The 125552-nt window shown below is 26.1% G+C and overlaps 3 protein-coding genes and 1 long non-coding RNA gene across 12 annotated transcripts; 1 reads left to right on the top strand and 3 right to left on the bottom strand.

Annotated features, from left to right (window-relative positions):
- Positions 1-6523: 6523 nt before the first annotated feature.
- Positions 6524-27938, bottom strand: LOC135923527 (uncharacterized). The gene is made up of 5 exons (XM_065458325.1): positions 27642-27938; positions 27538-27601; positions 9624-10348; positions 9039-9167; positions 6524-7189 (listed from the first exon to the last, which is right to left on the bottom strand). Exons 1-5 carry the CDS (start codon positions 27935-27937, stop codon positions 6676-6678), a joined length of 1728 nt encoding a protein of 575 aa, XP_065314397.1. The 5' UTR covers position 27938; the 3' UTR covers positions 6524-6675.
- Positions 15324-16238, bottom strand: LOC135925006 (uncharacterized). Its single transcript, XR_010571491.1, has 3 exons — positions 16194-16238; positions 16035-16151; positions 15324-15991 (listed from the first exon to the last, which is right to left on the bottom strand). It is a non-coding gene; the product is annotated as an uncharacterized LOC135925006 (long non-coding RNA).
- Positions 27939-43526: 15588 nt separating the features above from the next.
- LOC135925295 (2',5'-phosphodiesterase 12-like) lies at positions 43527-51027 on the top strand. The gene is made up of 7 exons (XM_065460545.1): positions 43527-43920; positions 44334-44496; positions 44541-44664; positions 44713-44880; positions 49947-50061; positions 50434-50588; positions 50833-51027. Exons 1-7 carry the CDS (start codon positions 43911-43913, stop codon positions 50938-50940), a joined length of 843 nt encoding a protein of 280 aa, XP_065316617.1. The 5' UTR covers positions 43527-43910; the 3' UTR covers positions 50941-51027.
- Positions 51028-51700: 673 nt separating this feature from the next.
- LOC135925294 (small G protein signaling modulator 1-like) lies at positions 51701-114849 on the bottom strand. 9 transcript variants are annotated; one of them, XM_065460535.1, is made up of 25 exons: positions 114737-114849; positions 114543-114580; positions 114415-114490; positions 90174-90414; positions 79519-80447; positions 78759-78923; positions 77145-77311; positions 71964-72144; positions 70690-70850; positions 70397-70506; positions 69773-69837; positions 69449-69606; positions 69148-69216; positions 66501-66645; positions 64890-65063; positions 64396-64618; positions 59801-59922; positions 58729-58893; positions 58528-58607; positions 58236-58363; positions 57744-57826; positions 52761-52882; positions 52623-52719; positions 52114-52281; positions 51701-51827 (listed from the first exon to the last, which is right to left on the bottom strand). In XM_065460535.1, exons 1-25 carry the CDS (start codon positions 114747-114749, stop codon positions 51739-51741), a joined length of 3969 nt encoding a protein of 1322 aa, XP_065316607.1. In that variant the 5' UTR covers positions 114750-114849; the 3' UTR covers positions 51701-51738. The 9 variants fall into 9 exon arrangements, with proteins under 9 accessions (XP_065316607.1, XP_065316609.1, XP_065316611.1 ...); XM_065460537.1 differs by having other exon boundaries at positions 52770-52882; positions 114737-114848; XM_065460538.1 differs by having other exon boundaries at positions 51740-51827; positions 52133-52281; positions 114737-114848.
- Positions 114850-125552: the final 10703 nt, after the last annotated feature.

Here is a 125552-nt window from a genome sequence, read left to right as displayed (position 1 = left end):
ATCTGAAAATCTCTGTAATCCAGATTTGTCGCAAGATTCATCAAATTTTTGGTAATTCACCTTAATAAGACTATTTATTAATTTTACAGAGTTATAGAAAGAATTCCATCTTGTTATAACAGGTTTAATCAAATATCTTCCCATATTTTCCTTAAAAATGGCTGCACAGTTAAAAGATTGCTCATGTTTATTCTACAAAAGCTTACATTTAGAAAATGTAATTTTTGAAATGATTTTATAATGGACATCGTTGAGTGCCTTTTAAGTGTCAATACATAAGATTTAAAGTGTGTACTGAACAGGAATGATGCTTAGGTAAGTAAACAATACTATCATTAATATTTTGATCTTCAAATAGATCAAATAATGGCAGAGGAACTATTTCATCATCCGATTCCTCTCCTTGTTCACTCTAATAAATTTTTAATAAATATATTATATAATTTTTTTTTACTTGAGGGCTTTTAAATAATTTCTAGCATTATAATAAAATTACAATATGATTATAATATGTTCTTTTAATATTAAAATTTTTATATACAAAACTTAATTATAATAAATTCTTAGTCATAATATTTATATGTTTTTTATAAAGAAAAAGTTATTTATATTTTGATAATATACTCATTTGTATTAGTTATAAATATAATTGTTAAATTATATATTTTTTTTTAAATACCATTAAGAGTAGCAAGAATACTTAAATTTTATTGTAATCTTATTTTTTTTTAAATATTTATGTATAATATATTTTTAATATAATAATCTGTATAAAATTTATACATTTCAAATTTATTTTATTGTTCATTTAAAATAAATACATGGTTAATTAATAAGATGCTATATATATAGTATTTTAATAATAAAATCTATAATGAAATTTAAATAATTTTTTTTAAAATCATTTCATGATTAAGTTTTTATGTGTTTAAAATAATTATATATTAATTCTTTCTAATATTTGCGTTGGGACATAATTTACATTTACAAAGTGTAGACTTGGCACCATTAATTTTCTTAATTGGTTTAAAATATAATTCAAATTGAGGCCAGGGAAGGGTTAAATCTTCTTCATCTGAAGAAGTACTATGGACATAATATTCTTTTAAAATAAATTATAAATTAATTAATAATATCATTATATTTACTTTGAATTTTGATTGAATATTAATTTCGACTGATAATTTAACAACTAGAATTTTTAAAAAAATGTTGGAAGTGGTTGATATGAATTAAAACTCGGCTTAAAATATTAATATTAAGAATTAAAAAATAAATAAAAGTAATTTTATAATACAATAAAATATTTTTTTCTTTTTATTGATATTTTTTAAGAAAAAATATAAAGTAACGTTTTGCGTTACCGTTACTCAAAAAAAGCGCGTACCTTACTCGTTACCTTTAGATGAAGGTAACGAATGGCCTTCCTTTTTTAAAAAAAAATTAACGTCGTTAGTAACGACGTTACTTCACAGCACTAATTAAAACTAAATAAAAATAATAATAATCGATGCTTGTACTGAGTTGTTCACTTTTAATGGCAGACCATTAAAATTAATCGATGATAGCTGTTTTAAAAAAATTCTTGATTCTATATTAGAAGGCATATGTAATATTAAAATTAATTTTCAAAATATTCAATCTAATGTTGCAGAATTAGCCTTAAGTATTCGGCAAAATATAATCAAAGATAAATAGTAAGTTATTATCTAAAAATTTTACATTTTAAATTCAACAAATAAATTTAAATTATATTTAGCCAATTGAACATTAAAAGTCAATATAATACTTTTCTCTCACCATTAATATGTGACCTCAGGAAATGATATACAATACCTATTTATCCATATCTTCCTACATTTATGAATACAAATTCATATATTTTACATTCATATATTTAACATTAGATTTAATAAAATCTATATATATTCACAGAAGATTCTCCTTTATTATTCAGGACACCCAATTGGGAAATAACAATAGCTAACTAAAATTAAAAACCATCACCATATTAGTCAGAAAAATAAAATTTTAAATGTGGTTTACACTTTTATTTGAGGATATTCACAAGAGTATTCGTTTTAGAAAATGATTTTCTTTCCTACTCACTGATATCGACTAGTTAAAAATTTTTTAAACAAATTTTTGATTGGAAGTCGGATTTTAATTTGCCAAAAACAGACTTTTCAATAATTTCCTGAAGAAATTTACTTATAAAGAAATATTATATTAAGGTTAAAAAAAATTATGATGCATGATATTTTTAAATCTAAATTTGTAATTTCTCTAATTAAATATTAGTATTTAGTTTAAATCGCGATTTAAATAAAAAAATCACAAATTTTGCCAGCCCTAACCAGTTGAGCCAAAATAACCCTGTATAAAGAACTTGTTGCTAATGGAAACAAAAAAATTATCGTTAAATCCAATCAGGGCTAAATATCAACTTAATGCTATTTGACGAAAGGTGTCATACCTTGGATTTTGACTTTTGATTAACTCATCCCAACTAAAGAAGCAAGAGAACTCCGTTCTCTAGTTTATTTGCTTTAGTAGAGAATTCAATTATTTTCATAGCACCGAAAGAAAATCTTTTCTCCTCTATTTTCATAACATTCATAAAATATAAGTAATATTATGTTTTTATCTTATAAAATTGTAAAAGGGTATCATTTTATATCCTATATCAGTGATAAAAATGATCAAATTTTGTGTAAATTTAGTTAGAATTAACAACAATTAAGTATTTAAAAGAAAAAATAGAACAATCTATGATTTATAGGATAAACCTTGCCGAAGACCATGAAAAGGGACCAAAGGGTCTTTAATAGGCAGTCTGTGGAACAAAGCCCCCTCCCCCAGGCTTTTATAATTGGACCCTACTTAAGTAAAGGGTGCTACGTTTTCTCATTCTTGTTAATGACCAAAGCTAATCACCAATTTGACTCATATATGCATGTCAATGTCACATAACCCGATATATTTTCAAATACAATACTTTCATCTCCATACATTACCAAAGCCAATCACCAATTTGACTCATATATGCATGTCAATGTCACATAACCCGATATATTTTCAAATGTAATACTTTCATCCCCATACCCCAAATCTATTGTAGTTAGTTTCTGTCGAACTCGATTTGATATAAACGTTTCAATCCCAGAGGAATCACTGTATGTTTTTTATGTTCCTGGGATCGCTAAAAATCTGAGTGATGACATATATTTGAAAAAGTTCAATTTTTATACTGGGCGTCCCAATTGTCAGGAAAATAATTTTTTAATATAATTTTTATAATATATAAATTGGGTTTATATATAGTATAAAAATTTTTCTTGGATAGGAACGTCGTAGATAAGTTATTATATTGAAATAATTATATAAAAATAATAAGAATATTTGGTTAATTAAAATATATACCTATAGTAGGCCTATTCAAAAACGAATTCGAATCGAATAGTGCATTATTCATATTCGTTTCGTTTAAACGGAATCGAATAATTTACTATTTGAATTCGTACGAATAATAAAATCTACTATTTGTATTCGATTCGAATTATTCGAATATTTCGAATTAATTTTTTTAATAAAATAAATCATACTCAAATATATTGACAAATTTTTTTATTACAAATTTGATTTTAAACAGAAAAAATTATAATAATATATAATCAATAATCTGATAAAAAATAATATATAATTAAGTTATAAACAAAATTAAAATATATATTATTAATTTAATTTATAATTTAAGCCAATTTTTAAGGCAAAGAGTTTTTCTTATATTTTCTTCCTTATATGACATGCGGTTTTTTGACAATAAATTTGAGAAAAGCCTTTCACAAGCAGTTGATGTTCCTTGTATAGATAGATAATCCCTTGCCATTTTCGAGAGTATGGGGATCCGATATGCATTTGCCTTCCACCACATTAACGGGTCAGTATCACTCTTTGCTCTTGGTTCACTCAGATAAAGATCTATTTCACACAGTTGAATATTATTTTGTTTAAAAACAATGTATAGCCTGTTTTGTTGAATTTTATCCTTATTTGTTTGACAGTTATAATTATGAGCTTATAAAATAAAATCATATTTAAATGGGGGTAAATTAAATACCTAATTTGTCCATTCTTGGATATATCAATATCATAATCAACAGATATTGATTTAAAATATTCTACTTTAAGCCTGGGATCTAATATTGTGGTTATTATTGCATCATCGGCAGTTAAATTATAATAGCCCAACAATTTATCACTGTTACTTTGAAACTATTGTTAAAGGATTTATGGAAACCAGGTTTTTCATTTTTTAGATGTTCAAGAATTAAAATATAATAAGGTATAACCAAATTATAAGTAGGATAATTCTCCCCACATACCATATTTGTAGTTTCATATAAAGGCAATAGTATAGCTTTAATTTTTATAAGATCCTCCCATTCTTCCTATGACAAATGTTAGATTTATTAAACAATTTATTAAATATTACGAATAATTCGTTTTATTCGAATTGAATAAATGATTATTCGTATTCAGATAAAACAAATAATTTATTATTCGTATTCGATTATTTAATTAGATTCGAATTATTCGAATCGAATATTCGAATTATTTTTGAATAGGCCTAACCTATAGTATAAAAAAATATTTTTTAATTAGTTTTTTGTCTATGAAGTCGTAAACTCTATTCTAATTTTTTCATCTCATATAGAATGACAATAGTAATGCTTATCTAAAATTTTTATAAAAATCGGAGGTGACCATTTTCTTTATGAGAATTTAGATTTCATTCAGGGAATAAATGGTCTAAAAAAATTTTAAAAAAAATATTATTTTCTAAAAAAAGTATAGACTTATAATTGCGTAATTTTTAATCAACTATTAATTTAATGATTATAGACATTTGCAAAAAAAAAATTTCATGCTTTGACCTTATATATCTTCAAAAGTATAAAATCTAGGAGGTTAAATTATGCTTAAATATAGATTACATGAGTCTGCATACAATCTTTTATAAAAATCGAAAGGAGTATGCCGAAAATCATGCTTTATTAATCGTCTCAGAATTAATATCATTTCATGATATTAAGCTAGCAACTCTTGTTTTTTTATGTTTAAAAATGGAAATTTTTTTTAATAAAATGACGTTAATTTATAAGAGAGCACCATCTATTTAAACGATTTTTATTTTTTAATTTTAAAAATAATAAAAAAAACCAAGGGTGGCCTAATTTTAAATAATTTTTACAAATAAATAAAAAAATATTAAATTCAAGGAAATTTGGACAGCGAAACACATAGAGCTTATTCAGGTTTATAATTTATAACGTAAACATAAGCCCCAACATTGTTAATTTAAATCTTTTTTATATTTATAAAATGACACCTAATTTTTTAGCATCATTATTTTATGGCTTATCTTAATTTTTATCAAAAAAGAGAGCAGGCTGAAAATTATTGATTTGTGGAATTACTCTCACTAGTTCAAGATTGAAATAGAAAATGTACTTTCAATTTTAACCGATACCAGTGGCAGATACTCAAAAAAAAATAATTAATTTTCATAAATTTTTTTAAAAAAATTCATGTAAAAATTTCCCGATAAAAAAAAAGAAATAAAGATAGCGCTATATTTATTTCTTATTTCTTGAAATTTATTTATTTTACTTTTATAAATTAATTAAAATTAAAAATGATATAATTGGTGTAAATTATGTCTGCTTTTTAAAAAGTATTACATATTTATAAGTCAAAATTCTTATTTAAAAATAATGAAGAATGCCAGTATATTTTTATTTTAGTTGCGTTCGGCTTTCATTTGATAAACTATTATTAGTTATAAAAAATAATCACCCATTGGAAACAGAACTAGCTAAGGCTGACAAAATTTACTGGTTAATTTTCTGAAAAATATAGATCAAATCTTGATAGTCTTTTAAAGGAGTTTTCGGGGGGGGGGGGGGGGGGGGGCTGTTTTATTTATAATATATATAAAGAATGATAGTTTCAGAGATATTAATTTTTCAAAATACTTATTCGATTATATTCCTAAAAACACAATTAAAAAATTTATATTCATGCCTAGTGATTTTTTGAAAAAGTCCGTCACGCCCAATTATGGTCGGTAATTCGTTCACTCACGATGTGACCCTTCTATCACGAAGAGTTTCAAGACCCGCGCCTACCTCTAATTACCATTATTTTGAATTCAAATTAATTTATATTCCTTAACCCTAGTCTAGGTTCAAATTCCTTGAATCCAGGTATGATCCAAAACATTTTTTGCAATTTTTTAAACTAATGAATGGGTTTTATCTTTCTAGCTATATAAAAATATATCATCCTATTTTTTATGCATAAATTTCTCATTAAATGGCATGGTAGACATATTTTATTAATATTAATTGTAAAAAAATATTCAACTATAATAGATGTTCGATTATAAATTAAGAATATCTTCTTTAAAAAAAGATTTGATTACAATTTTTTAAAAATTCACAATTTATATAAAGCTCGCTTTAACATACGATTTAAATTTTTTATAATTGATTTACTTTATTATTTAATAATTAGAGATTGAAAAATGCCGCACAACTTAGGTAAGTGATATTAGTATACATATATATAATAAATTGATTACTGTTTATATCAGAGAAAATAAAAATCAAATTATTCAAAAGGTACGTTCTTTAAACAAGGTGGCCCTTCATCTCCATAATTTTCGTGACGCAAAATATCTTCAGCGAGCATATCATTATTAACCATTTCCTTTTTACTATGTGTAATAACATTATTTAAGGGATGTGGGGGGTAAGATGGTACAGGAAAAGGAACGTATATAGGTTGCATCATATAAGGTAATTGAGTGGCGAAAGTTAAAAGATTCAAATTTAAGGCGTCAGAATTTCGCCCCGCTTTTACAAATTTTTCCATGCCTTGTTTCATTTTATTTTTCAAATTTTCACTATTAATACCCGAATAATTGCTACTGACATTTTTGATAGGTTCTCCCCTGACTAATGTTTTTATCATATCGTCGATTCCTTGGCGATTATTAATAGAATCATCGCTAATTGTGGATGGTCTGTTGTTTCGTTTTTTAAATTTTTGGTTGTTTTGGTAGGCATTAGGCAAATGCTTATCATTGGTGGGATTCCGTGCGAGAAATTGGTGTGCTTGTTGGCTTACATAATTTTGTCAATTTCATATAAAAATATAGTAGTAAAATAATTAAATTAATAATCTTGAGATTTATTAACCCACAGACGCCCGTTACATATATGCAACGCTTATTTTTCATTATATCTTAAAGAATTTATATAATTTCTCCAAATTTGGTCATAATAAATAAAAAGGATCTAAAAATATATTTCAATAAAATCTCAAGTCTTAATATTAATTTGTTCTTAAAAAATAGCTATTTTATAAATAACTTAGAATCCATTCGATATTTGAAAATCAATTATTTTTTGACATCACTCTCCTATATAAATCAGGAGGTATTGGTATTCGCTCTTCATTTACACTTTCATTATCCACCTTCATTTCCTCAAGGTTAGCTGCTCAAGCCAATTTTGATCCCATAAATGATAATGTTGTATCTAAGTCTAGGTCTGGAGAAATAGAATATCAATGTTATTTATCCAATCAAACGTCCAACATCTATAAAAACCGCTCTGGTTTTCTCGTTTAATGCTAATTTTCCAGGTTTACTCGGTATACCAATTTTTCTTCTGATACCTATTCTCCGTTTTTTATGCTCCCCTGCATCGCTATTCGTAAGATCCATTTTTATCATGTCATCCTTTATCAATAATTCACGTTGTCTTGGGTTTTTTCGAGGTCTAGATCTCCTTATTTCCATTAAGGTACTCTTACTCAATCATCTTTCGTTCGATATAGCCAGATTACCGTATCTTATTATTCTAATCCAAAGTTACTTATCTATTAGAGTGGACAACAACTTATCAGGATGGAAGTCACCCCTAGTTATAATCTTGGTTTGGATTTATCAGCAGATCAATTTAGAATATCAATAGCCCCGCACCTCAGTTTCTATGTTTTAACGCTTACCATATGTGTAGATTGTAGTCAGCCTATCACCGTAAAAGCATACCAATCCTAACATTATAATTATTCCTCAGGATGTCCGAACTATCATTGAAAAGGATAAATTCATTCTATCTAAGAGCCTATCGAGCTTTTCCCCATAATAATCAAAGAAACAATGGTATAACTCTCATACCTTATGCAAATGACCACCTCATGGCGATTCGTATGCATAAACTTTTTTCACGAAATCAAAATGATCATCCCAGGCGGAAATTTTAAACAGAAACAAATATTCACATTTATATAAAATTCTCTTCATTCCAATACTCATATTCAAGTAATGGGGAACTCGAACGAAGGTTTATACCAAAGCAACATATCTTTTGAGGTCTGTCGATTGATTTCATCCGCATTCTCAGCGCTATGGGATAAATCATTACCAATTATTTTTGCTCCTTTGCTTTATATATTTTCAAATGCTAATATATATTTAATTTATTTTTAAAAAACTTTAAATTAACTGTAAATGATAGATAAATATGGCTTTAAAAAAAATTAAGAGTATTAAATTAAAAAATTAATTTCAGGATTAACTTGGAAAAATAAAAAACTAACAATTATTTCAGTTACAAACTAAAAAGGAAAACGATTTTGAGTTGTAATTTTTATTCAAAAAAATTAATGAATAATTATGATTTAAATCAATTTGATAAACTATGTTAACCCTAGTAAAAATTGACGCTTAGATCATTATTTTGAAGCCTGCTTATATACCCTTTTCTTAATGGGTTAATTAGATATAAAAACCGGTAAAATTTGATTGCTAGGATTAAGCGTTGTGTAGATAAAAGAGATATAAAAACCGGCAGTTGACAAGCTTAAAATATTTTCTACTTGTGCAAATTTTTAATAACGCTACTGATATAAATTAACCATTAACAATATAATTCTATCAAAAAATAATAATAAATGAAATTCACCATGATTTGTTTATTTGGGGTTTGCGTAAATTTTTTTTAAAACTTCTCTCTTGTTCATCGTCAGAAAAATCTTTACATTCATCAGGAGGCTCGATGTCATTTTTCCATGATGCATCTGATCCTTTAATCCTTAATAATATTAATTTATAAAATGCAATATAAAAATATGATGTAATCATAGAATCATTTTTATAAATAGCTCATTTGCTTTATTCTAATCTTCCTTATAGTGTTTTATTAAAAGTTGGATATATACAATAATATCCGAATGTATTAAACTATTTAAGTAAAAAACTACATATTAGATTAGAGGTCTGCAATGGGCGAGGTTTTAACTCGCTTCTATATTTTTTCACTCGCCATTGTTTTAAAAAAATTTAACGTGTCCAACGTTTAAAATTACTTGATTGATTGGTTTGGCTCTTTATAATTTTTTACTTAACCTTATAAAATATGCATTATGATATAATAAAATAAATTTTAATCGCTCCTTTTTCCGAGAAATATTAAATTATTGTTTTATAACTATTTAACCCCTCCGCCAGTTGCACACCTCTATGTCAAATCACCTTTTTAAAATTATACTTTAAGAATTGAGAGGGAAACAAAAATCTTGTATATTCCTTAATAAATGGAGCATAATATATAATTTCTCCAAGTTTATAAGTAATTTGCTCTGGTTCAGTGTCGATATCCATAATTGTATGTGTATCACAGGAGATTGGAAATAAAACTTGATCACCCGCATTATCGTCTATATGAGAGGGTATATCATTTGATGGAATGTTGGCCCCCTCATCCGACGATATTATCACTTCATCTTTCATATCGATTATATTAGCATCATTATTAACATTATCGTAGATGTCTGTATGAGTGGTTACATCTTTTGATAGAATGTTAGCCCCCTCATCCGACAATATTATCACTTCATCTTTCATATCGATCATATTATCATCATTTTTAACACCATCTGTTTTTCCATTTTCGAAGCAGTCGTCGATCGTCGAAATTTTTGAAGATACCGTTTGCCCGAGTATAACAACGTACAATGGGGATGTGACTGGCCCAAAGATTTCTAGAATAGGCCCTAAGGGTTGTCTATGAGAGTTGAAGAGGACAGAGCCTTCGCCTAAAGCTGGTTTATCGATCATCGAAGATACAACTACCGTGTTATCACCTACAAATGAATGCACGCGCCCAAATTGCATTAAATGTATATCAGAACTTAAAGCATCTTTAGGTAAGGGTTCGGTATATACCTCCTTTAAAATCTTGTTGAAATCCCTCCGCATTTCCTCAAACAGATCCTATTTTGTTGTAAATTATAAATATTTCAATGATTAAAAGTATTAAAAATCTTATTAAATAATATGGAAATTTTCTCAATTATTTTGTATTTGAGAGATACTTCTGTTACACTTATTTTGTTATCTTTATCATTCAATCAATTGTGTCAAATCTAATAGATTAAATACAATTTTTTAAAATCTTTTCCAAGCGTGTAATGTTTATTCATTTTATTGCATTTTAAAAGATGAAGATCTTTGAGAACACTTAAACAGCTTATAATAAAAAGTTGTGCATGACTATACCTAATATGGCTAAAGCCTGAATCAAACAAGATTTTAACTAGACTATATTACTAAATATGAAGAAAGATCCAGCCATATGGTTACTGTTATAAAATTCATAAAATAATTTTAGAGTCTTGATAAAAAGATTTGATAATTATTAAATTTTCAAAAATAAAGAAATACATCTATGAAATTATATAATTCAATTATTGAATAAATAACTTAATTTATAAGAGTATGGCATATATAAAAAATTATTATATTATGTTTCTAGAGAGGGTTTGAGGGCATAATCTTAAAAAATAGAAGGCCAAAAATCGAGTATGCCTAGATAAAATTTCCTAAAAAAGTTGGATATTTCGAGTGTGCACAAGTTTTTCAATTTTAAAGCCCTGATTCCGCTGGAAACATATTCCAATATCTTTAGAATACCTACCCAATAAATTTGAGATAATTTTGCGGAAAACTATTAAGAACTATTTTTTTGCATTATTCGCATTCGATTTTTAACTTAGGTTAAACGAATTAAAATTTATTATTTGCATTCAACTCTAATTATTCGAAAAATTTGTTTTTGCAGAACTATAAAATTACAGAAAAATTATTGTATTATAATAAATCTATGATAAAGAATATGCGATGATGTAATAACGAAATCAATGCATATTAATTTAATTTACATAAGTTAGATTGAGGTTATCAATAGAAACGACAAATGTTAATAATGCTTATTCGTACTATTTTATTCGATTAGGGTTATTTAAAACGAATCAAATTTCGATGTGTTTTTGAAAAGGCTAATTTATATTAATTTTTATATTATAGATTTCCCATATAAATTTAAAAAAACGATCTAAAATTCACAAGGTATTTATATCAGGGGGCAAATTCTAAAAAAATTGTATTTGATTATAAATACAAATACACTTAAAGAAGGTATTTGAATATAAATACAAATACGTTTTAAAAAAATGTTTTAAATATAAATACTAAATACCTATAAAATATTTTCAAAAAAGTATTTAAATACAAATATTTTGACGAAAACTTTTTGCACAAATAAATACTTTGACGAAAACTTTTTGCAAATCCATTTTTTTTATCACAGCATCAATTTATTTTTTACTTAAATAATTTTTATATTACCAATTTCTAAAATTATATCTGCAGTAATATGCAAACATTATAAATATAATATTTATTATTACAGCAGTATATCAGAAATTATGTAATAATTTCAAAAAATATAATTAACATCATGGTTTTGCAGATCGTATATTAAATCGCTAAAGGATGAAATCGCTCCATTTACGATTTTGGTTTTATTTTTTAGTAGATATTACATTTAGCTTGATCACTATATTTATATTATAAATTTTTGTTTTAAAAAATAATCCATAAGTCTTTATAATTTAAAAAAAAAGTATTTATATTTCGTCTGATGGTGAAATCATAATAAATACAAAATACTACTTATTTTTTATTATTTAAAACAAATACTAAATACTTTCTAAAATATTCAAATAAATATTAAATGCAAAAAAAGTATTTTATTTTAATTATAAGTATTAGTGTTACTACCCAACCCTGCTTTATATAGACTAGAATGATTCTGGCAATAATCTAGGCTCCAGAGGAAAAAGAAAGACTCTTTTTTAAATAATCTAATTACTTTATCTATTGGAATAAAATGTAATTAAAAAATTAATTGGTGATTTCATGTAAAATTCACCAACAAATTGATCGATTTTTTTTTAATTAATGATGCTTGGTGCATTAGTTATATACTACCCAAATTTATAAATAAGCCAGTTTTTATTTCTGGGATGCAATGTAATATTAAACGCTTAAATATTTATTTTTGAGTGCGCTAGATGCCATTGAAGTTCGACAATTTTGGACTATTAAAATGTCAAACGTTTCATTCGTTGAAAAAGTATTTATTTTTATTTAATGCAATTGACATAAATTTATTTCTTATAGATGCCTTAACCTATTCTAATTAATTTTGGCCCATCATTCTATTCGGATTTATAATCATATGTTTTTACTAAATCATTTATGCAACGTTGACCACATAAGGGTTCAAAAAAACAATTTCTCTAAAAAAATTATATAAAAAAAATTTGGCATATTTTATTATAAATTTTTTTTGTATTCTTACTAAACAAAAATACTATTTTTTCATCATAATATTTATATTACTTATAAAAAAAATATTCATAATTTTATTCTTATTCTCATTATATTTTTTCATTTTAATATAAAAATTATTTATTATCTCTAATTATACCTCCTAATGCTACTTTAGTTAGTGATGAAGAGATGAAAACGATCTAGCTGAAACACAGAATCTTCCACTGCAGGTGAAATCAAAATCCAATATCCAGCAGACATTGATATTGTCTCAGAAACCTCAATATCAACAAAATAAGAAAGCAAATTAAATTTTCGAAATAATTTAAAATGAAGAAAAATTGATCCAATTTACATATCAAAACCTACTGATAATGATAATGAATTATTATCGAATTTCAATTTGATTTGATCGGAAAAACTCCAATAGAAATATTTGAATTATTTTTTGATCAAGAAATGTATTCACTGCTTATGGATCAATCACATAATTATTATACAAAACAATAGACCAAATCATTTTTTGCTGACTGAATATCATTCCTTACTGCAAGATACATTTCGCGATTTCAAAAGGAATCTACATTTATCTAATAACTCAACTTTTGATAAAGAAGATAATCTGTATAAAGTCCGCCCATATTTAAATTTACTAAATAAAAGTTTCAACAATTCGGTATATTTTTACATAATTTATGCATAGATGAGCAAATAATCTCGTATCGAGGAATATATTCCTTTAAAATGTTTATCAAAGGTAAACCCATTCGATTTGAATATAAATCATTAACCCTGCTTACTCCAATGAATATATATTTTCATTTAATATATCAAGGTAATAATAAAAGCCCAATGGCTTCGAATCTTGGATTAGGCGGTACGGTTATTACAAATTTAAGTACCTTCTTTGCATTCTATTTATTTCTATAAATTTTTTTACACTCTAAGGTTTTTATCATATTTGAAACATCTTGGATTTTTCGCAACTGGGACTATAAGAAATATTAAAAATTTTCTCCTAGAAACAATTAAAGTTATGGCAAAAAAAAATTAGAGGGGCTATTACGACTACCGATTTGAAAAGACATATGAAATATTTGTAGTTCGATGGAATGATAGTTCTGTGGTGACAGTTGCATCAATATGTAAAGCTCTTAGCACTCTATGCAACGTATCAAGATTCTCTCGAATGTTTTTCAAAAATAAAAATTACACAACCTAATCTAATAAATTGCTAAAATTCCCATATAGGTAGCGTTGATCTGTGCGATAACCTAGTGTCAACATATAGAATATGAGGTAAAAATGGTGGTGGCCTAAGCGATGTAACAGTAGTAAATTCATGGAAGTTATGGAATCGAGTGAATCCTGATGATACCCTCTTACACTCGACACGGAACAACAAATTTAGTTTAACCCTTCACTACAAAGGTGGAAAAAACTCCCTTAACTACAAAGGTGGGGTCATATTTTACCCCAAAATTTGATTAGCTATATCTCAGAATATATTAAAAATTGAGATCTAAAATTTTGAGTATATATTTTGGAGATAATAAATACAAAATCTTAGATTAATATTTACTTCCAAAAAAAAGTTAGACAAATTTTCCTAAAGTTACTGAAATAAAATTTTCTTTTTGAGTACTTCCTTTAATTATGGTATTATCACTAAATAAAATTCAAAAAATGCAAATTTCATTAAATCAATGTTGAATAATGATAATTACATAAATTTTATAAAAAAATATCATATATCAAAAAAAATATTAATGATCATATATCATGTAAAATTTTGAGATAACATTCGCGGCAAATTGTATGCATATGATCTTTACAAATAAATTTTGAACAATTTAAGCAAATTAATGTATCTTTCACCCTTGGACACTCATAACATCTTCCCTTTTTATTTATTGGAATATGTTTTTCATCAATTATGTTGAGAACGGCCCCTATGTTGTTACGTAATAGTCTACATATACGAGGGTTCTCGTATCTACTGGTCATAAATGGAGTTATCAGTTCCATAGCTAATAATTTTATAAATTTAGACCTTTTTATAGTCAACAAATTATTGGCTTTATAAACTATAAGGGCATATATTATTGAAATATTTATCATAGTATAAAAAATGGTAAGTGGCCATCTATTTGATCTCCTAGATATGGAATATATTGAGCAAAGTTGATCCACTACATCAACTCCTGCTTTGGTTAAATTATAAAAAGTTATAATTTCTGGTTTTAACAATTCACCAGTTGTTACATCAATTTTATTATCATAATGTAGTGTTGAAAGCAACACTACCTTCTTATACCTTTTTGGTATATATGAAACAATAGTAGTATTTTCTTTGAATCCAAATAAACTTGAATATATTTCTCTTTTTTTATTGAAAAATAATGCAGGTAACTGCTTTTTATTTTTTTTAATAGTCCCTACTTTTGTTAGGGAATATGAAGATAATAAATAATTAGCTAATTCATAGCTAGTAAACCAATTGTCCATTGTAATATTTCTATTACTTTTTGAAATTGGTTGAATTAGTCTTTCAACTACATCAAATGGCTTGTTTGACAATTTATATGGCCCTTCTGGCTGATTGCCAGTATATAATTCTGTTTTTAATGTATAAAAAGTTCTAGAATCAACTAGAGCATATATTTTCAGTTTATTTGGCATATATTGCCTAAATGGACATTTTCCTTTGAATGCAGGAAGCATTTCATCAATAGTAACATATTGTCCAACAGAATAAGAATTATCATTAAAAATATCAAAAATTTCTCTAATATGTGTTGCTTTATCAAGTGCTTTCCTTGTATTTCTTGTATTCATATCATCAAATCTAAGCACTTTCAATAGAAATTGGAATCTATTTATATTCATAGTATATCTAAATATATCAACACCAAATCCATCTTTATTCCATAAATCTCTTATATTTTGATATTTATAAACTCCGGCTATCATTAGCAAACCAACTAAGGCATTCAATTCATTTTCATCCATTTTGGCGTGATAAACAGAGTCATCTTTTTCAATGGACTCAATCTTTTGATTTTTATATTTTAAAACTAAATCTGTAATTAGGTGAAATGAATAATTTGAGGCTTTCTAATGGTGATTTTGCATTTTTTGCATGAGATTTAACCCCTGGCAAACATGATATTATATTATGGGATCTTGTCCTTTTTTGTGTTGGGCATTCCATATTCCATTTAGTTTTTCCATCTTTACCTTCATATTTTTATATAATTTATTAAAGACTAGCATATTTTACTGTAACAATATTTATAGCTATCTTCACACACATCACTATCTATATTGTCCTCCTCTGTCTCCAAGTTGTGATTGCTGTTATACAAATAATCATCATCTGACTCAAAATCTACTTCACCTATATAAATTTTATAAATATCAAATATTAAATAGAAAATACTTCCAGAACTTGATGATATTAAATTTTCCATATGCTAATTTTATAGTATTTTACTCCACAAGAAAAAAAATTAGTATAAAATTTTAAAATTTTGAGTAACAATATAACAATGAAAAATTTACAAATAAAATTTTTTTTTTCAATTTTATATATTAGTTTGTAATATACAATAATATTTATCAATAAAAAAAAATTGTGAAAAAGAAAAATAATAAGTACAAAGGTGGGACGTATACTACCCCAAGCTCAACAAATTGCAAATATTTTAAAAAATATCAAATCAATTATCTTGAAATTTGGTAGGTATATTTTTTATAAGAAAATATTAAACTACTATAAAAACTAGGTCAAAATATCTTCAGGTTTTTTTATTACCAAGATTATAAAAGCCGTGGGGTATTATTTACCCCACTTTTGTAGTGAAGGGTTAAGAAAAAAGAATTAATTGGATTCTATAACTACCGGATTGGCAAGCGAGGTCAACTAGACTATAAGCAAAGGTGACAGTCTCGATCATTAAAAATAAATAAAATACTGATTTAACACTGTATTTAGTAGTAACTAAAAATAATCTTTTAGGTTATTAGGGGGGTAGGGGGGGGGGTCTATTTTATTTTAATATCCTGAAAATATTTTAATATTATTATTTTTTTAGAAAAATTGAGATAAAAATTGTTAAAATTTAACAAAAAATAATATAAGCTCCTCCAAATTTTCTGAAAATATGCTAGATTGGTTAGATTCCTTTTTTTTAAAACTTAGTACATATATTATGAGACCTTGGATGAATTTCATAGTATGATTGAAAAAAAATATTAATACTAAATCCCATTAATGAGCTAAACATGATTCTGCATTCATTTTTTAAAAATAGCACATAATTATCGAGGATGTGTATTTTAGATATCCAAAAAGTGTTTTTATGATATTGTACTAATTTACCAGTTTTTTTAAATATATATAACATTTACTATATCATCTCGATAAGCTAAACAGGATTCTATATTATTTTTTAAAATTAGAGCCTTTTTAATAGGGGTAGTGTAGTGTTGCATAATTTGATCAAAAAAGGGGCATGAGATGACTAAAATACGCTCCCTCGGACACTACGCGCCCCCTATCAAAGAAGCTTAATTTAAATTATATTAATATAGAATCGTATGATTTATAAGATTATCTAAAAATTGTTTGTTTAATTTTTTTTTAAATGGTATAACATAAAAAAAATTTTAAAAAATAATTTTTCACATGACTAGAATACGCGGCCTCTATCAAAGAAGCTTAATTTATAAAAAATGAACTTAGAATCATATATAGCTTATTAAAAGGAATCAAAAAATGAGCTCCGTGAAGTTGGTCGAACATTTGGAAGCACTAACGATGAATCATATGTCATTTTTTAGTGCTTCGTTAGTGCTTTAATCCGTATAGTAGCCGAATTTAAGGAAAAAAAGTTAAGCAAAATAAAAATTTGTGCCAACTTTACGCCTAAAAGTTGACTGAAAGCACTATCGATGAAACTTATATCATTCTTTAGTGTTTAGTTAGTAGAGGTTAGTGCTTCAATCACTTTTGTAGCCGAATTTAAGAATAAAAAGTTATTGGCGAAAAAAACAATAAACAAAAATTGGCGATGTGCCAAAACTAAAACTAGAGTAGTACTAAACATCGGGTTTTAGCCATTATTTAGTGCTTAATTAATGTATTTAAATTCCGTTATTAATTTGGTTAACCGCCATATGGAAAAAATAAAAATTATGACGTCACGATTTAAGCGTGAAGTTGGCCGAACTTTTTATATCATTCTTTAGTGCTTCGTTAGTAGAGGTTAGTGCTTCAATTACACTTGTAGCTGAATTTAAGAATAAAAAGTTATTAACGAAAAAACAAAAATAAACAAATATTTGCGACGTGCCAAAACAAAAACTAGAGTAGTTCTAAACATCCGGTTTTTGCCATTATTTAGTGCTTAATTAATGTATTTAAATTCCGTTATTAATTTGGTTAACCGCCATATGGAAAAAAGTTATAAGCTAACTAAAAATTATGACGTCACGATTTAAGCGTGAAGTTGGCCGAACTTTTTATATCATTCTTTAGTGCTTCGTTAGTAGAGGTTAGAGCTTCAATCACATTTGTAGCCGAATTTAAGAATAAAAAGTTATTAACGAAAAAACAAAAATAAACAAATATTTGCGACGTGCCAAAACAAAAACTAGAGTAGTTCTAAACATCCGGTTTTTGCCATTATTTAGTGCTTAATTAATGTATTTAAATTCCGTTATTAATTTGGTTAACCGCCATATGGGAAAAAGTTATAAGCTAAATAAAAATTATGACGTCACGATTTAAGCGTGAAGTTGGCCGAACTTTTGGAAGCACTTAGTGCTTCAATCACATTTGTAGCCGAATTTAAGAATAAAACGTTATTAACGAAAAAAACAAAAATAAACAAATATTGGCGACGTGCCAAAACAAAAACTAGAGTAGTACTAAACATCCGGTTTTCGCCATTATTTAGTGCTTAATTAATGTAATTAAATTCCGTTATTAATTTGGTTAACCGCCATATGGAAAAAAAGTTATAGGCTAAATAAAAATATTGACGTCACGATTTAAGCGTGAAGTTGGCCGAACTTTCATTTTTTAGTGCTTCTTTATTAGAGTTTAGTGCTTCAATCACATTTGTAGCCGAATTTAAGAATAAAATGTTATTGGCGAAAAAAACAAAAATAAACAAATAATGGCGACGTGCCAAAACAAAAACTATAGATCAGAGGTTAAATTTTGGCCAGAAAATTATAAAAGCACTAACAATGAAATTTATATAATTCTTTAGAGCTTCCTTTGTAGAGGTTAGTGCTTCAATTAGTTTAATAGCCTAATTTAAAATAAAAAAGTTATTAACAAAATAAACAAAAAATCTATCAGCGACAAACATTTTATTTTCACCATTATTTAGTACTTATTTTGTAAAATTTAAACCCTAATTAGTTAGATTAAAAACCCCAAGTAATTAAAAAATGCATACTGTCTTTTTGCACTTAACCTATCTATTGTTTCGGTAGATCATCTGCCATATTTGAGTAATATAATGTTTCAGATGCTTATATATATTAAGGTTGCCAAAATACATGAATAGCTATAACCAAGTCACAGAATATTATTTCCACTACTGCCTAAATGGGTCCATTGAACCCCATTCTTGTGTAATAATTATATAATTTTTATTATTTTATTGTAACAACTACATTTTTTCTCCAGCATCTATTATTCTGAGGTGTCATTGAATGCTATGGTTAAAAACATTCTCAGAAATTTTTTATTCTTAATTCAAATTGTTCTTTTTACATAGTTTTATTTTATTCGAAAAAATTATGGATATATTTATTCCTATCATAAATTTTAGTTATATTAAGATCACAATATTATGAAGTACCCGTCGAACCGTGCTCAGGCCTAATTTTTTTTAAATAAATCGGGTTCGGGCCTAATATTTTTAATAAAAGGGCCGGGTAGGGTTGGGCCTAGAAATTTTTTTAAATATATCTAAATTTATGAATTATATATTGAATTTTTTATGTAAAATAAAAATATTTGATTTTATTTATATAAACTAGACATCATATAACATATGTCTTTTATTTTGAGTAATTATAAAAATTATTTTCTATATTTAAATAAATTCGGCATGGCCGGGCCGGGTTGGTAAATTCTTTAAAAAAAAATTCTGGTTCGGGCAGGGCCGGCAAAACTTTTTTAAAAAAATTTCGGACCGGGCCGGGCTTGAAAAATTAGACCCGATGCAGATCACTAATACTTATGCAGGAATTCTGAGTTACCCTGATTCGATAAATTACTGCCATATTAATCCTTCAAATTTTCTGACACCTTTCTCGACGCCTAAGAAAATTTTAGACCAAAACATTATAAAATTATATTCGATTCATAAATTTGACGTTCGTCTTTATTAAAAAAATTTTTTTAAAATTATATCAAAATTAAAATGTTTTTTACAATAATTATGGAAAGTTATTTAACTATATAAGAATGTTTCACAAATCACATTATGGAAATGTGTTACATACTATAAAAATTTACAAGTAATCAAAAAATTAACCATAGAATTTCCCACATGTGATTAATAAATCAACACTCGGCTGTAAACCATATAATAAATAGAAGCCTAACAGCTGCACACATTCCAAACAATCTTGAACCATCAAATTTATCTCAAGTAGATGGTTTAAGACCTGATGGTATGACAACCATATCTTGGGCCCTCGGCAAATCACTCATTGGGACTACACGTGTGTCTCATCATTCCCTTCAAACATAAATTTCAATTTAATAACACAGGCAGAAATTAAAAAGACAAACAAATACAAAAATTTTAAAAACTTCATATTCACTCCAGTAGTGATTTCTACTAACGGGCATTTTTTGCCTTCAACATTTATGTTTTTAAAAAATCTGTGTAATAAAATACGACTTTTCACAAATGAACCATGAGAATTCCTTTTTATTCGACAAAAAATTAAAATAGAAATTTTTAGACACAATTATGGTTCATTTTTGAGGACTCAATTATAGAGAATTTTATTTTTAATTATATAATTATAAATTATAATTTTTTAATTAGGTTTTATTACATATTTTATAATTTTATATATTTTCATATTACTTAGTGTATTACAATTTTTTATAAAGACGGTTAACCAAATTAATTACGGAATTCAAATTTACTAATTGAGCACTAAATAATGACGAAAACCGGATGTTTGGTATTACTATAGTTTTTATTTTGGCACGTCGTCATTATTTGTTTTTCGCAAATAACTTTTTATTCTTAAATTCGGCTACAAAGGTGATTGAAGAATTAACCTCTACTAAGGAAGCCCTAATATAAATTTCATCGTTATTGCTTTAATAATTTTCTGGCCATAATTTGACCTTTAAACATTTCTTTAGCGTATTACAATTTTTATAAAGACGGTTAACCAAATTAATTACGGAATTCAAATTTACTAATTGAGCACTAAATAATGGCGAAAACCGGATGTTTAGTACTACTATGGTTTTTGTTTTGGCACGTCGACATTATTTGTTTATTTTTGTTTTTTTCGAATTCGGATACAAAATTAATTAAAGCACTAACCTCTACTAAGGAAGCCCTGAAGAAAAATATATTCATCGCTAGTGCTTTCATAATTTTCTGACCTTAATTTGACCTCTAAAGATTTCTTTAGCGTATTACAATTTTTTAAAGACGGTTAACCAAATTAATTATGGAATTCAAATTTGCTAATTAAGCACTAAATAATGAGGAAAACCGGATGTTTAGTACTACTATAGTTTTTGTTTTGGCACGTCGCCATTATTTGTTTTTTTCACAAATAACTTTTTATTCTTAAATTCGGCAAAAATAATTCAAGCACTAATCTCTACTAAGAAAGCCCTAAAGAAGGATATAAATTTCATCGTTAGTGCTTTCATAATTTTCTGGCCAAAATTTGATCTCTAAATATTTCTTTAGCGTATTACGATTTTTTCATACGACGGATATCCAAATTAATTACAGAATTCAAATTTACTAATTGAGCTCTGAATAATGGCGAAAACCGGATGTTAACTACTACTATAGTTTTTGTTTTGGCACGTCGCTATTTGTTTATTTTTGTTTTTTTCGCAAATAACTTTTTATTCTTAAATTCGACAAATGTGATTGAAGCACTAATCTCTACTAACGAAGCACTAAAGAATGATATAAGTTTAATCGTTAGTGCTTACATAATTTTCCAGCCGAAATTTGACCTCTAAAAATTTCTTTAGCATTTTACAATTTTTCCATATGACAGTTAAGTAAATTAATAACGGAATTTAAATACACTAATTAAGCACTAAATAATGGCGAAACCCGGATGTTTAGTACTCCTATAGTTTTTGTTTTGGCACGTCGCCATATTTTTGTTTATTTCGCTAATAACTTTTTATTCTTAAATTCGGCTACAAATGTGATTGAAGCACTAACCTCTACTAACGAAGCACTAAAGAATAAGTTTCATCGTTAGTGCTTCCAAAAGTTCGGCCAACTTCATGCTTAAATCGTGATGTCATAATTTTTATTTAGCTTATAACTTTTTTTCCATATGGCGGTTAGCCAAATTAATAACGGAATTTAAATACATTAATTAAGCACTAAATAATGGCGAAAACCGGATGTTTAGTACTACTCTAGTTTTTGTTTTGGCACATAGCCAATATTTGTTTATTTTTGTTTTTTCACCAATAACTTTTTATTCTTAAATTCGGCTATAAAAGTGATTGAAGCACTAACCTCTACTAACTAAGCACTAAAGAATGATATAAGTTTCATCGTTAGTGCTTTCAGTCAACTTTTAAGAGTGAAGTTGGTACAAATTTTTATTTTTGCTTTTAACTTTTTTTCCTTAAATTCGGCTACTATACGGATTAAAGCACTAATAAGCACTAACGAAGCACTAAAAAATGACATATGATTCATCGTTAGTGCTTCCAAATGTTCGGCCAACTTCACGGAGCTCAAAAAATGTTAATATTATATTTTAAAATTATTTATAACTTAGTGGGCTTTTGAAAAAACACATTTTTTTGACTAAACAACGCGCCCCTACGCGTCCTCGGTGAATAATTATTTTTAATAAAAATGAAAGCATAATCATATTAAGCTAATTAAAAGGATTTAGAAAATGTTAATTTTAGTTTATAAATTTTTTATAAAGTGGGCTTTTAAAAAAACACTTTTTTATTTTTTTTTTCTCGGTAAATATACATTATTATTAAAAAATGAATACAGAATCATGTTTAGCTTTTTAAGGAAATTTAGAAAATGGTAGTATTCATTTTTTTTAAAAAGTTCTAATTATCGAAAAAAAAATTTTTTGACTAGAATACGCGCCCTCGGTAAATATACATTATTTCTAAAAAACGAATGCAGAATCATGTTTAGCTTTAAGCGTGGTCTTGTAAAAAAAAATAAAACATACAATCCATGTACAGTACCATCCCACACTATCACAATATATCTTTCATTTTTCTTCTCTTTTTGCGGCTTGCCCAAATCAAAGCATCCCCCCCCATGGATATAATAAAAAGCGAAAAATCCCAAAATAAAAACAAACCTTATCACCTAAATAACGATTAAAATCTTTTCTCTTTAAATGTCCACAGATAGGAGTTCATTGTACACGAACTCTTCCATATACATTCTTATTTATTACGAAACAAACATTACAAATATATAAATTATAAAAAAAAAACACGTGCACTCTCTTATCTCACATTATAACAAAAATATTTCTCCCTTTTCACTTTCTTCTTGCGGCCTGCCAAAGATGAAAAACAACCATAAATATGTAATAAAAAATATCAAAACGGTTTCTTTAACTCAATACATGATTCCCTTATAACCATTAACAATATTATGTACCACAACTTTCCATTTTAATCTTACATTACATTTCAACTTTTATTTATGACTAACAACTGGTAAACTCAATGAATACCAACTTTTGCCATTACAAAATGAAAGACTTAAAACCAATAAACTTGCATTTAATCAATATATCTCACTACCATCGTGTAATAATAAATAAACCAAAACAAAAAGGATACCAACAGTTCACGTACATTTTAATTTCAGTTTACTCTTTATTTTTAAATAACATTTACCCCGCAACTCCTCATAATCACGGAACACTTTTGGTGCATATTAAGAGTATCTTTCCCATTAATTTCTCCAAATTACATATATGTTACATAATTACCCTTTCACCCCGGTTACTCCCTGGGTTTTACTGTTGTCCTCAACTATTAATTCAGTGGAAAGTATATACATCTCAAAATTACAGGTTGAATTCTACAGTTGAGTCCGTCCCTTCTATTTCCCAAATTTTATCTCGAACTTTATTAGCCAGCCTCATCTTCTTAGTCTCATTTGTAGCCCCCGGTTTTGCAAAAATATTCCAAAAATTATTAAAGGGACCCAACTGAACAATCCAACTCCACCCCATGATGGTTTCCACACTTTCCTTCACCACCCATAAATCAAGATTACATCTAACCCCCAATTTGGCCTTTCCCAACACGGCAACTTTCGACCCATCAAATTGCCTGACGCACATAGCCTCTTTTACCAGTTTACCCCAAGGCCAATACTTATAAAAATTCTCCTGAGACATTAAAGAAATACTAGCCCCGGTGTCAAACAGCATCTCTATTTTTATAGTCAATCTTCAAATTAACCCTCGGACACGGACATGATCCATTTACTCTCTTTCATTAAAATGTCATATGTTTCAATCGGAGAGCCCGTGTTTCTGTCGGAAATAACAATTACATTAGAATTCACATTGTCCCCTAAATTCAACTCGGAATTTAAAGGCTTTCTACTGACAATTACATTTCTTTTAACCAGATTTATGGGACATTTTTCTCAACTAAAATTCCTGACATCCCTTCTTAGGGAATAACGGACAAGGACAATATCCCTCGGATATTGTTCCCACTTAAACCGATTAACCTCCCTCTCAGGGAAATTACGAGAATGATTACTTATTTTTATTTTCTCCCTCCCATTATCACGACTAACAATATCAGATGTTTTGTTCTAAAAATTTTTCAGATCTCTCGGAGCCCCGACTCCTATATGATTAACTTTGCAATCATATAGTCAATGCAAATTTTGAGATATTTCCATGCAGTCCACGGCCACATGTCCGGGCCTTTTAAACCTAAAACATAATCTAGCCCCGTTTATACTGACCATCTTTACATTGGCATTTCCTACTTCGGATTTCTTTAACGGAAATTCATCTTTAAACCTTTACTCTGGGACCAGGCAAGTATCCCTTTTGTGTCCCCTCCACTCGCAATGATGACAAATGGTAATCTCCTCAAATTTTTTATTTACTGACACTCCATTATTTTCCTTGTAACTATTTCTACCATTATTACTATTTTGTTCACATGTATGGCACTTCACAGAATTTCTGTTCAACCTCATCAATGCATTGATGACTTCTTTCATTTCTTTTACCTCCTGGAAAATCTTCCCTGACCTCTCCAAATCCTTCCCAGCCTTGATTTCATCTAAAACACCTTTTAGACTACTTTCCAAGTCTGCTACTTTTTTACATCAACAGCCAACACCGGAGTGTCCTTCCTAGAATTACAATACATTTCTGCCAGTACCGCAGTACGCCTTTTCACCAAAAATTTCAATATAATAATCAATAAATACATAATTACCAATATCCCAACAGTAATCAACTGCCTACCTAAATCCAACTCATTAAAGTTCTTATACATTATAACCCAAATCTTTATAAAAGAAAACCTTATCACTAAAACTATGCTCCCCACTATGCCTAAAAAAATAACCCATTTGCTCATAAACTTTCAATTAAGATCACAGCCCAATTAATTCAAATTAAATAAAAATGCTTATATAAAAAAAATATATGTATATCATACCCAGAAAAAAAAATCACAATACAATGGATAGTATTAATGCATGGTCAAAATTTATCATATAATATATATAAACAAAAATTTTGTTTTACCTTTAAAACCAAATCACGCCCACTCTTTCGATCTGTGTCACGAGCACCACTGAAAAAGCTAAGAAAAATATATACTCTTATTTGAAATCCCTTCCTACACTCAAATTACAATTTAAGGACAACTAACTCAACGAGAATCCCTTCTAAGAATTTCAAGAGAGTTATTTTGTAACTACACGATACTTTTATTATAATATTTTATTAATATGATTTTTTAATAATCAATTTTTTATAAGAAATAAAAAAGTCATAATAATCTACAATTTTATTCGAACACTATAAAAACATTTTTTTATATGAAAGAAAAAAGTAATAATCTACAATTTTATTCGAACACAAAAAAAAATATCCATATCACGTGTTCTTCTATGATAATTATAATCAAATCAACCTTATTTATTTTGGTTGATTGGGATTATGCAAAAATTAATATAAATTCATATATAAAACTACGACAGGTTTGAGCCCCAACCAGGGCACCAATTGAAGTTACGGGGCTTCAGTTACTTGTAGAATAGAAGGTGGCCAGGCTAAACATGATTCTACATTCATTTTTTAAAAATAAGGTATATTTAGTATTTACCGAGGGTGCGTATTTTTTAGTCAAAAAATTTTAATTATTGAAAAAAAAAAAATTTTTTTTAATGAATACTATCATTTTCTGAATCTCCTTGAAAAGCTAAACATAATTCTGCATTCATTTTTTAAAAATATTCTATATTTACTGAGGGCACATATTTTAGTCAAAAATATGAAAAAAAGTGTTTCTTCAAAAGCCTACTAAGTTGTAAAAATTTATAAACTTAATATTATCATTTTCTAAATCTAAATCCTTTAAGCTTAATATGATTATGCTTTCCTTTTTTAAAAAAAATAATATATATTCACTGAGGGTGCATGCATAGTTTAGTAAAAAAAAAGTGTTTTTTTCAAAAGCCCACTAAGTTATAAAAAATTTTAAATATAATATTAACATTTTCTGTACTTTTAAAGAGCTAAATATGCTTCTACATTCATTTTTAAAAATAGTGCATAATTAATGAGGGTGTATAGTGATGTGTATTAGTCATGCAAAAAAAGTTTTTTTTTTATTTCATAAATTTATTAGCCTTTTTTAAATTAAAAAAAAAGCATTTTTTTTAAATAAACTTGATAAGCTAAATACATTTCTATATTAATAATTTGTACTTTTATAATAGGGATATATAGCATATTTTAGTCACACCCTATTTATATATTGCAAAATCTATATAAACCAAAATTTTGACTACAATAAATATTAGCCAGCCTAGTGACATTATAATTAATTTAAATTATAATTTTCTAGTATTATTTAAAAAAACAATTAAACTAGGTAATAACAAAGGTCAACGGTGGGACCAACTTATTTTCATTGCAATATGGAACCATAAATAACAATGCAATTACTTTGATGAATAACCATAGTAATGGCTTATTTGAAATATGATAGCCACTTATTATATTTTATTTATATTACTTATATTATCTTAACATTATATTTATAATGTTAATTTATTAGAACTAAAATTTTAATTTTCCCCCTAAAATGTGATAAATTTAAGGGATTCCTCACCAAAAACATTAATATTGGTGACAAGTGAGATAAAATATCAGCAATGTCTGAATCTTCAAATTAATTTTTCATTTAACATTCACATAAATAAAATGATATATATCTTATATTGTGCAGTTTTAATATCTAAAATAAAATTAAAGCAAACTTCTGAAACTGGTTCATAACCTATTTCTAAAATATCATCACTTTGTGGCAATTGTTTTATTTTCCTTAAATATCATCAGAAAATAGATAAAACATTATAATTACCTAACACAATTTATTTCATTCAAGTTATCTTCATCACTGTCTAGGTATTCTGAGCTGCTAGAGGAATTACTTAGATTTCTATATTTATATATATTGTTTTGGTATTCTGGTGTCTCTGTATCACTCTCAGCAATAATAGGGATATCTGACGATCCCGAATTTGCTGAAGTGAATTGCCGTCTTTTCGAATAATTAAATAAGTCATTGTTTAATTTATTATCAGTTATATAATTAATTATTTCCTCGAGCACAAGTCGGCATTCATGTTCACTTTCAGAGATAATATTATATAGCATATGACAGAATATAAAAGTAATTACTAAGATGTCAATTTCATTATAAAATTTTAACTAATTTGGTAAATTATTGTATATAGATTATGTTAAATTAATTTAAACATGGAAAAATTCATGGCAAAGATAATTTTAATTTCGCAAAAATTATCTTTTAATTTCGATTCTTCAACAAGCATTTTTTAGGATATATGCACAAGCAGGTAATAAATAAATAGGTAAAAGCTTCTATAATTAACATTTTTTTATATATAACATCTTGTGATGTTTAAAATATAAAAAGTTTTATAACTATAATATATAATTTTATTTTAACAAAATGAAAAGATCAAAAAATAATTTAACTTTAATAATAATATCTTTATATCTTAAACAGGGTAAACTTACGATAATCAATCAATTACCATAAATTATATGAATCTAGGAAAAATCCCCGGAAATTAATCGTCCGGAAAAAATCCCCAGAAAACAATTCCCTTGGAAAATAATACCCCGGAAAAGAGTTACCACAGAAAATAATTTCCCGTTTTTTTAGATCCTATAAAATATTAAATTATTTTTAGAAACTTAAAAAAATAAGAAAAAAAAACCTCTTTAAAATTTTTGAGAAAATCAACAAAATAAAAAAAAAATTCCTGTAAAATTTTTCCAAATAAAAATTTCCCAAATAAAATTGTTAAAGAAAATTATGAATAATAACTAGTGATTTATATTAAACCTAACCAAATTATTAAATTATTATTAATTAACCCTAACCAATATAATGTATATTGTTATGGCCTTATTCCGAACCCATGTTTGGTGAAAATTAAACAACGATATTTATAATAAACAAATTGCATACCTAGTCTCTGTGATATTAAGCAAAATATTATTATAAGCTAAGTAATGATAATGTCTAGCCCAGATTTTTTATTTTGGCCCGCATTTATAAATTCATTCTTTTTTGACCTGGATCTGCACTGCTTTAATTAAATCAAAATGTTTTTTAAATTCAAATTCCCTCGAAGATTTGAGGTTTTAAATAATAAAACGAAAGTTAAATAAATATAGTTCACCTTTGCACATTTTCATCAACTTTTAGATATTTATTGAAAATCAAATTTTTATTTAAAAAAAATATTTAAATATTTATTTTTACATAAATTATTATACATTTTCATAAAGGTATTAGAAATATATTAAAAATTTTAATACCAATTGTTTTTGGTAGTGATTAATTATTTGAAAGATAGTCTTTGGATTAAGGTCTTCAACCATTTTTAAAATAAGCCCATGTAATCAATGATTTGCATCAATACTTTTTTATAATTTATAATCACATACAATTTTTAAAATAGTATTAAAATAAAAAATTCCTATTTTGTTATTTTTGTCCAGGATTCAGATTGATATTAACGTAAGGAACATACAATGTGGTAAAATGATATGTTTTTATATTATCTATTGAGATCTAGACAATGTGTGGATTATAAAAATAACCTCCCTTTTTCTAGGAAAAAAATTTGCTTTCAAATTTTTTTTTTCAATTTTAAATTGTAGAACCTCTTTCATAATTTTCATCTATTTCTATAAAAATATCATATTTTCTTTTCAAGATATCACAAGTCTATACTTTTTACGCTATTTACTAAATTATAAAATATAAAAGCTACCAGCCGATTTATCAATTCTCATATTTAAAGATTGCCCTATTTAATCGATTAAAATTTAAAAAGAAATTCTCAAAAAAAATCTCCAACGTCGAGAATAAATCAACGTACAGAAAATACAGAATATATTTTTTTTGATATATTTTCGTTATCTTAGCGGTGGGGTTATTTTTGATAATTTAAAAAATATTCGGGGAATTTTTTTTCTGTTCTTTTCCGGGGATTTATTTTCCGCTAAATTTAATTTAAAATTTAAAAAATGGGGGATTTATTTCCGAGGAAATTTTTTTTGGGGAATTATCTTCCAGGGGATGTTTTTTCATGGGATTTTTTTTCCAGAGAATTATTTTCCAAGAGAATTTTTTGGAAAAATTTTTTTCGTAAGGAATTTTTTTCAGGTGAATTAATTTCGGGGATTTTTTTTCTGGTTTTTTTTCCGGGAATTATTTTTCCGCATACCATAAAAAACATGTAATAAAAATACTTACAAAATCAAATCTTATACTTGTTTTAGCTTGTATAAAATATACGAATTAATTGTTTGTTTGCCAAAGCATGCCAAACTAATTTAAAATTTAATTCAAATCAAATAGCTATTTGAATTAATTACCCATTAATTTAATCCTCTTATGGATTAATTTTTCTAAAAAATTTGACTGCTTCTTAAAATTTAAAAGGGGTTTGGATATTTTTTTAAAAATAAATATTATACCTCTATGATGATGGAAGTACTTTTTAAATTATTTTAATTTTTATTGTTTACATGATGTTCTCAAATTATATATGAAAAAAAATGAATGAAAAAAGAGGAACAAAATATATTAAAATCTAAACTATATTCCAATCTTTTATCTACCATGGAAAATTTTTTTATGAAAAAAATTCAAAAGGAAATTGAATATAATAGATACTTTTAAATTATAATTGATGGTACATATGATGATTCGAACTCAGAAGTAATAGCTTTGTTAATCAAACCTGAGTGGAAGGATTAATCAAGTACAGGCTTTGATTATATTTGAGCCCCAAATGTTTATTTTATTTCATGCTATTGTCATGGATTAAATTAAAACATTGTTCAATTATGCCAATCGATAAAAGAACTAAGAAATATTTTAGGGATCTTAGATAAGATTTACGTGTATTTCAATAGTGTGTTAATAGATAGGCAGTGCTTAAGCATATCAGAGTGATGTAGTGAGAAAATTGCAACAATTTTTACGAATCAAGAATATCACTCACTCGGTAATATAATTTTATTGATTAGATTTAAAATGTTTATTTCATAATCTTTTTTATAGAAGCTTATAATAATTATATATATATATTTTTTTTTTAATTTTTCTATACTTCAGGATGCCTAGAAGGCAGCTTTGATAATTTTAAAGGGTTCTAAAAATTCCATCATGGCTACTACTATAGCTTTTGGAATAGAAAAATTTTATTTTATCACTTTGCGTTTTGGATAAAATATTGATTATAACAAACTTACTTATACAATTGCAGACCACGTCGAATAGGGTTAGCAATAAACTAAATTTAATTGTCAAAATCCTGATTAATTTTAAGAAGTATAATTTAAATTATTGTCCTGTATCATTTTTAATATTATTAGACAATGACACTGAATTTTTAAATATATAAAGGCATTTAATGAAAGAGAAACCTACTGTTTGATTTTGAAAGTAATAGGCTTCAAACAGTGCAACTTAAAAAGGATAGGTATAATATACTTTTATTATTAAATATAATATTTTACTTAGCTTTAAAACCAGCATGTTTTGTGCTGCACTTAATTTGATAAAAATGAAGTTTCCAATGATATTAAGACATTGGTAGTTTCATGCGACAATATATAAAATCTTAATTGTTTCATCATATCATTCTGGTCCTTATGTTATAGTTAGAAAGTGTTTAATATAATTTTTTTAAAAAATTATTTTTAAAAACATTTTTTTTATTTTACATAAATCAATTTTTAATTAAATAAAAAATTAATATTAAATATCAAATAATTTTAAATTCTATTTTTACTTAATATTATTGGGAAAAAAAATGTATTTACTAACTTATTACAACTTAAATTTTAATTACAAAATTTAATAGATATATATCCATAAGAGGGCGATAAATGCATAAATATGAAAATATATTCTTAGGAAACCAGAATAAATATTGGATAGCGCTTTTTTTGTACTTGGCTATAAATACATGTTAAAAACCTAAATTTTTTTTAAAAAATAGAGGTTTCTTTGACATTTAATTAATGAGTAAGTTTAGAATCGAAAAATAGTAGAAAGTTTGTAAAAAAGAAAATTCTTCATTTTTGGTTTATAAGTGAACAATAAGGTGTTAAGTATTATCCTAAATAATTTTTTGAAAATATTAAGATTTTACCGAATGGCGAGCTCAAATGCGACCACTTACTATATATTCGATCGACCAAATTTGGTATTAATATTATTTGGAAAATGATCATTTTTGTTTATTTATCTATATATACGTGTAAATCATTATCCCAAAAAATATTTTAAAAATATCGTGATTTGACAGATAACCGATTTGAAACCGGCCCAATGACTAAATACTGCGTTGCTGGAGCTCTCCATGGAAAATTCTTCATTTTTGGGTTATAAGTGAACAATAAGGTGTTAAGCATTATCCTAAATAATTTTTTGTAAATATTTAGATTTGACCGAATGGCGAGCTCAAAACCGACCACTTACTAAATATTCGATCGACCAAATTTGGTATTAATATTATTTGGAAAATGATCATTTTTGGTTTGTTTATCTATATATACGTGTAAATCATTATCCCAAAAATATTTTAAAAATATCGTGATTTGACATAATCGATATGAAACCGGCCCAATGACTAAATACTGCATTGCTGGCGTTATCCATGGAAAATTCTTAATCTTAATAAATATGTTTTGACCAAATACCGAGCTCAGATAATCTTAATTATAATAAATTTTTAATCTCCAAAAAAAATAATTTCTATAAAAAATCATCCCTCCCCTCCATCGAAAATTGTTATGTGCCTGTTATTTTTTTATTTTATAAAAATTGAAAATTTATACAAAATTGTAATTTTTAAAAAAATAATTTTTTTAAAAAATATTTTGGCATATTACTGAAAAAAATAATAATTAATGTGCATAAAAAAATAATAAACAAATAAATAAATAATTTTAAATATTTTCCGTTAAAATTTATTATTATTATATAATTATAAATATTCTTTTTGTGATAAAATGCTTGATTTCCTGCCCTATATGAATCGGTAAGTTTTATAAAATTATAAATATTAAATTTTTTATATTAGATTAATAGAGAAGCCATCTCCTGAGGTGGCTTTCGAAATTCTTAAAGAGATAAAAAGTGAAGATATTGTGCCTATGATGTATCCTTCTTCAAATGGACTAGTCGGGTATGTTGATGTAATTACTAGGCATATATTAGAGAGAATTCAACCAACAATATTATTGAAGTAAATATAAATTATAAATATATTACAAAAACAACCAGAGACTTTTAACCTTGGGCTTGGGTATATATAGCAGGATATATTTTAATTTTTTAAAATATAAAAAAGACAATGGCCGTAACAAAAAATTTTGTAAAATAAAAATTCTACCCGGGTTGGTATTTTTTTTAAAATTCGGCCAGGCCGTTTAAAAGGAAAATCGGGTATGACTAAATACTGCATTGCTAAACTGCATTGCTAAAATGCATTGCTAAAAAGCAATTAATCATAATCAATCAAAATTTGATTATATAATATTTTTTTAAAAATAATTTTCATAAACATTTTTTTTAATCTAAATAAATCAATTTTTTATTAAGTAAAAAATTGAGATTAAATATCGAATAATTTATAATTCTATTTTGAAGTAATATTATTGGAAAAAAAATATATTTACTAGCTTATTACACTTAAATTTTATTTTTCAATTGCAAAATTTAACATATATATCCATAAGAAGTCGTTAAATGCATAAATATGAAAATATATTCTTAGGAAACCAGAATAATTATTGGATAGCGCCTTTGTTATATTTGGGTGGAAATACATGTGAAAAATCTAAAAAATTTTTAAAAAATATAGGTTTCTTTGACATTTAATTAATGAGTAGGTTTAGAATCGAAAAATAGTAGAAAATTTGTAAGGTACATATTGCTGGCGTTATTGATCAAAATCTTTTCATTTTTGGTTTATACGTGTATATTTAGGTGTTAAACATTATCCTAAAAAATATTTTGAAAATATTGTGATTTAACCGAATGGCGAGCTTAAAACTGACCACTTACTAAATATTCGATCGACCAAATTTGGTAGTAATATTAATTAGGGAATGTTCATTTTTGGTTTATATATTTATAAATACCTGTAATAATCCTTAAAAATATTTCCAAAATATTAATATTTGGCAGAATGCCAAGCTCAGACACCACCCCAAAAATAATAATTTCACTATTACAAAAAATTATTCCTCTCTCCACCTCAGTTGAGATTACCTGAATGTTTGGTATTTCATGAAAATTTAAAATTCTAAAAATTTTTTAAAAATTATATTTTGGCACATTTTCCTAAAGCTAAAATAAATGAAAAATGAAATTACGTCAAAAAATAATATACAAATAATTAATAATTTAAAATATTAGCCGTTATCATTTAAAATTATTATATAATTATAAATCATATTGTTTTTAAAATGTCTGATTTCCTGCCATATTTAATTTGGTAAGCTGAGGCCGTGCTAGGCCCTTCTAATTGTCTTTATTTAAATTATACATATACAATTTTAAAGTAAAGACGATTGATATAAACAATTATCAATATAATACAATTGGTTACAATTTGGTAAACTAAAATATGGCGGAGTTTGCATTGTATATAAATCATTGCTTATTACATAATGGTCAGAAATTTTTAAGGGTATCCCTGGTGAGTTAAAAAGATTATTAATTCAAGTTTGATAAAAAGTAATTTTATAACCTTGTGTTGGCATTTATATGCATAGGACTTTACTTCTGCTCACCCGAGAAGGGTATCCTTAATATTCCGACCCTAAGACAAGGGAAGTGTATCGACTTTACAATGCTTAGCAAATAGATCTATCGATCATATATAGGGGCTTATCGGAGCTTATAAAATTAAGTATTTGGGTTTGGCGGACTATTATCCCCTATATAGGTGTTTTATTTACAAAAATATGTGTACTATATCAATTTATGAATGCTATATAATGTATTAGTGGCAAAGGCTATCAAGTATTAAAGAGTATGTTACGAGGGAGGTAATACACGTTCCTCCGGGTCAGGGGAGCATTCCTCTTTGTCCAAGAGTTCGTCCGATCCGACCGTATAATTGTCTTCGGTTAGATTTAACGTTTCGTCAGACTAAACAAAAATGAATTTTCAATTAATATTATATAAAATTTGATCGAATATTTAGTAAGTGGTCTGTTATGAGAAAGGCATTTGGTCAAACATGATATTTTCAAAATATTTTTTAGGATAATGCTTAACACCTAAATATACGCTTATAAACCATAAATGAAGACTTTTCCCTGGATAACGCCAGCAATGAAGTATTTCGGTTTCAAATCGGTTAACGGTCAAATCATGATATTTATTTTTTGGGATAATGTTTTACACATATTTATAGATAAATAAACCAAAAATGCAAATTTGGTAGTAATAATATTACTAACAAATTTGGTCGATCGAATATTTAGTAAGTGGTCGGTTTTGAGCTCAGCATTCGGTCAAATCATAATATTTTCAAAATATTATTTAGGATAATGCTTAACACGTTATTGTTCACGTAAAAACAAAAAATGAAGAATTTTCCATGGACAACGCCAGCTATGCAGTATTTAGTCATTTGCCCGGTTTCAAATCGGTTATTGGTCAAATCATGATATTTTTAAAATAATTTTTGGGATAATGTTTTACACGTATTTATAGATAAATAAACCAAATATGATCATTTTCCAAATAATATTAATACCAAATTTGGTCAATCGAATATTTAGTAAGGGGTCGGGTTTGAGCTCGGCATTCCGTCAAATCATAATATTTACAAAATATTTTTTAGGATAATGCTTAACACGTTATTGTTAACGTATAAATAAAAAATGAAGAATTTTCCATGGATAACGCTAGCATTCGGTTTCAAATCGGTTATCGGTCAAATCACGATATTTTTAAAATATTTTTGGGGATAATGTTTTACAGGTATTTATAGATAAATAAACCAAAAATGATCATTTTCCAAATAATATTAATACCAAATTTGGTCGATCGAATATTTAGTAAGTGGTCGCATTTGAGCTCGCCATTCGGTCAAATCTTAATATTTTCAAAAAATTATTTAGGATAATGCTTAACACCTTATTGTTCACTTATAAACCAAAAATGAAGAATTTTCCATTGAAAGCGCCAGCAACGCAGTATTTCGGTTTCAAATCGTTTATCGGTCATATCACGATATTTTTAAAAAAAAATTTGGGATAATGATTGATAAATTAAACAAGAAAACATTTTCCAAATAATATTACTATCAAATTTGGTCGATCGAATAATTAGTAAGTGGTCGGTTTTGAGCTCGCCATTCGGCCAAATCTTAATATTTTCAAAAAATTATTTAGGATAATGCTTAACACCTTATTGTTCACTTATAAACCAAAATGAAAAATTTTCCATGGAGAGCGTCAGCAACGCAGTTACTCGGCTTCAAATCGGTTATCGGTCAAATCATGATATTTTAAATATATTTTTAGGGATAATGATTTTTGGTTAATTTATAGATAAATTAACCAAAAATGAACATTTTTTTAATAATATTACTATCAAATTTGGTCGATCGAATATTTAGTAAGTGGTCGGTTTTGAGCTTGCCATTCGGTCAAATCATAAAATTTTTAAAAGATTTATTAGGATAATGCTTAACACGTTATTGTTCACGTATAAACCAAAAATGAAGAATTTTCCTTGGATAACGCCAGCAATGCAGTATTTAGTCATTGAGCCGGTTTCAAATCGGTTATCTGTCAAATCACGATATTTTTAAAATATTTTTTGGAAAATGATTTACACGTATATATAGATAAATAAACCAAAAATGATCATTTTCTAAATAATATTAATACCAAATTTGGTCGATCGAATATTTAGTAAATGGTCGGTTTTGAGCTCGCCATTCGGTCAAATCTTAATATTTTCAAAAAATTATTTAGGATAATGCTTAACACCTTATTGTTAACTTATAAACCAAAAATGAAGAATTTTCCATGGAGAGCGCCAGCAATATCTTCCTTACAAACTTTCTACTATTTTTCGATTCTAAACCTACTCATTAATTAAAAGTCAAAGAAACCTCTATTTTTTAAATTTTTTTTAGGTTTTTCATTTGTATTTATACCCAAATACAAAAAAAACCGCTATCCAATCGCCCTCTTATGCATATAAATTTGTTAAATTTTGTAATTGAAAAATAAAATTTAAGTTGTAAGAAGCTAGTAAATATATTTTTTTTCCAATAATATTAAGTAAAAATAGAATTTTAAATTATTTGATATTTAATATCAATTTTTTACTTAATTAAAAATTGATTTATGTAAAATAAAAAAAATTTTTTTGAAAAATTTTTTTTTAAAAATATTATATAATCAAATTTTGATTGATTATGATTAATTGCTTTTTAGCAATGCAGTTTAGCAACGCAGTATTTAGTCATACAGGTGTTGTTAAACGGCTCGTTTTGAGCCGATTTTTAAAAATGGCTAACTCAATATTTCATCTAGAATAATATTCACAAGACCTGAAGATTTTGTTTGTAGAAGGAACAAAGGTTTAGACATCTATTAGCGATATCTCGTGGCTTAGGCAATATTTTTCTGGCTAAAATATTAAGTTAGCGGTTTTTAAAAATCGGCTCAAAACTAGACGTTTAACAACACTAATTTCTAATATGGCATTGCCGTATAAATAACTCAAGACTTCAATATATATGCATAATTATTTCTTCCAAAAATTTTTAGTGTTATAAATTTTATCAATTTATTCCAACATAATAAATTCTGATATTAGTTTACATCGTGAGTGTCATGGCTATGACTGCAAATTAACCAGCATATTATTTGTGTGGCTATGTAATTTAAGATTATTACTACAGCTGCTGAGAGCATATGATTGCATATTTTAGATAAGCAATAATGGACTACTGTGTAGTCGTTTATATATCATTAAAAATGGAAGATAATCTTTTAGAAATTTAATATCTCACAAATTTTCTCGATTACTTATTTAATTTCCATCATGTCATTTAAAAAAAAACTCTAACTACCATATAGTTTTATGATTTAGATTGGTCGTTTATAATCTCTTCTTCAAAAATTATTGATTTGTTTAGGCCTATAAATTTTTTCTAGATTGTAAAAGCTAGCGACGCCCTGCTTTTATATTCAGAATATTTTGATGTTGGTAGTAGTAGAGCTAAATAATTCTTTATAAAATTTATGAAGGGAACATACTTTATAATTAAATAAGTGTAATTAATAGGGTGGGAATTTTTTTTAGAGGGGTCTGCATACAGTGAAATTTTTGTCACGTTGACGCTAATAATACTACAATTATACATATGACTTTCTACTTTCAATTAAATCTGTATTTTCAAGTTTGTTTCCATTGATAGAAATTAATAGGCCTCTTTCTTGTTAATTTTTTATTATTTGGATAAGTAATATCAGGATTTATATATGAAGCCATTAAATCAGTTATAATAACTCTTTATTTCTATTATATGATAGGTGAATGTTTTAAAAAATTAATAGTTGAATTATTGATTACCTTTTATATATGGAATATTATAATTTTAACAATAAGGATAAATAGGGAGATAAAATAAACTTATATTGGCTATAATTAATTTTATTATTTAAAATAAAAGATTTTATGTTGCAAATTTATTAAAATATTCTTAAATAATAGATTTATGAAAAGAATAATTTTTGAGAAATAGCGGAGATGAAATAACCAAACATTCGGACGACAATTTATAGAAATTTGTATAATTGTAATATGTAATAATCAGGGAATTATTATAAAGAATATTGTTAGCTTTGTAGTATAACTATTTTTGGAGGTATTATATTAATTTTATTTAAATAAAAGATTCTATGTTTAGGGAAAAACCTTTTATTTTAAATGATTATGATTATATGCAATATATAGTTTGGTCGATATTTAATAATAGATATATATTAGAATAGATACAGTGACGTAGGCATGAGGGGGGGGGGGGGGGTTCAACTTCCCCCCCCCTTATGAAAAATGAAAAATATAATTCTATCAGGTAATATATACATTTTATTTTATTATTTAAAAATTAATAAGACTATCTAAATTTTTATTAAATGAATATTTTAATTATTAATGTCCTAGTTTGTAATGGTTATTGTTGATATTTAATTTAATAATTAAAATGTCAATTAAAAAATCTTATTTTATTTTGTTAAAAAAAATCTCTTATGTGTTTTATGATATAAATTATGGGAACATCTTCGATTAACAAAAAAAGATATATTTTTTCGTTTTGAGTTTTGTTTTTATTGAGAAAAGATCGCCATTATTTTTATATTTTTGAAGCATATGCGATTTTTTTATAAATATCTGATAATATAGGGCAATTACACACATATTGTTTTTTTTATATTTGAAATATACATTTTTGTGAATTGGATATCATTAATTTTTTTCTTGAAGATTTTTTGTAAAAGACATTAATTTTTTATCATTAATTTTTGATAATTAATTTTTTTTATTGGATTAATGATTTTCGTAATTAATTTTTTTACAATAAAATTGAATAAAAATATTTAGTTTAAAAAGAGTTTAAGTTTAAATTTTTACTTACCTTAATTAACTAACTTTTTTAAATTCATTTTTTTTCTAATTAGATTAGATTAATACATATAAATTATATTCTCACTATGTCAGCTTGCAGTCAAATTCTGTGTATCAATATCACTCACTAAATATTATTTAGCATTAACAGTTGAAGTTTAATATTTTTATTATTTAAATTATCATAATAAAAAAAATATAATCATTTATTAATTGAAAATTAACAAATTTAATATTGAAATTAGTAGAGTTTAAAATAACTAATCGACTATATTATTCAGGCGCGTACGCAGCGGGGGGGGGGGGGACAGGGAGACAAATCCCTCCCCCCAAGCCAAAAAATGCAGATGCCGGATTATATTTTTCAAAAATATTATTGTTAATATTAATTTATATTTGTTAATATTTATTCTTATATCATATATACATATATATATATATATATATATATTTTATTTATCACATTCATCTACTAAGTTATTTTATCAATCAATTTCGATTTCAAGTTTTCCTTGGCGTAATTTACCTATTATTTTCAAATTTTAGTGGCGTAATATTTATCTAAATTTCTAATAAAATAATAATTATCTCTGAAACTCCTTGTCCAACAGGGAGAAAAAAATTGCAAGCTTGTCCAACGAGATCGAGTCTCCGCCACAGTAACAGCTATTTTGGAGTTAGAAGAGCTGATTATTAATGCTATTACTGAAATATCACAATGGCTTGAAAGAAATATTTCCTTAGAAGCAAGAAAATTATTGGATTCAATACTTATTCCAAATTTTTTTTCTCATTAGAATGTATTATTTAATTATACAACTATTTTATGTAATACTTTTAAAAACATGACACTGACTTGATTAAGAAGATGAGAATAGCGGAGAGCATTTTATTAGAATTCAAGGAAATAGAGCTAGTGTTGTTGAAGAATTTCATATTTTATATGTTATTGTTGAGTCAAAAGCAGAGCTATACGTGTTAAATATTTGTCCCCCTCGACTTGCAGCAAGCAAGCTCATCATCAAAACATTAATATAGGATCAGTAGAAGAGTATTATAAAACAAATGTCCCCTCTCCCAACCTTTTTCATATGGTGATAGAAAAAAAATATAAATATTTGTTATATTTTTATCATGAAGATGTTAAAATATCTTATGATGCCTTATTAGCTGAATAACTATGATTAAAAGATTAACTATGGTTGATACAGTCCCAAAAAATGCTATGGATGCTTTTTATTTCAAACACATTTTAGATTATACTCCCAATTATTAAAATGGTTATATATATATTAGCAGCTCTTTAGTAAACTAATGAGAGAACATTCACTTTTTTAAGAAGAATAACAGAGCCTTGCAGAGGTACCATCAGGACCAGGCCCAGATTTTATTTTAAAATTTTTTCCGGCCCGGGTTTTTTTAAAAAAATATTCAGGCCCGGCCCGGCTGGCTTAGCCCGAATTTTTTAAAATAAATTATATTTATTTTTGATATTTATAGCTAATAATGGCGATTTCAAATATTTGGTTTTAAAATATACAACTCGGCTCGGATATTTTTTCTTAAAAAATTTTCAGGCCCAGCCCGGGTGTTTTTAAAAAAAAAATTACGAGCCCGTCCCGGGTATATTTAAAAAAATTAAAATACGGTCCGGCTCAGGGGCCGGGCCTGCAAGTCTGTGAAAAACATACCTATGAAATACAACATCTGAAAGTAGATTGAATGATTTGGATCTTTTGAATATTCATAGACATTTAACGCCAAGCAAGGATTGATAATTGAAAAAACGCCAAGCAAGGATTGATAATTGAAAAATTAGCTCAAAACATACAAAATACAATTATTCCTAAGAAACTTTTTGTGTATTAATTTATATTTACAATATTTAAATTTTTTATACTTTATATATTTTAAAAGCTCAAAAAATTCAAATTTCAATTTTGGGTCATTTAGGTGATTCATATCGTGTGTTATATTCACTTTATATTTTATGATTCACATTTAAATGCCGGTTTATATATATAATTTTTTTAATTCACATTAGTTTAAAATTGTGTATTAGAAAAGTTATTAATCCTAATAAATTTATGCTTAGTATTTTTAATTGAAAATATTATTTCTTAAAAAAATTTATTATCCCCCCCCAGACCAAATTCCTGCGTACGCGCCTGATATTATTCATTTTTAAATTTAATTACTCTGTCTTTTTATTAAAATATTTTCAAAGTCCAAATAAGCACGAGTTTTTTTTATAAAAAGTAAGTAAATTGATAATAAAATATTAGGTAAAATGGCACTTTTACAGACGTATTTGACTGTTATATAATATATTACAGTTAATACTTTAATAAATTTTACTGATAAATGCTTTTGATAATAAATATAAGTAACAATTTGCATTCATTAATTCAAAATATTAATAAAAATTATACATCTTTTTAATATTATTATAAACTACTTTATTTTAAAATATAATATAACAAGAGGGGGCTCGACAATAATATATAAAATTTTAATTGCTTTCATCATATCATTCTAATTCTTATTTTATAGTTACAAAATGTTTCCTTTTTCATATGGCATATTAGCAATGTAAATAACTTGGCTACATTATATTTTCATAATTTCTTCTAAGGATTTTTATTGTTTTTGTTCTAACATAATAAAATCTGATATGAGTTAACATCGTGAGTGTCATGCTATCACTGCATATTAACCAGAATCTATTATTTGTGTGGTTATGTGATTTATGATTGTTACTACAGCTGCTGAGAGCATATGATTGTATATTTTAGATAAGCAATAATGGCCAACTTTGTAGTCTTTTGTATATCATTAAAAATCGAAGATATTCTTTTAGAAATTTAATATCTCACAATAATTTTCTCTATTAATTATTTAGGTTCCATCATGTCATCTAAGAGGAAACTATAACCACCATATAGCTTTGATTTGAATTGATCGTGGTCTTTAAATTTTTCCTTATTAGTCCATTCTATAGAACATTGTCTAAAATGGTAACAGTGTTTTATTAGTTTCATGACCATTTGTCAATGTAAGTTGCTAAAAATGAGGCATATGTATGAATTAATTAACCTTTTTTATCACCTGTAATTCTTTTGACTCAAATATTTTTTATATCAGCAATCGAAAATATTTTATACTGTTATAAAAAGATTTTATATTAAAAAATATTATTTTTAGAAATGTCTTCTATTGTTTTAATTATCTATATGTTTGTTTATTTTGTATGAAATAAAATAAGAAATTCAGAATAATTGTTCAGAGCTAGCAAATTTTAAAAAGGTATAATATATTAATATAAAACCTGACCGAAGTCCGGGCAAAAGAGGGCCGAAGACTTGCAAATTAGGGGGCATGGGGGCTTCGCCCCCCCCCATATTTTTTTTTCGTTGAGCCCCATGAGATTGTAAAGGCTAGCGACGCCCCTGCATATAATTCAATTAATAAATAAATACAGCAATATATTTTACCCGATTCCATTTAATGTAATTGGTACCCCCCCCCCCAAATAAATTTAACTCCTTTTAGATTTTTACCCACTTTCTAATTTTGATGCCTACCCAGGGTCTACATGACTAAATACGCTGGCAGCAAACCCCCCGAAAAAACCTATGCCCCCCCCCCCTAATATATACCTTTATTAAATATTATCAAAAAAAGATAATATAATCCATGCATGTTAAGATTTGGCATCGTTATATTATTAAACACAATGACGAATAAACCTTACATTATTTATACTTGTCTCATGTAAATTAAGAAGATTTTCTAAAAGTTGTGGTTATATCAAAATGCCATGTTTTTTACAAAAAAACTTTTAAATCTATCATCCTTAATCAAGAAATTATCAAAGCAAATGATTATTTATCCCTTATATGCTAAATTACTCAACAGTGAAACTTATAATTTATGTTTTAGATATTATAATGAAGAGTTTAAATTGGCACCAAAACTATTTAATTTTTCAAGGTCTAAAACTGAAAGATTTTCTATAACTCTTCAAAAAATTCAATCCTCTATAATAAGCAATATAATTAATAAAAAGGTTAATTGTTCTGTCAAATCTTCTCCTCTTGATATTCAAATTTTTTATAATAATGATATTGATATAAATACCTTAACACTGGAACAGGCTTTACAAAGCAAAGATTCCAATATAATTATTGGTGAAATACATTACAGAATAATAATGAATGCCCCTTATATTAAAATTTTAAAATTGCCTAAAAAACCTATGGTTGGATGCCCTTTTTTCCCATATATAGAAGTCAATGAAGATGATGTTGATGTTCAATATTTTTGGATGAAGCCACATATTGAAAAGGAGCATACAAATGAATTATATAATGGGGATATAATGTACAAAGATTATGATGAATCAAAATGGACAAAAGTGAGTGAAAATTTGATATATAACCCTAATAAAAATGAAGTAAATTTGAAAATTGGATTATTATGCATACCTAGTAAAAATAATTTAAGAGGACAATCAGAATTTATAGTGTCAAATCTGATTTCTAAAGAACCATTAAATAATATCCTCCAAAAAAGACATAAACTTACTATCGCTCCAGTTTCATTTCCAGAGTAGCTTATTTTGTATTACATTTATAAATTTAAGTTAGGATTAGAATATGCTCTTATAACATTTTAGCAGATCTTTATGCAAAGTCTGATTATTCTAAAACAACTTTATTTCCATATTGTCCTCCATTTGCATTAAAATATGAATATAGGCAAAATATAATATTTAATGAAATAATAAGTATGATTACGAATTTCTTATTAATATTTTTTTTCTGTTAGATTATAATGCTGATCTTATATGTTTACAAGAAGTTGATAAAAAACTTTTTAATACTCACTTGAATATTGGATTATCTCAGTATGGTTATTCTGGGCTATCTCTATTTAAAGGAGACACAGTTGCTGAAGGCTGTGCTTTATTTTACAAAAATTCAAAATTTGAGTATTCATTTTAGTAATTAAAATGAAATAATATTTTTAACACAGTCTTATTTCTAAATATGATATTTCAATACCTAATGCAATTCAAGCTAATCAAGAACTATATAAAACCATACAGCAATACCCTAGACTCAAAGAAAATATAATGAGTAAGAAATCTGTTTTTCAGGTAAATATATAATTAATTATTTTATTAAAAATTGAATTGTTATAATAGGTTACACTTTTGAAATGCAAGTATAACTTAACTGATGATGTAATATGTATAGCTAATACACATCTCTATTTCCTTCCTACATCACCCCATATTCGTTTAATTCAAATAACTAGTTGCTTGAGATATTTACAAAATGTTTTAGCTCAATATTGCCAAAATAATACAAAGGTTTTTTTTTTTTGAATTAAGTTATGATTTATTTTAAACAAAAATTGATATAAATATAATTGCAGTAAAACATAAATTTTTACATGTTTTTAGAGTAGGTTGTAAAATAGTATTAAAATCTGGGCTAGGCTTAAAAAAATTACAAACTCAAGCCAAACCTAAAAATATTTTTTTTGCAAAACCTGGGCCAAGTGTTAATTAAAATTATATCAATTAATCTGTTGGCAAATATAATAGATCATTTGACATTCATTTACTACATGTTTTTAATTTCCCTTTAATTTTCAAAATCAAGGATTTCTATACAAGAGGTTGCAATGGGCAAGTTTTTAACCCAAACTTTTTTAAAAAATGTAAGCCACCTTTTCAACTATTTTTCTTAAATTTTTGTTTAACTCACTCACTTAATATTAAGAATTATTTTATTGGTTGGTTTGGCTCGTTATTTTAATGTTTTTAACTTAAATTTATGAAATATGCAATATTTTTATTCTGCTCATTTTGTACAAAAATTTTAAATTCACCCACCTCCCTGCCTGCCCATTTGATTAAAAATATTTTTTAACTGATATGCTCACCTAAATTTTTAAGCCGGGCATGGGTAGGCTGGCTTAAAACTCTCCCATTGTCGACCTCTATTCTACACCCCCCCCTCCCAGCTAATGATGATATTACCCCGTTTGCCACCTTCTACCAAGATTAGCAAATAAGGAAATTTTAATATTAGCAAAAAAGGGAAAGGAAATTCAAATCAAACTACACCCTCCAATTTTATTAAAATGACAATGGCATCTTCATAACTATCTACCCCCTTTTCTCCTATTTCAGTAACAACCTTGGGTCTTAACTCATTAGCATCAATAATGTCAGTGTAGGGACTTCAGTCCACTGAAAATTTTGAATTTTTTTATAGCAAGTTAGCTAAAAAATAAAGTCATTTTAAAAATGTTAGCTAAAAAAGGTCATTTTGAAAAAAATTTGAACCCTCTGAGATTGTAAAGGCTAGTGACACACCTATTATAACCCCCCCTCCCCTCCCCCCGGAATAAAAGTCTTTAGTTAAAATTATTAAAAATAACAAAAAAATGGTGATTTTTTTAAATCCAGGTTGGGCTTAAAATATTGACTTCTGCAGGTCTCTGATTTTATAAAGTATAAAAATTTATAATTATTTTTCTATGAATTCTCAAATTCATTATTACAATCAAGGGTTTGTACTGAATGAACTCTTAGATGCCATCTATTAAATCTACTTTTACGATGATTGGTCAACCTGAACCAATTTTAAATTACTTTAGCCACAAAAAAATAAAAACAGGTTTGGTTTTAATGTTCAAAATAACATTAATCATTAGGGTAAACATTGGCGTAACCAAGGGGAGCGGGCAATACCCTCTCTTTCGGATATTTATCAGTTTTCGTAAATATAATTTAGCTTCCTGCCAAAAGGCCTCCAGATAACAAATTTTTTTATATTGTGGTAAAATGCGGGGTCATATTTTGTAAAAATAAATTTCACAATTTATTAGGTTTTTATTCTTTTTTTGTTTTGCATGCTTTTTGCCTATTTTTTATATTATTTGCATCTTAAAAGTCTGTAGCGTTCGCAGTGTTGGTTCCCCTATATATGCCCGAATACGATTCCGACAGTTTTCAAAATTAAAAAAATACTCTTTATAAATGATCTAAGTTTTTAAATATACTAAAAACGAGGGTTTCGGGTGAATTCAAATCCTAAAATTATAGATTCGGGATTCCGTCAAAAAAATTTAATTTTCGAATTATATATTTAAATTTATTCTTTCGGATTCTTATCAGGGATGTGAACCCTTCGACATAAAAAAGGGTCCGGGTCTGGTAATAAATTTAAAAAGGACCCTGGTCCAAGGTTCGGGTCCGGGTTCAGAGGAAACATAAAAATAATGACTCAAAATAAAACTTTTTTTCATTCATTTTTTATTATACTTCAATATATATACACATTTATAATTCGAAATGAGATAATTTATATTTTAAATATTTTATACAATCGCATAATCATGATATCTTCTAAAATATCATCCTTCAGATTTCCACAGAAATTAGTCAACGATGAAAATCCACGTTCTACGCTTACCTAAAATAGATAGTCATTTTTATAATACATAAATTATTGTACTTGTGTCGCCGGTACAGCCATGACGATTCTAGAAAAGGTATATAATTCTGGATATATTGAAGAATTTTCCTCCCAGAATTTTAAAATGTTTGCATCTCTATTTATTCTCATAACTTCCGAGAACTTTTCTATTAAAGATACAATAGATATTTTTTGCTCCTTTCTAAGATGATAATTTAATTTTTAATTTCCAGATCATCAATATCGTTATCATTATCATTATCATTGTTATCGCTACAACCAGTAGATATTGTTGTAACCACTAATGTATTGTAAATAATAGAGTTTTGGGTATGCCATAAATCTTCAAGATGGTCTATAGCCATTTGTTTTTTCTCACTACTTAATAAAACCTGATATCGCGGGTCTAAATATATCGAAGCATATACAACACTATTTTGTAAATATTGTTGCTCTCTTATTTTCGTATTTTCTAATACTTCATTTGAAAAAGAACTTGTTAATCTCCCTAACTCTAATCGACATCTTAACCATGTCATAAAAATCCGATAAATATAATTGTTCTGCACTCTTAATGTTGTTATTTTTAAAGGAACCAGCACACTAGTAAGCTCTTTTACTTGATTCCAATCATCTTCTGAAAAAATGATTTCACATGCTCCTATGATAAAATCATTACAGAAATCTTTCAAACTTAATAATCGCTCTAGCATCATACACATAGAGGACCAACATGTTGTGCAATCTAAAATTGCCATTTACCTTTTCATGGATGTTAATATTCTAACAATTGTGGGAGTTCTTAAATATTTTACAACATCCCTTGCTTTATCAATTATAGTTTTAAGTGACTATTTTTTAGGGAGATTCCAGGAAAAAAATTAATAAAATTATAAAAATTTTATATTATTTTTTAAAAATTATATTTTTACATTAATTAAAAAAAAAAAATTTTAAGTTAAAAATTTTTAACACCCTGAATTGGACCCTCCACTTTTTAAAAGGGTCCGGGTTCAGCCAAAATACAAGGGTTCAGGGTCCGGGTTCAGGAATTACTCTACCAACAATGTTTGTTACAAGTTTTAAATTTTTAAATAAATTTATGTAAAAACTAAATTTATATATTTGAAAATATAAGAATTTTAATTTTTTAATTAATCTTGAATAAAAAAATAATTTTTTTGTTTTTTAGAGATATAAAAAAAATAACATGAAAAATTTTAAAAAGGTTTATGGGACCATCATTCTCTTATATTTTGTATAAAATAAATAATATTAGTTAATCAAAATATAATCATCGTCAAAGGGTTAAAGAAAGGAAAGGCTTTATAATTTAAAATTTTTTTAAACTTACTAATAGCTTCCTGAATATAGAAAAGCCTTAAGCGTTTAATGAGTTGTCATTTTTTGTAATTCTTATTTCTATACTTTGCCAACGAGCCTAAACGTTTCTGTCTCATTGTCTACTTCAATGACATATAATAATACCTAGACTGACGATTCATTCATTAAAATGCATTTTTAAGCGTCGTTAAAAGCAAATCAGCTGGACCCGCCATTTTGGTAACCTTTATAATAATTATTTTCATGTTAAAAACTAATATTAAATTGATAACTTACTTTCTTATTATCTCGATGATCAGGCAATTCTTTAATAAAGTTTGCATCAGATATAATATAAAATTAGGCTCTCGTTTAAAATTTTAATATTTATTACAGTAACCAAGATGGCGTCTCTAGCTGATTTGTATTGATGTACACTTTTAATGAATGAATCGTCAGTCTAGGTATTATTATATGTCATTGGTCTACTTATAAATGGCAACGAGGTTAAACATCTCTGCCCTATTGTCGTACGCATACTTTTTATGTCTCTTTAAAGCGGAATATACGTTCACAAGAAATGAGTAGTTATTATTATCTTTAAGCAAGTTTATCCAAAGTAAAAATAACTTTTTTACTTATATTTTAAAGTTTATTTATTTGAAAAAGACAATATCTTGATTATTTATTATGTTTTGCCATTCTAGAAAAAGGAGAAGGAAGTTATTATAAAAATGACTTATTATGCCATAATAAAATTTTAGATTAAAAATATATTTATAAGCCAATTAAAAAAAATTTTTATTTATTTAAATTACATTTTTCTAAATGCTTATTTTTAAAAAGGGGTTACGGCAGTACCCAAAGTACATAGATAACCACGCGCCTTCATTTTATATCCTGGTATTGTTCGTTATTTTCTATACTTTTCTAATATTTTACGTGGTTTAATAATGCCGATAAAACACTGGAACTAGGGTTGGGCACTTTACATAAAAAATTAACGGTTTCTGTTATATAAAGAGAAAAATACCGTCATTACCTCAAAAAAAAGGTTGACGGTTACGTTACCATTATTTGGAGCATGTAATAATTACATAAACTTTTTGTTACATATTAAAAATAAGTTGGCCATAAATATTTTATTTATTCACAACTCTATAAATTCTAAAATAAAAAGGCAGTGTAAATATAAACGGAAAAAAGTTTATTAAATTTTATTGTCAATAACGATTAAAGATGATAATTTTAAGTATTTGATAAAGGGGTTATGTACTATTAATACACAAAATTTCAAAAAAAATTGAAAGGGTCAAGGCCAGAAATTATGCTTATTTTTGTATTTGTTAAGAAATTAATTGTATATATATTAATTTTGAATTGTACATACTTTAAAAAAATACCAGCCCAGCCTCATTTATCTAAACATTTTGTCTGACCCGCCCACCCAACATTTTAAAATTTCTAATTAGATGGTTTGGCTCTTATATTTTTACTTACGAATAGTTTGAATTAAACAAATTAATAAACAAACCTATCCATTCTTAATTGCACTTTCACCGCAATAACTATATTTTTCAAATTTTCAACAAATTAGTATTTGTTTTTTTATTTATAATTTAAGAGCAAAAGACCTCGAGTAATTATTTGCGGTGATTTTAATTCATCACCTCAAACGGATCTCTACCAATTTTTAACCACTAAATGTCTAACCAAGGATGCTACTTCTTGGCCAAAAGGTTTTAATTATTTTGTTTTGTATACATACATAATATTGATCCAAGGCCGGATCCTAAACATTTTTAAAAAATTTTGTACGTGTTTAAATTTGCATCTTTTAAATATTATTTTTATAAAAAACTCTTCTTTTTTTTCATAATTTTTTTCTATCTATGGCCTGAATAAAATATTTTTTTGATAATTAACAGTCCCAATTTGGGGTCTTTGTTTCCTGGCCTTATTTTTCCATAAAGCTTAGATTTGAGCAATGTAAACTTATTAATAATGATGAAATATATTTTATATATTATTGAATTTAACCACTAATTAATTACTTGCTCTACTTTTATGAGATTTATTAAATTATATTATTCATCTATAACAATCCCCAGGAGACGATCCGGAAGCATTTGAAGGGTTTGACTTGAGTCACAATTTCGAGTTATACAGTGCTTGCGGACAACCTGAATACACAAATTTTGTGCCTGGTTTTCAAAAATGTATCGATTATGTGTTTGTCGAAAAAAAAAAATTCGAAATTGAACAGGTTTTAATATGATCCTAATTAATACTATATTTTATTATAATAACATAAATTAGCAAAGTTGTTAAAAGATATTTTTAAAATGAATACCCTGGTACATTGTCATAAATGTATACAGATTGAATACTATACACTCAAAAATATATCGATAAAACAATAAAAAATGCATTCCGACACTTTAACAACTCTACATTAATATTCAAAATGTTATATATTACATAAAATTCCATTTTTTTCAAAATAAAAGATTATTCCGTTTCCATCAAGGAAGGATATAGAAAAATATACGGCGTTACCCAATGAAGAATTAGGTTCAGACCATTTAGCATTGGTTTGTGACGTGAAAATTACATAATATCAGATTATATATATTTTCGATCGAATAAGAATTTCCAAAAATAAAAGTTACTTACTAGTTTGGTATGCCATTATGATATAATAAAATTGGGTTACATAAAAAGACATTTCCAATAAATAAAAAAAGAAAACATATGTTACAAAATTATCATTCTTAATTTAAAGTTTAACAAAAATTTGCTTATAATTTAGACATTAATATTTAGTTTCACATTCCAAATGTCTAAATTTTTGGAATTACGATTGATTGGTGACTTGCTGTCTTTTAAAATGCGCTCTAACGCTCTGGTGGCCTTTAGAGATCTACAAATCTTGGCTCGAGTATTTTAAAAATATTTTCAGTGTGCCTAATATTTTTTAAAAACTTCGGGTCTATCCTAAATTTTAAATATGATATTCAATTCTGTGAAATTGGTATATTTCATTATATTTAAAAAAATTCGGGCTGGGCGGACAAATAATTTTTAATTCGAGTAGGGCTTTTTAGGTCAAATAAAAAAATTTCGTTCAGGTTAAAAAATTAGGCCTGATGCAGATCACTTATACCCCTAGCCAAAATTTTATCTTGTTTTATTTAAGATAGTCTATATTATTTTTTTAGAATTATTTTAAAATTTACCTTAATTAACTAGTTTTAATTTTTATTTAAAAATAAATATCTTTAACTGGTTTTTAGGATGGAACGTACACAAAATTATAATATGAAATTGATATAATTGCGTATATAAAATATATTTTATAATTAAATATATATTATATGTATATTTTGTAAATAATCTTCATAAATAATATATTTTCAGCTGGTATATAAAAGCTTTTGAAGGCTTTGGACTAAAATTTTTGAGAGATTTAAAATTTCTTTCACAGGATGCTTTTCAGCCATTTCTGTTAAATATAATTTGAATATTTAATATTAGAAGATTTTAATAAGAAATTTTTTAAATTACTAAGGGTATAAAAATTAAGCAAAAGAACAATTCTTAATTGCTTAACAAAAAATATATAGGATTGACAATCCCACAAAAAGATGCTTTTGGAGGTAAATAGCCTCTATAATCCGAACACTAAAAGATAATAAAAATGTATGAAATTTTATCAATAATCTTGATTTGTTAATATCCAACACCCTTTGGTTACATTATTAATTAGATTAAATATGAATAACTTCAACCGTTAAAAAATTTGATCACATCTGTAAATTCCATCTCGTTATCAATGATAACGACCCGATAATATTCTACAAAAGCTAGCGCCATAAATAGGACAAAATGGTTGGATACAGTGAATCGAGCAGCCCATATTGTTTCCCACACCAAAAATATGTCCTCATAGGTTAATTCTATATTATTTTTAACAAATCGGTCATAAATAGGTTAAATTAGAGTATAACATCTTATAATCAATGGTGTCGTTAGGATTCAAGAATCTCTATAAATTTTTTAAAATTTGAACAAGCCTTTAATAAAAATTGGGCCGGGTTCAAAAAATGAATACAATTTATCTTTATAAAATGTGATTTTTTTTTGGAGGGGGGGGGGGGACTGCTTTAAAGGGCTAACGATGCCAATGTTTATAAGAATTGATCTTGATTTTTTTTTATATTTGATATGTATTAAGCTAATTTTTTTTAAAAAATTTAAAACAAATTGATGGCATTTTGGAATAATTTTTTTTAGTTACCTCTTTTGAAATCTAATAGAAACCATCGATAACAAAAGTAAAAGTTGGTATATTCTCCACTTTTTTGCATTAACCGATGCATTTCTGGATCCAAAATCTTTAAAATTTATTACAAAAATACCATAATATTTTTTATACTTTATTTACTTGTATCAATGAAGCCATATATGAAAAATTGTCGTCCATGTTATTTCCCATCATTGGGAAATTTCCCGACATTTTTTCCATCAACTTTGAAAAGCATTCATACGTTATTACTTCTATTTTTTTTATAATGAATGATGTTTGAACTATAAATTACCAGGACACAGTTATATTCAAAAATGTATACATGACTTGGAACTAAACGAGAAATGTATAATCCAAAAGAGTTAGGAACTTTCCCGAATATATAAAAGGTAATTTTCTAATTTTATTTGTATTTTATTAATAATCATTTTATGAATTAATAGTCATTATATTAAAAATATTATGAACTATCTATATCCCTTCGCTTCTTGGAAGAAACAGCAATGCAAAAAATAATGCATATTTTAAAAAAAAATAGTTTCCATTTTATTTATATAACATGTTTCGCAGGATAAATACGTAATATAATCATACCCAGTGGCGTCATACAATCTCAGGGGGCTCAAAGATCTCTTTTTTTTAAATTACCTGATTTTTATCAAGCTAATATTTTTGAAAATGACTTCTTTTTTTAGCTAATAATTTCAAAAATATTTTTTTAGCCAATATTTAAGGAGGGCCTCGTTTTTGACCAATAATTTTAATGACTTTAGCTAATATTTCAAAATGACTTTTTTAGCTAATAATTTCAAAATAAATTATCTTATTTATGTATTTGTGAAAAAAATCAAATTTTACTAGGGATCGGCCCTTATGACCCCCCCCCCTTTATTCTAACTACTGATCATGCAAAATAATTATTTTTTATGAAAATTATAAAAACAATTTCGTTATACATAAAAAACTTTACATTTTATAAATGTGACGTGTTCGTTATATTTTTATTTTTTATTTCGGTATCTTGACCTCGAACTTTGATTGGTAACATTAACATGTATTGGCAGGTGTGAGGCCTCATCTAACCTTGCAGGGGAGGGCGTGTAGCGTATTGTTTTTACCAAACGCCTCTTACCTAAAATCTCGTTTTCACTATCACTGGAAGATGTGGGAGGTGATAGATGTGGTTTATTAAATATTTTGCTATTGCAATTTTGAAATCGTAGTATGCCATGAATAAGCTTGAGGTCTAGCTTAGAAGTTTCTTATCGCGCTTAGACTCAATCCATGCGACTGCTAAATCAATTAAATGATGAAATATTCGCATAGTGAATTATTGGTACGACTACAAATTAAATAATATGCTTTGGAACTACGAGACCTGGCTCGATTTTTTATGCATGAATTGTCCGGTTGGGCCTGTTTACGTATTTGCACAACCCGTGGAGTCGGATTTTGCAGATATTAAACATTTTTTTAATATTAATATGAAAGACCTGCAGAGGTACCACGGCCTGGCCCATGTTTTTTTTAAATATATTTTATTTATTTTTTTTATAGCTAATGGCGATTTAAAATATAAGGCTCATCCTGGGTATTTTTTTTAAATTGCCCGGGTATATTTTAAAAAATTAAAATACGGCAATAATTTTTATTTGATACCCATATAAAAATTTATTTTTTGACCCTCCCCCGATCTGCAGGTCTCTGATTCATTTATTTCATCGTATTATGATACCGGAGTGTAGATGATATTTTAAAATATAGATTTTATGAATAATAAACTTTAGCTTAGATAAGCACCTTTTATTCTTACTTAGCTTAAAGACGTGACATATTCAATTCGTGGCAATATTTAATTAGTAAAATTCAAATATTATTTATTAAATTAATGATTAAGTCAAATGTTTATTAAATCAATATTTTTGGAAATTTTATGAATGAGTTGATATAAAATTTAATGAACTTCAAAAATTATAAAATAAATTTTTTTATATAATGTTTGTCATAGAAATATAACTTTAACCCAAGTTATTAATTTTTATAAACATGGGCCTAGATTAAAATCATATATAAGCTCGGATAAACCCAAATTTTATACAATATTGTTGAAATTGAAAAACCCTTATTGTAGCCCAAAATACTTATCCTGATTTTTATGAAATTGAGGAAAGCCATCTATCTTTTTAATCAAAGATGTTAATTTCTACTTTTTTAACAATACTTATTAAGGAAATAAATTCAAATTCTCTTAAAACATGAGAAAATCTTTTATTCTTTCCAAACCAAAAGATAAAAAAAAACGTCTTTAAATGACCATATTAAAAATAGAAATTTTTATTATGATTTAGGAATGAAAAATCATGTACCTGATGTTAGGGCTACTTCTGATTTTGCCCAAAAATGTAATAATTTTAAAATAAATACACCAAAGGGACACATGCGGAGCTCTTAAATTGGCTACATCATGAAAAATTGGCACCGTTTTAGGAACATACTTTCACTTTCTATCTTTTAATAATTGAGTTTTCGACCCTCTTATTTCCAATTTTTAATTAGTCCTAAAAATCCTATTCAGAATACATTTGTAAATTCATTGATAATGATTGGCGAAAATATTAAACAATGATTTACCTAGTCAAGTTCATCAACTCCCTTTTTTCAAGATTAATTGCACTATCTAAGCCTGATGGTGGGGTTCGATCGATAATAGGGACTTTTTTTAGGAGATTAATAGCTAAAATAATCGGTGAGTGCATCAAGCCTGATGCTTCAAAAATGTTCCAAACATATTAACTAGGCTTTGGTACTAAAGGAAAATGCGAAATAGAGGCCGCTCTCTTAGTAATATATATCGAAGATCCTTCTCCAGACGTCGTAGTCTGTAAGTTGGATTTTAAAAATGCTTTTTAATTCTTTACCCATAAAAGTATTAAACATTTTTATGCAAAATTTATTGAAGAGTCATATGGCTGTAGAACCCCTTCCTTTTATATTTGGCTTGGGCATACATAACCTAATTTATTCTTTACTTTGACATAAATATATGGTATCTGGGATGATGACGCCATCTGTGGATCATAAAAATATTTTAGCCGCGATAGATTATATAGTTTTTAAAAAATCTTACTCAAATAAAGCAAAGTCTGAAATATGTATTTTAAATTCAAATGCCCTCGAAGCTTGGGGTATTATTAAAGAAAATGAAATTAATCTTCTAGGTTCACCTTTAAGCAATTTTTCAACAGTTAGGTGTTGATGGAAAAATATACTATAGGCATATAAGAACTGGAACATATTTTAAAAGAAATAATTTTCCACCAAAGTTTATCACTTTTTAAAAAAATGTTTATTTTTACTAAAAATTTTACATATTGTTAGATTTTTTTAAAAATATTGAAATTATTAATCGTTTTTATGAATTTTTTTAGAAATATATTAGAAAATATTAAATTGGAAGATTTTAACTGGGGTTTCTTATAATTATTTTGGAAAATTTGAGATTTAGATTTATATCCATTAAATTTTAAATCTCTTTTTCCATTTTTGGGATGAACGCCATGATATCTTCTTTTATCCCTCCTAAGGATAATCTTTTAAATTCGGCCTTGACTGCTTGGATATCTTTAGCCTTACCTGAACCTGTTATACCCATAGTTTTAACACATCAATCAATTTTTGAAACTTTAATTTTAAAAAATTTAAATTCCCTCATCAAACCACCTCTGGAATATATTCAACTATTACAAAATGCTGACTGTACTAGTGGTTATGAATGGTTGGAAGCACTATCAAGTCATAACCTAAACCTCTTATCAAGTAAACAATTAAATGCCATAGGCCACCGAATTGGATGTAACATGAATAAAATGGCTCTGTTGAGATCTAGCCAAAATAATATTATCTAAGCCTGATTTGCTCATAGATGGCAGAAAGGTTTGGACCTCTATTTTCCAAATCTTGAGGCCTAAATAATATTCTTTTGGCTAAAATATTGGGCTGTTTAACAACACTACTTAAGAGGGTCCTAATATCAAACATCAGCGTAACTTTAATTTTTTTTTAAAATATAGGCAGTAAAACAAGAGCCCTTACCTCAGAACTAAAGGGATTTTATTTTTTAAGACAAAAAATTCAAATTTCTAATAAAATTTAATTATTCATGTTTTGGGGGAACTTATAGTCCCAATTTCTTTTTTATTTATAAAATGAGCGTTTTTATTATATTATAGTTATATTATGAATTAAATAAATCGATACATTATCAAAAAAAATATCTAGAATATTGAGAGTAACTTGCTTTCTTACAAATTTATATTATTTTGTTAATTGGATAAATTATCCATTTAAATATATTTTTAATAGTTTTTTTTTAGATTTAACAAACGAATTTTAATAAAATTTTTAAATCTAATCTAATTTAGATAAGTTTTTTTTAGCAATAATATTGGTTATTTATTAGTGTAACGAATATTAAAATTCGATTAATATCATTATTAGTTTCGTTTTTTTAATGGTTCAAGCTAATTAAAAATCATATATTATATTTTAAAAATATATTAGTAGATTATTTCGTTTGAATATATCGAATACAAGATACATTAATAGGTTCAGATCATATATTAGCTACATGCATAGTGACTGTTGATTGTTACTTTTTCGCATTAAAATTTATTTTTATTTATACTACAACGCATAAATTATCAATTATAGTCTTTTAAAAGATGATACTTGTAATGGTTAACAAAATAGAAATAAAATCAGATATTATTTAGTTTGGAACCTTCCTAACCAGAACGAAAGACTTTTGTCGACTAGAAGATATGAATGTAAAGATGTCATTGTTCCAGGTATCTGTTATGTACATATTAAGACATGGATATGTGGTCAACATATTAACCTTAAATAGTCTAACAGAGCGAATCTAAGTTCGCGAGATTTTTCTAGACTTTAATCTTAAGTTGCCATTAGGCTTAAAAAAAATTGAACATAAAACTTTAAGTTCCAAATCATAGAGCTATTTTGACGATTTCATACTAATATAGAGGTGGATTAATTTGTTCATAAATATATATATATATCAAAATAAAATATATATTAAAATTAAGATTATACCTTCGTCAAAGATAACTAACAATGGAGCGGCTAAATCACACATTCCCTGAAAGTAGCCACATTCCAAGTTTTTCCACACATAACTTAATTTAAAGGCGAATATAATATAATTTAAACAATCATATTTTTTTTAATTCTAAAGTCAAACAAATTTACTCATAAAATATATTTCAAAACAGAGCTTGGAACCTAGAGGAAAATAGGGGTTGGTTTCAGTTCTAAATATTTTTTAAAAAGTGGTTCCACTCCGGTCTTAAATTTGACGAAAAGGTTCTGGTTTTAAACTGTTAAAGCAATCAAAAAAAGAAAACAATAAATAAAGCCATTAAAATGAATCACAGCATTTTAAACAATATATATAGTATAGTGTATGAATTACTTACACTTTGGTTGAAACCAGTTCTGGAATCGGTTCCTATAAATTTTAAGGGAGCCAGGTTCTGGTTTTAAATTATAACTCAAAATAGTAGAGAAAAACATTTATAAGGTCACCTGCAAATCACATTCCTGAGTTTATCTAAATTGTGTGTATTTTCGAAATACCAATAATTTCTATCGCACCTTAAAACGTCCTTATCGATACGGTGTATATTTAAAGCGAAATTGTCAATTACTTCAGGCTTCAATTATTTTAAAAAATGTGTTTTATTTAGAGATTTGTTGTAGTTAATTTTGAATTCCTGTTTTGCTTACTCTAACAGTTAATATTATAGCTATGTTAGGTGAACTTATGATTCAACAATTTGAAATAACATAAAAGTAAGGTTTTAAATAAGACATATACCGGATAAAACAGAGTATCATTGTCCTGTTGCCATTGAGCATACCTATTTTTGTCATTGAACGTCGAGTTACAATCAATGTCTATAATTATCACCATTATCGTTATGTAATTTAAAAAAATATAGCAATAAAATCGTGTAAACTATTTTTCATTCTGTACAAATGTTAAACAATTATTTCTTTATGATTCATATAATAATACCGATTATATCATCTATTTTGTCATAAATATCCTCCATATGATGGAAATCATCGATGTTCGGCGTTGTTTCCATTAATTCTGCTGGAGAATAAGAAAAATCTCGAGATGTTTCTAAAAAAGGTCCCAAATTGGAGATTTTTGAAGGAGAAATATGTTTATTTGAATCTATTTTTACGTAATAAGGAATATATAAAACAAATCATTTAAATAAATATAACATACATATAAAAAAATTGTTATTTTGTCAATCAATTATAAAGTCAGGCAGAAACTAATTCTATTTAATTCAGTCTCTTAAAATATTAAATTAATCAGTACTTAATCTAATAAAGTTAAATACTAGAATTTTTGAAAGATAACTTAAATTTTCTTTCCTTAGAATCAGCCCATATCTAGGTAAAGCTTATATGTGATCTAAAGAAAGGTTATTATTAGCCTTTGTTGTCCAGGTTGTAAAAATGCGAATATACCCGAATAACCCCAAAAGAAATGTATTGTATCTCAAAATTAGATTCATTCTTATGTATTCATTTTTACATAATTAAATAAACATTTACCTAACAAAAATTATAATTATTTTTATATTTGATCCAAAAACAAATAAATTTGTAGGATATTTATTATAGAGCTAGCCAAAAATCTAAATTTTTTTATCTACTAAATTAAATATTATTTTGACACCAAGTATATCATAATCTTTATTCTCATCAATAAATAACTTTAAAACAATTTTTAGTCTCAACTATTTATTCATATTGAAGACAGAGCATTTTAAAATTAGATGGGCTGACCAAATATTATCAAAAATTGGTGATATCTCAGAACTCATCAAAAATAAACTAAATTTTACATGAATATTGTTTAGTTAAAATTATTTACCAATACAAAATACGAGATCAGAATAAATGTTTTATAATAAATTTTAAAAAATATGGATTGTTTATATAACCAACCCCACTTGTGTGATAGAAGGATTGCCGCAAGGGAATAAATAGCTGGTATATATTTTAATATAATCTACAAAGGAATTGAATTAATTTTTCAAGTTTAAAATATATTTTTAAAAACCAACCAATTTGATCGCTATAACCGTTAATTGATGTATCAAGTGGTGAACGTATTGCATTATGATTTGACGAGATTATAGAAATAGGGGTTGGATAAAGAGGGCTTGCGGTGCCGTTTACTTGATCGCTTAATTTTTAAATATTTAATTAAATTTTTTATGTTACCGGCACATAATGTGGCAGTACCAATATCCGTGTAATTTTCGAATATATATTAAGAATAATTCCAAAGTGCATGAATGATTGTCTGAAATCTATAGGATAAGTATTTTACACATATTGATACTAGATTACATTTTTAGAAATCAGATCGTCAAATAAACTTGCTCATCAAATTATTTTGCCATTATTGGATTTTGCAGGAAATGCATTCCAGCATGTGTAAAAAAAATATTTACCCTATAAATTTTAGACAATTGCCTGGTTACGGATATTGCCGATAACATAATATATGTTAACTTGAATTTTTATCTCATGTTCTCAGATTGCAGAAAAATATTTTGATTGTTGTTGAGAAATACACAATTATTTTTATAAAACTCCTCAATTTTACAAGATAAATATCGGTTCCCTTTGAAAATAATTATTATCTAAAAATGTAATTCCGTTTCTTTCTTCGGCATATTAAGTTTTAAAACTAAAAAGGCTCTGCAATTGTTATTAATATTCTTTTACCGACTAACCCCGTTCCCGGAAATAAACAACGTATGTGTGAGTTACCGTTTATTTAAAATGTTTTTCCACTTAAAGCCTTTTGATATTGGGTGCCAGAAATCATATAATTTCCATTAATTAATAATAAAATGGAAAAAAACTTAGCATAGCAATCACGAGACTTTCCAGTAAAAAAATGGCGTTTCTTTCTCACATCTAAGAATAATTTTTATATTTGATAGATTAGTAAGAAATAAAAAATGACCACATTTAAATAGTCCAATTGTGGTAATCGAAAAAAAGTCCTCCCTGCATATTTTTTTAAAAAAATGAGCTTTAATTATCTGCTTGATGTTCTCAATGACATTAATTCTAATTTAGACTGATAATTCATTCATTAAAATGTATTAAAAAGTATATATAGATTGAAAAGCATTTAGACGAAATGGTTTCAATATCGTCTATTAAAGCTAATGAAATTGATTATAGCTGACTTTATATACACTTTTAATAAAGGAATAGTCAGTCTGGTTAGTATTAATGATATTGATTTTACTTAAAATAAGGTACGAGCTAGTGTTAGATTAATATTAAATATAATTTTTTTTTACTGATTTGATATTTCCTAGATAAAATCAAATCGATAATTTAATTATGATAAACCCATAAGTATTTGATTCAATTGAATCGTCAGCTAGGGCTAGCCTTTATGAGATAGTTAGATTAATATTAATTCATTATAATAAAAAAGATTTTGCTTATAAATATAAAGAGGTGAGTTAAATCTATACAAGAGCGTCAAGGTTATATTAATTTATATTCACTAATCAATTTAGTAAAAAAAAGAATTGGGGGAGATCTCCAGTAATATTTTATATCTTATATTCATTATAAGCATCGTTTAATTTGGTATCGCGTCATTACAGAGAAAACAATTATAAAGAAACTTTTACAGAGAAAACAATTATAAAGAAACTTTTACAGAGAAAACAATTATAGAGAATTATTTTATAAAGAATGATTTTATAGAGAATGTCGTATATAGAGAATGATTTTACAGAGAATTATTTTATAGAAAATAATTTTATAGAGAATGATTTTACAGAGAATGATTTAATAGAGAATGATTTTATAGAGAATAATTTTATATAAAAAGATTTTACAGAGAATGATTTTATAAAGAATGTATTTTATAGAGAATTATTTTATATAAAGAATGTATTTTATAGAGAATTATTTTATAAAAAATATTACTTAAAGATATGATTATTTTATAAAAAAATGTTATATATAGTCATAGGAAAAAAAAGTTACAGTATTTTACATAATTTTAAATATTAGAATTACCTTATATAAGCGAGGTTTTTCGATTATTAGATGAATTAATGGTAGAATAAAATTTTGACATGATTTGTAAGGAATTTTACGAAATTTATTTTCAAAGATAAGTACAAATAAAACTTTGGCAATGTAATTCAACTAGTTAAGTTAGTAGTTAAATTTGGGAAAATATAACAAGTTACAGTTAATAGTTTTTTTTTTTTAAATATAACTAGCCACTAGTTACAATTATTTTTAGTGGATAGTAGATTCAGGGCTAGCCGGATCGATTAAATTAAGTTAAATCGAATATATTTATATTAATATAAATTCATTGGCAAAGATTTAAATCATATATATTTATATTAATATAAATTCATTGGCTAAGATTTAAATCATATAGTAAAAGAATGTTAAATTTATTATTTAATTATATTTATTGAAATATATATATAAATTAAGTAACCAGTTACTTTTGCGCGGATGCCTGTTTCATATATCTCAATGCATATGGCGCACGGTTCAAAAAAATCCGCTAATTTGCAATGCATACAAAACCGAAACAAATTTTGCTATGTACGTAAAAATGTTAATGTCACTGGCATATGTACCAATTGAGGATATAATTTATGGATTGGAGGAATTATGTGCCTCTAAATTTTATCAAGAAAATAGGGATATTCTCTCCCCCTTGACAGAATACTTTGAAGAGACGTGGATTGGAAAAATGATAGCGATGGAGAGGAAGTCGCCAATATTTAGCATTTCTCTATGAAATTGCTACGAATTGACACTATCTAGTGAACCGAATACAAATAATTCAGTAGAGAACTGGCATAGAGTTTTTCGTCTCATATAAGTTCACATCATCCAACGATCTGGAAATTTATAAAGAGTTAGCAATTATATTATATTATAAATTTTAGCATTTTAATTTTTAGCTCTCAAAGACGAAAATAGCCTGAATTGTTACAAATTGGAACAATATTCTTTAGGACTATTGGCTCCGCTTCAAAGAAAGAATATCGCGAAAGATTCAAAAGGATTTTTTTAATTGTTGAAAATTTTTATTCAAGAACCAGGCTTTATACCATAATTTAAATTTAAATGTTTAATTTAATCATATAATTGTATTTTTTATATTGGTATATTATTTATACTATGTTTATTTGGATTTTTTATGAATAAAAATTTATTTGATATTTCGAAATGAATATTGCTAAGCTCAGTATATTATCAAGGTTTATCTTATAAAAACTTCATATACAAATAGTATTAAACAAATTCTTTAAGTCACATTGCCAAAGTAACTTTTAACAACACTATATATTTTATTTTGTATTCTTATCTTTAAAAATAAATTTCGAAAATTCCTTACAAATCTTGTCAAAATTTGTTTATCTCTTAGTGACAAATAACTTTTAACTTAAGAATGGATTATCGGTGTGTCCCATCTATAATTGGATATTTTTAGGAAGAATAATAATATAAAGAACTAAATAAATTTTGCTGAAGATAAAAAAAGTTTATAAATGAAAATCTCTACATTAGTTTTGTCAAATTAAGTGGTTACCATTAACTAGCTACACTTTAGCTAAAAAATATTTATAACTAGTTACATTTACAAAATCGTAACTGTAGCTGGCTACATTTTTTAGAAAGTAACTGCCAAAAGTAACTAGTTACTTAATTTAAATAAATTATGTCAAATACTGTAACTTTTTTCCTATGACTATATATAACATTTTTTATAAAATAATCATATTCTTATATAAAATTCTTTATAAAATAATTCTTTATAAAATAATATTCTTTATAAAATAATGCTATTAAATACATTCATTATAAAATAATTCCATATAAAATACATTCTTTATAAAATAATTCTATAAAATACATTCATTATAAAATAATTCTCTATAAAATAATTCTCTGTAAAATCATTCTCTGTAAAATTATTCTCTATAAAATTATTCTCTATAAAATTATTCTCTATAAACGACATTCTCTATAATTGTTTTCTCTATAAGTGCATTCTCTATAAACGTCATTCTCTATATAAAACTTTCTCTATAAACGACAAATAATTGTTTTCTCTATAAAAGTTTCTCTGTAAAATACATTCTCTGTAATGACGTGGAACCGTTTAATTTGTTAATAATTTTTATTCACAGTAATAGCTTTATAATTTTTTTAAAATCGCAAAACAAAAGTCTGGATTGGGTTGTTTTGAATTAAGATAACCCTAAAGTTCTGAAAATGTTATCATGCGAGTGAATATATCTTTTTTTACTGAAAAAGAATTGACGAGGGACCGAATTTTAATGACAATAAAGGTAACCTCAACTAAAAGTTTGATTTAAATTTAACGGGATTTCTAAAATATAATAGAAATCATCGATTATTTGATTCCCTTGTGATTTAAAAATATTTAATAATTTTTTTATATTATGTTAAATATAAATTACACGAATATAAAATTTGTGAATGAAAAGTGTATTAATTATATCAAACAAACTCTTAAAAATTTTATCTTTAGTAAAGTGATTGTAACTAGGCCCAATAAAAGTGGGAAAGTTCTGAAAATAGAAATAATTTCTTTAGCTTAGATTTTTTTAAAAATAACCTTTTATCAAAGACTTCGTCGAAAGAAGTGATAGTTTCGAAGGTATTTTCAGGCTTTTTACATTGATTATTTTCTTTGAGAGTAGTTCTCTGGGTTTTATCGATGTTCTCACCTATTTTTTTGTTGTTGGGAGGTGGGGTGTTTTTGTATAGGATTAATGATGACCTTTTGCCGAAGAGGGAAGTGTTACTTATACGCCTTAACAAGGATGAACAATTGCCATCTTAATTATGATAGTGATTATATATATTAGAAATATGTAGATGTTATGATGTTTGATATGAAATTATGGAATAAATATTTTATAAAATTATTTGACCTTATTCTCAGGGTTTTACATTTAAAAAAAGAAAAAGTCGGATCAAATTTAAAATATTAGGAGAAAAATATTTTAAATCATAAGTATAAAATACACTTTATTTAAATTTCTCAAAAAATAAGCGAAGTAACATTTTATATTTCTACCAAAAACATAATTATAATTATTTTAAAACTAGAAGATTCGAGTGATTCTTCGGTATGAGTCCGGTTTAAAGGTTTTTGGGTATTTAAATTATTATCTCCAGAGATATTAGCATCGTTTTCTTGATCTATTGTACAGCTTATTTTATCCGTGCAATTGGAGAACGATTTTTCGGTCATTTTTTGAAGTTGAATTGCTGCGATCTCTATAGAGATTTAATATTTTTTTATAAAATAGAAAGAAAATATTTAAATAAACAAGATTATAAAACAAATTAAAAATAAAATTAGTATAACCGATAAAATTATTAATATAAGAATAGAAATGCAGACAAAGAATTGAAAAAATAGATATAAAAGAAAATAGATTTAAAAAGATAAAATAAACATATTTCTTTGTCGAAATCAAGCAATAGAATTATATTTTGAAGCATTCCTTTTTGAATTATATTACTCACAAATCTAAGTAAAATAATTTAGCCATACCTCTATTTTTAAATTAAAATAATCATCAAATTTATAATATTAATCTATTATAACAATAAATTTATGAAATAAAATACTGGTTTTATATTTGTCATCCTTCGTTTAATATCGAGTATTCTCTTTTTTAGTTGAATTGCCTCTTTAATTCTAAATAAGGAACTAAAGCTTTACTTATTCGGGAATATTTATCCTAATTTCAAATTTTTTCCTTTAAACCGTTTTCCCTGCATCTTGACAATATGCCATAGATTTTCAATAAGATTGAGGTTTACATTAGAAGGGTAAAATCAATTAAAAGTTATAGAATAGTGGCAAGAGAATCTGTTCTGTGGAATAAGGCTGACTTTGGAAAATAATAATCAGGAGGGTGGAAGTAGATGTTGTAGAATTTTCTTATATTTTTTCAGAGTTAATGATTATCTTCAATAAAATAGAGTATATCTTCTCCATTTTTTGTCATGGATATCCATATCATAATTCTGGTAATTCTGTAGGATATTTCCAACCGACAACGTGATTCGTCGCAAAAAAAGAATTCCTTAACAAGAGGGCATAAAAGTGCAAAATTTTATATTTCTATAGGCAGGGGCATATCCTAAAAATGCCCCCCCCCTGTAGATACGGTCCTGTTTACACTACTGCTTAAATTTAACATGGATATTCTTATCCTTGACTTACCTTCGTCTTACAAATTAAATAATGATATTATGAATATCTGAGCTGAAAAATTTTACTCTGTGAATAAATATACATTTACGTTCAAATAAAAATGTTACAATATATCAATTTTACATACAATTATATATTCTATGGTACTAAATCGGCGTCTAATTGTGAAACGCGCCGCGTTAGAGAAGAACTTGAAAGGTAGAACTAATCATTTTATTATTTAGTATATTTTAATGTAATAAATGAATTTATATTTTAAATTACAAACAAGTTTAATAAATTTATTTAACAATAGGAGTTTAGGCAAAGTTAAATATACAAGGATAGAGTTACTTAGGTTGGGCTTAAATAATACTAATTTAGTAGAAAGTTTATAAAATTTCTTAAATGGTAATTTAAATGCTAGATTTATGAAAATTTTAATAGAAAGTAATTTAAAAAACAAGAAAGATAAGAAAAATGTGTATATCTTAAAATTCAAATTACACCTTTATCCCGTTCTTTAATAAAGGACTCCAATTTGGCCCATTCAGCGTAATTGTATTCGTAACTTTGTTTGGAATTTTTAAGAAGCGCAGTTCTCTCCTCAGTAGTGGAAGAAAAATGGTAATATTCCAGCAAAAAGGGCCATATCTTGATCGGGACATTTTAATATCATATAATTAAAATATTAAGCACTAAAGTAAGGATAAAATATAAGAGGAAGGGAATTTCTCAAATTTTCAATAGACTAATGTTCCTTACTAACATAATGACCAATGATCAAATCTATATTAATAAATTCGTAACTGTGTAAAACTATGGGCAAAACAGGAAACACTAAAAAAATTTGTTTCTCAAGCCAAGGCGATATTTGTATGAAAGTATTTTTTTTTATTCCCCTTAAAATATGGATATAATTTGTGGTTAAATGTAACTCGTTTAGATGTTTAAATATTAATTCTATTCAGTTTAAAACTTTTTGTTTATATAATGACATACCAAAAAGATATACGATTCTCTAACTGAATTTCAAGTTTATATATCTATGTAAAGAAAAATAATTATAAATTTCTTGAGGGTCCTGTGATAGTTTATCATTATATATCAGGAATAACTACTTTCGAAAAAACTTTCTATTGATAATTTTATAATTCGGACATAGATGATATAATGGTATAAAACCGTTCTATGCTATAAAATGATTGATGGTCAATTACTATCATTCCTTTTAAATTTAGAAATATTAAAGGATTTGGGATCGTAATCCTAACAAAACGCATGAAAAGGTTTTTTTTTAAAAATAACAGTTTTATCCGATTTTTTAAACGGTTAACCTTAACTATAATTTGTTGTTTAATGGTGAAAAGTAAAAAAAAATAGAGAGTCTAAATCAAACCAAGTGAGGCGATTTTAAAATATTTTTTAATCATTACTGCGTTTTATATTTCTTAGAAACTAAAGCTCTTATCAAACCTATTTCCCAGGTCCGGACGAGGAAAAAAATCATATTATTTTGTTTAATCTGATTTTAGAGGGTAAAAGGTTCGTAGGTCTACAGTAAAAATATGGGCAATCCGTTTCGAATAGAAGATTTTGTGGCGGCTCCTTGGATTTCAATCATACTCGGTATAAGCAAGGTACCATTAATGCGTAAATTTTTCCCAAATTTTAAATTTTAATCTAGCTCCCGGGTAGAGATATGATCTTTCAAATTAAAAAAAAACGAAATATTGACTTTTTTTAATTATAAATTGAAATCCGAAGGGGTTACTATAAATCGTCTGGATTTGACATGGAATTGACCACATATATTTAGAGCATTCAAACCAAGAAGCTCTAATGTCATTATTCTAATAAATCTTAATACCATTTTGATTAAACTATAAAGTAAAAGTAATATAGTATATAAAATATAGTATATAATCATAATAGAGCCACAATATTATTGTAATTATTTTACAAAATGATAGTCTAACCTAATGGTATTTTACAGTGCATTAGCATACCACCATATAATATATTTCAAAGACCTGCAGGCCCGGCCTAAGTCCAGCAAGGCCGTATTTTAATTTTTTTAAATAGTCCCATTTCCCTTTCCTCCATCTTATTGGTTTTTATATCTTAATTAGTCTGCATGCCTAATCATTGTATATTCTTCTGCTACTACCTCATAAGACAATGATCCAACTATATATTTAATCTTTCAATTTTCCTTTTATTTATTGAATCTTCTCGACCCACCTCTTTCCTCTATTTCTACTATGATTTCTTATTTACAAGAGTCCTTTTCAAGGAATTGGTCTAGTAGCACTTGGGGTTTGATCATTAGTATTAATTCGGAGGGCTCTGATTATTCTCTGCTCCCGGTATAATGAAGTTTTTATTTTTTAGAAAGGGGCGCGTCCCATATGCTATATTGGCGTCCTAACTTATCCATCCCAACAATTTTTATGGAAAATAAAATTTTCAAAATTCATATAATACTTCATTTATATATTTATCACATTATTATATTATCGCTCGACTTTTGAAGTTCCTGTTTTTCCCTAAACTGATTGACCAAATTGAAAGAAAACTTGGGAAAAATAATTCCTTTAATATTTTTTTATAAAAATAATTTAATTGGATAATGTGTTTTTCGACAACATCAAAATACAATTAAAGCAAAGGTAATCAATTATAAACAAGCTAATTGATAATTGCTCCAGGTGACATTTAAAATTTTCTGTTTTTATCTTAAATTAATTATATTTTTAACATTATAAAAGCATGACTTTAACAATTAATAGAAAAAAATATAGAAGTAAAATTTTAATAATAAAAATAAGATGCATGTATGATTTTTATTAAATTATTGCTTCTAGGTATCATTAATCCAAGTAAGGAATATAATAATGATTGAATAATTATATTAATTTATGTGAGTAAGCAAAAATCGATATCAAGACAACATTTTTTTCAAATTTTTAAGATAAACACAGTATTTATCCTTTTTTTTCAAAAATGTTAATTGAAGCATTCCCATAATCTAGCGAAGGTATTAAATAGCAGATAAATTATATTTTCAAATTTTATTATTGTTCAGATATTTATTGACACCTATCATATCATCTTTTTTGGCAAAGAAAGTAGAATTATTAATATTAAATGCACTTTTTCGCGTAGATTATCCTGAACACCGCCCATGTATATGGCCCCAATCATCAAATCCGGGTCTATTATCTAGATTAATATTTTCAATATTTAGAAAAATCATTCGTAATAAAAAAGTTAATAATAAATCATAATTATTAAAAAACTTTGGAAAATTCAATTTCACAAGAATATTCTGGCGCAATAAAATAAATATTGTTTGAATAATTATTTTAAAATTACATTGAAATTTAATTTTTAATTTAAATTTTAAACATTAGTTCGTTATAAAAAGTTGAAAAATAAAATTATTAATATTAACCCTGGAGTCAGTATCCTGTATGAGGGTTAACAATTCCTTAGTTAGTCCATTTTTGCAAAGCTCTTCTCTTTCAACGTATTTGACATACCTTGACCAAGGATAGACTAAGTGAGACAATTGATTTCTAACAGCTCTTATGTGTTTGCAATAGCTCAGCCCTTTATGCATTAAAATATAAGACTTATTATTATGAAATTAGTATAATTCATGATAAGAAACAATGATAAATTAATAACAATAAAAATTATATTTTAAGTCGTAATGATATCTAAAAATTCTATAAAATAATATTTTTTAAATTAAATTTTATAATATGATGATTACATCCGATAAAAGCACGTGTCGTTATTTGTTTTTTCATAGTTTCGCATAACTGTTGCATCGATTCCCTAAAATAATACAGAAAAATTACAAATTTATGATAAATTTCATTGTGCCAATATCTTGTTTGCGCTATCATTCTATTGAAATGATCAGAAACCAAGATTCTGATTTAATTTTTACGACTAGGTTCTACTTTTCTAGCAGAACAGAAAAAGATAGAAAAAAGAATAATCTAGCAAGCCTGGCTCATATGATGACATGATTTATTATAAAAGAATTTAAATTAATACGAGTCTCACTCACTTTCATAATTATATTTTTATATAGAATTATTCGCTTATTTAACAATATAGTTTTATCTAACTCACTTCGATTAATCTTGGATAATTTTTATAAACACATTGTCATTTGGAACATTATAAGAACTATAATATATTACATAAAAAATATTATTTCAAAAATAGCTTTAGTATTTTATGTAGATGGGTGCAGAAAACTTTAAGGAAAGGATTTTGGACCTAATTGGATTTCGATCAAAAATAGTTATAATAAATTATTGATATAAAACCTACTTTCAAGCTCAAGTGTGTTAATCTTGTAATTAATTTATAAATGGCGAAATACCTAGCCAGTAATAATTTTTTGTCTTGTGATGTGGCGTTATCGTTAATACTGATGGTTTGTGACGATGTATTCAGTTTTTCATCAGCGTGACATAAATATTTTATATTATTCTATAAAAAAAATAATAGGTAGGTTGTATATATACAATATAAGATGATATTTCGCATATACATAGTTGTTTATTTCATTTTTTGGCTTGGGTTTACATTTTTTTAATCTACTATTTAAAAAATTGATCTACAGATTTGGCTTAAACCGGGCTGGCAGCTTTCAAAAAAAATACAGATATTTACCCCAATTTCAGCATTTTCTACTCTTCCATCACCTTCTAGTTCGTTTTCTTCTTCCTCCAAATCATTTGTTCCGACACAAAAAATCTCTTTATTTAATTTTCCGTTTAAGAATACATTATCGGATTCGTATTTGTCAATGCTGGGATATACAAATTGATTGCCTAATTGATGACCATAGCATTTTAAATAATAAAATATAGGATATATAAATTATTGGAAATGCATTGATGCCGAGATAATACATTGTAGATTTTTTAGTCTAAATATTTGGTATACCAAAAATAATGAATCAAATAAGATATTTATAGAATAATTAAAATTAGATATGTAGAAATTATTTAATTTTATTTGTACATAATAATTTATTCTTATTGTCGAAAAACAAATCATTTGATTGATTGATTAAAAAAATCTAAATTTTATTATAATATAAATTATGTGTGTATATCCATGCCAAATCACTTAAAAAATCAGATAATTAATCCGACCCTTTCAAAATTTTTGTAGAGGTAGCATATATCATTCAACTAAGAAGAAAATTGACCCTCAGATTCCGAAGGGCTGAGTTATAGACTTGTAAAAGTGGAAATTTTCAAAAAAATATCTTATTTAATTTTAAATAGCATAATTTAAATTAAGCATATTTAAAAATGAAAAATATTATTATATAGCGTAATAAACAAAATAATTTCAACGTCAAAGAATGAAATTAAAAAAAACGAAAGTGATCATAAAATCTAATTGGCATTATTCTTGCTTTCAAGATTTTTATGGAAAGGGAAAGTTTGGAAAAGACATAAGTGATGCTTGTTTGATAAATTGTGAATATCGTGAAAGATGATAGTCTAGATAAGGTAGTTTTGGATATTGAAAATGGATGGAAGTTATTAAGTATAGTTTTGTTACGTATATAATATCCTAAGCACAGATGGAGACGTTGACTCGGCGGTTGTGGCAAAGAATCAGATATGCATCGAAGAAGTTTAAAGAAATGCCACCGATTCTAACGGATAATAATCTCTTGTTAGCTAGTAAAAGTTTATGAATATGATGTAAGAAAATGGCTGTCGTCAAACCATTTGCTTAACAACGACCAAATTTTGTCAAAATATAATAAGACTCACTTATTTTTTAATATATGTTATGAAAAATGGATTTGGGAATATTAAAAAGAACGCTGAGGAAGATTGGGAGAAATGATTTACTGTGTTATTGATAAAAAAAAATATTTTTTTAAATTTACTGGCAAAAAAATATGGCTTAATTGAAACAACCTCTAATATCACCATTATTTTCAACGGATTCGATCGAAACTTCTTGAATATGTTTTGAATCTTGGTTGGATATGATTCGAAAAATGTAATCAAAATCAGCAACGGCATCTGATTGCCATTCTTTATCTATAGGGGAAGCATCGGGTCCTGTTATGCTATCGAGAGATCTTGGCGTTTTTAACTAAAGGAACAAATTGGGGGTTGGGAAGAAGTTTTTAAAAAAAATTCATATTGATGACATTATTTTAATAATTTTTTTAAAAAATGTTAAATAACCACGCTTTTACTGAAATATCTCAAAAAAGATGGCGAATAACATTTAAAAATGGAATATATTATCAACATTTAAAATCAAGGGGGTCACTAGACTTTTCAGTTTATCGTGGCTAGAGGTTTGCTCAGTTTCTTAATGATATTATGACATATATATAACCAATATTTTCTTAAATATTTTTGATTCTAATCTTTTTATAACAATTATTTGTTAAGGCAGCATCCAAAAGTTTTTTAAATTTTTATAATTTCAAGGAAACATAATGTGGAAGTCTTGAAAATTTCATAAAACTTAAAAAAATGTTTTGTCCGCGTTTTTTATAAAAAAAGACTTATTTCGTGTTTTTCAATAAAGTTTTCGAATTGTATTTCTGAATGAAGCACCAGAACTTTCTACATAGTCCCTAGCTTGTATTGTTTCAAATTTTTTAAAAAGTTCAGCAGATAAAATAAAATTACAAACGCTTCTTATTTTTTAGGCAGAACATACAATTATAAATCTTTAAATACAATTATTGTTTTTTAGAGGACCATTTATGTTTTTCCTACTTTTTTTTAGCTTTGTTTTTATATGTATTTTAATAATAGTTGAATGTATTGCAAAGAGGAATTAGATGAGATTATATTAAAAATTTTTTAATTAAAGGTTCAAAAATTGATAGGTATTAAGATTGTGGTAAAAAATGTTTATGGTAAGGCAAAAAATTTCTAAGCAGTGAAGGCCGAATTTAAAAGGTTATCATTGGGAGTGATGAAGATATGATTGCGTTGTTCATTCAAACGTAATGCTATAAATAAAGACAAAGATAAGAGGTTTAATGGATATAAATATGAACCACTCATTTTAGAAGGTAATTAAAAGAAGCCCCGGTTAAAGTATCTCAATTTAATTTTAAAATATTTTTCAACATATATTTAAAAACTTCATGAAAACGATTAATAATTTCATATTAAAAAAAAGAAAGAGAATATAAAAATTGTAAAATTTTTTGTAAAAATGAATATTTTTAAAAGAAAAACTTTGGTGTCAAAATATTTCTTTTAAAATATTTTCCAATCCTTATACCTTTAAAAAAAACTTGTCCATGAACAACTCATAGTTGGGGAAACCATTTAAAGATGAACTAAGAAGGTCTATTTCATTTTCTTTAATAATTATAAATCCAATGATTTCGAGGGGATTTGAATTTAAAAAGTATATTTTTTTTATAAATTCAGCTCTATAATTTCTATTGTTGCCAAAAAAAATGTAGGTGGTCCGCAGATGGTGCTATCATCTAGACCATATATTTATTTTAAGACTTCAATATGGAAGATCCTTTTCATAGAACGAATAAAGGTTATATATAATATATACAAATATTTAGTTTCATCAGAAAGTTTTTAATACGATCTCAATTCTGATTGATAAAATCAGAAGCTTCACAGAAAATGCTGTTTACATATAAACCGTCTGATTTTTGTAGAGACTGATTAATGATTAACATTAGAACACAAAGAGAATATTTAATAAAAAACAAAATAAAATAATTTCAAATTAATAAAATATGTATAATAATCCACTAAATATTATCTCCATTTTCTGAATAGGATATTATTGGCGGATATGTATCTTTTACCGCCTCTAAAATTCTAAGATGTGAATTCTATCATGTTTTCAAGGCATCTATATTTTTTTTAATTTTCAGTCATAATTTACCCTACATTTCCCTAAATTTACTTTGGTGAATAATAGTTAAAAAAAAACTGTTTTAAAACACTAAAAGAATATTTTGGTTTGGGGCACGCAATTACATTTTGATATAAGTATCATATTTAGCTTATGGGCATAGCAAAAGCCTCCTACGTGGGATCACAGGCATATATTGTCATTGCATGCTTCCCTGTTGTTTTTGCAATCCATAAAGATTGCCTTACATCAAGCTTTAGCCATGCCTGTGTCTAGGCCTAAAACGAATTATTTGTTATTTGATATTCGATTCGATTCAATTCGATTCGTATTTTACGAATACGAATAACACAATTATTCGATTCGAAATTTCGAATCGAATATGAATAATGAGGAAAATTATTCGTATTATTCGAAATTAATTATATATAAATATTCGTAATTATTCGCAAATATTTTATTGCAAGTAAAATAAAAAGAAGTAATTAAATTTTCCTAGTGGATATCATTTCGTTTTATTTTATTTCCTATTATCAAATGTCAAATCATAACAAGTTATATTTGCTGAAAAAGTTTAATGGAAGAAAAGGAAAAGCTTCAAAGGAAAATATAATTATTTTATTTTGATTGTTTCTCTTTAATCATTTTTGATGTTATTGAACAAGTCAAAACATTTTTATAGAGTGTGCCTCTTTCCCATATTCTCGAGCTCCTGGCAGATAAATAACTAAATTTTTTTGACTAGTTCTTATTATTTGATTAGGAAAATCCTTTTCCCATTTATTAACCTTATTTTTGGCAAATTTTAAAGACAATCTAATTCAGATAGTGCATTATAATATCTTCATCCTCTATTACATTGTCATAATCACCTCTAAAAATTATATTAATAATTAAATAAAGGAAATTTATGCTACGTATTTGTATATATTAAATAAAATCTATAATGAAATACTTTCTAAAATTTTGATATATTTTATATGCAAATATTTAAAATGTATATATTTTAAATAGATTATAATTTTAAAAATTTTATTTTGTCAAATCAACATCAGTTAACCCAATAGTACAGTCGAATATGGATAGATTTTTGTACATATCTTAACGAAATAAGAATCAGTTCAAATAAGAGTCCCTTAGAATGGTGGAGATTGCATGGGGATCGTTTTCCTGTGTTGTCGAAAATGGCACTGATATATTGTCAATTCAGGGATCTTCGGCTTCATGTGAGCGGTTATTCTCAATATAAACAAATATGATAATGAAAAATAGAATGTCTTTGAAGGAGGAAACTATTAGAAAGACTTTATGCTTAAAAAATTGGATATTATCATATTCGGATTTACTATATATATTTTTGTGTATTATTTTCTATTTTTATAAAATGAGATTATTGTACATTTTTATAAAATTTTAATATTAGATTTAAGAAATAGTTTAAATATTTTTTTATAAGCAATTCTAATTCTAAAAATCGGATATTTTGGTCAATTTGTTTGGTTAACATTATATGAAATCATTGGGTTTTATTTCGTTTATTTTCTATAAATTTTTATATTGTAATGACAATTAGTTCAGAGAATCCTTAAAAATGTCATCTTTAAACATCTGTAAAATTTTTTTTTGCAAAATATTTTATAAGCTATAGAAAAATTTTCGAATCGAAACGAATAATGATTTTATTATTCGTACGAATACGAATAGCGCAATTATTCGATTCGTTATTTTGTAGGCCTACCTGTGTCACACATTCGCTTATTGAATTTTGTCGCAAATGTTTAATAATAGTATTAGTTAGTAATTTCGCATCCAAGTCATCTACCTTACCAAAAAAAATTTTTACCTAGACTCTTCTCTTTGACATATCAGATAGAATACTAAGTTGTCCATAAGAACTGATATCAAAAGTAGCATCAGCTTTAACAGATTCATTAATTTTGACTCCAAGCTGTGCCTATTATTAAATTTTAAGTCATTAAAAGGGTCATTCATTTTCTTCAAAACATGATAATATTTCACAATAATAAATTTTTTTAGTTTTATCACTAAATGTATCTGGTACAACAGATTAAAAAATTATATTATATCGATTGATAGGAATTATTCAGAAGATTGATCTGACTGGCGATTGATATCATTATTTGCTAATTGTTTTATATGATTTAAAAATTTCTCGAAGTAGTTTAAAATATTAATGTTTTGAGAATTTATTTATGATAATTAATTTGTTTTCAAACGGGTCATAGGATTATTTTTTAAATCTTTGCAATAAAATTGTTTATCAGACAAAAAATAAAAATCGCAACATTAAATTCTAAAAAATTTGACTAGGCTTGAGCCCCCAATAACACCTTTTATTGACGAAACTGGTTAGGATTAATGCCAAGTAGTGATCTGCATCAGGCCTAATTTTTCAAGCCCAGCCCGATCCGAAATTTTTTTTAAAAAGTTTTACCGGCCCGGCCCGAACCGGAAATTTTTTTTAAAAAATTTACCGGCCCGAATTTATTTAAATATAGAAATTAATTTTTATAATTACTCAAAATAAAAGACATATGTTATATGTCGTTTAGTTTCAATAAATAAAATCAAATATTTTTATTTTACATAAAAAATTCAATATAAAATTGAGAAATTTAGATATATTTTAAAAAAATTCCAAGATCCGACCCGACCCGGCCCGATTATTTTAAATAGAATTAGGCCCGAAGCCAGTTCGGGCCGGGCCTAACTTTGCATATCTCTAATGCCAAGTTCTAGTTTGTATTTATCGGACATTTTTGAGATCTTGAAATTAGGCAATTCAAACTAGGATTAGAGCCCCGCACTGATGTGTTCGAACTCAATACGACGAATTCGGATAGGTGGGACAACAGACTCAGCTGGGCCGAACCTTAACTTTGACATTAAAATTTAAGTTGGGCAGGATCTTGTTTTCCTAATGATTTTATAAATATTTAGCAAAATTATTTTTCTATTAGTGCGTTTAATTTTTCCGTCCTCCCTTAAAAAAATCGTTTTTTTTTCTTATTCCAATATTTTTATTTTTTCTGATCGCTTCTAAAATAAGAGTTCGGATCAAATCGAACTCGTATTTTAAAAATAATATTCGGAACGATTGGACAATTTTTTTAAAAATTTTTCATAAAAAGACCAGGACCAATAAAATAGGAATTAGATATTATTCTTTATCATAATGAATATTAAGAAACAAATACTATTTATACAAGAGGCAAAACCTTTTTGAGATGGGTGAGGTGATCGGTTGATTTATTCTCCTCCGATAATTTACTGAAGAAAAAATGCCGTTGCAATTTGGAAGCCGAGTCCATTTTTATCATTTTCCCGATGATTTCTTTTTTCTTTCCACGTTCATTTTTAGGGTTGAACTTGGGAAAAATTTTGCCTATAAAAATCAAGTTTTGATTGAAAAAGCTCTACATTTTTTTTACCTTGTAAATCATTCCAAATTCTACGAGTATCATTTTAAATAATGATACTTTAGGGCTTGGAATGATACTATATGAGGTAAAATGCTAATGCTATATATGTTCTTATTTTTTATAATACACAAATATAAAATTATATTTAATTATTTTTAAATTTAGAATAATTAAATTTTTTTCTAAAAGAATGATGTAAGTTTTTAAAAGAATATTTTTTACTTTTTACGTTACTTTATATTTTATTCAATTTGTTTTATTATTGTTTTGTTTAGGTCTTATACAAAAAATTAAATAGATAATAAAAAAACAAATATAAAACCGAATTTTTAAATATCTTATTTCATTTTTCTCAGCTGTTATTTCTATTGGTTTGGAATAGTGTTGTTAAAAAGCCCGATTAGGATCGATTTTTCAAAACGGCCCGATTAAGATTTTAGTAAAATAATATTATATAAGCATCGAGATTTGGAAAATAGATGTCCAAGTATTTCTGCCAGCTATGAACAAAATCTTTGGGTTTACATAAAAAAAATCGACCCGAATCTACTTTTTAACAAAACTAGTTTGGATTCTAATTATATTAGTGTAATGCTTTTGAGGATAATATCAGAATATTTCTGATGACTCAGGTGATGAACAATCAAAATCATTCCAAAAAAAGATGCATCTTTAAAATAAAATACCAACCTGTCATTCTCGACACCTATTCAGGTGTTCAGTACAGCAGAGCGGTATTGAGAGATAAACTATATTAAATTTGAAAAACATTCACCGTTGAAATCGGTTTAAAAAAATAGATCACGGTGTATTTATAGCATAATATTTTTACAGATAACGTGTGTAACGTTATTTTTTTTGAATAAGTCCAAAGCTCTTTTTTTCTAGTTAGGATCAAACATCCATTCCGTCTTTAACAGGATAGATCATGTAAAAGTTATGAGTAATCAGGTTTGTAAATGGCTCATTTTATGGGTACGGGGGTTTCAATTACTTTATAAAATCATTCTCAATTTAAATAACTTATTTATCCAAAGATCTTAGGCATATTTAATTTTTTAAGAAATTTTTTACTTTTAAAAATTAGACTTTTGCAATAATTTGATATTCCGTATTTTCGATATTTGTTGGAAGGCGAGACGCTATGTCGGAACGGGACGTGGCATAAGAATGCTAATACGGAATGGACGTTTGGCATTATATAAAAATATTCTTTCTTTCTTTTTCCGATAGAGGAGAGCAATCAAGTAGAAAATTTAAAGAATATATATCATAAATCTTATTTTGCGATTAACGACTTATATGCTTTTCGTGACAAATTAATGAGTTTAAAATAATAGATATAATAGCTATTGTCACTATTAAACACTATAAATTAATAAATTAATAACGGCATAAGGTACACCAAACCTTTTAAATCATGATCCCACAAAGGAGGGTCTAATTTGAAATTCGGAGCTAGGCAATTTTCTAAACAAGCTAAAAAGGTTAACAAGTGACTACCTTTGGGGAAAAACAGGGGTGGAATTTGAACACCGTCATGGCGGATCAATATTATGCTATCGTTGGAATCGGCTAATTTGTCATATTAAATTTTTTTAAATAGAAATTGAATATTTTATAAATTTCTTAATTTATAGAAGAGAATATGCGAGCAAGATAATAAAAAATTACTTTCGCTAATAAAAACTAAATGGACAGGTAAAAAATTTTTAAAAAAATGATCATAATCAAATTCTCATTATTATCTCATTTTGAAAAAATTTGAAGTTTAAAAAAATCATTACAATATATAATTACATTAAGTTTCTTTTTTCAACATTAAAAAAAATCAATATTAATTACCGTCATAAAAAGAATATGTGTTATATTTATTTTTCTTAGAAAATTGAAATAGAATAAGAAAAAAAACAATCAAGATTAAGATAAAGCTATAAAATAAATTTTATTAAAAAAATGTTCATTTTCGGAGAAAACAATATACAATAATTGAATGTTAATTAATCCAAACTTAGTAGAGGATAAGACACTTGTAATTAATACTACATTGAAAAAATTATCAGTATATTATATTTATTCAGCGTATATAATAGATACTGCGTAGAGGCCATTTCTTCTTTTTAGAGATTTCTTATAAATTATTCTAGTTAATAATATATATTAATTTTACATTTCTGGTGACAATGCACGTAAAGCACTTCTCTAAGATCAACCGATAAAGCTTCAACTATTCCTCCCTCTTTTCCCATTCCTTCCCTATCCTTTTCTCGTTTCTTATCTCCAATTACTCCAACATTATTAACAGCATTGTATCCATTCCTCGTCGTTTGGCTACTTATTCCAAGTCCTCCATCGTTGCTCGAGGCCCAAAATCGCTTCAAACCTATCGCTTTAACGTCGTCTAAAATGGGTCGTTTATCGTGCTCTTTTTCGTCTTTCTCTAGTAAAGCGTTAGGGGTCCATTCGAGCCTTAATGTTTTGAAACCCGCTTTTTTATTATTTCTGTCTCCGCAATTAATTTCTGTTTTGAGGGCTAAATAACCGGCTTCCCCAGTCGTGCCTGTCACTACGTTGTTTTTGCCGTAGCATTGTGAATCACTATAGTCGTGGGTAGGATTGTGGTTACAACCATCTCTCTTAGCCTTGACCTTGGACCGTTCAATTAGCTCACTAGCACTTAGTTCCCCACTTGACCTAAATGGGAAAGATGTAGAATTATGAGGTATGTATTTTAAAGCTAGAGCGGGCCCAGCTATAAGGGTGAGTAGCAGTGGTCCCAGGGCCGGGTCTGCAGCTAAAGCGAACCTTTCATAATAATCGGAAGCGTATTTTTCTATTTGTTCAACGACCGGCGTAAGTTGTTTGTGCACGAGGGCCGTTTTGATCCAAGTGTATTTAATTGACATGGAATTGGAATGGAAGGTGTGTGATGTAGAGGACGTTGTACTATTTATGGTATTGATGAAAGGGGAACAAGGTGTAGGGGGAGGTGGAGATGTATCGACTGTGGCATGGGATGAAGAAGAAGACGAAGATGAAGTGTTGGTGGTTGTTGTTGAAGAAGATTGGGACCGTGAATATGAGAAAGGGAAGCGTTTTCTTAAGAAACAAAAAATAATATTTCGAGTAAAAATCTATGTAATTTCAAAATTAAAAAATGGAAGAAATGTAAAACTTGACTTTAACATGATAAATATTATTATTTGAAAAAAATTATGATGCAAAAATATAAACACGAAATAAAAAATAAAAAACGTTATTATCTAAGGGCGCAGACAGGGTAAAATAGATGTGTTTCTGTATAGTAAGTATTTTTGATCAATTTTACAGAAGATCGATATTAAAAGATATCATATCTGTTTTAAATTTTATATATTTAAAGTTAACTTTGGCTTTTTTTAAAAAGAATACTTTTAATTTCGTCTAAATTAAAAAAATATGAAGGTAATAGCCATATCCCTGTCAAGGTCTCTCGATCCGAAACCGGGCTGTGACCTCTACTATGAAAAATGATTATATATAAAATGAAACATTATAGTATTAATACTTGATTTATAACTTTGTTAAACTAACACTTCGGAGAATAAAAATTAATTTATATAAAAACAATAAGATAAGATAATCATTAATACAAAAACGATCATGGTTCTGTATGTTCGCAAAATGTCGCTATCAACATTTTGGTTATCAATATATAATTTATAAATAAAATAAAATTTATTCTAAAATATAATATAGAGCGAAATTTATTTAAGCTGGGCTCTTGATAATTTGAGAAATGATTTGATCAAAATTTGCTATAAGCAACTTCCTTATAAATATTATTCACCTTAAATGGGATTGAAAAATTGAAAAATATAAAGTATGTATAACTCAGATTCTGTCGGATCGGTAATTGGCCGCTATCAGAGCGACCTCCAAAAAGTGGTATCAGTATGCTAGTCCTCTGAATTGGTATATAGTATGCGTGGGATTAATTTAGCTATTTCTGGCGTGTAAATTAATCAATGACGACAAATTGTGTATAAAAAGAGAGAGAAATAAAATAGATATATGGTAGTTTAAATTTTCCTTAAGGCACTTTGCTGATATTGTTCATTGAGTATACTTCCACGACTATTTTTCGGTGGCTAGTCATATCCAAGAGATATTGACAAGTTATAGTTTCAATACTTTTATCTATATCTACTTCCTCTTTAGATAGGATAATCGCAATCTGTCTTTATAAATATTATATTCTCCCTGAAAATATAAGGCAAGTTTTGCAAAACATCTTGTGAGAAAAGTATTCGCAGAATTATCTTTTGTGGAATTCTATATTCTCGGTAATGGTTTAACAGAATTGATGTGCAACCCCTTGAAAATGAATAGGACCTTGCTAAAAAAGATTTAGAGGATGAGTAAGATATGTTATATAGTAAGTGCAAGGGCACCCATGGGCTAACCCAGAAATTAATAAATTACGGATATTCTGTCAGATGTTTTCAGGTCTAATGTTCTTGCTGGACCCAAGTTTTGATAGAATTATAGCCAATCAATGGGCATTAGATATGAGATCGTTATATAAAATCTGTCAACAAACCAGAGACCATCATGGGTCGGGCCGGTGTATGGGCTTAATATTATATTTTCTAACGAGCGTTGGTTTTTGAAAAAAAACTTAGTTGTCTTGGGCTTAAAAAAATTTTCATTTAAATTTAGTTAATTTATAACATATGTTAACTTAAAAAAATAATGCAATTTATATGGGCTCGGGCCGGCTTGAGAATTTTTTTTAATATTAAATATGAGCCGGGCTTTACTGCCGGCCAGATAAAAAATCCAGGTCCATGGGTCCCTGCAACAAACACAATAGATTTGTTTGCAAATTGCAATCAATGCGGGTTTTACTGTTTTTAAAATCAGTTTCGTAGTAGAGCTATAGGCCAATTGCGAATATCAGCACAATAGGAGTCATTTGACCATTATTATAATCAGATAACTCAATTCCATATCGAGTTGAATCAATACTTTAATTGAATACGAATACTATATTATTTTTATCCATCGTCCATAGAATATGAATATTTGATTTAATTTTTAAAATATTCGAAAAGAATAATAAAATTTTTATCAATATTACGAAATTTAGAAATCTATAAACAATCTAAAATACAAAAATTTAACCTATGAAATATGTTGATTTTGAAATGGTAACTTATTAGACTTCATTTAAAGTATTTTATATGTAAAGTAAATACCAATAATTTAACTTTTTTATAAATACAACTAAAGTGAACAATATTACAAAAATAGCTATCACAATGAGAATAATTGTGATTTATCTTATATATTTGATTATAATATGAAAGTGTAAGAATAACAATAATATGCCTTGTTGCAGTTAAAAATACATTAAAAATTACTAAAAAAAGATGTTATGAATGATTCAATTTTAAACCGGTAAATTTCATGTATATTGATAAGTGCACAAATGAATATTTGATTTATATAACTACCTCATACATTATGTGTACTTGAAAAACGAATCAAATTATTCTAATATTCGTTTTGAGGTTTAATTATTAATAAAATTCTGGTGTAAAATTATAATATTTTAAAGTACAATGTCTTGTTCAATATGGTAAATCTTCCTATTAGATCATTTAAATTATTATTTTGATTAAGGCTAGATAATTATTGATAAATGATTGATTTCAAACTTATACATTTTATTAAATTAAATCAGTGTTGTAGTTATCGCTATGAGAGGCAACAATATGCTCAGCACTAGTGTTGTTAAAGTTACTTTTAAAACATAGCTAGTTACAGTTACTAGTTACATTGGTAAAAATATAACTAGTTACCTTTTTATAAATGTAACTAGTTATTAGTTACAGTTACATTATAAGTTACTTTTTGGTTCTTATAAATTTTAAAATGGTCTATTAATTCTAAAAATAGATTTCAGGTTATGTATTAAGAATTAATGATTTTTTCACTCAAATATTTGCAAATATGATATTTATATATACAGTTGTTGCAAATTATTTAAACTTATTGCAAATATATATTTTTTAATGTTAATTCAAATAGAACTGTATAATATTGGAGTTTTTTTTGTCAAGAAAATTGTGATAATAAGAATAATAAGGGAAGGGTATTAGATAATTTATTTTTTATTTAATTATATATGCATTACTTTAGATCATAGAATTTACCTATTTTTTTAGAAGGCAAAAAAATCCTGAACAAAAGGATCATGACAAAAATACCTTAAATAATTCCCCAATTTTCAAAAAAATTGAATTAGCCTAAAGAATTAAGGCTATTTGATTAATCTTTTGTTGAAGGAAATGATATTTGATATCTGCATTATAATATTTTGTTTGTCTTTCATAGTCTTTGTCTTTTCTTGTTAGTAAGTATGATGACTAATTTAGCATTTTATACAAAAATTATTTAATTCCAAAATAATCTAAATCTTTGTCTTTCCTTATACTAAGTTTTATGCTCTAATTTAGTAAAATTTAAAAAAAATACATTTATAACTTATGAAATTCCAGAGTATAAATATTGCCAGCAACTTGAGGGCAAAAAATATCGAAAATATTGTGCTAAATTTGTAAGGAAATATAATATTAAAAAATAGGTTTATTACTTGAATTTGGTAACAAAATTATAAAACCCAGCAATGTAACAATTTGAGAAAAGAAAATCTATTTGGACATATCCTTTGCGAACTCAATCAGACATTTAAACAAAATTTTAAATTTAATTTAAAATTAATTTAGCACAAAGCTAGTCCCTTGGAACCAAGGTATACCCTACGCTTGGAATTATACATGAGTAGATCGTTTTGCCAGATCTTTTTATTTCAACTCTATCACGAAAGCTGAAAATACAAAAACAAATAAATATAGCCACTTTTGTTTTTTCTGGTAGTCTCAGACACCTGTGGATCATTTGGATCCTAAAATTATTCAAAACAATGTGCAAAGGTTATGTTTAATCACAGGTGATCCAAAAAAGGCTTCTACCTACGATAAAGAATATCAATCAAAATTTGTCGATCCAAATGTATATCTATACATGGGTCATTAAGCCCCGCCGACCAAACCTAAATACATTATTTTATTTATCTTCTTTTAATTATATATTTTTACATTGAATATAGATAGAGTATTATAATTTTAATAAATAGTTATATTATTTTTTAAAAAAACTTATTAAATATAAAATTAATTACTAGAATATATTATTTCGATTTATACATAAATATTTTTAAAAGTAACTAGTTACGGCAGTTACATTCCCAAAAATATAACTAGTTACAGTTACTATTTACAATTTTTAAAATATACCTAGTTACAGTTATTTTTTAGCAAAAATTTAATTTTAACTAGTTACTTTAACAACACTACTTAATATATTATTTTATTTTTTTTCTCAATGATCAATTCACATATTAGAAATAAAATTAATTTTTTGAATATATTATTTAGATTTATACATACATATTTTTAGAAGTAACTAGTTACTTTGGGCAGTCACATTTTAAAAAATATAACTAGTTACTTACTAGTTACAATTTTTAAAACATAACTAGTTACAGTTATTTTTTAGCAAAAATGTATTACCTCTAGTTACTTTAACAACACTACTCAGTATACATTAAATTTTCCTTAAGAGTAAACAATTTTTTCAGCACGCCTGAAGAATTGGCTCTATAGCACGAGTAAATAATATGAGCTAGCGAACGTCACTGTTTAACTGCCTTCTTAATCTTATCTATAAAAAGGCATTAGTGTAATAAAATTTTGAAAAAAAGGAATACGATGCTAAATGTTTGATAATTAATCTAACAAATAATATAATAGGAACTTAAAAAATAATATTAATAATTAATAAAGATATGATATGATATAACAAGCCGACATTAGAATCGTCTATTCATATTGTAATTAATATTCAATTAATTTAAATTATCAAAGTACATTACATATTCGTAGAAAAAAAAACTATATTAACTATACATTCATTTTATTATACATAAATAATACATAATGAATAAAAATAAATATCGTATATAATGTAATGATGTATAAATTAAATTAATTCTATCATTAAATATTTATGATATTGTAATTATAAATATTACGAAAAAAAATAAGTAATACTAGGCAGAGTATATTTTAAAAAAAACAGATAATTTATACAATTTCCCTCTCTCTAAACATAAAGTTTAAATAAAATTATTATTAAAATGATATTAGTTAAAATGTAATTAGTGTAAATACTATATCATATTATAAAATTAATTCGGCTCTTTGTAAAATTATAAAATCCAAACATGTTTTATAACGCGTACAGTACATCCATCTACCTAGTACCTATGAAACTTTTATCTTTATATCAATTTATACTTCGTAAAAACCAGAGTTTTCATATACATCGTATGGTATCGTTGATACTTTTAACATTTTCACGTGTCTGTACATTTATATTTTATGTACAACTATCGGTATCAAAAACCATCTTGTTGACTTTATTTTTCAATGAAAAAAAGCTTGGAAATATAAAATTTATTTTCAGATAATAAAAAAAATATTGAAATTGTTTTTATTAAATTAAATCGAGTTATTTTACATTTTATCTTAAACAAAGATTATATTAAAAATTATTTGATGAACGTATTTTAACTTTAAAGCAAAATGTTGATAATTTTTTTTAGAAGATTTTGCCATTTTTAATAATTTTTCTATTATTAAATAATTATTCATTAAATAAAATAAAAGAATTCCATTCCTATCAGCGCATCAGTTAAAGGCTTATTCGGTGCCGCCAAAAATGTTTTACTAATAGGAGAGGATATCGCCTTAATAAAAACTTTGAAATGTTAAAATCAAATAATAATATTTAGTATTGATGTTAATGTTAAATATTGCTATTAGTAATAATAAATTATTTCTAAAAACATATTCAAAAACTATCGATGTTTTTTTGTGTATATACATTTGGGTAAGATATTTTTATCGTTAGAATTTGATCTGTAGCGATTCGATACTTTCAAAGTATCGTTAACAATTCTTGTAAAAAAAACCTAAACAAATATTTAAAAAAAATATCATTAAATCGAATGTTTGTAATTTTTCTAAAATGATAACTTATATGCGGTTATGAATTATGATATAATTGAAACACTGGAAACATCAATTTAGTAAATTGAATGATTGTACTAGTAAAAAAGTAAATATAAATTCTGGTGCTTAAGTAGAATTGGCAACATCAAATCTGATACCGATAGAGATTCTAAAAAGTGCTATCGATACAAATACCTTTTTTTAAATGTATTTAAAAAATCAAAATTTTATAATTAACCCCTAAAAGGTAGGCAGGCGCAACTACATCAAGAAAATCTTAAGGATTTGACACAATTGCATCATTCAGGATGGTTAAAATTTTTTATAAATAATTTGAGTTTTTAACATTAAATACTTTATTAGAATAATTTTACAAACGAAACATTTTTCATTTTTGTCATTTACTCAGACGATATGCCTAGAAATATCAACCAAAAAAATATCCATGCATGATAAACCATCATCTAGCACAAAATATTAAAGCTGATTAGTAAGAATCGGCGGTCCAGTTTATAGGTTTGACCAACCCTAGACGTTTTGATCTTTAAAATAGGTTCTGTGATTGGTCTAGTTAAATTTAAATTCTCTTTTTTAATTATAAATATTATAAACGATATTAAGAACACAGTTTATACCCAGGTTCTATTCATACACAAATCTAGAAGGGGAGGGGGATATAGGCGTTTAAGCCCCTTAAATCCTTGCCTGAAAGATATTTAATTTTATTTAGATATTATTATTTATAAATTTTAGGTAGAATTACTTATTTTAAAGCCAATTTTCTTTTTTGCTCATTTTAAAAATAATTACCTCATTTTTGATAATGTTAAAAAAAATTAAAGAATGAGCTCCTTCAATGGAAAAAGTTTGCTCGTTGCCACCTTGTCTATCTTTACTAGTCAAAATTATTTGGTCAATTAATGACCTTCAATTCATTGTAAATATTATTTTCTAAATCAGATGGCAACAAAGAAAAGTAGTTATCAAGGAAGATTATATAATCAATAATGTTTATGTGTATTGCGTATTGACATAAAAATGAGATTAGGATAAATCTCAATCTAATTTTAATGAAGCTGCTCTCATTATTTTATAAAATATATAATTTGTTGTTACTGTAATATTAGTCATATTTTATTACTTTTCTATTTGCAAAACAAATCAAATTTTGCTATTTTTAATCTTTTTATATAGGTATTAAGACCAAGATATAAATCAGTTCGGACCATGGTTTGGTATTTATATTGGTTAGGTTTCGTCTTTATGGCTCCTGACTAGTGTTGTTAAACGGCTCGTTTTGAGCCCATTTTTCAAAGTGGCTAACTCAATATTTTAGCCAGAAAAATATTGCCTAAATCTTGAAATTTCGATAATATATGTCTAAACCTTGATTCCTTCTATAAGCAAAATCTTCAGGCTTGCGTAATATTTTTCTGGATGAAATATTGAGTTAGCCGTTTTTAAAAATCGGCTCAAAACGAGCCGTTTAACAACACTACTCCTGACCTAACCGTGATCTTCACTAAAGCTGATTAATAGCCAAAACTTTTTCGCCAAAAGAAATTCAAACCTTTGTATAGCAAAAATTAAACCGTCTTTTATGGAATCCGTGTATGGGTTGAAGGAGGGGGGGGGGGGGGGGGGGGGGGGTGAAGTAAGATTTTTAGAAAATAAAGGAAAACTTTTTTCAGGAGGAAATACGCGTCTTTGAGGTCCGGAGTGATCCTTATGGGGGTACTCTGCATCGGCAGCAAAAATGAGAATAAGGTTCCCTGCCATAAATTTTATCGTGCGCGTAAAATATATGCCTTTAAATCTGCACAAACTTTATGAGCAGGTTATATAAATTTTTTTTTATTAATAACGAGAACTTCACTATATCCTATAATAATGTTAGCTACATTATCCAATATTCCTAAGATTATGGGAATAAGACTTTGCAAAATATTACATTTAGGGAAATTATATTGCAGTAATAAAAGGGCTATAAATATTATATAAGTTATCTTTTTATTAATATATTTTTTATTATTGGTAAAAAAAATATTATCGATTATATTTCGACCTTTAAAAAAGAAATCACTAAATAAGAAACGAATAAATAAAAAAATCCAGGTAAGTATTAAGTATAAATATAAATAATATTATATCGTTAAATTTACATAATATTTTATTCAATTGTTAACCCAAATAAATATATTTTTTAAAGGGGATGTATAATTTAATAATGAATTAGCTTGGAGGTTCGTCGTCTCCATTGAGATGGAGTTAAAATTATATATTGTTTATAATTAAGGTGCCATAAAACATACGTGTATAAAAAAGGATTAAAACTACATGGCACCAGCAGGGAAGGGTAAATCTACTTCAAACGTTTTTTGAAAATGCTTAAATAAATATCAGAGCCGGTTAGGGTCTAAAAATCTTTATTTTTCAAATTTGGTAAATCCAGCTTAAAATAAATAAGTACCCAAGCTGAAAAAATTGAATTCGCAGGTAATATTTTGGCTTAAAATAACTATAAATGCTATTATTGCATTTTTTTTTAGCTAATAATATCACTTATTAAAACATAGGCATAAATATTTATAAATATTCTATTGATTTATTTACTTTTATAATTAATAACTTTCAATCCAAAAAATATTTATTATATTATAACGAAATGCACCTAATTCATAAAAAATATAAATATATTTTAGGTTTATTGGAAAATTAAATATATTATTATGGATGAGTGCTAATGATACCCTTAACATTTTAAAATTAAAAGCATAATATAAAATTTCAATATATATGTAAATAAAAATATAAAGATTATTTCGCTTTTCCCAAACGATTTCATATAAGACGTAAATTATATTAAGTGTTCGGCCTTAAAAAATTTTAAAGCTTTCGAAATATTGGCATATTATAAAGTATAAAGTTGAAGGTTTTGTAAAAGAAGAAAAATCTCATATAATTGAATTATGAGTAATTTTAACCTAGGATTATGAAAAAGTCACCTTTAATAATATTAGACTTATGTGCGGGTTTAGGCCTAAAATCAACTTTTAAAACCCGGACCAAGGGGGGGGGGGGGGGAACAAATTATTTTACAAACCTTGGCAAAGGCGGGTGGTAAAAAATAACAAGGATATAGCTGGACAAAATTTTTACTTGGGTAGGGCCATAAAATGGACACACCCAGAGCCCTGTATATATACCTCTGCTCCTATAAAAATAATCGTAGAACCCAGGTCCGAATGAGTGCAAAAAAATATCGACTCAAATTTGAAAAATAAATTAATTGATTAAATCGTTCGTATATAATATAAATGAATATATAAAATATATAAATTAAAAATGTATTATAAGTTTAAATAAAGATGTTAAAATGATAGAACAAAGGGATATTGATTCGAATTCTTCAAAACCTAGTGTATGATACTAATCTTTAGAATTTTACGAGTCATGTATTCACAGAATGATAATTAGCAAATAAATATCCAGGTTAAATAGTAATTTACAAAGAAAAGATAAATAAATTGAACTAACTGATTAAATCCTTTATAAATTAACATCCAAATTGATTAATAATTAAATTATAAATACCCACCCCCCCCCCATTCTGAATCATATTTTTTTATTAGCAACTAAAACGGAATATAATAAATGTAAATAAAAAAATGAATCAAATCAGAACAAAAAAAATTGCACTTACATGATAATCCCGGACGATAGAGGCGGAGTAGGTGGAACCCCGCTATCGGACCGATTCGCGTTATTTATCATTTTCTTGCTAGCTTCCTGCAAAGTCTTTTCATCATTCAGTATTTTGACTAAAGCTGCAGCCGGCCCACCCTTCTTAGCCAGCTTATGCAAGAGTGCCGTCGTTGTGTTAGTACGGAATAGCCCAACGGCCCGGCGTTTTAATCCATGGGAAAGACAGACATCTATTACGGCTATAGATAGGTTATATATATATATATAGTTAGTTTTTTTTCCTTCTTTTTTATCATAGTGAACCTTAATAATATTTATATAAATGCCCATCAAACCAATTCTTTCATATTCGGCTTGATTATATTTAACCAACCGATCCAGCCGATTTTTTTGCATTGGATTCTACCTGACTCAAAATAAGGTCCGAGATAAAAAAAATTAATGATAAAATTATAATATTTATTTTAAAGGAAGATTTATAAAAGAATTGGGAAAAAATAATAATTTAATTATTTCTCCGAGGTTCGTGTCTGGCTTGAATAAAAATTTAAAAATCGGTTTGATCAGACAGGTTTAGCATGGCTCTTATCCGTACGAATGTAAGTTTGGTGTTCTATTTCAAATTTTCACTTACTTCTTCTCCTTACCATCTATTTAAATAATCGTTTTATATTTTATATACTTTCTGCCTTCTTTATCTATGTTCTTAGTCAAAACGAAAAAAAACGGGCAATTTAATGTAAATTATTAAAACTATGACCATTTTTTAAAAAAATTCCGAGAGGGCAATAAAAATTGTATTAAAAAAATCAATAAAATTAATTTAAAAATATTTTAAAAGACTAAGTTTTAAAAACCCAGATCGGGCAAAAAATATTACTTAAAAATCTAGGCTGGACCTAAAATTTTTTAAAAATTAAATTCGAGATAGTGGAGCTGGCCTAAAAATTCGATCTCTACATGTCTGAAAAAAAATTCAAAGCTAAAAATTTCCATTAATTTAATTTGCCAATAATCCTCACAAATATTTTATTAATTTCTTATATATTAATAGATATTAAATAAATTTTTAAATATCGATTCGATTTATTTTATGATGCGAGTAAAAACATCCACCAACCCTTCAATACAATGAATATATCAATATCAGGTATATAGTTTGGGTAATGCCAAAATATCTATTGAAATGATTTGTGCACATCATTGTAACATTTCCCGGTGCTATTCCCAAATAATTTAAATTCGGAGAATATAATTACTAAGGATTTTTTTTAAAAAGGAAAAACTGGTAAAAATATATTTTGTCCCAGCAAATCTAGATCATGATCAAAGGATATATTTTATATACCGAATCTAGGGGTCAGGAAAATGTTTTTCCCCAAATTGGTTGCATTGTAACCCTTTCCCGGAAATATATATTTCGTGAAATAAAAATCTTCGTAAAAAACAGATTTACATTCTACATAGGGAGAAAAAATCATTTTAAAAAAATGAAGATAAAAAATAGAGTCTCTTACAGGTGTATTCGCATAACAAGACAATCAATGAGAGTGCAGGACTTTCTAAAAATATAGAAGTCGTTTTAACATATTTATTTCCTTCCTTGCATTTTGAGAGCTGTCTTTTATTTCTTTTTTTATTATCTTACTTTATCTTTTGCTCACATCACCCTTATAATTAAATATTTTAAGAAATATAATTTTGTGCGGTCTATAAATCCTCCATCCTATAGTGCAAAAACTTTTATCTACTAAAACCTCCTAATTTACATGATAGTGAATAAGCCTTCGTCGTACATTAATTGCGTTCAACGTTCATTTATAAAATAGATAAAGGTGGTCAAATTAGTAAATACATTCGTGCAAATCTATAAATTTAAAAAAAATTCATTTTAAATTTAATAACTGCCAAATAAAACCACATTAGCAGTTGATTCAATATTTTTATTTTGCATAGAAAAAGTATTATAAAAATATAAAACAAAGATAATATATGAATTACAATATAAATTATAAAAAGGGTTTAATTATAAAACTAAAAAAGGGTTTGATAGCAGCTTGAGATGGGATTGTCATGTTATATATAATGAATACGTATCTTATTTTAGGAAATTTAATTAAAAATATAATTTTTATCTTTAGTTTGAAATTTTTTGATAAGCAATCCTCTGTTTTTTTTAAAGATGAATTTTATTCATTTGTTGAATGGGTTCGTTTACAACACTATATTTATGCAATATATTATAGTAAAATATAAATAATTTGGAGTAAATAAATAAATTAAGTAATATTAAGCATTTAATTTATGTAATATTTATATATTTTTAAAATTACGATTTATATTTTTAGATACATAAGAAACAAAATTTTGGGGGCCCTTGAAATAGTTTAATGCCGTTGGTTTCGTGACGTAAGCATGGGATGAAAAATAAAAAAATTTACTAAATTGATAATAAATGCTTGAAATTTAAAAAACAACTAGGAGCTGTTTATTCAAACGTATCATGCATGACATTGACTCAAAAAATCAAAAAAAGAAACTAAAAAGATTTTGTCCGGCTAGATTCACTGAAGGACAAGAGTCAGTGAAACTCTTTATTGAACTATATGATGTTGTATTTGCAGCACTGAAATTTTATATATCAAGCAAGGAAAAAGATTCAGCAGATGCTGAGAATCTTTTGCAGGCTATTATTAAGCCACAATTTTTAATATCAATTCAATGTATTTACTTTTTATTTAATTATACATATGATTTTATCAAAATGCCACAAAAAATTGATTTGGATTTAAGAGAGGTTATGAATAGAGCAAAGGATATTGTTGAAATATCAAAATATCAGAGAGAATGTGAATGAAAAATTTCATGAAATATAAAGTAAAGGAGATTCTAATATGTTTGGAATTGAAAATTTTAAACCTAGAGTAGTTTCTTGACATTCAATCGCTCAAACTGTTGATTACACTTAAAACATGAGAGTATATTAAGAAAATCTGAGAGTTTTACGCTGATGATTTAGTAGGCTCATATGATACTTTTGTGATGTGGGATTTTGGTATAAAAATCTTATAGAGTATTCTTTTACCAAAAAATGCTCTGCAGGCCCTTTCCATGTGTAATTGCACTTTAGATTCCCTGCCTAATATCAAAACCTTAATAATTATTCTAGCTACCTTACCAATTAGTATCTGCACTAATGAAAGATCTTTTTCAACTTTAAAAAGATTAAAAACTTATTTAAGAAATACCACCGGTGAAAAACGTTTAAATTAACCCTATTAAATATTTATAAAGAGATTATTCTACATAAAAATTTGATTCCAGATGAATTAGCAAAATCTCAGAGAAAAGTAGACCTCGCAAATTTAAATCAAATAATTGCAATATTATTATATTAGTTTAATATATAATATTTATAATCAAATTTTTTCGTATCCTTATTATAATATTTTTATATTATTTATATTAACTCTTAAAATTTATGCAATTAATACAATTTTTAAACAAAATACTGTGTAGTAATTATATTTTGATAATATCGTCATAATTTTTAAAAACCATTATTTGCATAAGAATTACTAATATTTTATGTAATTGCTAAATTTTTTTTTAAATAGAGTTTTTATAGAATAAATTTTGAAATTTATTTTAAATAATAAAAATAAATACATGATAAAATAAAGGAATGTCATTTATGCTAAAGTATTTTTATATAATAAATAAAATCTATAATGAAATACTTTCTAAAATTTTGTTATATGAAAATATTTTAAATAATTTTAACATAGATTAAGATGTAAGCAATTGAGTGTTCATAAAAAATGGGAAGCTTATAAGGCGAAGCTACCCCCCTCCCCCCAATAAGAAAATCCTGACTACGCCATTGTCTTGGGTCGTTGCCCCGACACTCCCCTGTTCGCACGGGCCTGATCCTATCGAATTAAAGTATATATCCAAAATCTTTTAATATAAATATAAATATAAATAAATTAAAACAAATTTTTCAATAAAAAAAATTATTATTATTATAAATATATACAAGTTTTCTAAATTTTAAAACTTTAGATAAAATAAATAAATAATAATCGAAAAAATTTATATAATCATATTTTATTTATAAATGAATATTCTAATATCCTCATGAATATTTATATATAATATTCCAATTTAGAGATCAGAATCAAATCTTATTTGTATTAAATTATTTCTAAGCCATCAGTCGCTAGGGAGGGATAAAACGCGCAGTACACTTGTATTTATTATTTAAGTGTGCATGCCTACAAACATAATTCACATTTTAGAATAAGAGCAAATGACGCAATTGCTCTTTACTAAGAAATATAAATATATTTTTGCTATTTCTTCCCACTTCAATACAAGTTTTATAAGTTCGATAAGCATGCAATCTTACTTAATTCAAAAAGAATTAATGACAATTATGATCTAATGTTAGGTGTTTTGTATGTAACATTCCGATTTTTTTTTTCAAAAAAACTTTTAAAAAGAGAATTAATTTTTTGCAGTTTTTAAATTTAAAATGTGCAATTTTAAAAATTTGATTTCATAATCATTTGAGCAGTTTTTAAATTAGCATAATATTTGAATTTCAATTGTAAGATCATATATTTATATAAATATAATAACTATCAAAAGCCTGCAGAGGTACTATGGATTTTAAAAAAAAAATCCGGCCCAGCCTGGGTTTTATATTTTTATTATATCGATTAAAGTTTAAAAACAATAATTTTATTTGTAATTCTTTTGTATATGTCGTATTGGGATATGGAATCATGTGGGATTCGGAATCCCGACGTGGGAATTCGAGATCTTGAATCTCCACGTTTTATTAGGAATCTTTTTTAAATATTTTAAATATTAAATATTTTCACATGAATATATATTTTTAAAAAATCCGAATTAAAAAAAAATTATTTATTGCAACAATTCTTCAATGCTATATAACATTTCGTTGAAATTTAAGGTTGTTCTTGAAACACTAACACTTTTTATTCATGCATATCATTTTTCAATTGCATAACGATGGTTTCCCATAGTTTGTAACATTCCGGAAGCTACTAAATATTTTTAGCAGTTTAAATAAATAATTGATATATTTTATGTACATGAATTAATTTGAGGAGTATATGCGGTTACTATAAAAATAGCTCAAATTACCTATGATTGAGATATCTTTTTGGGAACTTCAAAATCATTTAATTTTATAGTTTTATATAGAGGCAGGTGCTGAAATTCTTCCAGCATACGTTCCTACCCATATTTTATTCAATTTTTAATACTTTCCCTTTTAAATTTTTAGGAATAAAATAACTCAGAGACCTGCAGTGGTACTATTTGCACGGCCCGGCCCGGATTTTTTTTTTTAAAAAAAATATATTTATTTTTAATGGTAATTTAAAATATTTGGTTTTAAAATGCCTGGGTACTTATATTAAAAAAACTAAAATACGACATGACCCGTGTATACCCGGACCGGGCTTAGGGCCTGACCTGCAAGTCTCTGAAATAACTGATATGAATTATCAATAAATAATTTTAATATAAATTAGTAATTGTATTGGGTGAGATTTTTTTCATAGAATTTCTAAATTAATACATTTGAAATGGAAATTCATTTCAATATGCATTAAGAATCTTATTGGGCGAGATATTTTCATGGAATATCTAAATTATTACATTTTGAAAATTTATATTAATACAATTATTTTATTTTTAATATTAGTTTAAAAATTTTTTTAATGCCTCAAATTTTTTTACCCAAAACAGTTACAGAATATAATTTATATAAAACCATATTGAAAACACCCAAATACAAATCTATTCAAAATATACGGAAGGAAATGTAGATAATATTTTTAACGATTCCGTCAGTTTTTTTAGTTTACCAATGAGGAAAATTATGTGAAAGCTATATACATTGCTACTAATTAGCAAAGGTTTCAATCAAAGATTCGCGCTTTCGAATTGTCCATAATATTACTAATAGTCCTTGTTCAAAAAATGTTGGCCATAAAATTACATGGAAAAATAGTTGTGCTACCATTAATATTGGGAATAGTATTTCTAATATTTTAAAAAGGGTTCCTTCTTTTATTTCATATTTAAATGATCGTGGGCGTCAAATCTTTATTCTCAAATAATTGGACAAAATAACTTTATCTTAGGTCATCACTTGTTATTACCTATATCCATAGGACAGATAGAACAAATATCTGTCCTAAAAATTTAAAAGGGAAAGTATTAAAAATTGAACAAAATAAAATATGGGTAGGGTGTGCTGGAAGAATTTCAGCACCGTTTATTGCCTCTAGTCTATATAAAACTATAAAATTAAATGATGTTGAAGTTCCCAACAAAGATATATCAATCTAGGTAATTTAAGCTATTTTTATTAACCACATATACTCCTCAAATTAATTCATGTACATAAAATATATTAATTTTTTATATAAACTGCTAAAAATATTAAGGAGCTTCCCCGAATGTCACAAAATATGGGAAAACATCGTTACGCAATTGCAAAATGGGTTGCCTGAATAAAAGGTGCGAGTGTTTCAAGAACTACATCAAATGTTCAACGAAATGTCATATTGCATTGAATAATTGTTGAAGTAAGTAATTTTTTTAGTTCAGATTTTTCTAAAAATATATATTCATGTGAAAATATTTATGATTTTATATAAATTTACAAAAAAAATGTCTTTTAACCTTATTCCTTTTCATTCATTATATGCTTTAATTTTATACTTTTACTTTTTTAAACATTTACTTATCCTTTTTGATAATTTTATATAATTTATTTATTATAACAAAATATCTCTAAATAAAATTTTCTGGTGCCAGCCAGGTGGCAAAGGAAGAAAAAAAAATATTATTTAATTGTTTTAAATAAATACATTCCGAATCCTCATGGGTTTTAAATATTTAAAAAAAAGATTCCGAATAAAACGTGGAGATTCAAGATCTCGAATCTCCACGTTAGAATTCCGAATCCCACATGATTCCATATTCCAATACGACATATATATTATACATTTATATAATTATCAAATTTAACTTCTAATAATATGCATTTTGATTAACCTCGATAATAAGTTATAATATTCTATTACAAATATAATATTCAGACTATAACCTCTTAAAATATATGATATTAAGATATTACATCTTATTTCCCACCAAGTTAAGATCTTCTATCAGGGCCATTCCACGTCAAATCGATCACGATTCGGCCGACCCCTTTTAAAATTGTTAAAATATTCTGAAATTATTTAGATAGGTAAAAGAGTGAGAAAGCCGTTTATTTTAGCTCGCTAGCACACCTGGTGAGATATAAGGCCTCAAAGGTACAAAAAAGAGCCACTTTGGAATCTGTAAAATTTTTAAAATGCTTATATCTCAAAAACTATTTATAGTAAAAAATATTATAATACATCATTTTGTAGGTAAATAAATTCTCTAATGGGCTAACAAGAATAATAAATATTGGCGCCATTATAGGCTTTGGTTTGCCTAAATTGCTTTACCGTATTTTTAAGCAAAATAGTGAGTTTGTTTTCGAATATTTTTTATTGTTTTTTATTTAGACACCTTTGCTAAATATATATACAATATCAAAACCTTGGCGACGCTATCGACTCCAAAAATTGACAAAAAAATAGATGGCGCTTTATGAAATTACGGATTATGGTTAAAATTTTGCTGCTAACTTATCAATAACCAGATATTTTCACTTTTTATATTAAAAAATTTTGATTTTCTATTAAATATACTAATTAACTGAGGAGCAGAGTGGGCATATGCCCATTAGACACTTAATAATGTAACAAATTTCCAATAATAAATATCTTTCATATAATTTTTTTAATTTTTAAGGTATCTACAATTTCATCGAATTTTTCATCATTTGATGAAGAAAGATAATGGTATAATTTCAGTCGTTAAAACTTTTTTTTACTCTAGATATTTTTTTCTTCGAATATTTCTTTTCACATAAGCGTTTTCTTTTAATGAGAGATTCCCCAATTGATTGTAGGGATATATTAATGTTATCAATAGCCTCTTGATTAATTATATGAAGGGGAGAATCAATATCTACATTGTCATTTGAAGTATAAGGAATGTTTGATAATTTTTGTCGCCATGAAGAGCATATTAACATATCTAAATTGAATGGTAAATTTTTTGGGTCATCCAGGGTTGAATCTTTCTTAGATTCTCGCGATAATAAGCATGTCTTTGTAGATTAAATTCGTTGCAACATTTTAATATTTGATACGTTCATCTGTGATATAGGATAAAATTTTAATTGATCTACACCTAGAATACATGTTTTTGCACTCTCCAAATCCAGATTGTTATTGGTAGACAGATGATAAAATTAATCTGAACGGACAGGTTAAAATTATTTCTCAGAAAGAGAGATCGTTTTAAACAATTTATTTTGTAAAATATAATCGAATATATGCCTAATATTTTTACAGCAGCTGTTATATATTATCAAAAATGTAAAACAATTTAATGATAGTGGGAGGGGGGGGGGCAGAAAAATTTTATCACAATTCTTATAAACGTATCAACATTTTCATTTTCCTTAAGAATAATATTTTTCAACCATTAGCGCCATCTATTTTTTTCTTCAATTTTTGGTAAAAATGTATATTATGGAAAAGTCGATAGCGTCGCCAAGGTTTTGACATCGTATATATATTTAGCAAAGGTGTCTAAATAAAAAACAATAAAAAAAAATCGAAAACAAACTCACTATTTTGCTTAAAAATACAGGTAAAACAATTTAGGTAAACCGGATGCTAAAAGTCTATTTAATGCGCCAATATTTATTATTCTTTGTTAGCCCATTAGAGAATTTCTTTACCTACAAAATGATATATTATAATTTTTTTTACTATAAATAGTTTTTGAGATATAAGCATTTTAAAAATTTAACAAATTCCAAAGTGGCTCTTTTTTGTACCTTTGAGCCCCTATATCTCAAGAACCAGATGTGCTAGAGAGCTAAAATAAACGGCTTTCTCATTTTTTTACCTATCTAAATAATTCCTGAAATTTTTAACAATTTTAAAAGGGGTAGGCCGAAAAAGTGCCTTTTTTGATCGATTTGACATGGAATGGCCCATTAATCTTTTTGTTTACCAAGTTCAAGTTCATCTATTTGTTTCTACTCTTTATCATCTCGTTACTTTATAATGTCATTTGTTTTTATTGATTTGGGTTCAACTGGTTCTTCCCTTATTCGTAGTTGGTCGGTATGTTTTAGTACGGTTTTGTATGTTTTTTTCTCTTTATTCCCCTGGTATATCTCATTGTTTTTGACATCCACTACAGCTGTTAACTTTTTCGACATCTTTATCTAATTGTTCCCACCATATATAATGTCTCGTAATATGATTTTCTATTTTATCTATTCTTGTTCTAAAAGCTTGTAATTCTGGTGCTTGATTTTGTATATTTTTACCATTTATTAATATTTTTACTCTTCTTAAACTAGGATCTTTTGCGGTTTAATCTCTAAGTTCTCTTAATGTGTCATTAGTAAGATTTCGTTTTATTTTCGCTTGTTATTCTATCATTATTTTTCTCTATTTGATTTCACGATAAAGCATCTGCAATTATATTATTAGCGCCATTCTTGTACATGATATCGTAATCATATTTCATGTTTTCATTATTATTTTATTTACTGCTGATCCTATGTACTTTTACATTTGTTGGTAACGATAGAAATCCATGGAAATCCAAATAGTGCTGCATCATTTGTTTTTGTAACTAATAACGTTTGCCCATAATTTTTATTCTATTATTTTCATATGTAGTTGGAGCTCTAGCCATTCTAAGTTTTGGCCTCCCAATTTTATTCCATATTGTTGCATTAATGATGGTTACTGCCCTGTATCATATTCCATTTTAATTTCGTGGTTGTTTATTAACACCGTAATTATTGGGTGCTGTTCATATTTATAGACTTTCTTATTGAGAAATCTGAATCGTCGTCGCTATTATTGTAAGTACCGTAAACTTTTCTTATAGTTTTACAACACATGGCAAAGTGGTTTGATTTCTTACATTTGTTGCACGTTTTTCCGTATGCTGGACAATTTCTAATAACATGAAAACGATTACAAAATTAGCACGGTTTTCTTGTAATATTATTTGTGTGGTAGTTATTATAACCATTATCATTTTGATATTGCCGATTATGATTATAATTATCCTGCCGATTTGTATTATTTATTTCGTTAACAACTTCGTTTAAGCTTAAAGGTTGTTCGTCTTTAATGTCTGGGTATCGTAAACGTAGTTCTTTATCTAGTTGTGACATCTTTAGTCCAACGATTAATTGATCGCGAATTCTTAGTTCTACATTATCTTCAAATTCGCATCTTCAGGCTAGCTCATAGTTTTTAAATAACTCAAAACGGATTCTGTAGGCCCGCGACATCTAATGAAATCAATTCTAGATGCCAGAACAGTTCTTTCATTAAAGTTGTTTTGCAGTTTTGTATATATCTGCCCATACTACATTATCAATTTTTCTTGGAAAGAATAATTTCTTTTATATCAGTTATAATATTTATTTTTCCATAAGCTATAAATAATTTTTTCAAAGTGGCGTCAGTTGGAGGAATATTTTTAACATTCAGTATGTATTTTATGTAGTCTATAGTCGTCAATAGAACATTCATCTTTTTTGAATTCCTGTAATATAATTTTATCCATAATTTCTAAACAAATCTATTATTTATTTTTTTTATAAACAGAAAAAAAAAATTTATAATTCTATATAACATTTAACTTGACCGAAGACCGAAAACCCGCGCGACTTTTTTTTTACCTCGTCGCCAAATATTATATAGATTAAAGTTTAAAAACAATAATGAATTTTATTTGTAATTCTTTTGTATATATCAGAGACCTGTAGGCCCGGCCCTAAGCCCGGCCCGGGACGTATTTTAAATTTTTTAAATATACCCGGGCCGGGCCGGGCCGGGCCGGGCCTAAAAAAATTTTTTTTAAATATATCCGGGCCGGGCCTAAAAAATTTTTTTTTAAATATATCCGGGCCGGGCCTAAGATTGTTAAACCCGGGCCGGGCCTTAATATTTTTTATAAAAATTTTTACATTATGAGTTAATGGTTATAAGAATATATTATATTATAGTTATGATTAATATAATATTGGGTGATGGTTAACACACCTAACACCCACAGATCGATCTAATTATTAATTTCCTGCAAATTTATACAAAGTATTAATATATTTTTTTATAATTCATATCTAAATTTTTACAACATATTTTACCAAAACAATCAAATAAAGGAATATCTTAAATAAGCCCCAATATTCAAGTATTAATAATATAAATTTTTTATAATTCATATCTAAATTTTTTGAATATTTACCAAAACAATCAAATAAAGGAATATCATGCACAAAATACTAATGATATAATTAATAAAATTAAAAATAATATTTATTCTTTTAGAAATACAAATAATAATTTAAAATCTGAAATATGGGCTAAATTTAACATCATCATAGATGAAAATAAAAAAAAACATTAGCTACGTACAATGTAAGAATTGTTCAAGTATATTATCTTATAATTATAAACATGGTACATCACATCTAAAAAGACATAAATGTGATGGTAAATCCATGAAAATTAATAATTTTTTTTACACCTGAAAAACCAACCTATAAATGTAATATAAAATATTTGAAAATTATAAAATAAATTATATTAATATTGTGCAATTAGATTATATTTTCAAAATACTATTTATTATACATGCATTTTTTTAAATAGCGATTTATTTTTATTTTATAAATTAAATAGTAAATTAATTACAATATATTATATTCTCAAAATATTTTCCATTTTTATAAATTAAATATTAGTTTTATTTTTTTTAAATGCAATATAAAATATAGTATATGCTCAAAATATTATTACCATTTTTATGAATATTAGTTTTATTTTTATAAATGCAAAAAATATAGTATTTGCTCAAAATATCCATTTTTATAAATAACAGTTTTATAATTTTTATAAATTCAATATAATATTCTCAAAATATTAGCTTTTTTCATGTATTTTTTAAATAATAAGCGATAATACTCGCTGAAAAATATGGTAAAATACCTCATGGGTGAATTTTTGTATATACCAGGTCGAATATAATTTTGGCCTGAAATTTTTTTTTAAAAAATATCCGGGCCTGGCCTTAAATTTTTAAATCCGGGCCGGGCCGGGCCGTAAAAAATTTTTTTAAATTTATCCGGGCCGGGCCTTAAATCTTTAAATCCGGGCCGGGCCGGGCCGGGCCGTAACAAAATTTTTAAAAAAATATCCGGGCCGGGCCTAAAAAATTTAAAACCGGGCCGGGCCGTGCCAATGGTGCCTCTGCAGGTCTCTGAGTATATATATATATACATTTATATAATAATCAAATTTAACTTCTAATAATATTCAATTTGATTAACCTCGATAATATAATATTAAATGTAGGAAAGTTATAATATTCTATTACAAATATAATATTCAAATTTTAACCTTTTAAAATATAACAATTTTCCTCGGCCCGGATTTTTTAAAGTATATTAAATATTTTTTTAATTTTTATAGGTGACAATGGCAATTTAAAATATTCAGCCCGGCCCTGGTATTTTTTTTTTAAAAATTAAAAATTTTAGGCCCGGCCTGGGTTTTTATTTTCAGGCCTGGCCTGGATTTTTTTAAAGTCTATTATATTTATTTTTAATTTATGATGATAATGGCGATAAAAGATTTGATTTCAAAATATTCGGCCTGGCATTTTTTTTAAAAAAAATTTTAGGCCCAGCCTGGGTTTTTTATTTTCAGACCAGGCATGAATTTTTTTAAAGTCTATTATATTTATTTGTAATTTTTATAGATGATAATGGGGATTTAAAAGATTTGATTTCAATATATTTGGCCTGGTCAGGGCACTTTTTTTAAAAAAAAGATTTTTAAGCCCAACCCGAGTAATTTTAAAAAAAATTAAAATCCGGCCCGGCTCTTGCAGCCTGGCCTACAGGTCTCTGATAATTATTATGGAATGGACAAAGAGCTACAACTCTGCCAATTTGTGGAGGAAGAAACACAAGAAAACTTAGATATGAACAAACTTTTACAATATCTAAATAACCATATAGATTCTGCATTCTGGCTGATAAAAAGCTTAAAATTTAATTGAAGAGATTAATCATGCAAAAAATTTTAATTGAACTAATTTTGAAGAATTCAAAAAAAAGACTTCAGTTTTTAGATAATGAATATCCCAAAAAATTCTAAACAATGGGATTGTCCTGCAATTTTCAAATCTTATATGTGCAAACATGTAGTTGGGTAACACCCCCCCTCCCAGCTGAAAAGGATATCCCTATAGAGCCAACAAGGAACACTAATTGAAAACTAAAAGGGAATTTATAATCCAATAGAGTAAAATGAAACTTTAAGTTATATTAAATTAATTTTTTCATCTTATCACTTATAGTGTAACTTGTTAATAAAAAGGCTCATATAATACAATAAAAGTAACTTTTTAATTATATATTTATTTTTATTAAACTACCAATTATTTAAATTTTTTATTTAACCTACCAATTATTTTAATTTTTTATTATACTATATTTTGTAGATCTGCTTAAAATGAATACTCAGCAACACTCTTAAATTATACTTTCAACAATATCATTTAATATTTTTTATAATCTTATTTTATTTTGATTATACAATCTAATTTTGTAGTTATTTATTTTAGCATTTTTGCATGTGAAATAAATAAAAATAAGGAATTTGGCTATAAAAAAAATTAAAATTTTTAAATATTTCGCCATATCAGTTTTGTTTTCGAGGCAACCTAAAACAAATAAAAATTGATAAATATTTTATATTTTTATCACCTTTATTATCAGATAAAATATTAGATATGAGAAATATAATTTAATTATAAAAATAAAGAAGAAGGTAGCTTTTAGTTTGATTTGATAATATCTGAAAAGTCAAATTGTTAATCAGCAAACAAATGATTCATAAGATTAGTTTGGAATAGGAACATCGGTTTGAATTCCCATTTTAATTGTTGAGAAGATATTTAATAATTTAATACTTTACCTAATTATAAAACTGAGCGATCTTTAAATTTAGCAGGGCATAATTAAAAAACTGCAATTTTAATTAAAAACTGGGCATATTTTAATTTAATATGCGCATTCAATTAAAAACTGAGAAAGTAATAATTTAACATTTGATTTAAAAAATGCGCATTTAAAAAAATACCCTTTAATTAAAATATATATTAATTTGTGAAATGATATCATGCCAATAAAATGATGTAATCAGATATTATATTGGTGGGGGATAGAGTTTATTATGCATTTTGATATAATCTATATTTTGTTTTGTAATAAAAAGATGAATACTTGAATATAGAAGGGATCCCGTTTAAATCAAACTACATCTTTATTAATGAAGGTGTAAAATCATTTCGATGATGGGTTCAGTAAATCACAACAAGGTGTATGGAAAAATACTTTTATACCTGTGATGTGAAATTTGACAAATTTTTAAACATTGTATAGCTTAACCAAGTGCGATAAACGCATCTAAGTAAATCATCTCGTTAATATTTAATACCGAACTGGCAGTCAGAGGACCTGAAATAGAATTTGAATAAACTGATGCCCTTTCTAAGCAATTGGCTTCAACGAGTAAAATAATATTTTAACCAATCTATACCTACATTGAGATTCCCATAACCCCCCCCCCCTGCCATAAACAATGGTTACCAAATCAAAAGAAGCGGAAAATCAAAATTAATCTCCTCCACTCTCTACTATTCGTATTCGTACTAAATAACTCCTTATCCGTAAGCGTATAAAGCAATCGATTCAAAAATTAAATTCTTTAAAAATATTTTAAAAATGAATATATGGATTATTAAAATTTAAATAAAATTAAAAAAATTAAAAGTTCCATAAGGAACATGTTTACTTACGAATAATTTCGAATGTTTATGAATAATTTAAAATATTTTTGAATAATATATAATTTTTGAAATAATTCGATCGAATAATGAAAAGGCTATTAAGCGACAAATAACATTTTTTCATTGTTCGTATTCAATATGAATAGAATAATTAAAAATTTATAATGATAAATACTTCAATTTAATACTACCAAGAACAACTATATATAAAATTAAAAATTTAAATTTTTGGTCAAATAGAAAAATTCATTACATCAAAAGAAGCCTATAAAAACTAAACCAATTAATTTTTATTACTATAAGTGGCTACTTAGTAAAGTGAACGTAGATGGGCGTTTTCGTGTTCAAGTTTGTAATACGCGCCCCATTGTAAAATCAAAACAAGAATATACTTTGCGTTTTGTAGATATTCAATTTAGCACTATGTTTGAAGAAAATAGGGAAGCAAAAATGCTCTTGTTCCAGGGTATTAAGAGTGTTTTGACAAAAGTTATATAATTGAAATAAATTTTTTCCCCGGTTAATAATAGTTTTTATTTAAAACTTTTTTCCTTATTATAAAACAATAATATCAAAAGAAAATGAAAAATCTCGACATTCGAAAATATTGATTTTTTTGATGTATATTTAATGAAATCCAAAATTTTAAAATAATTTGTTTATAGTACTTTAGCGATAAAACTAAAGATATTCGAGTAAAAATGTTAGATCAGAAAATAAATTTCCAGAAATGTTTAATTTTCATAAATTATTGGTCAATTGCACATTAAATTCAGAAATAATTTTTCTTTTTTTTTCTTCTCTGCATTTTTCCATTTCTCTAAATTGATGACTTGGAATAAATAAATCATTTGAATTTTTTTTAAATTGTTAAGGTGATTCACTGAATTATATTAAAAACATATTCGAATCCCGGACATCCCAGACCAAAATATCCGTAAAATCCCCAGAAATAATAAAAAGGACCATGAAATATCCCATAAAGGAAAAATCTAGTTAATCAATTTACTAAACAACGACCACATTTTAATAAGCCCCCTTTTTTATACTTCATATCTGGCGACCTTTTAACACTGACCATAATCTCATGTAAGAAGTTTGTTTCTTGGTGCAGATCTGTGACATCTGAGCATGTCACTTAGATTTTTATAACAACAACTTAATATAAAAATTGATATAAAAAATTTGGAGGGATATTTGTCCTAATTTTCAAATTTTTAAGGAATTTTTGACCGATTATCAACATTTATTAATAATGTTTTTTTAAATTATAAATTGGACCTCAATATATAGGTTCATTTCCGTGGGAGGGTGAAGATAATAAAAACATGTTAATTTGTATATACATAGATTTTATAATAAACGTGATATAGCATGCTTATTGTTGTTAAACCGATCGATTTGAGCCGATTTTTAAAAACAGTTATCTCAATATTTTAGCAAAAATATTGCATAAACCTCAAGATTTCACTAATAGTGTCCAAACCTTTGTGCCATCTATGACCAAAATCTTCAGGCTTGCGTAATATTTTTTTGATAAATATTGAATTTGCCGTTTTCAAAAATCGGCTTAAATCGAGCTATACTAAACAAGTGATATTTTATAATTTTAAATTTGCTTTATTTTTTTATATTTTATTCAGTCATTCCTGATTTGGGAGAGAGCAAGGATCAAAATATTCGTATCTTAAAATAACACCGAAAATGAAAAAATACAATAAAACCGCCATATATTTTGACAAACATCAAATAGGATTAGAAGATATATAGATAGATGAGCCTAAAGCAGTCACTAGAAAGAGTTGACGCAGGTGGTACATTATAACATATGATGCTCAAAGATATTAATATTATTGTCTAGCTAGAAATTTATTAGAGCATTTAATCAAACAAATATTTATTCGACTCATAAATCAATATTTAATTTAAAAACCTCTAATTATTAGTCAATTCAATATTGCTTCAAAATGGTTTATTTATTAATTTCACGGTAAAACATAGGTTTAAATTTTTATAATAAAAACTTAAAGAACCAATCAAATAATTTTATTCTGAAACCGCATTCGGGGATGTGATAAAATGTATGTATGTTTAATTAATTTTTTTTTGTAGTTATTTTCCTCCAGAATATATATCATAAAAAAAAATTATTTTATTTAAATTAATTTTTTATATTTTTATTTTAAAAAATCACGATTTTTTCCAATCCTACAAAACCCATTCCTTTGCTCATTTCTAAATTCAGTGGATTGATTTTTATAGCTATAATAGTACTCAAGATACAATTACTAAATGCTTTACTTTATTTATAAAAATCATTTTGATTTTTTTGTAAATAGCGGTTTTGTTTAACCAGCTATGATGGAACTCTAGCTAACTTATTTTTTTTATTTATTTTTGAATAAAAAATAAATATTCGTAAAATGTAGCTCATTTTATATTATCAAAGTTTTATAATGTGTTTTTATTTTATAAATATATAATGATATTTAACTCTAAATACTCTATGTCTTCGCTAGCATTTAAAATTGCGTATATTTGACTTTTACAATATAAACAGACGTGAGAGTGTCTTAGTAAATATTCGCGCGTTTTTTTAAAGCGCATGAATAAAAAAAGCATAATTTGTACGAAATGCGAATATTCGCGAATTTTTCAATTGCCTGCGTAACATAGCCATATAGTTAATAAAAAACACTAATATTTTATTAAAATAAAATTATAAACCCATTTTTATTAAACCCAAAACTGAGCCATATCTTAAACATAATCTTATATTTAAATTAAGTTTGTTTTAGCAAGAATTTTATTTTACCGAAACTAGAATTTAACTTTAACTTATGCCTCGGTTCGCGTATATAATCTTTGAGCCATAGCCAGAGTTTGGAACCTAGGCGAAAGAAGGTTCTGGTGAAAGTTGTAGAAGTTCTTTACCTAAAAAGTAATCTATTAGTCAATCTTTAAATATTTCGGGAGAAAATGAGCCTATGGTGTGAAAGAATATAACATAGTTATCCGGAAATGCAACAATATTATATTTTAATAAGTCTTTATATAAATGTAGGCAAATATTAATAAAAGATATATTTTTTTGTGCAGAAAAATTAATCAAAATGAATAGTATTCTTTTATCAAAAAATTAATGTTTTGGGCTGTATTTATCAAATATTGAGTAGAAAAAAAAATAAAAATTGTCCAAATTTTTATTAAAAAGTTATCATAATATATAAACTACAAGAGATCCTCATTTTAAATATTTTATATAGATATTTAATTTCTTAATTTAAATTCCAATATGGGCTGGATTAGTTTGTTGTTAAACCGATCGATTTGAGCCGATTTTTAAAAACTGCTAACTCAATATTTTAGAAGTATTGCCTTAGCATTGAGATTTAGCTAATATATGTCCAAACCTTTGTTCCATCTATCACCAAAATCTTCAGGCTTACGTGATATTTTTCTGGATTAAATATCGATATAGCCGTTCTAAAAACTGAGCTTAAATCGAGCCAATCTAGGCTGGATGCAAGTGCCAATGCATACCTAAGTAAACTGCAAATGTTTGTTAAAAATATCTATATATGTTATTGATTAAATTCATATTTCCCTTCTTATAATATAAAATTGTCTTTAAAATTAAATTGCTCTGCTGTTTAGCTAGTGTTGTGCAGATTTGATGGAAGACATTTCTAATTTTTTAATTTATTTGCAAATAAAACTATTTAACTTTCAAAAATTGTTAAAATATTCTATTATTTACATAGTGAAAATATTGTTTATAAATTAAATTCAAAAAGAAGTAAATAACATAGTTTTGATTCTAATTTAAAAATATATTGAAACTATAAAAGAAATAGATAATATTTAAAAAAACATGTTTTCAATTATAGATATTTTAAAACAATGTTTTGGACATGTTTTATTCAGTAGCTTTTCTTTGGAAATTAATTTCACGAACCGGTAATTAATATCTTAATTCTGTTTCACTATTATTAGATTTCTAAATAAATGACAGAGAATGAAGCTGAATGATGTATTCATATTTTAAAAAAATTTATTGCGGCATTAAAAAAATATATGTTCACAAAAATATTTCTGTTATATTTCACCATAAATAATATATGTTTTGAAATGCTAAGAATAAAAAATCTCTAAAAATACTAATGCTCAGCTCAGGTAAACTAAAATAGTAAGAATTAACTGAAAAACAGGTTTTAAAAAAATGCCCCAAATAATACAAATACTAAGACTAAGATATGCTTTTTTTTCTCTTATGACAACAAATTAAATTATAGATTAGACAAAACAAAGGATGGTGAATTCCGGAACATATTCACAAAATAATAGGCAAAGTAATTAATCTTAAAAGGATTTTTGTCATTTTATTATCCAAAATTTTGTAGATGTTTTGACTCTAAATTAGAAATTAATATATTTTTGAACATTTAACATGATGGTAAAGAAAAAAGAATCAATATTAAACAAATTTTTATTGAAAAAATAACACAAATTATAAACTTAAGAAAATATTTTTTTAAATGTTTAAACATGATGTTTAAGTTTAAATAATTACTTTTCCTTTCTTATTTTATTATGTTCAGAAATTTTTAAAAAACTTTGGTTTACATCCTTTTGTATTAAAAAATAGAATACTTTTTATGTATTCTTAGGAAATTTTGCAAGATAATTTTATTTGCAAACAAAAATAAAAATTATGGAAATGTTTTACATCAAATTTTCACAACACTTGAGATAAAATATTATATTATTGTATTTAATCAGCAAGGTGACATCAATTATTTTTTATAATATATAAAACGCTAAATGTTTAAGATTACTAAGTCTAAAAACATTAAAAGTTTATTACAATCATGCAATAGCGTCACTAGGTGGAGAGGTGGTACACCCTTAAAAAGTTTAAAGAGCCCCCCTTGAAAATGTTAGCTAAAAGGAGATCATTTTAAAAATCTAATTAAAAAAACTTTGGAACCCTGTAATTGTAAAGGCTAGTTACGCCACTGCGTCAGGGTTGGGAAAAGTGTATAACCAATAAGAGGAAATTTAACCCCTCATCGCCAATTTGCCTGTTCCGTAAATATTGTTTTAAGCTAATTAAATTTTTCCCCCTACACACCCTCCTCTCCTCAAAAAATGTATACAATATATCATTATAAGGAATGAAAGGAATGAAAGGAAAATTAGTAAAAGTTATTAACTTTTTAAAACAATTATAATTCTAATTTTTTTAAAAAAATGATTTTAATAATAAAAAAAGTGAAAACCCAAAAATATTTTTATAAACTAATATAGCCAAAGGCATAAATACGTGGATCTAAAAATCTCCAATAAAATTCACAGGGAAAAAATACATCTAATAGCCCCCTCCCCCGTAGCAAAATCCTAGATACGCCTATGGTTGCGAATTATTGCAGATATTTATATTTAACATACAGAAACCATTTTTGATTTATATTTAGCATATATTTGAATAATTTACATAGTATTTAGTATATGTATTTTAAATACCAAAAAATAAAAAGTATTTTGTATTTATTACAATTTTAAATAAATACAAATATTTTTATATTTTTACTATTAATTATAAATATAAAATCCCAAATTTTATTCGATAAATATTAAGTTTGTGATCCGAGTTAAAGAAAAGAATCAAGATCCTATCTATTTAATTCTATTTTATTAAAATGTGCAACGTTTATATTTACTGAAAATTAAACTTAAGAAATAATTTTATTTGAAGAAGATATGGAACTATATATGGATTCTACGAAATAAATATTATCATATTTATATGATATTTTTAGCAGAATATCTGATAAAACCCCCACACCTCCTAAATTTAATTTTGCCATATTAAATGAAGGGTACTTTCAAATATCTTGCTAAATTAATATGAAAGTAAAAGGAAATAAATTATTTATAATAAGTTTTATGTTTGCTCTATTATATTTAAAATTCTATGTCTGTGATAAAATTCTATAATAAATGCATATTTTTCGATATGATATTATTATTTAAAATTTTAATGGTTAACCCTTTAGAATAAAATTGTTCTTGGAACTATAAAAATTAATTCTAAAAAATTTTCGTGAAAATTTGTATTTAAATGTCTTTTTTAAATTTATTTGTGGGTCTGGGTGTTTAGTATTTTAAATGTATATTTATCTGTAAAACATTTTATTGAAAATTTGTCCAAAACCCCGATTATAATCTGCTGAATCGGGTACAAATTACTAAACAAAGACCAATTTTATTTAACCATTTATTAAAGTTACCTGGCGACCCCTTTAACTTTAACCATACCCAACTCCATCCCTAAACTCGTCCAATCATTTTAAAGTAAAAAAAAAATTAAAATAAAATAAAATAGGAAACCTTTGCAGAATTAGTATTAAGTACCAAGTATACTGACTTGTTTATATTATAAGAAAATAACGCAGAATTTAATTAAATAGATTTTACCTGCAGAATTTACAGTTTACCTAAATATTTTTGTCTAGGCATTTGCAATTTACACAGTATTTTTACATAGGAATTAGCAGTTTACTAAGGTAAATGTAGTTTAGTCAAACCCTTCGAATATTTTGATGTAAAAATTTACATCAAAATTATTTAAAACTTCCTAAAAGTCATTAAAAATTAATTAATAACTGGCCAAAAATTTCCATATAATAAGTTATTATTAAAACTGTCCATTCATTTTAAAATATTGCCCAAGGCAATAAAAAACTTAATTCATTAATAACTTGCCAAAAATACTACTAAATTACTTTTATACTATCTAAAATAATTAATATTCCCATTTATTATTATAAAAGATGCCCAAATAATTTGTTGTCTTAAATAATACCTCATTTGACAGGTTATGTTGCATAAATTATTTGAGCAAAAACTCCTCTAATGCTAATGCGGCTTGGTGTACAGTACATATAAATTTATTAAACAATGATCAAATTAAACTATTTGTTATTATATACTAACCCTATCATATTTCCGAAGTTGGTTTCAGATAAAAGAACAAATTATTTTTAAATGGGGTACTTTTGCAACATACACTAGTTCCTTTTCTGAATAATTTTAAAAATGTGAATCAGGTTCCTAAATTTAATACAATTATGTTCTAGAATTTGGTTCAAAACCCTGCTAAAGCAATGAAAAAAAATTAAAGAACAAATAAATCTTCAGAAATAAATCATACACGATTTTAAACAATATTATATATATATAAACCATTTGCATTTTTATTTCAAATGGTTATGAAAAATTTAAAATATATGCTAATTCCAGTTCTGATGCCTATAAATTTTAAGAGGGTTCCAGGTTCTAGTTGTGAGGGTTCAATACTCTAGTTCTAAACTTTCCATATCTACCTTCTTAAAAAATATTTTAAAATTTGTATAACACAAAATGACAAATAATTTTACTTAAAGCATGTTGCTTTTCTTTTAACATCTCATATGTTAAAGATGATCCTTTTAACATTATATATTAGTGTGAGTGTTGTATGTTACTTTTCCAACTTTAAATAATTTTTTAGGCATGTTTTCTAAATTTAAATATTTTTTTGCTTTCTCTGGGATTTTTGGAATATTTTACTTTTGAAGTTAAAATATAAGGCAGATGTTTTAAACCAGGAATGTGAACCTAAACCTTCATATTTTGGCTGTACCAGAATCCAGACCTGGACCCTTTTAAAAGTGAAGGGTCCAAGGGTTCTAGTTGTCATAAAAAATTTTAAAAATAAAAAATAATATAAATTTTAACAACTTTTTTTTGTGGAAACATTTATTTTATCTTCGCGATTTTCTTTCAATTTTCTTCCTGGACTTCCATTTTATTTAGAGATTGATATCATAAATTATTTTCTAGAATAATATTTTATTATGTAAATTTATTAATATGCTGTATTAGAGAAATATGTTGATTATTTTTAAAATGAATTATTTTGTAGTGCAATAATACCTACTGGTTGTAGTGATAATAATAATAATGATAGCAACATTGATGATCTTGAAATTTACTTTTAGATGGAGAAAAGAAAATCAAATTATCATCAGAGGGAAAGGAGGATCAAAAAAATGCCTATTGTATCTTTAATAGAAAAGTTGTCAGTAGTTAAGAGAATAAATAAGGATAAAAATATTTTAAAATTCTGGGAAGAAAATTCTTCAATATATCCAGAAATATATATTTTGCCTATTCATCATGGCTGTACCAGCCACACAAGTACAATAATTTATGTATTATAAAGATAAGTATCTATTTTAGTTAAGCGTAGAACATGGATTTTCATCTTTGAAATATATATTGTCTTATCTAATTTACGTGGAAATCTCAAGGATGAGATTTTAGAAGATATTATGATCGTGCGACTGAATAAAACATTTAAAATTTTTCATTTGTAAATTATGAATGTGTATATATTGAAGTACAATAATAAATAAATGAAAAAAAATGAGTCATTATTTTTATGTTCCCTGAACCCGGATCCAAACTCTGGGCCCGAGTAATTTTTAAATTTTATTCCTGTACCCAGACCTGGATTTTTTTTTTATCGAAGGGTTCACATCCCAGTTTTAAACATGCTGGAATACGTTTCTGAAAAATTAAATTTTTTAAATGAGCTCAAAAAATGATTTAAAGTTGAAAAATAATGCTGACTGAAAAAACACATTTATGCTAAGGCTAACATATAATTTATATTTAAAAAACATTATTATAACCAATCAAGAATGACTCAATATTTATGTAGCTGGACTAGTTAAATGTTTTTTTTTAAATTGCAAAAACTATATTGATAATACTTTTTTTTGTTTATAGTGAAAGGGCACTAAAATTATAATTAAATGTATACAAATTACCTATTTTAACTTTGTTTTAATGACTAAAGGATTGTTGTTATTATTCTCCCAAAAATTGCAATATTAGTATAACGAGTTATTATGTAATGCATATAACATTTGCAATATATTGCACTCCAAATCCTTTAAATTATAAAACTTTATTTTCCAATATTATTTGAATTATTGCAAAAAAATTATGCTATTTAATCTCATAAATATTAAAAAATAAAAAATTTTGTTGTGGGGCAAGCTGAGCCTCTCTAGGCTATGGGCACCCTTTAAAAAAAAGGAAGAATGAATCAATATATTATAATAAAAAGATTTTACCACATAAAGCCAAAACAGAACTGCTATCTTCATAAATAATTTTTTTGGCCACAGCTTCTTCCATCAACAATTTTACCTTAAATTTTGGAAAGGTTTAACTAGAATGAATATTGCAATGCTAATGTTACCTGTTTCTTTACCATATTAATAAGTTTTTCTTTTTCATCTATGATTATTTAAATTAAAATTATAAAAAGTATATATATATTATGTAAACATTTATATACTAAGATCTTGAAACAAAATTTATATATTATGTAATATAAAAAAAAATATGAGTACCCATGATTTATATGAGTTTATTAACCAAAATTAAATTTACCATCTTCTGCCATATTTAGAATACGTGATACCCTTATTTAGAAAACATGATAAAATAAAATTTAAAATTTAAACATTCAAATTTCACATGTTTTCAAAAGATACTCCTAGGAAAAACAATTTTATAAAAATTTATATATTATTTTTGCTATATGACTTTGAAATCAAATAAATAGCAAGTTTAAAGAATTTATAATAAAATATTAAATGATTAAATATATTCATACAATTAAAATTATTGTATATTTTAGAAAGAATGCATTTAACGATATAATATTATAAATATTTCCTTAATTTTTATCAAGATTCGTAAAATGTATTTCATTATTTTGAATAGTAAACAGCACTAATAGTAATATATTATCAAATAAGTAATCGACCCGTATATAACCAAATTTTAAACACAGGTTATAATTAAGATATACAAAATTAATTTATAGCTTATAAATAGTATTCTTAAAATGTCCTGCTCCCAAAGTAGCTCTCCAGGCACTCCTACATATTTTCATTAACACATGGAGCCATATTTTCAAAACATGGGAGCAGGAGAGCCTGATTCGGGCCGATTTTTAAAAACGATCTGATTAAGATTTACGCCAAAATAATGTTATGTAAGCCTTTTACTCATAGATGGCAGAAATGCTTGGACCTATTATAGCATTATGAGTTTGTTGAAAATAATTTAAAAGGATAGCAGAAAGTTTTATTTGGAAAATAATGTCTATGATTGTTTGCGATATATAGATTTGGTCGATGATAATATCTTTGAAATAAATTTTTTATAATAAAAGTATTAATTTTTATATCAATATATTTTACTCCAATAAATTTATCCTATTCCCCATAGAGGTGCCTACCCCCTATCCCCTCAAGGAAACAAACTGTTTCTACCCACCCCCCGCTCATTTGGACACTGGCCATAATTGTATTTAGTCATCATAAATGATATTCTATCTTGTGAAACAGAATTTGATTGCATTCCTTAGCATAATATAATGTTTATAATAATTTATATACCGATATCTTATGATCAGGGTTTTCAGGTCTCCCCCCATCAGCGGGAGACTCCAGCAATTTTTTAGTTTACACAGACAGCGTTTACATGACAGGATTTTCACTGGTTACAAACCCCCTTCAAAAACCTTTACTTACCTCCCTAAAAAATCTCCGCCGCCTTCGGCGGAGATGTCACTTTATCATTATTTCACCTATTTATTTATTGATACTCTTTTCAAATAATTTATAAAGGATAACTTAAATTAATCTATATCTACTAAACTATCGATATTTTGTGAATATAAAGTATTTATTTTTAGATAATAAATTTAATTAAAACCTCCATTATTTACAATGAATTAATTATTATGGCATTATGAGCTTGCTGAAATATCTAAACCTTTTAAATTATATTTAAAAGATTTGGAAAATAATGTGTATGATTGTTTGCAATATATAGATTTGGTCGATGAATTGTATCATAATAATACTATAATAAAAGTATTAATTTTTACAGCAATAAACTTTGTCTTATTTCATCTCAAAATTTAATAACCCCCAAAAAAATTTTCTCCTACCCCCATTAAAGCAGCTTACCCCCTACCCTCTCAAAAAAATAGGATGCAAACGGTTCCTACCCTCCCGCCCATGTAGACGCTGCACTCAGATATTCCCGCAAAAATCTACCGCAATTATTTAATTTCTCCCACACCATTTTTTTTTAGAATTTTAACGTTTTTGATATATAAATAATCATTTTGAGAAACAGTTATTGATTATTTTTATATTTTTAAAATAAATTATAAATATTTATTCAAAAAACATGGCTATTTGTAAATTTCTTTCAATCCTTACTTTAATCATATGCTTTATTTTTATCCATTAATAAATCAACATCCTTCATTCATATTTTATAATTTTAATGTGTGTTTGTGTATAACATTATAGGGCTAGTCGCTTAATTATCACCCATCCTGTTTAATATATACAATATAAATAAAGTCACTCCACTACAAAGAAGTAGAAATTAAAACTAAGTATAAAACATTAACTATTTTGAAAATTATCTATTTTGAAATTATAAAACGTTACCGACTTTGATAATATTTATATAAAGTAATTATAAGAATTAATAGGGGGATAACTAAGCTAATTTACAATCCCGGTCTTTTTTATTTAGCAATTTTTATATTTCTACCGCAATTTTAATATTTCACCCGCAAAATACCAAATTTTTCCTGCAATTTGAAAATTTGGCTACCCTGCTTATGATATTGTATTTATATTAAATGAGAAACCTTTTTATTTTTGAAAAATAAAAAATTGTTATAAAGAATAAAATATTAATATATTATATGCTATTAAATAAAGTTTCTGGTTATTTTTAATAATTTCCAAACTTCATTTTAATACTATAATTATAAATTTATTAGAAAATTAATTAATTACTCTTTTTAAAGAGGAATTAGTAATTATAATTAGTTACAAAATTTTGTAAGTAATTTAAATTATAACTTTTGAATAATTATATCCATCCTTGATAGATATCAATCGATCGCTCATCAAAATTTCTATCCAACATGTCAAACTCTCTCTTTAATCAAGTCTCTATAGAGGGGGGGGGGAAGTAATATTTTAATCAACATAAAATATCGATCTGGTAATAAATACTAATTTAATTACCATTTGACTGAAAGTAATCATTCTTGGTCTTAATAAATTGGACTCTGGGAGTGAGGAATGGGGAGGGAGGGATAAAACCTTGATATGGGTATCAAATGAAAGGTATTATCATTATCAAATTTAGTAGAAAATTCTCATTCCCGTCATTCTTAAAGGCTATATAGCTAGTTTTATATAATTATGATATACATTCTAAAAAATTACATCATTTTTTATGCAATATTATATATATTTGATATTTATTTTTATACAACTTTCTAAATAGCTATTTGATATAATATATAAATTTTATATGAAATGCTTCCACATAAACTATTAATAAATTAATAAAAATTTTCAAAAAAAATTTGCCTCAAATTCTTGGAAAAACGAAAATTTATCTATATTTTTTGCCAATTTTAGTGTGCCTTATATTGCTTTTTAAGAGTAATAGCGTGCCCCCGTGGCAAATTTTAGGACTACAACACTGCTGATACTAGATAACAACCTGTCGGATTCATTATACCAAGGGATAATGGTAGGCGAATGTAATAGGATTGTACCTGCGTTAATATTTTCGCTCCCTCGCATAATAATCATGATCTGTTAAATAGCTGGAAAAAAATGTAATAACTACACATTTATTAACAAATAATATATTTGCGACAATGATTGTAGTATGTACTTATGATTTATTTGATTTTATCATGTGTTATTTATATATTTGCTAAACAAGAAATGAAGTTGGTGTTTAGCTTTGGAAAACGAGTAATAAAACATTTGACAATTATAAGGTTGGGCCATAAATGCGCCTAACTACTGCCTACCTCTACTAGAGCGGGGGAAGAGGCAGTTTGCTTCCAAATAGAAGGCGGGCAAGAATCTAATGCGTTAAATTTATTGGGGGATTTTCAATTACGATTTTAAAAGAAATAGCAAAATATATTGCTGTAAAAATTTATTTAATAATTGAATTATAAACCTATTCTAATATACATAGATTACTAAACATCGACAAACTCTATATATCGCATACAATCATAGTCATTTAAAATAAAAAGTTCTTAGCCAAACATATAAATTTAAAAATAAAATGTTCCTTGGGAAACAGAGATATTTTTTTTAAATAAAATTTATATCATTATACCTCCAAACACAATTATGCTATAAGATCAATAACTATTCTTTATGTGATACCCTGATTAATATATATATATAATAGCAATTATCTTAACTTCTGTAAATGTTAATATTAATAAATAATGTTCTCTAGGAGTCTGATAATTTGGTCATTGCAATTAAAAACTCACCAATTAATAGCTCAGAGTGGCGAAATTTTTTAGGAAGTGAAATTTGACCCCATGATATTTTCTATCATGCAGACACTGGCACTGCATAGCGATATTTGTCATTTGTTTAAAGAAATTGATTTAATTTACTGATCGAAAACATTCGTGGCCAGTTTTATCCTATACTAAGGAACGAAGATTGGAGAGTTGCTGAGTGGCATTGTGTTTGAGATAAAAAATTAAAGAGCGTGACACGAGAGTATAATGATATTCTTCAGTTTAATTATTTAGGAGAATTGGGGAAAATAGGGGGTAGATGTCCAAAAATATCTGGCATGTCAGGTGATTATAGACTAATAGAAATTTAGATAAAAGCAACTTTTTTTATTTATAAAAACTAGGCATAAATAAAAATCAATATATATACTTTAAAACGGTAAATTCAAAGAATTTTAAATATTTCTGTGATATTGATTCACTGGTAAGGACAATAAACAATATACTCCAACATTATCAACTTGCATATGCATAATATATTTAACATTTGCAGAAAAAGATAAGTTGCTAATGAACATAATATACTAAAATAATAATCCGATTACTTTTTCATCATATATTTGGACCAGCAAAATTCAGTTTCCCTTTTTAGCGCAACAGTTCATTTTAATGATGTAAACTAAATAAAATAAGTGTAACAAAATTTTTTACTAAAAATCAACATATTAAAATGTGTTGATTTTGGTATAATTGTAAAAATATTGATGTTACAAAATTTTAAAAACAAATTAGTTGATTGTAGTAAGCTGTAAATTTTATTATTGATATAGATATAAATTATTCAATCCGTTGATATCACCAATCGATTCATATTTGTTGAAAAGCCAATGGTAATTTTCGCATTTTTTTCTATTTGATGTCAACTTTTTTTAAGATTAATATAGTTTCAAGTCAATGACATATAATAATACCTAGACTGACGATTCATTCATTAAAAGTGTACATCAATACAAATCAGCTGGGGACGCCATTTTGGTAACCTATAAGTAATTATTCTCATGTAAAAAGCTGCTATATATTTTCTAATTTTTTGGAATTAAAAAAACAAATATATATTATCCTAATTTTATGATTAAGATTGATGTTATTTGTAAATATGTTATTTTAAAAAGATTTTTCAATATTTGAAGATATTTGCCACTCAAAGAAATACCTCTATTTTTAAGATTCAGGATCACAACTTTAAAATTGAGAGAACTTTACATTTATTATTTAAGAAAAATATTGGAGAGGATGCCTAATATTCTGGATTTCTAAGTTATATATTACTTTTTTATTAATATCATAATGTAAATTTTTAGCTAGAATTCTTTAAAAATTAACTTATGTTTAGATGTTTAAGCTAAACAATATGAATATTTATAAAATCCTGATGATTCAGTTTATCACCTTGTATGATTCGAAATATTAAAAGGGCAAGTAAAGTCTCATATTAAGATAAACATAAATTTAAGCAATGATTTAAATATATCTACCTTATTAGATATTTTAAGAATAGATAGAAACTAAAAACAATTATATTGTGTCTTAAGAAAAACAAATGATAAGTAAGGGAACTTTATTAGATACTTTATATTCTATGTATAAAAAAATGTTTAAAATATAAATTTTAATAATTTAGTCATATAATTTTAAATTATTTGAATATGGTCTGCTAAATATATATCTTCTTGGAAGAATAGCCTTGGAATATTTGTGGGATAGGATCCTTGATGGTACCATTAATGCAGAGGGATGTGGATTTAAATTCTTTGTTAAGTATCATAGGAAAAATTTCAGATATAGTAATAAATTAGGCTCTCGTTTAAAATTTTAATAATGATATCTGTTACCAAAATGGCGGGTCCAGCTGATTTGCTTTTAACGACGCTTAAAAATGCATTTTAATGAATGAATCGTCAGTCTAGGTATTATTATATGTCATTGTTTCAAGTATAAAGGGAAGCGTGCTGAAGGCAAGCGTAACGTTTGTTCGTAGAATGTGTGTGAAAGGGTTGCAAGATGATGGCAATATGAATGGCTTTTATATTGGAAATGGGACAAGTTTAAAAAAAGTAAGGGTTCATCTAACTTGACGATACACGTAGCGCGGAGGCGTTAGTTTGATAGTCGTAGCAAGGATAAGGTATGCTTGGAAGAAATTCTGAGATGACTTTTTAATTGAAAATATGTTTTTCTAGCTTTGAAGGGAAAATTTTATGCAAGCTATGCGAGAAGTTATGAAATATGGCAGTGAAACACAGGCAATTAAGGCAACTCATCAAGCCAAGTTTGAAAGAACATAGACGAGGATGGTTAGATGGATATGTGGGGTATATCTGATAGAGAGCAAATAACTGAGAAAGGATTGGAATAGAAGCAATAGGTGAGTGAGAAGAAATGGGCGGAATCTAGATATGTTGAACAAAAAGCAGAGGACGATTGATTAAATTGATGTCTTTGGTTGGAAGTGGTGACCAAAGACAGCTGGATGAAAGTGGTCAATAACATGAAAATGCTAGATTTGACCTGAGGTGAAACCCATGACCAAGAAAAATGGAGAAAAGGGATGAAAAGGGAAAATGGTCTATCAAGGTAAACCTGGATAAGGGCCACTAAAAGACTAAGAATTGAAATCAGTGGAATAACTAACCTTTACGACCTCTAGGGAGGAAATGTGTTATATATAAAATTACCTTTTTTAAGTAAATTTCTAAATATTATATAAGAATTTAAATGGTCCCTTCAAATTCTTTGGGGAGCTCTAGTCCATGAGCAACCCACCCCCCTTCCTTTCCAGTGATTGATTAAAGCTTATAATTAAATTTATGAGTATAGCTAATAATAAAACCGAAATAAGGTCCAAAGCCAGATTATATAAAGTAGGGCATACCAAATTCAGGTTCCATTACCAGACCTTCCCTATTTGGATCAGGTTAGATCTGACAGTTCTATTAAAATAAATTTTTAATCTCTAGATGAATAAAATATTAAATATTAACAATCGATTATATTTATTCTATTATTTTATAGATATATTAATAAATTTAAAAAGATTTTATTTCTATATATTAAATATTTTATAGTTCTCGTATTGAATTCTATCAGGTAAGGCTATGCCGATATTAAATATTGTAGTGGGGTTCAATGGCCTGGGCACGATATAACGAAGACCGAAACAGCGAAAATCTGGGAACATTTTTAATGTTCCCAGATTTTCTATGAGAAAAGTATATAATTGGTTTTACAATGAAAATCCCAAAAGTCTCTGAAAATTTAAAAATTATTAGACGTAGAGAATTAGATATTAAAATATAATAACTTCATATAAACTTTTATTTGTAAATAAAATATTAATTAGAAAACTCAAAAAGGAAATAATTTCATAATCTATAAAGGTTATGAATATATCTACCATAAGAAAGGTAAGAATGCAACTTATTTTACCTGTAGCAAAATGTGTGGAGGCCGAGGAAAATTGATGGCCGATTATAAATTTATCATTAATATGAAACATGATATAACTTGCAAATTAAATCAAGGTACATAAATTTAATGTGATACAGTAATTAAATATAATAATTTAGGGGCAAATTCAATTCATTCCTCTCATAAGAGATAATCAATCCTTTCCTCTTGAAAGTATAAATTTTTTACCAATTGTCTTTATTATGTTTAAAGGGGCATGACTAAAATACGCGCCCCCGAAAACTACGCGCCCTCTATCAAAGAAACTTAATTTAAATTATATTATTACAGAATCGTATTAAGCTTCATAAGATGAGTTAGAAAATGTTTTTTTTATTTAAAAAAAATGGCAACATAGTAAAATTTTTTAAAAATATTTTTTTACATGACTAAATTATGCGCTCCCTATCAAAGAAGCTTAATATATTAAAAAAATGATCGCAGAATAATATATAACTTATTAAAAGGAATCAAAAAATGTTTATACTAAGTTTATAAATTATTTATAACTTATTGAGATTTTTAAAAATAAAAAAAACATTTTCTAACTCATCTTATGAAGCTATATACGATTCTGTATTAATATAATTTAAATTAAGCTTCTTTGATAGGGGGCGTGTATTTTAGTCATGGCCTGTCGTTTCCCTAACTTTCATATAAAAACCTTTCATATAGTGTTGTTAAACGGCTCGTTTAGAGCCGATTTTTAAAAACGGCTAACTCATTATTCCATCTAGAAAATTATTATGCAAACATGAAGATTTTGCTCATAGAAGCAACAAAGGTCTAGACATATATAAATCTCGAGGCTTAGGCATAATTTTTCTGGCTAATATATAGAGTTAGCCGTTTTAAAAAATCGGCTCAAAACGATCCGTTTAACAACACTACTTTCATATAAAAATTTGCGACTGAGAATAATTGCGACTTTTTTATGATTGGTTGTGATAATTGCGACTTTATACGCATTGGTTATAAAAAATTAAACGTATTTATAATATATTTTTGAAAAATCTTGATTTTTGGAAAGCCTCTATGGCCTAATAGGCAAGAGCTTGGCTTACTTATCCCATGGTCCAGGGTTCGAATCCCGGAAATGGTCATGTTTTTTTTCTTATTCTAACTTGGTGGTTCCATCCTTGGGGGGATAATATATAGGAGGCCGGACTCGACCACGTAATTCCGTATTAATATATTAAATAATAAGAGTTTTATTACATTTTAATAAATTTTGGTCGGTATTTAGCAAATTAGGTTGGTATTTAGAATATTTCCATACATTCACTCATTAACCATATAAAGTGAACGATTGTTACTTGCAACTATTGTTGCATTTAAAAAATTATAAAAAAAGAACACATGTTGTTTTTTTTTACCATTAACAATATTTATTTATTTCAAAATAATTTTTTTTTATTTATAAATAAATATATTTTTTTTCATAAATAAAAATTATTTTATTAAAAATGGAAATTGTGAAATAGATACTATTGCAGGTAAAAAATATATTTTTTTAAGCCAAATATTTATTTATGATATTAGTCCCTCCTATAATCGAATCAACTCCTACTGGAAATTATGAGATAGATACAACTCTTGCAGGTAAAAAATATTATTTATTATTATTACATACCTTTTGTAGTAAATGTTAGATATTCGTCATTCTTCATTTTAAAAGAATGGCTAAATAAATACGAAATTTCTAATGCGACAAATTATTCAATACACCGTTCTAAAAAATTGAAGGACCCAATACTTAAGTCTACAATAATGTACGAACGACTTTATTACCAATGTTATGAGGGCAAGGTCAGACCATCCAAATTAAAAGGTTTTATCATCTTCTAATTCCTTTGAATTTGTTAAAAATTTAAAAATGCCTGAAAAAATAAATAGAAAAAAATGCAGTACACTATTTTTAACAAAAAAAAAGCTGATAATGAAATCGATCTTTCTATAATGCAGGATATCACGAATCAAGAAAATCTTATCCAAAGAGAATCTAGAACTACCCAAAGAAAATCTACAATTATCCAAAGAGAATATAGAACTACCCATACAGGATCAATTACAATTACCTAAAACCTTGTCATTTCACAAATTGCATTCAAAATTATTATAATTGTATCTATTTTTATTATAATAATATATTTAAATAGTGTAATCATATTTAAAATACAAATGTTATGAAAAAGAAATAAATATTTGCTTAAAAAGAGTCTCAATTTATCCAGTTTATTGTAATGCTTAAAAAAGACTTAAGATATAATCTATTTATCTAAGTTTTGAGTTGTTTTTTTGGTCATTTTCGTGGAATTCTTCTGCTATTATCTATTTTTAGTGTAGACTAAATATATATTGTGAAAATTAGATTAAACATGAAAAATTTAATTAATTAGGAAAAAAACATATTTATAATTTATAGCTTAATAAAAATATTCTTATGAAGAGTCTCAATTTATCCAGTTTATTGTAATGCCTATAGTATAAAAAGAATTAAGATATAATCTATTTTGTTTTTTTGGTCATTTTCATGGAATTATTCTGCTGTTATCTATTTTTAGTGTAGACTAAATATATATATATTGTGAAAATTAGATTAAACATGAAAAATTTAATTAATTAGAAAAAAAATATATTTATAATTTATAGTTTAATAAAAATATTCTTATGAAGAGTCTCAATTTATCCAGTTTATTGTAATGCCTATAGTATAAAAAGAATTAAGATATAATCTATTTTGTTTTTTTGGTCATTTTCATGGAATTATTCTGCTGTTATCTATTTTTAGTGTAGACTAAATATATATATATTGTGAAAATTAGATTAAACATGAAAAATTTAATTAATTAGAAAAAAAATATATTTATAATTTATAGTTTAATAAAAATATTCTTATGAAGAGTCTCAATTTATCCAGTTTATTGTAATGCCTATAGTATAAAAAGAATTAAGATATAATCTATTTATCTAAGTTTTGAGTTGTTTATTTGGTCATTTTCATGGAATTCTTCTGCTATTATCTATTTTTAGTGTAGACTAAATATATATTGTGAAAATTAGATTAAACATGAAAATTTTAATTAATTAGGAAAGAAACATATTTATAGCTTAATAAAAATATTTGCTTATGAAGAGTCTCAATTTATCCAGTTTATTGTAATGCCTATAGTATAAAAAGAATTAAGATAAGTTTTGAGTTGTTTTTTTGTCATTTTCATGGAATTCTTCTGCTGTTATCTATTATTCGAAATAAAAAAAAATTATTTTAAAAAATGAAAATTTTACTTTTTTTATAATTTAATACCATAAATAAATATTTGGCTTAAAAAAATATATTTTTTACCTGCAATAGTATCTATTTCA

This window comes from Gordionus sp. m RMFG-2023, chromosome 2, assembly GCF_954871325.1.
Source record: "Gordionus sp. m RMFG-2023 chromosome 2, tfGorSpeb1-WG-v2, whole genome shotgun sequence".
Classification (NCBI taxonomy): domain Eukaryota; kingdom Metazoa; phylum Nematomorpha; class Gordioida; order Chordodea; family Parachordodidae; genus Gordionus; species Gordionus sp. m RMFG-2023.
This window is presented reverse-complemented; position numbering and strand designations above follow the sequence as displayed.

Bases quoted from the DNA above. Each gene is read 5' to 3' on its own strand.
- LOC135925294 (XM_065460535.1), bottom strand. The intron at 58,894-59,800 runs GTTGGTTTTTAA...ACGTAAAAATAG, and splicing joins CGGTTATAGCGATCAAATTG to ATTCAAATAAACATATTTCT. The intron at 58,608-58,728 runs GTATTATTATAT...TGATAATTATAG, and splicing joins CAAAATAGATGATATAATCG to ACATTGATTGTAACTCGACG.
- LOC135923527 (XM_065458325.1), bottom strand. From the start codon at position 27,937: ATGCTATATAATATTATCTCTGAAAGTGAACATGAATGCCGACTTGTG. The intron at 27,602-27,641 runs GTAATTATAATG...ATGATATTTAAG, and splicing joins AATGAAATAAATTGTGTTAG to GAAAATAAAACAATTGCCAC. The intron at 7,190-9,038 runs GTGAATTTCATT...AAATTATGTAAG, and splicing joins CCCCAAATAAACAAATCATG to CCAACAAGCACACCAATTTC.
- LOC135925295 (XM_065460545.1), top strand. The intron at 44,665-44,712 runs GTAAATATATAA...TTGTTATAATAG, and splicing joins GTAAGAAATCTGTTTTTCAG to GTTACACTTTTGAAATGCAA. The intron at 50,062-50,433 runs GTTTTAATTATT...AACAATCCCCAG, and splicing joins TGCTACTTCTTGGCCAAAAG to GAGACGATCCGGAAGCATTT.